The 125500-nt window shown below is 47.2% G+C and overlaps 2 protein-coding genes across 4 annotated transcripts; one reads left to right on the top strand and one right to left on the bottom strand.

Annotated features, from left to right (window-relative positions):
• Window positions 1-15391: 15391 nt before the first annotated feature.
• Window positions 15392-41032, bottom strand: GNA13 (G protein subunit alpha 13). The gene is made up of 4 exons (XM_009902665.2): window positions 40699-41032; window positions 38573-38799; window positions 21828-21878; window positions 15392-15995 (listed from the first exon to the last, which is right to left on the bottom strand). Exons 1-4 carry the CDS (start codon window positions 40979-40981, stop codon window positions 15423-15425), a joined length of 1134 nt encoding a protein of 377 aa, XP_009900967.1. The 5' UTR covers window positions 40982-41032; the 3' UTR covers window positions 15392-15422.
• Window positions 41033-46792: 5760 nt separating this feature from the next.
• On the top strand, window positions 46793-74372 carry RGS9 (regulator of G protein signaling 9). Of its 3 annotated transcripts, none has more exons than XM_009902666.2 (17): window positions 46793-46940; window positions 50878-50974; window positions 53923-53973; window positions 54146-54252; window positions 54964-55015; window positions 56316-56374; window positions 56789-56865; window positions 58571-58652; window positions 59041-59103; window positions 64812-64841; window positions 65158-65219; window positions 67473-67586; window positions 68566-68681; window positions 69786-69873; window positions 70411-70549; window positions 71499-71584; window positions 72879-74372. In XM_009902666.2, the coding sequence occupies exons 1-17, from the start codon at window positions 46878-46880 to the stop codon at window positions 73045-73047; spliced, it is 1455 nt and encodes a 484-aa protein (XP_009900968.2). In that variant the 5' UTR covers window positions 46793-46877; the 3' UTR covers window positions 73048-74372. The 3 variants fall into 3 exon arrangements, with proteins under 3 accessions (XP_009900968.2, XP_054026320.1, XP_054026321.1); XM_054170345.1 differs by having other exon boundaries at window positions 59041-59112; XM_054170346.1 differs by lacking the exon at window positions 72879-74372 and having other exon boundaries at window positions 59041-59112; window positions 71496-71571.
• The last annotated feature ends 51128 nt before the right edge of the window (window positions 74373-125500 follow it).

The raw sequence follows: 125500 nt of genomic DNA, 5'->3' as shown, positions 1-125500 counted from the left end.
GTGTATTCTAGCTGGAGCCAGCCCTGGCAGCTGGAGCACAGCTGTGACTTGAGGACAGTTCCACACACGTGGCCACCTCTAGGCAAAAGGCAGCATCCACAGGCAGCAGCTGGCACAGCAGTTACTACACCTTGATACTCCTACATTATATTCTCCAGGTGTGAAAACAGGTTCTGGGTTGCACAGAGAGGAGAGGAACAGAGTGTTCTCTGCATCCTGGTACCAGAGGCCAGCCTCAGCACAGGACAGGATGTACCCCAGGGGATGCAGAGCAGGACGTGCCTCTGCTGCTCCTCCAAAAGCAGTGCTTGGGGGACAAGCTACCCTTTGCCAAACATTGCAACATGCACGTCGAGAAACTGGGAAAAGGAAAACATGTGTGGAGGAACAGTCTGTGCCCTGCTTGGAGCTGAACCCCCAGAAAGGGTTGGACACGATGATCTTAAAGGTCTTTTCCAAAAGCCAGCTCCTTCCCCGCACTGCAAGGCTCCCTGCCCACCCTGAAATCACTCCCTTCCCCTCCTGCTGCTGCAGCTCCAGGCCTTGGGTGCAAGCTCTGAGTTCACCTTCACCCTCACCCTACCATAAACCAGCCAGAAACCCCTCAAAGTGTCTCCTCACATCCCCCCCTCCTCCCCCCGGGCTGCAGCAACGAGGGCTTATCAGCACCAGCCACGCATAGCCCTGCCCTGCTATCGGTGCCGCAGGCTTCCCGCACCCAGTGATGGGCTCCTGCCAGCTGGTCCCACCAGACAAGCTGGGGGAAAGCCAGAATGGAGCTGGGTTCCACCCATGCACAGAAAATCCTAAAGCAAAAGCCTGTGCTCCCAGGGTGCAGATCTGCCTGCCAAACAGTCACCAAATGGTGAGGGGTGGGAAGGGACCTCGGGAGACCATCAAGTCCAACCCACCCTCCTAGAGCAGGATCACTTTGGGTCAATCACCCAGGAACACATCCACCTGGGTACTGAGTGCCTCCAGAGACAGGCTCCACAGCCTCTCTGGGCAGCCTGTTCCAGTGCTTTGCCACCCCTAAGGGGAAGAATTTTTTCCTTCCTGCTCCGCCAGATGAAGAGGAGGAGTGTGGGTTGGAGAGTCCAGTAAAGGGCACCCCAGCATCCCCCATGTGAGACAGGGGGTGCTTGTTGGACATTAGGAGGAAGTTCTTCACAATGAGGGTAGTGAAATACTGCAACAGGTTGCCCAGAGAAGTGGTGGAGCCCCCATCCCTAGAGACAGACAAGGTCAAACTTGATGGGGCTCTGAGCAATCTGATCAAGTTAAAGATGCCCCTGCTCACTACAGGTGTGTTAGACAAGATGACCTTTGAGGGTCTCTTCAACTTGATGCATTCTGTGACTTCATGTTCTGCTTGGTCCCCCGCAGAGGGATCTGCTCCCTGTCCTCCAGCAAGCCCTCACACACCAGACCTGCAGTTATTCCCTTGCTGCTCCCGAGACACAGCTCTTTTCTGCTCCAACATCAGCCACACACAATCCATGAGGGGCTTCATCCCTGCCCTCACATCAGCACAGCCTGAAACTCCCAACCTGCAGCTTCAGCAATGCCCAGGTCCAGCCTCACAGAAACTGCACCAGCCTTGCAAGACTCTCACTTCAGTAGCTCACGCAGCACCCCAGGCTCCACCAGCGGAAAAGGACCTTAAATAACCTTAAATAACAGGCAGTTTCTCCATGTCTGCTCCCTTTTGCTGGCTGCTCTCCTCCTGCCTCCCCCAGTCAGGGGTGAGAGCCCCTCACAGCCTTTTCCAATACCACAATCAAGAGTGCTCAGAAAAGGGAAGTTGGAAACCTGCTCCCTCTGCAGCACCCAGAGCAAATCTTGCTGCAAGCAGATCACCCAAATACTTGAATACAAAACCACCTTCAAGTTTTAGTTCATCAACCTACACACCTACACTGGCATCCTCATATCTCCAAGATCTCATTCAACCTCTTTTGCACAGACAATTTTAACCTCAGTGGTTGGCTTCAAGGACTAGGGACTGACCTCCCAACCTGACCTACCTGTCGGGTTTCTCCTTGGTTAAAAAAAAAAGCACCTTCAGCAAAGCAGAGGGGACCAAACAAAAACTGGTTAGCTAACAGGGTGGAAAAGTGATATAAACTACATATTTATGTCATTGAGTAAGGAAACAACAGCATTCCTAGATCAAAATGGTGGTTAAGAATACGTATAGCTGCACTCTGGCAGGTGCTGTTAATTCACACATGTTAGACAACTTAATTGCTCACAGTGTGTCAGACCAGGAAGGGAGTACAAAAGTAGCTGTGTGAAGCAGGGAGCAAAAATTAATCCTGAAAATTGTGCCCAGTGGGAACTCTCCTCCTGATCTGGGGCCTTGGTGTGAGGGAGACAATTTGGCAGCACGCAAGAGGAAACATCCTACCTGGGAGAGGTAAAGGACAATGAAAACACAACCAAGTCCTGGTCACAGTCATTAAGAATGACATCCTGACACAGGAAATTAAACCTCTTGCACAAAGCACTAATCACATCTGTGAACCTGGGTGGAAAAAAATACAAAGAGGCTATGCAAATAACCTGGATTAAAGGTCAAGGCACCTTCTCTTGATCTTCATGCAAACCCTTAGGTACAACCAGGCTTTGCTTCACAATAAGGGTGGTAAAATGCTGGATCAAGCTGCCCATAGAGGTGGGGGAGACATTAAAAGTCAGGTGGATGGGGCCCTGAGCAACCTGATCTAGTTGGAGGTGTTCCTGCTGACTGCAAGGGGGCTGAACATGACCTCCAAGGATTCTGTGTTTCTGTGATTCTCTGATTCACTGTTCTCCTTGCATCCCATGCCACGGACTCATCCTGGTGTGTGCAGGCTCTTGAGACAGCTCACAGCCTGTCCCCACGTAGTGCCAGTACCCCAGGACCCAGCTGCCAGTTCAGAGCTGCCCCTTCCACATGCAAACAGCCTTTTGCTTCTGCATAAGGCCTCTCATTGCTGCCTTTTTATTACTAGCCTCATAAATCACAGAGAGTCAAACAGCAGAAGCTGCCTGCAGCTGCGTGGGACACACAGCACACCCCAGACCTGGGTTGGAAATGAAGTGTTCAAGAGTGATGAAGACAAACATTCCTGGATACACGTGGCACCAGCAGAGCCCAAATAGTGTAAGATCACATTAGCAACCAGCATCAGCCAAGAGATGATACAAACATGAGCTTTTCAGTGAAGAATTTTTAGTGCACTGGTAGTTCCTTGTCAGACAGTCAGGTTTAAAATAGACCCTAGTAAGTGATGGAAAGTTAACTCTTTCAGTCCAGGAACTTCACGGAATCCACTCTGCTCACAGGCTCTAGCCCTTGCAGCACATCCAGGCATTTCAACAACCCCTTGGGGCTCTCCTTGAATGCTTGCTAGGGGTTTTGGTGAGCACATTTAGGCTCCCGCCACTGTTTTGTTATCATCTTTGTGCACTCCTGTGGTCTTCAAGATGTAAGACGTGAAATGAAAATGGAGTAAGACAGTTGAAAGGGTTTTCATCTCTACAGCAAAACTATTCTCTCTTCCCACTGCACTGTGCTTGTGTTTACAATCATAGAATCATTAAGGTTGGAAAAGACCTCTAATATCCTCAAGTCCAACCATCAACACAACCATGGCCACTAAACCATGTCCCAGAGTGCCATGGATACATCTTTTTTAACAACTCCATGGATGATGACTCCACCACCACCATGGTTGCTGCTGGCTAGAAGGGTTTCAACCACCAGCTGGGGTGAGCAGCAACCTTTCTGCCTCTCTGGCCAAACACCCTGACTAACACCTGCTTCTGCTTAGCAAAACAAATAAACAGTTACTAACCACAAGCGTAACTCTCTACCACTGACATTTCTTTGCATGTCTCAGACCACAGTTTCCTTTGGAAACCCTGAACTTACGTGCCCCTTCAGTTTTTACATCTGTGAGACTGTAGAAAGATGAGAAAAACAAGAAAACAGGCAAAGAGAGAAGCTACAGTATCTACAGCAACAGCTGAAACACAAAATAACCTAGGGGTTGTGAAACTCATCCTGCAAGGAAGCTAAAAACTGGGGCTGATGCACGCCACTGATGTCGTAACCAAGTCTTGAGTGGGAAGTGCTGGTTCCCAGGCAAAGCTCACCAGGCAGGGGGCCAAGTACCTGCTCCCAGGGCCCACCATGGGACAGGCACGTCCAGCCAGGCACGAGGTTCCCAGGGAGAAGGGAAGCTGTTAGTTACATGCTGCTCCTGGACACCCTTGCATCCAGAAGGCCTCAGAAACAGGGAGAAACAGCAGAGAGCTTATTCTGCCCCTGTACTCAGCATTGGTTAGGCCACACCTTGAGTCCTGTGTCCAGTTCTGGGGCCCTCAGTTTAGGAAAGATGTTGACTTGCTGGAACATGTCCAGAGAAAGGCAACAAAGCTGGTGAGGGGTTTGGAGCACAAGCCCTATGAAGAGAGGCTGAGGGAGCTGGGGTTGCTTAGCCTGGAGAAGAGGAAGCTCAGGGGAGACCTTATTGCTGTCTACAACTACCTGAAGGGAGGTTGTAGCCACGTGGGGGTTGGTCTCTTCTCCCAGGCAACCAGCACCAGAACAAGAGGACCCAGTCTCAAGCTGTGCCAGGGGAGGTTTAGGCTGGATGTTAGGAAGAAGTTCTTCATATAGAGAGTGATTGGCCATTGAAATGAGCTGCCCAGGGAGCTGGTGGAGTCACCACCACTGGAGGTGTTTAGGAAGAGACTTGATGGGGTGCTTGGTGCCATGGTTTGGTTGGTTAGATAGTGCTGGATGATCAGTTGGACTCGATGATCTCAAAGGTCTCTTCCAACCTGATTAATTCTATTCTATTCAGAGTCCTTCAGAGAGTGGGTAGCAGCAGGGCCCTGTGGTGGGTGCCAGCAGCACAGCTGAGAACTAGAAGACAAAACGTTGGGTGCTGCTTGTGTGACTGCCCAGTCTGTGTGTGCTGTGTTTTTCTCTAACGTCAGACCTCTGCAGCTTCTGCAAAGAAACTGGGCAGAGGGCCAGGGACTCTGATTCCTGAGGCCCTGCAGCTGGCCTGGAGCCCCGAAACGTGCCCAGTTCCCGGAGTCGGGGGCTGGTAACAGCTCACGTTAGAAGAACTGCTGCTACCTACATGCTCCTCCACGCCTCACACTTCAGGATGCACTCCGGACCCCGCCTACCAGGACCAAAAGCACCAGCGATTTAGGGACCCCTCAGTGCCCGGCAGCCACCAAAACAAAGCAACAGGCGCCCACTGCCCCCGGCACAGCCGCAGGTCCCGTGCAACCCGGCAGGGAGGCTACCGGGGGGAGAAACCCACAACTCTTCTCCACGGGGTCCCCCCAGCTCCGCCCCCTGAGCGTGACCCCGCCCCTGTCCCGACCCCAGCCCACCCCACATTGACCACGCCCCAAGATTAGCCACGCCCCTGGACACGCCACGCCCCCGATCCTGACTAATGACCACGCCTCCAGGCCCCGCCCGCTCCTCGCGCTCCCCGCGGCACCGCCCCGGCTGCGCGGCACGCTTGCTCCCCCTGCTGGATCCCTGCGGCGCTGCGCCGTTGCCACGCCGGCCTCTGGACCGCCAAGGGTGTTCTTTCTTGGATCATTAGTATCTTTAGAGTCCTTAGTGTTTGTGGCACTTGAGATGCTAACATCAGTCCCCTCTGCAGCAGTGCTGCGCTGCTTCCTTCTAGTAGAATCATGGAATCATAGAATGGTTTGGGTCAGAAGGGACCTTAAAGATCAGCCCAGGGGCAGGGACACCTTCCACTAGCCCAGGTTGCTCAAGGCCTCATCTAATCTGGCCCTGAATGCCTCCAGGGAGGGAGCATCCATGACCTGCCTGGGCAACCTGTTTCAGTGTCTCATCACCTTCACTGTAAAGCATTTCTTCCTAACCTCCACTTTAAATCTCCCCTCTTCCAGCTCAAAGCCCTTGTGAAAAGTCCCTCCCCAGCTTTGTTAGGAATAAGTGCTGCACCACATGGGTAGTGGAGTAGTAGGACAGTTGCCCAGGGAGGTAGTGGAGGCACCATCCCTGGAGATATTCAAGTGAGGCTCAACAGGGATCTGAGCAACCTGATCTAGTTGAGGATGTCCCTGCTGACCACAGAGGGGGTTGGGCAGGATAATCTTTGGAGGTCCTTTCCAACCCAGACCATTCTGTGTCATTCTGTGGGGGAAAAAACAGAGGGGGAAAGGGAGAGAAAAGCACTGTGAGTGATGAGGCACCATGACCACACTCTCAGCATGGCATTGCCACCCCTCAGCAACTGCCAGCCTCCATGCCTGCAACCAGGACTCATTTTCTGTATGCACTATTACAGCAGGAGGCCTTGCAGGGCTTACTGGTTTGTAGAGGTGTGTCCTCTCTATTCCCCTGCCAAAAGCAGCATTTCCCCAACACACCCAAGAGTTCTTTGGTGTTTTTATCCAAACCCAAACAAAGAGGAGCTCTTTTGCGCTCACGTGATGCTTTTTGTGTTCAGAAGGTTTTACAAACATTTATGCTCAGACAGAGGAAGAGTTGAGCCCACAGCTCCAAGCCCACCTACATTGATGTTTTTGTTTACTCCCTCAATGACTTCCTTATTCTCTCAAGCATTTCAGAGACATAACCCAGCAAAAAGAGCATGATCCTGGGATTTCTGGGCTGATGTGGTGATGGAGACTGAATTTCACACCTCCCTTTAGGGCAGTGTGGTTCCTCCTGCAGCCTTGTCCCAAAGCAGGATGTTATCTGCTAGACCCAAAATACAGCTGCTATTTTTAGTGCTCCTATGTTCCTGGAATCCAGGCCTGTACTCAGATCAGTGGCAGTTCTCCCTTGACCTCGCAGGTCCTGTGTGATGATTTGGGCTGAAGCAAGCAGAGCAACTCAGATGTTTCACAGAATCAGAGAATTTTTTCAGCTGGAAAAGACTCTGAGATCATGGAGTCCAACTGTCAAGCTAACACCACCATGGTGTCCCAAAGTGCCATGTCCATCCATTTCCTGAACACCTGCACCACCTTCCCAGGCAGCCTGTTCCAATCCCTGACCACTCTTCCACTAAAATTTTTCCTAATATCTGACATGAACCTCCCCTGGCACAACCTCAGGCAATTTCCTCATCCTCTCAGTTGTTACCTGGGAGGGGAGACCAACCTCCACCTGGCGTCAACCTCCTTTCAGGGAGCTGTAGAGAGTAATGAGATCTCCCTTTGGCCTCTTGTCCAGACTAAACAACCCTAGTTCCCTCAGCTGCTCCTCATAAGACTTGTTCACCAGACCCTTCACCAGCTTCATTGCCTTCACCAGCTTCATTCCCACATTTTTGGGGGCACACACATGGCACAACCCTGGCATCACCCGGTGTGATGTTACTGGGCTCAAACAACTCAATGCAGCAAATAATGTCACCCTTTAAGCCAAATAAAATGGCTGTGGGCTGCAGATCTGCTGTTTCTCTCACTAACATGTTCAGCTCTGGCCCGTTTTTCATAAGCACCACCCTAGAAGCTCTTCCCAGGCAGCCTGGGCTAAGCCATGGTGGGTGAGACACAAAGCTGGGGTGACATTTGTGTCTGCACAAACAGAAATCCAGTCTGACTGGAAGATGGAGGGGAAAAAAACAACAGCCTGTGCTAAAGAAATTTGTGCTCCAAAGAGCTCCAGCTATGGAAATGGGAATTTAAATGAGGATTTAGTTATTCTTTTGCTTTTAAGGGATTGTTTCCTACACCACTGCCAAGATATGGAGCTCTTTATCTGCAACGACTTGTGACTGCTATGGAGATGGGATGGGTGAAATCCTGCCATGGGTACTGGGGGATACTGTGTTGAAAATAAACCTCAGCAACACAGTCCAGAGCTCTCCTCCAAGGACCTCACACTAACCCACTCACACCATACCTCCTGTCTCTATCAGGGAATTCCAACACAAAGGTGCTGGGTGGAGGTGGTTTCATTCCACTGGAGATATCTGAAAGTGCCATCACCAAGTCTGGGCTGGTCACCTGTGGGACTTGACTCATCTGACTGACCTGGGACACCATTTCAGACTCAGAATTGTTCTCTGGAGGTGCCCTTTTGAAAAATTATTATTTATTTCTCCCTACTGATTAGAGATGGCCCTTGAAGAAGCTATCTGTGAAAAACATTCCCTGGACATGACTCTCACCTAAGGGACAGCAGGCTCCTCACTTGCCGTGGGAATCACTGCCCTCCATCTCCTCAAAATGCTACAGCACTAGCAAAAGGTGCCAGACTCTGGTTTCCTCCTCTGCTCTCCTTACTTTGGCATCCTCACAGACATTTGTCTTGCTGCAAGCAAATGAGATGGGATGTGGAGACACGGAGTGGAAAGGCTGGCTCCAGCAAAACACCTGGCTGCCAGCCAGGTGCTTTCATATTCCATCCCAGCTTCTGAGAAGGGGGGGAAACCAAAACACTTTGCCAGTCTCAGAGAGGAGCTACTTTGGGCAATTAATTTGAACATTCAATGTCTAAATGCTGTCCATGTATCCAATCTACCAGTTCAGGCAGCTGGGGGTTGTTTTCCTAGAAGGGAGAAATCTTGCAATGGTGTCAGTCAGCATTTGGGCACAGCAAGGGAACAGCCACCACAACTTGCTCCTGACATTTGTATGTGTTGAAGTGTTCCCAGTGGCACCTCCAGATAAGAGAGATGATTGTGAGCTGCTTGGTCACAAATGCAAGGAAAGGCAGCATTTCCCTGGAAACAAGAGGATTTTGGAGTTGCTACATACTGGAAAAATAGTAATTTAGTGATATTTCTCCCCAAGTATTGCAGTTGGTGTGGCTTTGGCTACAGAGCTGGGGGAGTCATGGCAAGCTGACCCCTTCTCAGGCTGATGAAGCACGGCAGATAATAAACCAAGAAACTCTGAGGTTGAGCTGGTTGTGGTTTTGTAAAGGGTATCACAGGTTTACATGGAGCAGGAATTCCCTGCATGCTGCCAGTGCCCAGCAGACCCTTTCCAGTGAGGGTGGCGAGACACTGGAACAGGTTGCCCAGGGAGATCATGGATGCCCGCTCCCTGGAGGTGTTCAAGGCCTGGTCTAGTGGAGGATGCCCCAGCCCATGGCAGGAGGGCTGAACCTTAAGGTCCCTTCCAACCCAACTATTCTATGACTCTTGGAATAGGGAATGGGGAAAACTGACTTTTGATGCCACTGGATACGCAGGGTCTTGTGCTTCCTCTCTCTGTAAGCACTAATAAACGACAGTCTGAGCTGATCAACATCATTTTACTGGGTCACCATGTTTCAAACCATCCAGGCATTGAAATGAGATTTGCCCACTTAGAGCATCTGCTGACAAACTTGTTCCTACCTTATTCTCCAGTGCCTGAGGAACAGTGAAGACACAATCCGCTGCTTTCAGCTGGTGCTTGGGAGGCCACAGGCATTAAATATTTACCTTTGCTTGAAGCTGCAGGCACCAAAGCAGACCTGTGCTCACAACAGCCTGCCCCACATTCAGGTTTGTCAGATCTGGTGCTCAGCAATTAATCAAACTCTTGGCTTGCTCTGCAGAGGCAGTGGCTCAGCTGCACACGTGGGTGTGACTGTGGCTCCCAGCTTGGTGCATGGCTCCTTTCTGATGGATGTTTTGGTGCCTTTTTGTCTTGGGAGTCGTCTGCAGCTTGTCTCTGAACTTGGGCTGAGGACTGACTCTGCCATGATGTGTTTACAAGGCGTGGAGTGTTGTTCTGATGTTGCAGGAGCTTCTCTTATGAGCAACAGAAAGGAAGAATTCCAGAGACTCCGAAGTTGCTGCTGCAAGTTCCACTGGTGCAGGAGCAAACATCTTGCACCTCATTTTAAAGTGCAGAGAGACATAAGGGAATAAAACAGAGAAAAGAAATCCAATGCTGCTTCAAATCAAGGCACAAATCAAGGCACAACTGCAGAACCTTGTGGAATTCAGCCTGTTTGGACCCTTCTTACTGTTTTTTTTCCTAGCAATTCACAGTCCACACTGCAAATGTTTCAGCTGGTGTGGAAAACACAGCCAAGAAGTGCATTAGGTGAGCTGGCCAGAAGTAACTTAATGCCATTCCCTTTTGTTTTCTCTTTTAGAGGGGAAAAAAACAAACAACACCCAAAAAACCCCACAACCCAAACAACAAAACAGCAGGGACTGGGCCAGTGCAGACTCCTGTCCTGTTTCCAGAATGTTTCCCCAAAGGGCCCTGCTCCCTCAGCAGCTCCTCCAGCTGCTCTCTGGATTAACAGCCAGGTCAGCTCCCCAGCAGGAATGAAGCTCCTGAGGTCAGCTCTGAAACTGGCTCCTGCTGCCAGCAGGGCAGCCAGGGAAGCTCTCTGGGCAGAGCTCCCCTCCATTTTAGTTCTCTTAGGTCAGCTGTTGTGTAATCACCCAGTTACTTCAACAGGAAGGAAGAGGCTTTAAAACCAGCCTACACTCAAGTCACCCATGCTAGAGGTGTTCTGTCACACCACAAGCTTTGTGAAAGGGAAGAAAACGTCCACTTGCTCACCTGAAACCTGCACTGAAGGTTTTGAACAGCAGAGGATTCCTTTGCCAAAACAATTCCCTAACACCAAGGCGAGGCTGTAAATGTTTTTATTCATCGTCAGTAAATTTTTGTACACAAGGCAAATATTAATAGCTGAAAGGCAACACTTTTGGAGAGTATGTACAGAGCAATGTACAGGCAGGTGGGAGAGGTTTTAAAAGGATTCCATTTAACCATTTTGTTTAAAAAAAAAATAAAAAAAGTGATTTTATTTTTTTTTTGTTGTTGTTCTAAGACCTCCCTTAGAAATAATTTATTGCCAATTTGAAACTAAAGCAAGGAAAAAGGGGGGACGGGGGGGAACCCAAACAAAACAGCAACAAACAAAACACCAAAAGAAACAAACAAAAGAATCAAATGAAACAAACAAACAAAAAACAAACAAAAAAAAAGGAATTTACAATAAAAAGTAGTCCCTGGAAAGTTTATAAAAAGTTAAACCATATAAAACTGTAAGCCACAAAAAAACATTTATACAAAGCTGATACAAATCTTGGGGCCGGGGCGGGGAGGAGGAAGGGGTTGTTAAAGATTTATGAGGTTGTTACAAAATATATAATTTTTTTTTACCCTTTTTTTTTTTTTTTTTCCTCCCCTTGCCTTTTTTTTTTTATTTTATTTTTTTTTTCCTTTTTTTTTTTTTTTACAGAAAAGGCTTCACTTAAGGTTAAGCTCTCACTGCTACTTGGGGAAGCGCAGGAAAGCAGCTTTTAAATAGTCTGCAATTCAACTCAGTTTTCAAGTACGATGCAAAGACATTGCAAGGAAAAAAAAAAACACCCCAAACAAACAAAAAAAACCCCACCCAACGAAACAACAAACCACCCCAAAAATACAACAAAAACCCCAAACCAATGGCACTGTATTGCAATGCTGTGGAATTCAAACCAGCTAGGATAATGGTACCATCAAAGAGACGACGACCTGTAAAGTCAACTCGAGAACCAATACGGTTATGGCAGGAACACTCCGGGTCCTTCGCTGTGACGGTTGGAAAAATGAAACCTTCGGCGGCCAGAGAAAAGCCTTGGCTAAATGTGGGGAAGCTGTGAACTGCTCCCAAACGTGGTGGCACAGAGTTTGACCCAGCTATCTGGGGATGATCATAAATACTATTATTAGCCAAGTGTCAGGAAGCTTGAAACGCCCAGCCGAGCTGAGCTGGAGGAATTGTGACGGGCAAGATTTAAAGCTACTAACTAGACAAATGAGTCCTTTGAGATCAGTGAACCCACCTGACTTTTGTATTTCAAGAGCAGATATTGGAGAAGAAAGCTTAACTTTGACACAAACTGATGGCTTATGCTCCCACATACAACATATAAACCCAGGGAGGCCTGGGAAGCCCTGATGAACAGCCACAGTTTTCAGGTATCAGTGGACTGGCTTTGACACCCTGCAGGGGGGAACGGTTGCTACAACACCGGTTTCACCTTCCAGTACAGGAAGGCTGTACAAGACAGTGGTATATCTCCATATGGTCAGTGATCTTTTTAAGAGCTCATTCCATCAAAGAGAACTAAGAAAGTCTTGGAAAACTTGATTTTCTACCTGCTTTGCCCACCTTCACTAGCAACACATCCAGACCTTGTACCACAGACTGGTTTACATGGACAAGCTTCACTCTTCCTCACCACCTGTTTGTTTGCTTCATGATAAAAACCAAGCATAAACCAGTCTGCTCAAGACATCAATCCTTCAGCTCTTGTACCAAAGTTATATCCCACTACAAAGAAAGAGTATTCAGAATAAAAATCTCACAAGAAATATGACAGTACACACACTGTGCTCCTTTTCAGGCAGCTAACAAAGAGTCAAGTCTGCAGATGGAACAGCCCAAGGTTGATTGGGTTTGTTTAGCCACTATGTTAACATAGGAACCATGTAAACAGTTACATCAAGAGTCAGTTGCCTCACCCCCTCTCTGAAGAAGTAGGGGTGGGAAATGCAAGTGATTTGACTCAGTCATTCCATTAAAAATCATTCATTTCTGCCTGAGATTCATATAGTGCTTTGCTACCAGGGCCTGCTTTGTCAGAAGTCCCACCTTGCTATCCTCCAGGCCCAGGGCTTCACAGGGAGAGTGATCTGAAAGGATTGAGAAGATGGAAATTTTTGGGTTGATTGAGGGGAGAAGCTTGCTGAATGTTTTTCCCACTTTAGCTCAGGTCAGAAGTGCCCAGTGCCTTGGTGACAGTCACTAGATCCTTAGACTGACATCAGTTTTGAGGCTCTGTAGTAAATTAACAGGCAAATAGAGACAAAATTCATCAATATTTTACAGCTGTACATTATTTTTTTTTTCTTTTGTAGAAAAAATTCCTGGTAATCTTCACATGATCTACTATCCAGTCTAATTAGTCTTTTCTGCAATCTAGTCTGCCATCATGCAAAACACATACTGCAGACCCTCTCCAAATGGATTACTTCAGAGCAAGGTAAGTCCCTTTTTTTGAAAAGAAACTTGTTCAGACAACCATTGGCAAAGGGGAAAAAAACCACCTGCTACTCCTGCTGGTGACTAAAGAGGGCATGGATCTGTTCAGTTCCTGTTTTCCAACCCTGGACTTTGTGGCTACTAGGCAAAAGGTTTGTTTTCTGCTCATGTAGCATTTATAGCTCAACCAAATCAACCTATCATCCTTCTCCAAAGAGGGAAATGGAGAACTTCTGGACTCCCATGACAGGCATCTTGTCCAAGCCTTTAAATAGCCTCACTAGCTGCTTCTGAGGTCTCTAGTTTCTCTCTTTCATGAACCGTTCACATCAGATTTGAACACATCACACCAGATACAATCACATCCATGTCCACTAAGCAGGCAAAACCTACATTAAATAGCCCCATCCAGAGCTACTGACAAGATCTGATTTAGATGCTGATCTAAATCCTCCTGACATCAGTGTTGCACCCAGACTGTATGTTTATCTGTAGATGCTGCACGGTCACTTCTTCCAAGCCCTTTTCAAAATTCTTCCCTCCCCAAACAGTGCCTGAGTGCAGAAACTGCAGACTGATGACTTAACTCACTGGATGATATAAAAAAATAGAGGTCTTTCAAAGCACCTAACTAAATAAAAATACACTGTTCCCCTTCTACCCACAGGAGAACGAGGTACAGAGATGTTAATACAACTTACAGTAAGTAAAAGGCTAAGTTCATAAGACAGGCAGCTTTCCTATGTCCTAGCAGGGCCACTGCTCCAAGCAGTGAGGCTATTCTGGCACTCTGCTTGCCACCCATTTGTTTATGTTCAGAAAAATTCCTTTCAGGACATCTTGGCCAGCATCAGGATCCACAGGAATTGGCTGGTTCCACGGGGCAAAGTGGCAAGGTGAACACTACAGCCTGAGGGCAACACGGGAGCAGCAGTGCTTCTTCAAACACAAGCTCACCAGCTTACTCTCATGTTGCAGCAGAGGATTTCTAGGCAAGAAGTTTTGGGTTTGTTTTTGTGTGTTTTTTAAAATCATTATTATTTTTTCAATTCCATGGCAACAGTAACAACCCCTTCTAAAATATTTAAAAGGAAAAAAAAACAAACAAAACAAACAAAAAAAATCAAAATCCAAATGAAACCGCAATGGAACTTTTGGTAAAAATCTTTTTAGTCACAAGCAGCACTCCAGAGTGTGCTGTGTGACATTATTTGGCTCAAGTACACTTAGGGTTGCTAGACCCAACTGGAAAGCCTCAGAAAGAACCTCGTCAGCTGAAGCACATCTGTGGTTTTTTTTCCTTTTCTTTTCTTTTCTTCCCCATCCCCGAAAAACACATTCATCTTCGGGGGGTCAGCTACACAAGGCCTCTGCTGGGATCACTAAGGCCACTGAAAATATCATAGAGGAGGACAGAACACAAGGAGGCACTTAGGTTTGCAGGTCCTTCTGATCCCTCCCCAAATGCTTATTAACTGATTGAGGCACGCAGTAAGAAGTCACGAAGAAAGTCCAAACTTAACCAGTGCTACTAAAGCGCTTCGAGAACAAGTAAGGTACCTACACATCACATCTGGTTAGTGAAGATAAATCCAAGGTTAGTTTGCTTCCCCTTTCCACATCAGAATTTCATAGTGCTCTGTGCTTTGCCATGGCTCTAAGATGTACGGCCGATGCAGTGGAGTGAACCCGTGGGCTGTGTCAGCCACTAACTCCTCATCATGAGACTTCTGTCTGCCCTGGGACTTCCTGCCAGGCACATCTGAAGCTCCCCCTTGGAAGTATTTTCAAACATCTCCTAAGTCAAACCCCATGCAAAGATTTCTACTGGAACAGGAAGTATGTTACACCCAGGAATTCTAGCTTCAAACAGATGATTCCAGCAAGGGACTGATGGGATTTTCTAACTGGCAATAGACCTGAGAAATCATAAGTCAGCTATGGTATCACAGTCTTCATCATGAAGTCAGAAGTGACGTTTCTTTCCCCCCCACCCCTCCCTCTTAAATTACTGCCACAGTCTAACAATTGCAACAGTTGTGCTGAAGTTGGGAATTCTGCAGGTGGAATGAATTTTCTAGGATAAGATACACCTCTGGAAAAGGTCCCATTTCTCACTTTACAGGTAACTTACACATAGGTCTGCTCTAAAATTACAACTCAAGTCAACTTGAAGCTACACTGGAAGAGATTTAAGCCCGAATTTCTGCAGAAATTGGCAATAATGTGTTCAGCAGCAGCTTTTAGCCACATCTCAAGAAGTCGGACAGGATCTGGATTTCTCTACTCCTGCTGTAAACTTCTAGTTCAGAAACCCACCCCCCCCAAAGGAAACCAACCCAACACACAAAAGTTACTCAAACAGAAATGTCTTTTTTTGTTGTTGTTGTGGTGGGGGTTTTTTGGTGTGTTTTTTTTTTGCACATCACTGTAACATGAGCTGCTTGAGGTTGTCGTGGAGGATGGTATCCTTAACATCACGGAAGACTAGCCGGATGTTCTCTGTGTTAATAGCAGTGGTGAAGTGGTGGTAGAGGGGCTTCTGCTGCTGGTCCCGGCGTTTAGTACGAAAACAATCCACCAGGAATTTCTGGACATCCGTTAAGCAGTGGGGATTCCCTTCAAACTCCGGGAAGTAGTCTTTGATGCTGACTTTCTGCACTTTTTCCTCAAGCAAGTCCGTCTTGTTCAAGAAGAGGATGATGGAGACGTTGCTGAACACCCGGTTGTTGACTATCGTCTCAAAAATGTTCAGGGACTCCGTCAGGCGGTTGGTTTGCCGATCCTCCATCAGCACCTGGTCGAACTCACTCGAGGAAACCAGGAAGAGTATGGAGGTGACGCTGTCGAAGCACTCGAACCAACGCTTCCTCTCTGACCTCTGCCCACCTACGTCGACCATTTTGAAAGGGACGTTTTTGATCTCAAAGTCGTACTCGTGAATCCCTTTGGTGGGGCGCCGTGCCAGCAGGATGTCCTGCTGGGAGGGAAGATAGTCCTGAAAGAAATAAAGGAGAGTTCATGAAAATAATAAATTAAAAAAAAAAAAAAAGAGAGAGAGACCTTTCCAAAAAGAAAAAAAAAAAAAGACCTTGTGACCACATTTCAGTATCTGAAGGAGACCGACAGGAAGGCTGGGGAAAGACTGTTTGGAAGGACCTGTAAGGACAGGACATGGGGCAATGGTTTGAAAGTGGAGCAGGGGAGATTTAGGCTGGACATTAGGAGGAAGTTCTGCACAATGAGGGTGGTGAAATACTGGAAAAGGCTGTCCAGGGATGTGGTTGAAGCCCTGTCCCTGCAGGCACTCAAGATGAGACTTGAAGTGGCCCCGGCCAGCCTAAGGTGGAAGTGTCTGGGCTGACAGCAGGGGGGTTGGACAAGATGACCTTTGAGGGTCCCTTCCAACCTGATGCAATCTGTAGATCTGTGATTAGGATACAAGTCACAGGCATGGTGATTGCAACTGACTCGCAATCAAGAGAAAGGCCTACACAGGAACAGCACCAGATTTTGAGTAAACATACAGAGTCTCAGAATCACCAAATGCAGGGGCTGGATGGGACCTCTGAAGATCTAGTCCAACACCCCTGCAGTGAGCAGGGTCACCCACAGCATGTTGCCCAGAAGCATGTCCAGGCAGGTTTGGAATCTCTCCAGAGATGGAGACTCCACAACCTGTCTGGGCAGCCTGCTCCAGGGATGCAGCACCCTCACAACAAAAAGGTTTTTCCTCAGGTTCAGAAGGAACCTGCTGGGTTCCAGTTTGTGCTGCTGCCTCTTGTCCTGTCACTGGACACCACTAAAAACAATCTGGTTCCATCCTCTTGCCCACCACCCTTTAGATCTAGCTGAGCATTAAGAAGATGCCCTCTCAGGCTGCTCTTCTCCAGGCTAAACAGCTCCAGGTCTTTCAGTCTCTCCATTGAAAATGAGATGCTCCAGTCCTCTCAGCATCTTTGTAGCCTCTGTTGCACACTCTCCAGCTAACACAGAAGCACTTTGGAAAGATCCAGAGTCCCAAGTAGGCAATGCATCCAGTACTAAATCAAAACATGCACCCTAGAGAACTGAAGCTCTCCATTTGCCACATGACAAGGATCCATAACACCTGAGATATGTGCCAACAATCCTTCATGCCACTTTCCCTCATTACTTTGTGCTTCATCCATCCTCTTCCAACTAATCTAGGAAAACACATTGGTTACTAATGTTGTGCAGCAAACAGGCTCTAAAGCAGGTTTCTCAAATCAGTAACCAGGGTTAGTATCTCATTTTAACTAGGGGCATTCAGCTTCTGCCCCATTCTTCTGCATCTTCAGCCTGCCTTTGCCCCCAGCATTGAAGAGGCAGAATGGGTGGCTTCTAACCACGCACAGTCATCACCAACGGATGCAGATGTGAACAGGAAGAGGAATTCTTATTAGTCAGCTTTCAACAGCCTGAAACTCAAGACTCGTTTTGGGGGGTTCTTCATTCTTAGAACTGCACTTTGCATATGGTGCAAATCTCTCTGCTATTCAAAGAGTGCCTCTACAACAGACAGCAGGGCTGATGCTGAAGTGCAAAGCTTTGTTGTTCACTTGTTACGGAAATTCTTCCTTACATTTTTCCAGCGTTCCTCACCACTTCAGCACAGTGATTTAGGTTTCAGAAGTTAGCAGGGAGGTTGGACTAGATGATCTCCAGAGGTTCCTCCCAACCCCTGTGACTGAGTTTCAGTCTCCTCTTAAGTGCATGATCTATGATCTTCCTTTGACAGTGCCAGTTACCAGGCTTGGAGTTTTTATAGAGATGTGATGGACCAAAAAGTCTGATTCAACTAATGACGCAGGGTGGGGGGCACAAACACACAGCTACACAGCAATTCAAATGCTGGTATTCCAAGTTTAAGGCAGTTGGGCAAGTTTGATCCACAGCCCTTAAGAATTCAAGAAGTGAGTATAACACTCCAAAAACTCAAGGACCACTTTGCTTTACTCTGTAAGCTCAAAAAGTGAAACTATCTAGAGAGAGAAAAGAGATTTGTTTGAACTCCTGGGTTTATTCGAGCTGCCTGTGACTAAGGCACTGATTTTTATTATGGCAGGAATGACAAAGCAGCTCTCTGAGACACAGACTCCCCACCCTGCACTTTCTGCTTGGTACTCTTATACATCCCAGACCCACACTCTGCAGCAGAGTAGAGCTGCTAAAGCAGCACTATGCTCTCTCCAAACTGAGCAACAGACTCGTGCTGCCATTCCCTTGTCTGACTAAAGGGAGCAACTTCAAAGGGCTGTAAGGTTTTTCTCTTCGTTACATTTATCTTGAGTCCTTTCTGCCCCTAATTGTTAGAGGGGGAGAACAAGCACTGTATCCAGTGTCACTGGGCACACGTGAAAGGATTTGGAGTAAAGCTGGTTGGTAACATTGAGACAAGAGAATGTCACAGGTTCAACACTTAACTCCATCTTTCCAACAGGAACCTACAATCTTTTGTTACTCAGGAAGTTAGTCTCAGGTTCTCAGAACAAACCCAGCAAGTCTTAGGGAAGATCACGAGTGATTGAAATTACTGAAGTAAATAAATAAAATCGATTAACATAATAAGCAAAGCCACAGGGACTTTCACTATTGAAAAGCAGAGAACAAAGCAAACTCTTCTGGGAGCTGGCCTGTAATGTTTACTCAGTAAAGCTTTCAAGAACAAGGAGCGTAGCCCTCGAATTCCTGACAAATTCCTTCTCCAGTATTACTCATTTAAAATTCCTTCCACACTTGCAACCACAAATCAAATCCTTCCAAGTTCTGCATGTGCAGAAGACCTACCATGGTTTACATCAGAGAATGGCTGCTCTGATGACCACTGCAAAGGAGCACACAGGAAGTCAAGTGCTTGGGAAACAGCCATCCTTTGGCTACAGGCAACCAAATGCACCAACTCCTAAGAAATCTCCCAGGTTTTTTGTTAACTCTCTGAAGGAAGATTATGTTTTATCTCTCAAGCCCAGAATCTTGGGATACTAATGCTTGGGTGACAGAGCACTGGAAGATGCTGCCCAGAGAGGTTGTGGAGTCTCCTTCTCTGGACACTTTCAAAACCCTCCTGAATGCATTGCTGTGTGGACTGCCCTCAGTGATCCTGCTTTGGCAGGGGGATTGGACTGGATGATCTCTGGAGGTCTCTTCCAATCTCTTAACAGTCTGTGATTCTGTCACTGTAACAACTTTGAACTAGCCCTTTCCCATTGCTTGATCCCATTCTCCAAAGCTGGACACTTAGGTAAATCTTTTCCTTGGACATAATGAGGATCATTTCCAAAGTCCTTCCATTGTCAGTCACTACTTTCCCATAGGCATTCCCAAGCAGGCTTTCTCCTTTTCCACACTTCACCCAATTTTTCATGTTGACTGTTTTCCTTCTCACCTTTTCCCATGTTTGTGTTGGTTGTCTGGGTTTTTTCAGTTTGTTTGTTAGGATTTTTTTGGCGGTGGTGATGGTTTGTTGGGAGGTTTTTTTTTGTCTCCGTGTGTGGGCTTATTTTTTGGGAGGGGAGGTCTGCTGACGTTTTTGTTCTGTTTTCTGTGCAGCTCTCCCTCTGCTACTGATTCAGAATGTGTGCTTTGACTCCTTCCTCCTACTCATTACAGTCTGTTTTCTTCTAAAGGCCCTCTGGTTCTCAGGTAGGCTCTTTCAGCTATCACTTCACTGATTGCCTAGTTAAAAACTAGAATCCAGGGCATGAATAAGATCTAATCACAACATGGAAAGCAGTGTCTCTCTCTGAGCTATTTTGAATACATATAGTCTGTGCTGGCAGTGGAAATAACAACAAACAGTTACAAGGAATCCAGCTGATCCCACGTGCATATATATGCAGCCAGCTACTCCTATTTTGCTGATTTGATTAAATCTGAACATTAAGTTCTTTCCCCTGTGTGCTGTTATCATCAGCTCCCTTTTGGCAGCAGGCACCTAAGCTCCCTTTCAGCTAGAGGCACATGAATGGCAGCTCTACCTGTTTATAAGCAATTTAATTGCAGACCAGCCCAGTTGTATCAGATAAGAGATAAGAGCAGTAAAATACTTCCATTAATGCAGTTTGGGGAAATAATCATTAGACAAATCTTGCATATAGATAAGAATAAACCAGAAGAACCTATCAAATCTTTCACTTGGTAAAAGAACTTAGCTACCACTTCTTTCACAGGGGCCTAACATCTTCTATGCAGCAGATGTCAACGAGTCCTTCTGTATCTCAACATCCTTTGGTCTAACTTCAAACCAGAAAAGCTGTAATTCAGAGCTCAACGTTCCCACAGCAACATCAGACCTACAATGATTGTGTGTGTATAAAAAACAACCCTCTAGTGACTTCAAGTTTCATGCTTCAGTCAAGAAGGGACCACAGTTTCTGAATAAGTAACTTTGAAAAGAAGCTGCAAAAGCCAAAGAAAACAACCAAACAAACCAAACCCAAACAAACAGAAAAAACCCAAACTTTTGAAACTAAACTGGCACTGGATTCAAAGACCATGAGACATCCACCATTAGCAAAAAGTTTAACAATTCATGAAGTGAGGGCAGTTCTATCGCCTTGTAACTCAAGAACAAATCAAAATTAGATGAAACATGAGGGTGGTGAGGCACTGAACAGGCTGCCCAGGGAAGTTCTAGAGGCTGAAACTCTGCAAGTGTTCAAGGTCAGATTATATGGATCTTGGAGTAGCCTGGTCTATTAGGAGGTGTCCCTGCTCATGGCAGGGGGTTGGAACTAGATGACCTTTAAGATCCCTTCTAACCCAAACCACTCAAAGAGTGAGTGCTGGAGGTCTCAAGCACACTATCTGGGAAGCATCTGCATTCTGCAAGATGATCACCAGCACTCTAGCTAGAAAAAATAACAGTTCAAAGCAGAAGAATAGTCTGGCTTAAAACTAAAATTTATCTCAAAGAAAAATGAAATTAAGCATGATGTAACAGGACTCAATTGAAGTGGTTTGGATTCCTTCATCAGCTGCAAATGACCATGGAGAAGCTGCCTCCCTACAGAGTTGAAGCATCCTATCCTAAAGGCAGTTTTTCCACATGACAGTTCTGCAAAATGCCACTAACGTGTGGCACACAACTTCCTTAGCCAAGCAGTAACCAACCTTCCTGTCAAAAAGCATTCTATAGAACACTCAAGCTTTTCCTCAGAGAAAACACATTTTATTCAGTACCCAGTTTGTTTTAGCAGGTACTACAGTAGGTGCACTGATTTACTTTAGCATTCATAACTGGAACGTTTTGGGTTGCAACGGACCTTAAAGGTCATTTAGTGTTCCCAACTGGATGTTTAAAACCAAAAGCACTCAGTTCTCATTCTGAATTTTTTTTTTTACCATGAGAACAGACAGGCATTGGAAACCTCTCCCAAGGAAAGTGGTGGACTCCCCTGCAGTGGACAGTTTGAAGACTCAGCTGGGCCAGCTCATTTCATCTTCCCTATCATGTAGAACAGTTGGACCAGCTGATGATTGGGGTCCCTTCCAAGCTGGCATTCTGTGATTTATAGATATCAATTAGTGTTGAACTGCTATTTTAAACAGTCTGCTGACTGGATAAGCATTTGGAATTTAGTTTTTTCTTCAGTTTCTACTGAAGTTTCACTTCCAGAAAGTCTCTTGGTCCTCGCATAGCCCTGTGGTTTTGACATGCCAGTGATGAACTGCTGAGATAATGGGACAGTCAAAGTTAACTAAAGATAAAGTTCTTTGAATAGACACTAACTATATTTCATCTGTTTAAAACCCAGAGATCAAGAAGGCTACTTCAAACTCAAGAATGAAAGGAAAAAGAACTTACTTGTTCTCCGAGTTTATCCAAGTTGTCCAAGAAATACTTTACAGATTCCCCCTAAAAACAAAGCAAATGGGTATTCAAATAAATGTCACACTTGATCCCAACAGTTTACATGCTGAAGTCCAGCTCATTTACCAAAATCTAGGTTTCAAGTGTTGTGAGCTTCAATCACTGCTATTTTTCAAAGCAGCCACCCCAAGAACACCACTGACATTTTATTTTTAGACCAGTTAATAGTTAAGCTTAAAAGCAGAGGTAAGTACATTTAAAATAGTTAAATTCTTTCCAGGTTTAGAATTGCTACATAATTCCTACAGTGCTATCCACAGGGAGTATCAAGGAAGCAATCACACCTTCACTATGAAAAAAAAAAAAAAGATACATTAAATTCTTCTGAGGCTTTGAAGAGCCTGGACATCCAGACATTCCAATACAAGTTAATCTGTAACTGTGTTGCCATAGATCCCATTCACAGAGGTACTTCCCCCAAGCGCAGCAAATGACTCATAGAAAGGAGGATGAGAAACCACAACAGATGAAGCATTTTACTCAAGTTTCCTATCAGAGACCAAGTTGGACAAGAACTCCTTACTGTGGGAGGAAGGAGCGGAGCTCCACACTGCCATACTGCATGGTATCACCAGGTTATCTTCCTGATTCAAGCCACCATTGTCCTCACAAATAGGAGCCGCAGTTTTTAATCCCTCCAGCAATGCAGAACTAAAGATCTTTTATTGGGAGGTTGAACTACTGCCAACTCCCCTGAACTCCATTAGGGCGCTGGGCTTAAGGAAGAATCCTTACAAGCATGCTGCTGAACCTGAGTTCACTTGCAATAGGGAATGCACTGGTTGAATTTATTGCCAAGGGAAGCAGCACCTTTCTAAGATTCTCAGCATCATCACAGAAGCACAAACATGGTTCCTTTTGAAAGCTCTTGACTATAAAGCTGTAACTGCATTACTTTATAGTAAACACAGAAAGGAACCATCTGTGTCTTTACAGAAGAAAAAGAATTCTGCTGAGAAACTCAAGAATCATCCAAGGCTGGGGTGACTGCATCTAAACCAGACAACCGAATTAGGACAGGAGTTACACCCTGATAATGATTTCGCCTCACTTCAATTTGAGCTCTGCTAAGTTATCTAGGAAGAATATCAAATCTCACTATTAAACTGTGCCATCTAAGCAGAAGAAAAGTAGGGTAGTGTAAAGAACAGCCCAGAAAGAGTTCTGGCAGACACATAAGCCAGGGATATTTGCTACTAAAATAAGTTACATAACACAAGTAGATACCACACCTTTAAGCATGCAGTTTGAACATCAACTTTTAATTGAGCAAGACTGGGACACTGGTTGAAACATGCCTTTGTGCTTGACACACCTGCAGGGGAGGAGTCCAGCACAGTTCCACTACCTTATTTTAGCTTCTCTTTGGCTTAAAACATGACTGGTTTTCTCTAGGGTGACAAAATGCAGCGGTAACACTAAGCACTGTAAGGCCTGGTGGCACACAGCAGCACTGCTGGCAGTGACAGCAGGATTTTGCACCTACATCTTTTTCAGCGCTTCAGGAATGCATCCTAGCCACGATCCTAAGGGAAGTGCATGGGAAAGGGCATTCCTATTTCACTACAAATACACAACCTTGATGCACAAATCCATCAAGCCTCCCAAGCACGCCTAACAGAATTCAGGTGCTCCAAGTACTAAGACCACTCTCTGTAGCTGAATATTAAGACAAAATAAAGTTTAAGTCTGACCTTAATTTCTTGTTTAGGTCCTAGTAGGAGCTGGCAAGTCTCCCCCACAGGACTACGTCCCAATCAGCCAGATTTCAGCCTCATTAAGTGGAGGTATTTATTCTAGAATACCTGGACCTCAGAAGCTATAAGCGTGTGTGTCCATGCATACATACATATGTTTTAATCTTAGACAGCTCTTTTTTTACCCTACTTATGGCAATGCTTACTCCCTAAAGAAGCATTAACTCCCCAGCACTGGAAAGAGTAACATGAGTTAGCTCTTCTCTAAGTCCCAAGGCTTACTGCTGCTGCAGTGGATTGAGCAGCTGGAGCAGATAGTAAGCCACAGACTGTAAAGGTCACAAAACATCCCCAGAAGCAGCTTCCCAGAAGAGGGGATTTCCTGAAAACATGAATGCAAGATACACTGCCCTGCAGCAACAGGAATACTCTGGAGCCAGGCACCCAGCAGCAGAGCAACTGCCAAGAAGCACACCAAGAAGACTTCTCAGCTATCTGGGCTGTCCCATACCAAAGTCAATGGCAGACAGTTATCAAGGTGGCCATTCTGAATCTGGAGAGATTCAACTACAAAAGCAACCAGTTACAAGCATAATACAGTTTATAAAGCACTGACATTCCAGTTTCCCTCCTCCATATCTTTGGCTCAGTCACTGGGTTCTTCCCTCATGAAAATCTACACAGACAACTAATGACACACCAAGCAAGTGCCATCAACATGACTCAACTCTCTATTTTAAGTTGTTTGATCACTGGCTTTTATCAATTTGCATGGCATCAAGAACTTACAACTCCTTCAAATTCATCATTTGTTCCTTCCATCCCCTTCCAGGTACCTCTCTATACCACACAGCTATAGAAGCTTTCACTAGTGGTAATTTTCTAGCTGACCTGGCCATCTTATTAGCACTAAGCTCTGCTAACTACAGATACTCTTGAAGAGCAAACTACCATGGCTAACAAATGATTATCAGAATGCACTACTGTAGAGCTGAAGAGTTTTGACCCATTCAAAGCAAGCTTCACATAGGTATCACTACAAAGCACACAAGCATGACTGTCCATCCTTTCCCAAAGGGGTCAATCTATGCATTTTATGCAATAATGAAGAGAAACTCACTGAAAAAGCCATCACACAACAACCAAGCCTTAATATCAGCAATTACTGAGTAAGAAATGATCAATTCACAATGCTGGACAACAAGGCAGCTTCTGAATGAGGCAACTTTTTCTTGCTTTTAGAACAAGATCTCACTCTGTGAATAGATGACAGTGGCTATATTTAAGCAGCTTTATCCAACACTTTTCATGTCCTAAAAATTCCCCTTTAGACAAACTGTAAACTCTCTGGTTTACCCCACATGACTAGAAAAAAAGGACACTTGGGTTTCCCCACTCTGCCCCACTAATTCTGGTGTGGCTCACCACGTCCAGCCCCTGCCACGTGGCCACTGCAGCAATCTGCTGCTGTCATCATGCCACAGAGAAGCCACACCAAGGACAAAATCAATATGAGACTGAGAAACGGCAGGATCTGCCCTATGAAGAAACTCTGCAGTTCTCCATTACATTCTCCTTGGTTTCACACCCATGTTCTGCGAGCACATACGATGGAAATGTGAAGTCAAGATGTGAAGGTGTTCAATTAGTCGCAGGTGAACTTCTGGGTATTTTTAAATGCAGGTCAACCCCTTAAGTAATTTTTTACAGTTGAGCAGTTCCAAACTGCAGGCTTGTGAAGCGTGGTTGAAGGTTACCAATGACCTGTTGCTGCAGGAACCATACCACTGAGTCTTGTTCACTGCCTGCTTCCTCCTAGTCAAAGCCCAGGCCCTAAGATAGCACGGAAGTAACAACTGCAGGGTTGAGCCCATTTCTGATGTGCATGTTGACATATTGCAATAAAGCAAACTTCCTGAACACAGAGCAGTGCAACAGAATGAATGGCCTACACATGAGCTGCAAGAACGTCCCAGTGAGAGGTGACCTTGCTTTTTGCTCTTTTAATACACTATTAAAGTAAGTAGTGTATCAGACTATCAGATGTTAAGTAATCAATTTGCTTGTAGAAGATGTCCTTTTTTTTTTGTTCAGATGGAGCACACACATCTCAGCTGCAGCCCTTCAGCCTCCTCCTGATTCAGAAATGCATGTAAACCACAGGAAGTTGACTGTTAAATAACTTTATTCACAACTGTCAAGTATTTCATTTTCAGAAAGGTTTGATTCAAACCAGCTTGCGTGTGTGCTGGAGTCTTGTGATGCTCACTGAAGGCAGCCAAGCCAAGTCATTTCATCATGAACATACAAGTGATTTACAAAAAAACACAACTACATCATATTCTTATCAAGATACTTGATGTTTCAACATCAGCTTCCCTTAGAAACATAGTATTTAAACTAGCCTTGTTTGTGCCTGTACAATGAAATATCTCCAGGTTTAGGTCATGCACTCTTGGTGCAGAGGAGATTACAGCACAAATTGCTCATTTACCTATAGGACAACTGGGTACTGTAGCTGCTGGTGTAGCCATCTGAAGTAAACCAGACCAGTTATCTTTTATAAACAACACATGGCACAGAGAAAGATTACTGTCTAAAATGTTGCTAGTTACTGCCTAAAGCAAAAGTAACCACAAAAGTATTTGGGGAAGGAAAAAAAAGACGACTACATGAAATATACAGGAGATGAACAGGTCTTTAAAACCCAAGAAGTGGCATCAATTTATTTGGTTTCCATGCAAACAGTGTCAGCAATCTAAATGTGATTTGTTGTGCCCTTAGCACAGCCAAAATGGCTTTTTAGCTGTTCTAAGGGAACACAGCCACTATGTTCTTTCCAACAGCAATCACTTAAAAAGACAGACAGAAGAAGCATCAAATAAAGATTTGCTCATCACGAGGTTTAAAGAAAGAAGCACAATTCATCAAGCTATCTGCATTTGGCTGCCAGTTCACGGGAACATACTGAACTGACAAGACTCAAGTATCTGAAGGAATAAATCAGATATTTGAAGCAAAAAGGAGACATAACTTAGTAACTCAAGATTAGAATCATAGGAACCACCAAACGTTTTCTCCTCCTGACCTTGTGTGAATTTCCGTGGAAAAAAAGAAGAAACAAAGTTTTCCTATGCTATTTAACAAAAAACCAAAACCACCAACAACAAAAAAAAAACAACCCACAAACAAACAATAACCACAAAAAAAGCTTTTGTAAAAGCCTGGCTTAGAATAAGAAAAGGTAACTGCAAAGCTTTTAGGCTGGCGTGTACATGCCTAACTTGACACACAAATCCAACCATCCGTAATAAGGGAAAAGCAGTTAAAAAGAAGAAAGATGGTGGAAGAATAACCAGATCCTTAAAATTCAGCATCTTAGAACTCCCTAGTAATCCTATAGAATACACTTAATTGTGTAGAGGGTTGTTTTTGCTGGGTTTTTTTCCCCTCTTAGAGGCTTAACCCAGGTAAATCCACATCTGAACATTTTGGCAAAGAATCCAGAGAAAAGAATATCTAACCTTTATTTTCTTGATACTTCAACTCCAAGCTGACTCAAAGACTGACTGCAAATCAATATTGCTGCTCCTAAAGTTTCAACAGATGTCTTTGGAAATGGCAGTAATAAGCATGGGGATAATTAATGCTGAAATGTTTTAGTGAAATAAATGCAGATTTCCTAGTGGAAAAGGTATTAGAGAGCACTGCAACCTCCTCCCTCTCCACCCAAATGAGAGATGTCTACAGTTAGACAAATGAGGCAGGTGACAGATTTATGCTGTGAATGCACCTAGCTATAATTATATTCCTGAGTTCAAATCCACAATTCCCTCAGTTGTTCGACTAGAAATTGTTGAACTGAGTCTTGAGACATTTAATTGGTTTGTTTTCTTTTACTACCCTCGGACTTGGAGTTAGATAAAATAATCTTGGCTCCTTCAAAGCCTTCAGGTTTCTACAAATTGATTTCTCTCATCAGTCACTCTTCCCAGTGCTTTCTCAGGAGGATTCCCTTTTCAAACATGCCCCAGTCAACAAAACAGGACAAAACTTCTACACTTCCTTTATTCAAAGAACTAAATTTAAACCCCAGATGTTTGCCATATTTTATAGCAGCAATTTAACAACTTGCATGGTATCTCCTAAAGTGAAACAATTTGTTTCCCAACTGCCACTCCTCTGCTCTACATTTGCAATGCTGCTCTCTGTCTCAGCAGCAATTTTATTAGCAGTGTTTTGGGAGTTTACAATGAGCAGACACAATAACTAATTTTTAATAAGGGTGCTAACAGTACTTAGGGAAAAGTGTTGAGGTAAGCAACAGTAAATTTATTTACCAAACTGCAGGCCTGGGTCAAAATATTTGAAAGCTGCTAACACAAAACACATTTCCTGGAGAGAAAGATGTTTCCTTTCTCTAAGTGTTAATTATGGCCATAGTTATGCTAAACCCAGCATAAACTGGCACTCCCACCAAAACAAAGCAGTCCCCATTCATGCCCACAGCAGCATTTCTGCAGCCTTGTGCAGACCAGCCAACTGCTCTGTGTTAAACCAAAACCTCCCCCTCTGAAGGAAGGACAAACAGCTTTAAAAGGGCACTGCTGCCAGTGGACCAGCCTTAAAAGGGCTGAAGCACAGAAACCACATGTCAAGTTCAGACATTTCAGGATCTCCGTACTTCTTTCTCTCCAGCTCCACCATTTGATCTGCCCAGTTTCAAAGCTAAAATGTAAGTGTTGGGATTAATTGCTGCTTCTCTGTAAGACCAGAGAGTTTCAGACACAGGCTACATTTGCTTATAGAGGCATGCAAAATAATCCTGTTCTCCATCAAAACACATCATAGCTCATCTCACCTCAGGGAACTCTATCTTACTTCCTCTTTTCAGCACTTCTAACCTGCACCTCCAGTTGTATTTGACTTCCTTCAAAGCACTCACAACTGCATCACAAGGTGTAGAAGCGAAACCTCTCTCGTGTTTGGCCACACAAACCGAGCATCTGTCCTAAACAAAAGTGTCACGTCCTGACTCACAGAAATCATTTGGTAGCAGAACAGCTGGACCACATCAGGTACAGGGTGCTCAACAGCATGAAGCTACAACAGCACCAAGAAAGGGAGGAGTCACACACGTTTATTTCATGACTGACATTTTTCTCTTGCATAATGGCATTTAAAAAAGGTGAAGGGGTTTAAGAAGGGTTTTACCCCAATAATATCCCTTTAATCTATTATCCCCTATTTACAGTCTAATCCAATTAATCCATAATTCTCAAAATGTGGACAACAAATGGAGAAAGACAGAGCACGCCAACCTGAGCTCTTGCATTACACCCACTCAGCATCATGCTGGGTACCCAGATCTGCTACGGACCCACAGATGTGAAAAGGGGAGGTGAGCCAGGCCACCAACAGAGCACTCCAGAACTAGACACTGAACCAAAGCTCCAGGATTGGCTGCTTCTCCCTCCTGCACTCAATTCAGCTTTCCACCACCCTGCAAAGTGCCTCTCATTCACCTACACAGTTCAGACTCGGATTTTCCTCTATCAACAGGGCATTTCCACACTTTCAGATACAACATGCTATCCCAATTACTCAAAGGAAGACAGGATGAAGCACTAAGAACTTAATCCACAGGCTAATACAGCACAGAGCAAACTTCCAGCTTCGAATTACTTTCCTATGAGAGAAGAAATCCAGTTCCATTTTTCTTCACTAGGTACTCCTCCCCTCTCCTGAGGAAGGGATGCAATTGCCAGATTCTAAACAAAACTGACTTAAAAAAATCTGAAAACTCGCTACAGCTTTTAGGCATGAAACAGCATTCCATTAAACCTTACAGAACTACAATTTCTTCCACACTGAGCACTTTGTTATCATATTTCTAGCTCATGTTGAAAGATGCTTGGAAACCAGGATCTGCCATATTCTACAAACAGCTGAAAATTCGAGAAACTGCACAGCTTTGAGCTGTAAGAAGGATGTTCTGTTTGTACAACTCACAAGTGAAACCTAAAAGTCTGATGAGGCTCTTTTACCACCACTAAAAACCTTAGGAATATACAGCATTCATCCAGGCCTGTCATTTTCCTCAGGATCACCAATGCCTGCACGCAGGGGAAATACAAAGCTACTGCAGCCCCCTCCAGAGCTCAGAGCCAGGTTAAGAAATGCACTAAATGGCCCAAGGGAGATAACACACGCAGAGCCAGAGCATCTAATGAAGATGCTTCTGTCTGCCAGAACATGAACAGAAATGAATCCACCAGAACAAATTAGGATGTGCTCTTCACAAGATCAGGTGCAACTTCCAAGATATTTTTCCTCTCTTCAGTAAGAATTTGCAATCCAAACTCATCTTCCAGAAAGTTTACTTTAGGAAAGACATCGATACTTTGTAAAAAGGTTTTCAAGTTTCATTGACGAAACAAACTTTCCAAGTCAAGGCACACATGCAGCCTTAAAAGTCCTAGGAAAACATGCACTGACCAAGGCGAAACAGCCACCTCCTAGTTACTATTTACACTCTGGGAAGCATCTATATAAACTTCAGATGTTTTGCACACAAAACAGACTGGAACCAGACTGTAAACATTTGCTCTTCTTTCAGTGCACTGACCCACTGGCTCCATGACTTCATGAGTTTGCAACTCAAACTGCATTTAATCTGACACTGAGGCAGCAGTGAGTCTGCAAATCTGCCATCCATCATTTAGAGATTTACTTGCCTCCAAGTCGTATGAGAGCAGCAAAAGCTCCCAAAAACATCACAAATATTTGGCACAGAAATGTATCACCACTAAAACTGGCCACGTTGAACTTTAAGATGCTTGACAAGCCCATTATTGCATATGCTGTTAACCAAATCACAATGTTTTAAAAGCAGAATCCTAACCTAGATCTGATGCACACACTTAAGTATCCTTAGGATTTCATTCCCAAGTACATTTGGTTCCCTTTTCAGCTGCATGAGAAATCCAGATGACCAAAAGCTTTTTAGTTCCTTCCTCTGCCTCAATTAGCAAAATCCATTTCAATTAAATTCTGGTATTTCTGTTTGCAAATGGTGATGTATGAATGCATCAGCTCTTGTTACAAGCTCTCTGGCAAGATTCAACACTCACATACTAGAGCTACAGGTATCAATAAATAAATGATAATGAGTTTTAAAATGAGTAAAAGCTGTGTCTAAAGCACTCTGTGAAGTACACAAGACTCCCTAAACAGCAGCAACATGGGAGAAGCTGCAAGTATTTCACTTCACTTGTAGAATTTCATACTAGAAATTAACTTCAAATAGAAAAACTAGAGATTAATTACAGAATCACAGAACCAAAAAGGTTAAAAGAGACTTTTAAGATAATCCATTCTGACCACTAGCCCAGCTCTAACAGGTCAGCACTAAACCATGTCCCTCAGCACCACATCTGCATTGCTTTTAAATCTCTTCAGGGATGGAGACTCTGCCACTGTGCTGGGCAGGCTGCTCCAGGCCTTGACAACCCTTTCAGGGAAGGTATTTTTCCTAATAGGCAACCTAAACCTTCTCTGGCATAACTTGAGGCCATTTCCTCTCATTCTATCACTTGTTGTTTGTGACAAGAGACCAACCCCCACCTAACTCCAACCTCCTTTCAGGGAGTAGTAGAGAGCAAGAAGGTTTCCCCTAAGCTTCCTTTTCTCCAGGCTGAACAACCCCAGTTCCCACAGGTACTCCTCACAAGACTTACGCTGTCGACCCTTCACCACCTTAACTGAACAACTATAGAACTGTTTGCTTGTGAAAACAGTTAATGGTCCCAATACAGCCATGTGTAACATTTCAGTAGATCACCCAGCGCGGAGGGGTTTTTACACACTATTTTGTGTAAGTATTTTGAATTCCAGACAGTGTCAGTGCACTGCGTTTCCTCGCCTGGAAATTCTGCATCCTCTTTATTTGATCAGCAGTGGGTGATCAAATACCACCATGTGCCCAGTGAGAAGCTTCCAGGCACTCTGCCGAGCCTCCTGTCCAGCTGTTTTAAGTGATTCCTCCAGCATCATTAAACAAAGGAAAAAGATACAGAAACTCGCGTCTGATTACACATCCTTGTACCGCTCATCCATTAAAAGAGTTCGGGGTCTTTTCAGTTCCTTGGCTAAGTCACTGAAGAGGAACATGATATTCCACTTATTTTAACTGAGCAGACTGCGAAGTGCTGGGAAAACATTTAAGGCACGAATGACTGTGGCAGAGAAGTGTGCAGCATGGCAGAGTGAATTAAGTGCTCTAAGAGGCAGTTCACTGCCTATTATAGGCCAAAAATTTTCTTCTGTGTGGAACAGTTGAAGTTGTTATCATAATGATAAAGAGTTCAGGGTGTTTTCCATATCTGAAGTCCCTCAATCTCTGGCTGCATTACCTGATGTTTATCATTAAGGCAGACATGCAAGTGAAGATACTGGAAATAATTTAGCATCTTCTTTAGCTGCTGACATTGTCTTAAACACTTTCTTTATTCATCATTTAAATTCAAACTACTAGGTATGGAGGGGTGTCAGGGCTGGTACATAGGATTGTTCAGGTATTTTTTTTGTTTGGATTAAACACATGTATTGATTGAGGCTGTTGAGTTAACTAATATTAGTGTTCAATGACCCATTTATTCACCTTGAAGATATAAGCAAAGGCTTTGCACTCCAGAGCAATACAAGACATCACTTGGTATCAGCACTGCTGCTGATAGTTTGCTTTTCTGCAAATGGGCAGGCTCTGAACCTCCTGAACTTCTCAACCCATTTGTGGTCAGTGTAGATGTTTACCAAAGACGACAGGCAGTAAGACACAGTGTGGCATGGAGATCACCTTGCTGTGAAACACCAGCACAGTTGTTCTCCTTTTCTTACGTAGTAAGGTCAGCTGCATTTACGTTTTCTCCCATTTTCTTAAGCAACTTCCTCAGCTACCACAAGCTAAAGTTTCCTACCACTCTGCTAGCTCTGCATAAGGGGAACAGCATGAGATCAGAACATATAAATAGCACTTATCATTAACTGAAGTTTAGCTCAATAAAGACAGGCAAAACAGTCATCTAAATACAACCTGAGTGTCCTGTGTGCTCAGTGAGAGCAGTCTGAGCCAGCCTCTAAGGCTGAAGTCTTGCTACAGCAAGCTCAAATTAGGGAATGGCAGCAGAAACCACAGCTGCCCCTGGCATCACACCTTAATCCTGAAGGATCCCGTATTTACATATGAAAAGGATCTCTCCATATTCTTTGCCTCAGGTACAAAATTAATTTCCCCTATATAGATGGAAGATGAGAGCTGTGTTCATACCACATGTTTTGCCAGCATGGAGATTTGCTGACAGCTATGAATACTGGAACTTTGTAGTGGAGACTGGGCTGGTATTTACTAAGTCATTTATAAGTGGACAGAGAACAGCGAGGCCATTGCTACATCAAAATGCTGTGAAATAATGCAAGGAGAGAGTTCTACAGGTACCAACATGTCTTGCAGCAAGGAAATAGGCTCTGAATGAGTGTTTGTACCCAGCTCTCACGTTACGCTGGGAGCCACTGAAGCAGCAAAAGCTCAGCTAAGGTTTGCTCCAATTCAAAAGAAAATGCTGAGAACAGGTTCACACATCCATACCACGAGAACAGCTGAGAAAGTCTCTTCCAATGAAGTCTTTAGAGGTGGCTGGCATGCACAGCATATTTAGAAGAACACTTATATTTTGCTTTTGTTTAATCAAGGCTCAGTTACAGAAATCCCAAAGTTTTACAAGAATTAGGTCACCTTTCAGTCTTCTGTAACTAAATGTTTAGGGAACTTAAGGTACACAACTGTCAACAGGACAGAGCTTGTTGGAGCCAGAGTATGTGTAAGAACACATCACTTCTCCCACACTGTCTTGTGAAAGTCTGCAGTTTAAAAGCAGTGGTTCTCCATAAACAGGTATCTGGATCAAGTCTGAATTAAAAATTCCATCCTCAGAGGTTGCACTGAAACCACACAGCAAAGTATACACAAGCTAAGTGTAGCACACAAGACTCCAAAAAGTTGCCAGCACTCTTGCTTGAAAGAGCTCATCATGCTTCTATCTGGTATGTGTCTGCTAAGGTAACAGAATCACAGAATCATTTAGGCTGGAAAAGACCTCTGAATCCAACCATTGACAGAATACTGCCAAGTCCCCGCTAAACCATGTCCCTCAGCACCACATCCACACATCTTGTAAATACCTCCAGGGATGAGGATTCAACCACTTCCCTATGCAGCCTGTTCCAGGGTTTGACAACACTTTCAGTGAAGAAATTTTTTCTGATGTCCAACCCAAGCCTCCCCTGGCATGACTTTCTACCAGTTTATGCACCTCATGTCCTAAAAGAAATACCACCTACACACTTCAAGCAGAAAGAGCAGGGCAACCAAACACCCAAGCCCAGAACCAAGAAGAGATCTGGGAAAAGAATTCCTACCTCCCCACAGAGAGGTGTAGAGAGGTTACAAAGGATGAATATTGAGAATATCAACATATTATAGAGGCCACAAGGCTTCTGAAATTCAGTGTAACTAATATGGTGTAGACACTCTGTATGAATAAGACACACTCTTTCCCCATTCTGTGCTTGTAAGGTCACTACTTCAGTGTCTCTTTGAAGTCATAACTGTTTCCTAAGATGGGAAAGACTTGCAAAAGAGGAAGACCTCAACACCTGACAACCTAGCATGGCTTCAAACACAACTGACCTCGGCAGGATCAGCACTCCATAACCAAGGACATTTCAAGGACCTGTTGCCTATGCACCTGAAAGAATGGTAAAATTTGCTAATATTTTGCAGCAGCCATTAACTTAGCTCTTCTGGAAACAAGTTCTTATGTCTGCAACAGCCCCACCAATATTCAGAGGCCGAACCCAGAAAAGCCCAAGCAGAGCAAGATAGAATATAATCCTACAGTAAACCAAACAACACTCTCAAAAAAAAAAAAAATTTGCTTTGCAACAGCAAAATGCTACAGAGAAGCTGCAGCAGGACTAGCAGTAGGACTTCAAGATGAACACGCCTTTTCCTGTCTTCTATAATCTGATCTAGCACTTGCAGACATGTCACAGAAGTAAACAGGATCCAGAGGTAAACGCATATCCTACCATCCTTACTGTATCATCTGTGTCTGCAGTTCTGTGCAAAAGCAGACAGAAGAAATTGTCCTCATTGAAACCTCAACACTTTGCCCTCCTTGCAGATTACACAAAGTCTATCTGGAATATCAACAGCTGCTGGTAGGAAACATCAAAACCCACCCAAAAGTTATCTTTAACAAGAACAAACCCTTTAAAACACTCAAACCTCATCAAGCATTTGAGCAAATCCACTCATGCTGCTTTTCCATTCTCTGAGAATTAGAAGACTGCTGGATACTGCTTCAAATTTTTTCACCATTAATGGCTCTTGCAGTAAATTCAAGAAACTCAGTTTTACAGCAAGTACACTGAGAGGCAAGGCAGAAAGGGCAACCAGAGGCAGGGCACAAACAAGGGCACTCTCCCTCACAAGTGCTTCCCTCCATGTCACCAGACATGCAGCACCAGACACTCCTCAGCTGCCAGTGCCTCAAAGCAAATCTCTATGAGAGCAGCAAACCTTTACAACCACAGAACTGAATAGCTCAGGAGCATAACTATAAAGGGTAGGAAATGTCTAGTTGAATTAGTTTGCATGTTAGAGAATTAAGATAATGGCTGTTTATCCGAGTCATTTCAGGAGACTCTGTACCGGAAATCAACTTGCAATGAGAAGTGTGAAATGTTACTGAGGTGTCAGAAAGCATTAGGCTGATTTCAACTCTGTAACTAATCCATGTTATCCACCTGACTACAGGCTGTAGGAGAAATAAGCTCAGTAGATGAAGGAGAGAAAGCTTGAGGATGACCAGAATCTTAAGTTACAGAAGTAAGCTACAGACACAAGCCAGTCTTTAGTTAACCATAGGAGTGGAATGATCACCCCAATGACTTCAGCTTGTAATAAAATTTGAATGATTACAGTAATAACCACGCCAGAAGTGTTGAAGGGGCACTTCAATTACAGCACCAAGCTGTAATTAGCTCTTACCAGTTTTAAAGCACCAGACAAGAGTGAACTATAGAGTTTTCACAACCAGTTAGTGGTCAGAAGGTCCCTATTTTTATACCAAGGAAAATAAATCATATTGACTATCCCCTGACCACTTCACAAAATGAGGAAGGACACTCCAATGAACTAAGCATGGAAATGCTGATATCTACTTCCATTAAAATGCAACCAAGTTCTGGTTCCTCCCCTATCTCTCATGCTTCTATAAAAAGACCACATTGTTCCTTTAGGCTCTAAGCATCACGTCTGGCATTGCAAATGAAAGATTATGGAGAAAACAAACAACAAAAAAGTCAAGAACAGCTCAATGATCACTCACAAATGTACAGATGTCTTTAAGTTATAACCATATACATGCTGAAACTTGAACCTTAGAGCTCTTTCTCTATGCTTCCTAACTGCCCAAGCTACAAATGCAAACTCAGTCCCAGAATCTTATACATTTTTCATGCCACTTTTCCCTCCTCTCTGATTCATCTAATGATTCCTGGTGTCTCTCCTTTCATCACAGTTTATGTCACACAGAATCACAGTGGGAAGGGACCTCTGGGAGATCAACCACCCTGCTAAAGCAGGGTCACCCATAGCAGGCTGCCCAGGCTCAAAATGTCCAGGCAGGTTTGGAATCTTTCCAGAGAAGGAGACTCCACAACCTCTCTGAGCAGCCTGCTCCACAGCTGCAGCACCTTCAAGTTTTTCCTTATGTTTAGGTGGAACTCCAGGGTTATGGTTTGTGCCCATTGCCTTATGTCCTGCTACTGGGCATCATGGAAAAGCTTGTGGCCCCAGTTGCCGTAACAGCTGAACTGGAAACAGAACAGTATTTCTCTCTTACTCCTCATTCTACACTACTAACAATTTTCACTCTTGAATCCCTACTTCCAGTCAGTACTGTCTGCATCTCTTCCAACTTCCCCTTGCTCTTCCTCCTGACTGGGGCATGCCTGTCACTCCCTCTTTAACCATTTGTGCCTTCCTTCCATGTTACAGAACGTATCATAGCTCTCTGAACACTCTTTGCCAAGCCATCAGCAGGTACAGCAGAGCCATGCACTGCTTTCAGGAGCTCTCTGCTGCTCCAGGGCTCTGTCATAACCTAAACTGGAAGCTCACTGGTGTAACACCAGGACTGCATGCTTGGCCAGTACTGATCATACTGCCTGCACTCAGTACAGTGACATCATTCAGCTTTTTTTTCCATTTGTGTTTATAACTTGGCATAAATATCTCAGGGTGAGATTTTGAAAGGATTTAGGAAATAAAGCAGTTACCGCACTCTTAAAAAACAGTATTAGGACAGGACTTCACCACTAAGAGCACTTGAAATATTCTTGAGCTCTGCCTAAAACACAACATGATCCATGTGTATTTTTGCAGAGGACATTATTCAGATTTAGGGATTTCCACAAGAAAGCAATAGTCTTTTTTTTCTGCCAGATGCAGAAGAACACACTCTCCAAATCCTACTCAAAGTGAAACTCTGCAGAGGCTTCAGTTATGGAAAGAACCTACTTCTCAGAGACTCAAGATGACACAAGAGTAACAGCTCCCTGTTCCTTCGCTACTCAGCCTCAAGTCCCTAACCACACTCACTCAAGGACAAAACCATTTTACTTAACAGACTCTAAACCAGATCACTCCAGCACAGCAATTACGTCACTAGAAGTCACATCTGTACCAGAAGAGGATCTTGACAATTGCCCTTTTATGATTGCTACTTGGAAGGCAAAATGCAAGGAGCAACAGGTCTCATTAGACACTTACTGCCATAGCTCAGAACCAGGCTGGGCAGGTGATAGGCTGCTGGAGCACCTGCCCATTCTGCAATCTCTAGAAGACATTCCATGATCAGGGCAATACATATTTATAGAGTATTTACACAACCTATGATTACACAACTACTCACAACGGCTCAACAGGAGACATCAGCAGCTATTGTTCAGATTCACACTAACAAAAGGTTATTTTTAAGACATAAAAACACAAATTCACTTAGATTTAAGAAACCTACAATAACAGATTTAATCTGAGATTTTCAAGCCCCCCAAACCCTATGCCACTGGCATTTTCTACACAAGTTTATAAACCAATAAACAGGAAATTTAACTTAAATTCTTTGCTTCCTTTTGCAGCATTGGTATGGAAATGAAGCAAAGGGACTTCAGCTGTCACAGACAGTTAAAGCTCCACCTCAAGGACCACAACATGTTTCTTTTGCCTTTCCAAGCCCACTATGAATTGTATACTCCATCTCAACCCCACTATTAGACTATGCAACTCCATCTTCAGCTGAGAACTTCAATCTAACAAAAAATCTCATTACATGAGTATTAACACAGACATTCAAAATTAAACAGGAAGTATACAGAGGGAATGTTTGCAAGATTGCTCAAATTGGAATAGAGAAGGGAGTGGTTTTTAAATTCTTCCCATTAACCCATGCATATCTTTGCTTAAAAATCAAATTACTCTTCAGCCTGCCTTTATTGCAAACCAATTTTGTTTTGTTTTGTTTTTTAAGCTGATGCACTAGTTAACAAAAGGCTGGAAATAATCACATAGTAGAAACACTGCACAGGTACTAGCTGTGCTACAACACATAAAAGCCCTTTATACCTCAGCTTTCTCACATATGAAATGAGGACAATTACATCAGAAGCTCTTTATTACTCTTGTTTTTAAAAACAAGGGGGAAAGGAGCTACATGCATCCGTTTGCAATACCACAGTGTTGTACCATTAAAAAAATTCTTAAGACCCATAAGGAGGCCACTGGATCAGTGCTTCACAGCACAACAAACACAGGAACAAGAATCACAAGCAGTCAAAACCCCAAAAGGCAGATCTTACCAACTGGAATTCTCTGCGTCTGTCATAGGCGTGCTGGATGCCACTGTCTGCCCAGAGAGCTCTTATGGCTGGGAGGTACTGTAAAAAAACTGCTGTCTCCACCATGCCTTGCACCACCGTGACCGACCGAGTATCAAAAGCCATCATCGTGTCTCCGTTGCTTTGGTTAGCAGGATCTCCCCAAGGGATATGAAGTTTCTCTCTGGCATCTACGAGGACTCTGACACCTTTAACAACACAAGGGAGCGTTGCAATTAGAGTTTCTCAGCGTCTACTGTTTCACTAGCCTACAAATCTGTGAAGTTTCAAACAAAGCACCCACTCTGTACTGTCAGAGCTCAATAGGACTACCCAAGCCTGCAGGAAATCAGCGAGTTTCCAATGAACTGACTCAAAGCACTACATTTGCAGGTAATACCAGAGCTTGGGTGTTTGCTATCAGAAAAACAGGGCTCTGAGCAACAGTATAATATCCATAATACAAATGTAACTCTTGAAAAAGGGTGAATTTTAGTCAGCAAGTCCCCAGTCACTGCTAGCAAGCACATCTCTTCTACCTGGCGTGAATACAAGACAAATGAAGTATGTTTAAAAGCTTATTTCAGAAGACATCAAACCATCTGACAGCTTAAGTTAAGGTTTCCTATCAACTTGGTATCTAGTTACAGCAACCTGTAGAGAGTCATCACTGCCTTTAACATTTGCAGAGACATGAAGCCAGTATCTACTAAAATCATAGCACTTACTAAAAAGTACGTTGAGGGTGCTTAAATGCAGTGTCATTAAGCTGTATCACCCACACTTTTTTTGTGGTTGTTTTGGTAAATATTCTGTATATTCTGCTATTTTAAGCTTCTCTTATAAAGGACTTTAAAAAAAAAATCACTGTGCTCATACTGATAAGGGAAATGCAGGGAAAGTAATTTCAGTGCTGATGTAAATGAAAATCCTGAAAGAATCAGCAGTAGTAAAGGCATGGGGAGAGGTATAAGGAAATTAAGATGAAGTAACAAATGACTATATAATAACACACTTGTTCAATGCCAAAGTATGTTTTCAAGCTTCATTCTCTTCCCATAACTTTTCCATCTGTCAAAAGCAATGACTGCAGGAAAGCGGCCTCTAAAAGTGATCTGCAGTTCTTACAGCTATACTTTCAGAGTAGGAAGTACCTTACTTCATTAATAAACTATAACCTGGAAAACATACATGCTAGTGATTTCTACTGCCTTGTTATTTAGAGTTTTGCCAGGCTTGATCTGTAACAGTTCTGTACAAGAATTCTCTTTAATAACCACTGGACCTCAGCCCCGCTCTTGAAGGGGCTGAGGTCTCACAATGCTTTGCTGTTTGACAAACTGAGTTAAGACTTTGTCCAGCCATTACACGGTCCAAATGGAAAAATCTGACAAGTGATTTAGATAAGAGAGGGAAAAAGAAATACGGATGACCCATTAAGGATGACAGCAGTGAAATCAAGAGCCCGCTCCTAGAACTCTGCGTGGAGGTTTTGGCAACACATCTATGAAAAGTGGCTCGGCATGCGGGTGTCTGTTAATTGATGTGTCAGCCTAGTTTCCAACACGATGGCAACGTTTCTTCCACTGAAGCCAACTGCAGTGAGCGTTTCCTCCTCGGGCACAGGACACGTCTCATCCTCACGCACTTTCAGGTGCATCTTTCCCCCATCCATTACCGTTCATTACTGCGCTCGCATTTCCAGGAAATGGCAAAGCTCGGGACCTTGCAGACTGAAATCGCTGCTCCCAGGGCAAGAGCTGAAGCTGTCCACCGCGGCACAGTGGGCTGTCCCCGGGCCAGCACCCACCGCGCCCCCCGGACAGGGCCAGGGTGACATCCCGCGGGCTCGGGGGCGGTGGGCTGCTCCCCAGCCACTGAAGTTCGGCACCGCGGGACCGCTCATCCTCTGCAGGAGGAAAAGTAAAGTGCCCCAAACGAAAGCACCGACCGCATGGGAAGAGACGGCGACCCCGACCCTAGGGACCCTACGCTCCCACCCGAGGGCGGCACCTCCGCCCTCCCCAGCCGGGCCGAGCCGTGTCTCCGCAGGCCGCCGTCCCGGTGCCGGGCGGGGCAGCCCGGCTCCGCCACCACCGCTCACCCACCCTTGATCACGTTGCTGTAGATGGTGGCTCGGAACTCCTCACGGGCCGCCCGGTCCCAGTCCTGCCCGTGGATGATCCGCATCTGCTTGAGGAAGGTGGACTTGCCGCTCTCGCCCGCGCCCAGCAGCAGGATCTTGACGAGGCGCTTCACGTATGTCTTCTCGCGATTGAGGCACTTGTCGATCTCCTTGGACTTACGCTGCTGCTCTGCCTCGCTACTGGTGAGCAGGCAGCCGGGGAAGCAACCCGACAGCACAGAGCGCGACGGCAGGAAGTCCGCCATCTTAGCGAGCACTGCCAGCGAGGGAGCGGCCGCCCGGCCCGGCCCGCACCAGCCCGCTCTCTGCCCGCGCATGCGCCCCGCGCGCCGCGCCCCGCCCTCTGACGCCCACCCCCGCCCGGCCACGTGACCGCGGGAGCAGCCGCTGCCCGCCGGCAGCCGTGGCCTGTGTCACGTGATACGAGCCCATTTTTCCCCACGCGAGGGCATGTCATGTGACAGTGCCTCGCGCCCGCCCACGAGCGGCGCGCCGCAGGAAATGGCGGGAGGCGGCGGCTGCGCTGCTCCGGTTCCCGTTGCCGGAGCGCAGCGTTCGTAGCCGTAACCGAAGCGAACTGTGCGTTTTTGTGAGAGAGAACGACGCCAATTCCGCCAGCGGCATCTCTGCCGCGCCCCTACCGCCTCTGAAAGAGGAGCGGCCGGGGGAGGTCAGCCCTCGGTCAGGGGGGCAGGATGAAGCTTGCCAGCTAAGCAGTTTTGGGTTTTTTTTCTCGGTACAAAAAGAAAATAGTTTCGTTAAAACGCTTTGAACAATTTGGCACGTACTTCCCCTTCGCTCCTCGCTGGGAGACAGCAGCAGGCTGAACAAACACCGGCTCTGGGCCTCAGCCGGGGCGTGTGCGGGCACAGGGATAAAAAGAGTGCAACTTTTTATCCGTTCCTAAGTTCAAAGAGACAAAGACAGTATTTTTAAGGCAACCCCTCACACGGAGGGCAGCACAAATAACAGGCTGAATCACAGAATCGGAGAGTTGTTTGGGGTGAATGAGATCTTTAAGATCATTGGGTCCAGCCATCAGCCTAAGATCACCATGGCCATTAAAGCCATGTCCCAAAGTGTCATGGACTTGGAAGACTGGAATTTCCACTCTTGGTGTGACCCAGCCCTGAGCACAACTGTTCTGCTCTTCATTTGTGCAAAAAATTACTGCCACCATAGTGCAAGGTGCTAGAACTCCACAGAGCTATGCTGGCCGAAAATGTGGTTCATCAGGGGAAAGGCAAAACAATGCAGTAACCTTTTGTATTGCTTCAGTTGTTAAGTACCCAGAGAAGTTTCATCTACATGTTAGACCAGCAAGTCTGCTCTCATGCACCTGCTCTCTGACACACTGGTGATGTTCTGTAGGCAAAAGGGCAGAGAGAAAAACCTGTGACTGCAGAGCAAGCATGCATGCATGTGGTGTAGCTCAGCTGCAAGCAGGTATGTCCATGTCACACCTTCCTGACATGGCAATTTATAGTGCAAAAATCACACACACTCAATTACATATGCAAAGGTTACATTAAACACTTGTCTCTTCTTACATTTCCTTAACTTTGATATCTGATGATTTGTTCTCATAGTGTTTTTCTGCCTTTTTACTAACAATCTTAAATTAGAAAAAGGAAGAATGGACTGAGGAAACTGAGATGAGTTTAGCACAAGGAAATGCCACTTTGCCTCAAGTGGAAAGACCTTCAAAATCTGACAAGCATTCACACCTCAGGGGATGGCCCCACATGGAGATAAATTCCCCGTGAATTATTCCCTGTGGCGTTACAAAATCCCCAATATTTCTCATAGAAAAGCAGGATGAGGTACAAAACGCATAGAGCCAATCCAAGAAGTACATACTTGGTACCAATGCGGAAGCCAGTTGTGCCTGAGCTCTAGTCCAGATTTAAATGCAAGAGATCCTTGCTGGCTTGACACAGCTCTCATCTCACCCTCAGAAATGCAGAGGACTCTTGAGTTTCTACAGTTCCTTCTGAAGTTAAGAAGTTTTCAGTGAATAAAAATCCTGCCAGTGTTTCTCCTTTTGTGCTTCTTGTCTGCAAGGTGAAACTGGTAACAGCACTCGTGCTGTCCTTCAGAATGTTTAATGGTCATGCTAAGGGAGGATGAACATTTATTGCCTCTTAGTGAAGAAGAGTAAAAAACAAGGAATCCAAACCCAAAACTTAGACATGATATTGGCTGCCTACTTTTGACAAGCTATTAACACCTGAAGTATAACAGCAAAAGTGCCACAAGCAGTAGAAGCTGGTTAAGAAAATCCAAGTCATACAGCAAAGAAAGTAACCAACAGCCAAGCTTGTGCAGGGGTGGCATAATGAATCCTTGCTCTCCAGGCCAGCAGCAAGGTGGACCTAAAACCTGGACTGCAACAATAAAGGATGAATGAGTGAAGAGTAAAAGCCGTTTTGTGGTGTCTGCTAGCAGCACTAGCATCTTCCCAAACCAGGGCATCCCTCACCAGATGCCAGAACTGCTTCAGGACAAACAGGCATCTCCTAGAACTACCTGTGTTTCCTTCCAAGGCAGCTTCCATCTCTCATTGGTCTCCCTGGTAGGCTCAGCTTTGCCCTTTTCCTTCCTCTTTTTCCTCCTTTCACTTCACTTTCTCCCATGAACCCAGTGATTTGATGAAGCCTCCCTTTTCTCAGGCCTCTCCCTGCAGCCACCCCAGCCTCTGCTTTCTGCTGTCAGTCTCAGCACAGATCCCTGCCATTCCTGCCTGCTGCCACCCTGCTCTCTCAAATTCATCACCTCCTGTTCAGGTACTGCTATTCCACATTTCCCACTGCCCAAGTCACCTAAGTCTTGGGTAGCACTTGACCTCCTTCCAGTGCTGCTCTATGTCCACTTCCCTTCATGTTCCCAACAGCTGGCAGCTCTCCAAATCTTCCTAGGTGTGCCATTCCAAATCTCCTGTCACAGTGGCTTGGCGCTCAGCATGCTGCAGGGTGAGAAGGGCTATTCCTGCACAGAGAATGATGGTGTTCCCTGGAAAGGACACTGCAGGAGCTCAGCAGAGGAAGCCACATAGCTCAGTCCTAGGTCAGGTGTTCACTCAGCTGCATCCTCCCACCCCTGCAGCCAGGCTTCATTTATAAGGCAGGGTGCAGAAGGTCTTTCTCTGTTTTGCTTTTTCCTTCCTCTTTGCCACCTCTTTCCTTAGCTTTCCTGTCCCTATAATGTCCAGGAGTGATGGGAAGCAAGTGCTGCCCATTCCTCCTCACAACTTTTCCCATGTGGCTGCTAAGGAAGCTTCTCATTTGAAGTGCTGGTGCTCTATCTGCCAGGACAATAGACTCTGGAAATACCACTTTAACTACCGTGTTGCTGGGGGACCTGAGATTAAGTCATATCTCTCTAACCCACAGTTTGCACCTTCATTTTATTTCTGGTAAACTGCTTTGAAATCTTCCTGGAAGGAACTGCAGACTGAAGTCCAGCCTCTGCTTGCCACACTTGCAGAACAATTCTTGTTGCATCACTTATGTTACCCCTTCCTTCCCCTCAGGGCTGTCCCCAGTTTCCTTAGATAGAAAGGTAGTTTACTCACCACATGCCTTTCGTGTTGCATGATTCAACTTCTGATGTGTGAAGAAGGGGCAACCACGTAGGAAATGTGATCTTTAGAAAAAAAAGGAGGAGAGGGGATTCCCTCTGAAGTGCTTTCCACAAGAGAAACTGTTGAGAACTGTGAGCGTTGAGAAGCATCACAGCCAATGAGGGCTTCACAAGACATGATGTCCAAAAGAATCACTTAACATGCACAAAGATCCCCTTCTCCTGCCAGGATCTGCTTCTCTCAGAGATGGAATCATTTTTGTTACCTTGTCAAAATTGCACATGCCTTCACTGTTCTTTTCCTTGCTTCCTCTGACTCCACTCTCCACTCCATACTACTGAGAGAGTTGGGTTTGTTCAGTCTGGGGAAGAGAAGGCTCCCAGGAGACCTTATTGTGGCCTTCCAGTATCTGAAGGGGGCTACAAGAAAGCTAGGGAGGGACCTTTTTAGAGTGTCAGGTAGTTACAGCACTAGGGGGAATGGATCCAAGCTAAAGGAGGGGAGATTTAGCTTAGACATTAGGAAGAAGTTCTTCACCATAAGAGTGGTGAGACACTGGAACAGGTTGCCCAAAGAGGTGGGGGAAGCCTCATCCTTGAAAGTTTTTAAGGCCAGGCTGGATGTGTCTCTGGGCAACCTGATCTAGTGGAAAGCATCCCTGCCCATGGCAGGGATTTGGAACTATATGATCCTTGAGGTCCCTTCCAATCCTGACAATTCTATGATTCTATACTAAATTCCTGTCACCTTTGCCATTTCAGAGGGCCACTAGGATCTGAGCTTGGTTTCAAAGAACCAAACAGCACCTCAACACTCAAATGAGACACTGCAACCATGTGAAGAACTCTCCTTCTGCTCCTTCTGGCCATCAGCTGATGCCTAGAACCATGGGGTATGGTAACTTTGATACCAGAATGTGGAACGACAATGGTTACTCAGAATTGTTAAATCACCAGCAGCACAGTGCAGAGGAGGGTGGAAAAGCCTTCTGGAAAGTAAGTGTCTGATCTGGCAGCTGCTGTGACTCACAGGGGGATTTCACATGGGAATGACTCTGAGCAGGCACAGGAGAAAGGCCTCCTGAAGCACCAGCTTGCACAGATACTGCCAGAGAGCAGAGATAAAGATAAAACAGTTCCACGAGGGCAGCAAAGCAGCCTTCAGGGGATTACTATGAATGGAAGCAGCTCTGCTTGGTGCTCAGAGCCAGTATGCTTTCCTCAAGTGTGTGAGCCACAGGTTGCAAAGTTAGAGAAGTCACACACGCTGGGGGGGACAAGGCACTGCCCCAAGAGACAGCTCTGCATGTGTGTGACTTGGAAACACAGATCTGTAGGGTGTGATGCTAGGTCCCTGCTCACTGCAGGGAGGTTGGACTAGATGACCTTTAAATGTCCCTTCCAATCCAAAGCATTCCATGATTCCATGTGCCGCTGGATGAGGTATAAATGTGCCTGCATGTCAATGGGATGCATGCCAGCAGTGTTGGATGGGATCTGCTCACAAAGAGCACGGTGCGAGTACACGCACAGCACCCCAAGCACACACTCCGTGGGTGCATGTTCTCTTTGGGGGTGCAGGGAGGCAGTGGACACACACCGTGTGTGTTGTGCAAAAGGCAATGTTACCACATGGCTGGCTGGAATTCCTGGGAATGCCTCATACAAGCCCTGACACAATTAGATTCTGTGTGAGCAGCTCAGCCCTCTCCTCCTGCCCCGGTGTGCTGGCATGAGGAACTTCCAGAAACCAGAAAGACTGAGCTCTTGGTTTCCACTGCTGCCAGTCAGGTGCTGTTCCCCCACCCACTGGCTTCAGACATCATTAGTCACAACTTCCCCATGTGGCAAAGCCACTAAGTTGCCCAAAATCACCCAGCTGGCTCCTGCACCCCCAGCTCAGCTGAGCTGACCAAAGCTGGTGGCATCCAAGGAGCAAATGCCAGAGCAATGCTTACCTCTTGCACTGACACAACAGCTCAGTCTTAGGTGCCCTTGTTTTACCTTGGCTCCACACCAGAAGTGTTTTGGGGAAGGATTCTCCCCCTCCCATGCAAAAAGCATTGTGTTGAGGCTTTGGCCCTCTCCTGCCTCCCCTTCCTCAACACTGCCTGCTCTGTGCAACACCCACCTTTTGTAAGGCCCATTTCCAGTGGGACTACCACACTGGGATCACGTGGGCAGCTGCAGGCAGACAGCACCTTGCAGCATGTCACATCACCATCAGCACCCTGTCCTGCTTCTAGCACCTTCCAGGACAATGTCACCCCCGCACCAGCCCCCTCCCAGCTCCCCGCCTCTCCCTCACCGCCTGCCCAGGTCCCTCCCCCGCCGCGCGCGCGCCCCCAAGAGCACCCCAAGGCGGTAGCCGCGCGGTCCCGCGCCTCATGTAAATAAGTGTGGAGCCGCGGGTGCTGATTGGCTGCGGCGCGCAGCGGTGGTGCCGCCCCCGGTGGGGAGTGGAGGCTGGGGGGGGCTTAGCGGCCGCCAGGTGGGTCCTGTCGGGGTCGCCGCTCACTCCAGCTCGTTCTGCACCGCCGCGCAGCTCGGTCTGGCACCATGACCGTCACCCGGCTCGACCAGGGGCAGCGCTACCGCCCGCGGATGGCCTTCCTGAAAAAGGTGAGGGCTGAGAAGCGCCGGGGAACAGCCGCACCGTGATGGGCATCAGCACGGGGGAAAGTCGGGGTGGTGTCCAGGAGGGGTGATGCGGTGCCCGGGGCAGCGCTGACCGGGAAGGCCCCATGTTTGTACCTCTGGGGCCTCTCTGTGTGGGGTGGCAGCTCCGTCTCCGGGGGTTTGGGGCTCTAACCTGTTGCAGAGCCCTCAGCATCCTAGCTGACTCTAGAGTTCAGGGTGGGAAGCTGAGGGACACAGAGGACATTAAGCTGTAATTTCCTTTATTTTTGTAGTTTAGCCTCGTCTGAATTATTCTTCTGACACATTGTCTCCCTGTCTTATCGTTTTCCCCCAAATATCCTCAAAAGTGTAATATTTCTTAGGGGAAAAGCCATCAGCTGCAGCTCTAAGGCCACAGTCTGTCCAGCTTGTGTACTTCCACTTGATGTTTGCTTTCAGAGGAGCTGTTGTGGCCAACTGTCTGCCCTCATCCTCTTTCCACTTCTTCAGAAATGAGCGTATTTGTGACCAGAACCAGTTGAAAGCGTGGGAAGAGGCACACCTACGCTTTTTGGATGTGATATCTAAAGCGTTTGGTGTATTTTTTTCTATCTTTCATTCAAAAGTGTAGATGCTTTTAGTAAACTGCTATCCGCAGATTTTCAAAAGCAGGGTGTTAAGCTAGCTTTTCTCCCACCCACCTTTCCTGCCTCTGGCTTATCCTGTTGAGTGGAATTAACTGAATTTCCACTGACAAGCACAGCCAGCCAGTTGCTGTCTGAGGTGTAGTTAGCTCTCCTGCAAGGTCTGTGACCTAAGGAGGATTCCAGGGTGGAGAAAAGTGCAAAATATGGGGCTCTTCAGTGCTAAGGTATGAGCCTGGCAATACAAGCACTAGGGGAAATAAAAAGGTATTTTCTCTGGTGCTGTGTCTTTCGAGGTAAATTTGGCTGGGGAGCCCTGCTAAAGGAAATAGTCTGGGCCAGATTCTGTACTGAGCTGTGTGGGTGGGTGCAGAGGAGAAGCTGCGTGCTTGGAGAAAACAGCTTCTAGCAGCTGTGCTTTAGCTGCTCTGGAGGAGCCCAGCAGTCTTTGCAAAGTGCTCTGAGTTCCTCGGGTGGGAAGCTCCATCAAAATGCAGTGAGTGGCTGTCACAGAGCATGCGCCACACACTGTCAGCGAGAGGGTGGGAGTACTTGCAGTGCTTGGCAAGTCTAAGACCTGTTAGAGCCAGGAAAACAAGCTTCTAGATAAAGGCTTTGTCTATCACCTCTGCTTTCCTTCCTCCTCTGTTTTCTCTAGACCTTGGGAAGCTGTGGATGGAACCTCAGCTGTTCCATGCTAATGTGGTCTGTGCGTGGACAGCTACATCCTCTGAGCTGTCCTCAAATATCCAGCATCTTTTACTGGTTGCCTGTGGTGAGAGTTGATGGTGCTCAGCATGCATCCAGCAAGCACCTTACAGGCTTAGATCTACCCTGAGCTAAAATCCCAGAGAGGAGCTTTCTTAATTGTGTAAGTCTGTGCTCAAGCTTTGCCAATAGCTGACACACAGACTGTAAGATGGGCTTGCTCTGTGGGATTTCCACCTTGCTGATGGGCTGCTAGCCCTGTTGTGATGGATCTCCATGCACTGATTTTCCAGCAGGCAACTTAGGACCACACGAATCCTGCTGTCACACAGGGGGAAAAAAAAGGGGGCTACTTCGGGGGTGGCAGGCAATGCTACATACTTGCTGTGAGGCTGCTCTACGTGACTCAGGCTGAATGTAGAGCATGGTCTTCATGGCTTAACCATGGGGGAGTTGGGGAGCCCTGTCCAAGGCCTTGCAACATTTGCTAGTCTGTGAAATACAACTAATGCTTATGGTGTTTTATTCTATTTTTGTCCCCTCCTAAACTTACTGGGAAGAATACTGGCACAGAAGCGAGTCAGAACAGGGAGGAAGCCCCAGGAATTGCAATGATGCTTGTTCTTATCATTTACATGTTCAAGTTTTGCTGCCCAGGGAGGTCATGGAGTCTTCATCCCTGGAGTTCAATCAACATGCAGACATCGCAATTTGAAACATGGTTTAGTGGGTATGGTGATGTTGGGTTGATGGTTGGACTTGATGATCTTAGAAGTCTTTTCCAACCTTAATGATTCTATGATTTGCATTTGGTGAACCCAGAGACTTCCTGCAATCAGATGGGGGCAGACACTTGTGTTATTGTCTCTTCTGTGGCTTTCAGAGTGAGGTCACCTCCATGCAGAGATTTTAAATGATCTAAAGGGAGACCTCTGTGGGGCTTGTTCCTTGTGGTGGCTCTTTGCTTGGGGTGAGCTCACCTCAAAGCTCTTAGCAGTCCTCCTGTTGATGCTTACCTCTGCATGCATCTCCACCCAAAAATCAGTGCTAGGAAGTGGCTTCTGGGCTCTACAGAACTCAAACCAGACAGCACTTTCCTGGCTGAAAGTGTGACAAGAAGTGCCAGAGCCCTCAGCACAGCCAGCCAATATTCCTACTGTGTTTTAACCAAGCCTCCTGGCCACTCAATGCCAGGCTGCTACTGATAGCAACTCCTAATCACCAGCAAACCTTAATCAGCTGTGTCCCCTGAGGAGAAGAGGAAGAGACAGTTTTCATCAGCAAAATGCATGGTTTGCAGCCCAAAATTAATGTGTGGAGAGACCAAATTGGTCCTGTTGGACCAGTTGTGAATTATCTCTGGGAGCAGAAGACAAGAAGAGGAGCATCTTCCCCAAGGCCTATGCTCTCATGGCACTCAATCATCTAAAATAAGGAGATGAGGAGCTTGTTCCAACTTCACCCATCTGAGCAGAGGATCCTCAGTGCAAGCAGGAGTCTCTTGTGCTTTTGGGATGGTGCTAATAGGGAGTCAGATATTACAGGGGGAAAATACCTTTGTGAATCTTCATCCTTTCAAAAGATCAAAGATAATAGGGAACCAGAAATAGAAGAATTCTGGCCCTGAGGGTAAAAGACTCATCCTCTGTAACACAATCTGTTATAAACAAGTCATCAACATCCCTCAGGAATCAAAGGCAGGCAATGCTGCCAGACAGAGGAGTGAGTTGCTCTGGATGGTGACTTACTCCAGATGGTGTCTCTGCCCTGCCCCTGGAGGGATTGAGCTTTGCTGCCCATAGGCAGGGCTAAGACCGCACTGGGTGGGTGCAGCCATCCACAGGAACAGATGGAGGGTCCCTTGTATGCCTCCTTCCTACAAACTTGGGCTCTGTTCCTGTGTTTGCAGCCTGCTTTCCCACATGGAAATTCTGGTCCCCACTGTAATCAGCCCTTGGCCAGCTTTTCAAAGCCTTGGCTGGGGTGGTGGCTGTGCTTTCTCAAAGGACAGGCTGTTCTCAGCACCCCCAGGCTGCAGCTTCTTGCTCAGCCCCAGAGCAAAGTGGTGTGCTTTTCCTGTTGCTCTTCTAAAGTCCTGTCTGCTTATTATCTGCACACCAGAAAGAACCTTTGCTGTTTGGTCTCCAGCCAAAATATTGCTTATTTTCATGGTGCAAGATCTACAGGTCTGTGCACAGCTGGGGTATTATTTGTGCAATACAAGCACAGATTTTATTTCCTCCTCGTTTTTTTTTTCCTCTCCTGAGCCACTGAGCCAGAGAGGAGAATTTATGGGTAGTGGAGATTTATTCTTATTTTTTAGCTCAGCTCTCTTGGAGGGGTCACCTCCTGTCTCATGGGCTAACCCTGGCTGTACATGTGTGTTCTGTAGGCGGGAGTGACACTGTGAGTCAGTGTGACAGAGGATGTGGTTTGGAGGTGGCATCTCTAGTGGCAAGGTGAAGTTCAGAGAGGACTTTGTGGCCATTGCATCCATTCCTATGGCATACCTCTGGGCTGCTGTGGTGGTCCTGGGGCTCCCTCCTCTCCACTTCTGTAATCCACCCCATCGTCCCCGTGCTTTGCAGATTGAAGCGCTCATGATGGAGATGCAGAATCCAGACAAGGGCATCAAGACACAGACGCAGACAGTGATGGTCACAGACATCCCACATGCTGTGACAGGTGAGAGCTTTGTGGGAGGGGAGGGGGGCTGGGCAAAGCTTTTTGTGGTCTCCATGACCACCTCAGCGTTACCACTACCTGGCTGCATACTGGAGCCTGTGTTCCCAATAAATACTTGCTGTCTGTCCTTTGAGACAAACCTGCTGCCTTTATCTCCTCTCACTTAGGTCTTATTTCACTCCTAGCTCTTTGAATCAGGGACACAGTTGATAATCACACACTTTTAGCTGCAAGTTTGACTTAGGTGACCTTGCTTCCTCTTAGAAGAGAGGAGAGCAGGTGCTTCAGCCTCCAGACCTGTCATAGTCTCAGTGAGACTGGATCGCAAGTAGGGATAAATATTACAATCTGATTTAAATAGGCAGTCTGGAGTCAGACTCAGAGTTGGTAGCTCAGAAATAAGCAATAAACAATTAGACTCCTTTTAGTGTTTTCTGATAATTTTTATTCAGCACACAGGAAATGAACTATTCAGCCCATTCTCTGCCTCTAAGTGACAGCTTCTCCTTCTTCAAGCAGGCTGAAGAAGCAGCGTACTGGGAGCTGTGCTGTGTCACCTACGGCATTACAGGCAGCTCTTATCAGTCTCCTCTCTGCCTGTCACAGGGCACTATCAGTACTTCTGCTTCCCTCCACTTCAAACCTCCACTAAAGCTCTTGTGAGGGATCCTCCACTATAAATATTCACACATACTCTACCTAAGTTTCTTCCTTCTGCTTTGGTCTTTCTGCAGCACTTTGAAATTCAGAACAAAAACTCCCCCTGAAACCGGTGAGCTCATTCCAGGCGACTCCGGAGACAACTTAGCCAGGGAGATTCGTGTTTTCCCCACTGCATTTGCCAAGCCTGGCAGGCCCTGTGTGGTGTTTGCCCCATTTCTTAAATTATTTTTTTTTAAAGATGAGGAAGCACTGAGATGAAGTCACTTGCCCAGAGGTACAGTCAGTCAGTGAAAGGGTAAGGAGAAGGATAAGGAGAACTTGGATGACATCTGAAGCCGCAGCACCCTCCATACAGTACAGTACAGACCCTTTCCTGCCTTACGCAGCTGTTGTGCAGCTGAATTTGGAGGAGGGCTTTGCACCTGCAAAGGAGCTGGCCTTGTCTCCCTGAGCTGTCAGTGAGCAGTTAAGGCAGTGCTGCAGAAAAGATTCCTCCTGGCCTGAAGACGATGTGCCCCCCAGACTAAGTGCAGGGGGAACAAGCACTTCGTGATGTCTGACCAGTGTAAAATTCCCCTTCCTAAAAGTCCATGATGTGAAGAGAAGATGCCTGTCAACACTCATCCACTTTGTGTGCTGTCTGCTTTATTCTGCTCCCTTAACCAGAATTGCTACAGGTTCCCTCTTGCATAAGCCCTAAAATCTAGTCAGCTTCTGCACGGTCTTGCATGGTGGTCATCGCTCTCTGAGTTAGGATATTTTTAGTGCACAGATACAGGTTTGGCTTCTGGGTGTTGTAAAAGAGATGGATTCACATTTAGTGGGGGAATGGTGGAGATGTTAGAGCAGTGGATGCAGATCCACTGAAGAGAGCTTGGCTATTCACTAGTTAGGAAGCTAACTGGTTAAATTCAGCATCAGTAAAATAGCTCACAAGAGAAAAAGCAAAAAAAACCTCTCTGTGAAATGCTCACCTTTGGGGGAAAATGCTTACAGAGAGAACTGTCTAGAAATGAGTGATGAGATAATCCTTTAATTTCATCTATTTCAGGAAGCAAGTGGTAGGATAAGAGCTCTGAGCCCCTATTAGAAAGTTAAGTCATCGCTGCAATGTCAAGAAAAGGTCAGCACCTTGATCTGCAGTCTTAAGGGATGTCTGGAGGAAAAGACCAGCAACAGAGCAGGGGATGAGTGCATTTTTTTTGACCTGTTCATGAAGGAGGAAGGGAGTTAATGGAATTTTCTCCCCAGAACATAAAAGTGCTGGAGATTGATGTGTAGGACTGGTCACACTCCACTAAAAGAGCTGGGAGAGATGAATTGTTTGTGAATGCAGAAATCTTGTTTCCCTTTGTGTCCTGCTGCCACTACAACTTGAATCTGAAACTTGGACATCCTTTCTGCACTAAAAGTTGAGGCTCTTAAAAGGACTTGAGAGAACCAGTTGCTGGTCTCTTACCATGCTCTGTGAAGCTGGAGATACTTTGCAGTGACTCTTTCAAGACAAAATGATACAAAACAGGGGCCCTTCTCAAATGTGGAGGCTGCTGCATTGCTTAAGTCCTTTCCAAGCCAATACCAAGGGTTTAATTGTTGCTCAGGCCACATGTGCTTCTGCACGCTCATGCTGTGCCATCCTCAGGTTACTGCCTGCCTTGGGCTTCTTTTCCCAGGGGCCTGCTTGGTGAGGAGAAAGCAGCATGGCCAGTGACAGACCAGGAGTGCATCTCGTCTCCACTTTTCCTCTGTGGTGTGCTTGAAAGCCTGGAGAAAAGAAGGCTCTGGAGAGACCTAGTAATGACCTTGTAGTACCTTAAGGGGGCCTACAAGAAGGATTACAGAGATGGAGAGTGACTGTTTACAAAGGCCTGTAGTGACAGGACAAGGGGCAATGGCTTCAAACTAGAGAAGAGCAGATTTAGATTGGATGATAGAAACAAGTTCTTTACCATGGGGGTGGTGGAGCACTGGAACAGCTTGCCCAGGGAGATAGTTTGGACCCCATCCCTAAAGATATTCAAGATGAGGCTCAACAAGGCTCTGGGCAACCTGATCTAGTTGAGAATGTCCCTGCTTACTGCAGAGGAGGTTGGACTAGATGGCCTTTGGAGGTCCCTTCCAACTTAGACTATTCTATGATTCTGTTTACAAGAAGAGGTCTGTGTCTGTGTACTTGGTGGGATCCAGAGCACTCTGAGGGGCAAGGCCTGGAGGGTTCTCATTTTTGCCCAGGGATTTTGGCACACTCCCAATTTCAAGCACTTGACATTTGCTTTGTTTTACAGGTAATGATATATTGCAGTGGATCCTTCAGCGCCTGCAGGTCACTCAGGAAGGTTGGTGGAAATGTCAAATGGAAGCTTTTTCAGCTTTGCATTGTGAAACTTGCACAAGGTCTCCATAAACAAAACCTCTTAGATGAATCCTTCTCTCCTGAGTCGCAGCTCACTTTAAAATCCCAGCACAGTGTTTCTGTGCAACCAAAACCTCTGCCTTGTCTATTTTCAGAGGCACTTCACCTGGGGGACCTGTTTGTCAAATATGGATACATCTACCCTCTTCAGGAGCCAAAGAATCTCACCCTTAAGCCAGATGGCAGCCTGTACAGGTTTCAAGTGAGTTGCATCTTCTCTAAAGCCATTGAGAGGGAATTCAGCACTGGTTTTGAAGACAGGCAGCTGGGACAGTTCCCCAGGAGCTGTAGTGGTGATGCTGTGCTGTGTAGACCACCTAGGAGGAAGGGATCCTCAGAGAAGCCTCAGGCCAGTTCTGCCAGTTCCATGTGTCAGATTACAGTTTACAGGGGAACTGTGGTACTTGCTTCAACTAACTCAAGCATGCTTATTCAACTTCAAACTGTGCTTCCTTCCAAGTCTGTGTTCCCTTCCTGGGAACACAGTAGCAAATGGAATTGCTGCTTGAAAATGGAATGATCTGGGGACACACAAAGCAGAGTGACAGCAGGATGTTGTCAAGGTTCCTGCTTGGGCTGTTCTTACTAGGATGGGGAATTAGGATACCTGTGTTGGTACTTAGAATGAGGAGTCTGCTTCCTTCACGGTGCCACATCAGGCTCCAGCCCCTCAGCCTGAATGCTCAGGCAGCAGAGAGAGCTTGGCCATGTTGATTGACTGCAGAGCAGGGGTGGCTGTGAGGTTGGCAGCCTGCTGGCCTCAATGCTGCTGCTGTAGCTGTCCTGCACCACCCTGTGAGCTGGCACTGAGCAGAGGAGAATGTTCCTCTCCCTCCACTGTGGAAGGTGCTGTGCACCTCTTGGCCTGAGTTCACAGCTACTGTGCACTAACAAAACCCTTTCTTCCCTACAGACCCCTTACTTCTGGCCGGTGCAGGGCTGGCCTGCTGATGACACAGACTATGGTAAGTGACAGCACTCTGCCTGTATAGGTGGCACAGTGCCAGCCTGTGTGTGGGCACACAGTCCTGCACCCTATTTGCTGTCACCTCTTTGTGTCTGCTCGACATGCAGAGCCCAGCCCTTGTATTTTCTTTCACACTGTCTGGTGAATAATCCTCACCAATGTTGACCTGAGGGAAGGCTCTGGATGTGACCTCCTTCTGGTGGCCTGGGTGAGAGGAAGTGTTTAAACTTCTCTTACATTCCTCCAAGGCCCATCAGACTGAAACATACCTGAAATACTCTACTGGGTAGGGAAGACTTTTAAATACGAGGTTAGATTTCCTTGAGTACTTAAGTGTGTTCCTGGCCCTGAGCCCAAAACTGTCTTCCTCTAGGACTGGATCAAGGCTTGCAATGGTAGGGTGAGGGGTAATGGCTTCAAACTGGAAGAAGCTCAATATAGATTAGACATTAGGAAAAAACCTCTTCACCATGAGGATGGTGAGACACTGAAACAGGTTGCCCGAAGAAGTTGTGGAGGCTGCAACCCTGGAAATGTTCAAATCCGGCTTGAACAGGACCTTGAACAACCTGGTTTAGTAGGAGGTGTCCCTGCCCATGGCAGGGGGTTTGGAGCTGGATCATCTTTAAGGTCCCTTCCAACCCAAACCATTCTATGATTCAGGGGGGTTCTTTCCTTTTATAATGCACAGTGGCTTCCAGTATCTCCTCATGGCCCTTTATCAATCTTCTGTTGCCTTTATAATGCTTTCATTATAGCACTGGTCATGAAGGTTGGGCTGATCAGCTTGGTTTGCTCCTGTGGGCTGCACAGTTCAGAGACTGATTTGTTTATACCCAGATTGTCCTCTGTGGCTTTTATCTACATGATACGAAGGATCTTCCAGGGAAATAAAAAAGTCCATTTTAGATTGGAAAGGTTTTGATAGAGCTTGGAACAATGCATTGGCCTGTGTTCAGAAAACTTGAAGAACAAACTCTGAAGAATCTCAACATCTTTAGAGATTTGTTCCAGAATCTCTTGACCTGTGAAGCCCTGGCTTAGTTCCCAGAGGAGCTGCTGGCAGAAGATACAACACTGCATGTTCTGCATGGCTACTCCCAGCCTGGGCACCATCCCACCGAGCATCAGCAGCAAAATGAAAGCACCAAGATGATTTTTCTTCAGTGAGCTTGGAGCTCATGTCCAGGCAGATGTTGTAACACACAAAGCTTCCTGTGTTTGTCATATGGGTAAAATTGTGATTGTTCTTGGATTTCTTGGTCTAACTGACTGCTTATCTGCTGCTCCCTCCACAGCTATTTACCTAGCAAAGAAGAACATTAAGAGGAAAGGGATTTTGGAAGAATATGAAAAGGTAAGGGGAGGTTGTGCTTGTTCCACTGCAAGCCCCTCCTTTGCTACAGCTTTATCCTTCTGTTGCTAATGTATAGAGCATGGCAAATAAAAAAATAATCACCTCTTCAGTTGCATGAGGTGTTGCTCCTGCAGTGTCCAGAGCCAAAACTTTGTAAGGGAAAAAGTGGAATAAGTACAGGAAAATACTCTGAAGCCAGCAATCATTTTAGCAGGGATAATTGCCCTCCTTGCAGTGGTATTTTTGAACTCTTGCAAGTCATGTAATTACATTCAGAACAGCCCAGATTCCTTGGCTTGGTTGCCAGCCTGGGGTAGCTAAGCTGTGGAGAGTCAAGCAAAGCCTAGCACGGGAGTGCCTTGTCCAGAATTTTCACACTAACTGCCTTTTGTTGTTGTTGCTATTTTATTCCAGGAACATTACAACATGCTCAATCAAAAAATAAACTACAAGTGGGATTTTGTCATTATGCAGGCCAAAGAGCAGTACAAGTGAGTTGACTTGCAGTCCTTTGGTTGCCTCATTGTGGGGGTAATGAGGAGGCAGAACTTCACTGCCTGGGTGAACAGCTGAGCTGCAGTTTAAAAACATACACTGCAGCCTTGAAAGAACTTAAAAGTGCCCCTCAGGATTGTGAAACAAACCTGCCTTTCCTGTCAGCTTGGGGTTCCTCTGTTTAACAAGCAAACTTTGTTCACTTCACATACTGAGTGAAGGATTTCACCTCACCCTTGCCCACTGCACCTGAATTTCTCTCCCTGCCTGGCATCTGTCCACCAAAGATGAGGAACTGCTGTGGTATATGAGAGCACAGGTGGCAGGAGGGGTGGGGGGAGAGCTGCATTTCCTGCCACGTTTGCAATCAATTTCTGCATGTGCATGAACGTGCAAGGACAGGGTTTGATTTTTGTACCTGATGGGACTCTCTGAAGAGGCTAGAGTGTGAAAACCCTCACTAGAGACAGCTTCTTTTAGCTCAAGGGTGTTCATGAGCATGTGTGAATCAGGCCACTGGACTTTGGACCTGTTCTGGGTCTGATTGAGTCACTGCTTGCACATGTCCCACAGCTGAACTAGATGGCCTGGATCAAGAAGCAGCCAATGTTCTCAGCAGGGACTTCTGGAGAAAACTCTGAAGTGCATTCTTGGGCATCCATCCAATGTGGCTTGGTGTTTAGGAGCTGAATCCTTCAAATTCCCAAGAAAGTTAGCGAACATGAGATGGGATCCCACCTTTGGAGAGAGGAGCTGTCCTATTTCTGTGGATTCCTTTTACCTTTCTTACCTCCTGGTGTGTCAGGCACTGCCTGTGCTGTTCAGCAGCGTTTCTGTCTGCTCTGGGATGACAGCCAAGCAGTCAGAATCCAGCTCATCAGATAACTGTCTCATTAAACACCAGACTGTTGTTCTTGTAAATTGAGGTCAGACTTGGGCTAAGAGATGCCAAACGCAGTTTTAGATACCAAGACTGTGTCTGAACTGGTGGATTAAACATGTCTGAGGCTGTTTGATGATGATGCTGGGGCAGACTGGTACAGAGCAGCCTGCATCCACCCTCTTAACCACAGCAGGGTGGCCACATGCAAACACAGCCTTTTAGGAACGCTCCCTTGTCCATGCTAAGTCCCAAACTTTGCCCAGGACTTGTCTGGGAAAGAATTAGTTGGTCCAATCCCAAACCATGCTAGTGCTTCTTACTTTTAATAGCAGAGGTGATTTGGGTTTTATTGCCTGGGAACACTGCTTAGTACCATTTCCAAATCCTTTCTGTGAGAAATATCTCTCTTTCCTGTGAGATGTGTCCAGGATCTATCTCTGCCTGGCAGTCCTCAGATACTGCCTGGGCACATCACAGCTGGAAAGACCATGAGGCAGCAGGACTGACCACAAGCAGTTGGGTTGTTAGCATAAAGCTACCAAAGGGCTAATTAAAAGAGGATGTGTCTGCTCCCAGCTGAGCTCAGGAAGGTGGTGATTTCTCAAAAGCTACAGTCATGTGTGGCCATGTGAACAGCATGGTCTGCAGGCCAGAATTAGCCAGGGCAAGATGTGAGCATCAGAGCATTGTGCAGTCAGGCTGGGACCCACAGGGCAGGGCAATCTGGACGTGTGTCCCTTTCCTTAAACCACTGGTTTGAGGAGAGCAACATTCATGAATTCCTTTGAGAGAGTCAAATGCTGTTCTTGGCTTTGCAGGGCAGGGAAGGAGCGAAAGAAAGCGGACAGGTATGCCCTGGACTGCCAGGAGAGAGCCTACTGGCTTGTCAACAGAACTCCTGTGAGTAGAGGGTGTTAGTGGGTGGCTTTAGTGCCTTGGTGGTGCCCACCCTGCAGGCACCTGAGACAAACTCCTGCATACTAAAGGCCATGGGCTTGGTCTCTGGGCTCTGCACCCTGTCACCTTTCATCAGGGAAGGGCTCAGCCCAGCCCAGTCCTGACTCCACATCACCTTTCTCTTTGATTACTCTGAGGAGCAAAGGAGGGAGGTCCAGCTGCAGCCTCCATGCTTAGAGGAGAGCATTCCCAGATCCTAATCAGAGTTTCCCCAGGGCACAGCTGCCTGGAAGCTGCTCTGGGACTTGGGGGTCTCCTCATGCATTTCTGTGAAGCAGAGCCTTTCAAACCACTGAGTTACAAAACTGTGGCTGTTTCTTGTTCCCAACAGCCTGGCATGCTGGACGTCCTGGAGTACGGAGTGGACCGCGTAACGGATCCCAATGAAAATAAGGTAAACCAGGTAAGGCAGCTTGGGTTTTTCTTCCACACCTTCTGAATTTGTTTGGGAGGATCCAGACAATATGCCTGGGACTGTGGTTTTTGGGCACCACGGGCTGAGTCAGCTCAGCTGTGACATCCTAGCAGGCCAGAGGTTGAAGCTGTCTCATTCTCCCAGGGGTGGGGCACTCAAAATAGGCTTTGGCAGCTTCTTTAGGGTTGAAAATACTTTGTCAGCTTTCTTGCCACACCAGTTAGTGTGAATCTTTAGCTACAGGACATGTTTTCTTTGCTAGTGATAGCAAATTGAGGGATCCTCTGTCTCCAGGTGCTTTTTGCTGCCTTTTGGTCAGTGCTGAATGAGCTGTGTTGGGTGTAAAAGGATCAGAGGTAAGATCCAGGTTTAAAATAAAACCTCCCAAAGGGTATTGTGTGGCAAGATGATGAAGAAGTTGGTGTGGTGGGCAGGACACACACAAAATATTGCCTAAAAATGCATATTCTTTAGCTCAACCCTAAAGAAGCAGAATCAATGAACCATGGAGGCTGTAACTGGTTGAGAGTCCACTGTAAGACAAATGCAGAGTGGGTGAGGAGCTGGAGCTGCTCTTCACTTTCTCTATCAGCCCTTTTAAATGCACAAATAGAATATCACTTAAAAGTACTCATTTGGAAGTGAAGTCTCTCAGCAATTAAATGCAAATGTTGCTGTCATCACACTCACTGTATTCCCACAACTTCTCATTTTTGTAACAGCCTTTAAACATCTCAGCAGCCAGAGGCAGGATAATTGCTTTGGCCAACTGTGTTCTGTTGCTATAGAGACTGAAAATGAGCAAAATGTAAGGCTGGGATGTATTTTAATTTTTGTGTGCCATAAGTAGCAGCTGCTGAAAACCTTTATTTATTTATTTTTAAAGAGAAAAGGAGTGGTGGAAAGGGAGTGGAACACAAAGTGGAGTAAGCCAACTTCTCGCCCACAGTTTTACAGCTGTTGTGGAGAAGCAGTTTGTAGATTTGCAAATGCTCTTTAAGCCCATAGCCAGCTTCTTGGTAGGACTGAAGTTGTGAGCTGAGGGATCTCTGTTCAGTTCCCACCCTGGACATAAGAGAAATGGTCAGTTCTCTTCGTTGTCAAGGACGCTGAGGAGGACGTGAGCCAAAAGACATCAGCTTCAGGGAGACTTCACTGACTTTCTTCTTTAAGCTGGGCTCTGAGCTGTGCTTCCTCTTTGGAGGCTGAGCTGAAGAGGGAAGGTTCTTCTTGCTCCTCTTCTTGCTTTATAAAGAGCAAGATACACTTTTGTCATACACCAGACACCCAGAAGCTCCCATAGGGCCACCTTTGGTCTAGCAGCTTTATGCTGGCTGCTCTCACACACATCTGTGGCTCAACAGCCTTTGGTGAGCACAAAGGATGGTCCAGGCTCTACTGGTAAACCCTGAGCTGGGTTGTGCTTTGTTGGCTGCACCTTAACCCTGCTGAAGGCAGTGCACAGCTTTACTGATGTTTTCTGTGAGCCCAGCTTCTGGCTCTGACACAGGTGAAATTATGAGAGCAGAAAAGGAGTGCATGAATGGAGCACCCATTTATTTGATTTGTGCCTCTGTTCCCCTTCAGTCTGGCTTCATTTTCTTGGCCAATTAAGTTGTCTTTCATCTTGACTGCCGAGAAAGGAAAATATTCCTGGTGATAATTAATTTCTGACATCAGAACGACTTCTTGGAAGCTGATACTGGCATGAACATCTCTTTCACTTGCTGCAGGCCCTTTGGTGGGCTGCCCCCTCCCTCGCTGATCGAGTCCTCTGGGTACAAACAGGTGCTCACCCTCCTTTGAAGGGAACTTTTAATGCTGACCCATAGGCATCCCTCGAGGCTGTAATGAATTAGGAGTTGTAGCTGGGCAGGAGGAGTAAGGCAGAAGTAGCCATCCATTGAACAGCTAATTAAGGGATGCTTTAGCCTTTTGTTACCCAGGTCTCATGATCAAGCCTCACTGCTTAAGAGAGTTACCAGGCAACTGCCAGAGCCTGCTGATTCCCCTGCAAGTACACACTCAGCTGCTTCTGCCTTCTGGAACCAGAGAGTCGTTCTTAAAGGTGCCTTTAGCTTAGCCAAAAATCACTGCCCTAGATTCAGGGACTACTGAGGAAAGTGCCTTGGCTTCTTGTATGCAGCAAATCAGCCACATATCATCCCTGCCATTTTATTTGTCCCTTTGGTTGCCTGCTGCACACATACCTTCTGCTGCATCCCTCACATCTGTTGAAACAAGAGTCAGAAGCAAATAAAGAAGATGGAGGACAACAAGCAATTTGCACAGAACTGGGCATATGTTACAGAGCTGATCTCCAGATCTTGGGCTGCAAGCACGTTGAGCTGGTCTTATGCTGGACATCTGAATTTGCCTGAGGGGACTGGAGCATGTCTTTAAGCCTGGAGAAGACAGAGGAGATTATATCAATGTTTATCCCTCCCTAAGAGATGAGGACTAAGAGGATGGGGCCAGAATCCTCAGTGGTGCCCAGAAATAGGACAAGGGACAACAGGCACAAACAGGAGTCTCTATGTGAACATGTGGTGTGAGGGTTCAGGAGCCCTGAAGCAGGCTGCCCAGAGAGGCTGTGGAGTCTCTTTCTCTTGAGAGATTCCACACTCATCTGAACACTGATCCTGGGCCACCTGCTGTGAGTGTCCCTCCTTTGGACCTCCACAGGTCCCATTCAACCCCCTCATTCTGGGATTCTGAGACTCTGTGTGTGCAGAACCAGGACTGTGTGCATGTTGGAGTGCTGTTTGCCATGGCAGGGGCAGAGGGGCTGTGCTACCAGGTTTTTGCTCTGGGGCACGGCTGAGCTGTGCTTGGCTGCTGGTGATCCCCATGGTCATCACCACAGCTTGCTGAACTGTGTGCATGGGCAGAGGGAGCCCAGGGCAGAGTGTGATTTACAGTGTTCTGGCCCCAAATGAGCTCTGGGTAACAGTGGCCTTGCTTGTTCTTCCCTCTCAGCTCCTCTGGGCACACACAAAAGCTGTTGTCCAACTGTTTGTGGCCTCTATAAGCACTGAATGGTGGCCAGAGAGGCAAAAACATGATGGCCATAACTGTTATCTCCACAATGTGGTCAGGAAGACCCACTGGGAGAGCAGAGAAAGGTCCATGGGAATGGTTAGCTGGGAATCAGCAGATGTCCAAGCTTTTGTAGGAGCTTGTGGCTTCAGCTGTGTCGATCAGCTCCAGCCACAAGGCTCTTGGGCAGGTCCTGGCTGGCTCCCAAGTGAGCTTTGTGGTGGGGCCATCAGGGTGTCCAAGTGCTGCTGCCTGTCTCAGGGTGGAGGATGTTTAACAGCACAGGGCACTTGCCTGAGACAGACCAAAGTCTTTCACTAATTGCCTTTTTGATTTGAAGCCTGCAGGGCTGGGGAGCTTAGCTCTGGTAATTGTGATAAGTCACTCGTTAAGGGCATTGCAAAATTAATCTCATTATAAGAAATGGCTCCTTTGTTCCAAAAATTATTTCCTTCCAAATGAGGGAGGGTGGGTGGCTGTAGAAGGCACTTTGTCATTGCTGTTGCCAGTGGCAGGAGGTAAGGATAGGGATAACTGTCTGTGCTCAACAGGACATAGTATTCAGGGTCCCTGTACCGGCAGCAAAGCTGGAAACTGCTCAGGGGAGCACTGTGGGAGAAAGGGAAATGAAATGTTGTGCAGCTTTGAGGTGAAACAGCTGAGATCCTTCCCAGTTACTGTGGATTTGAGAACTGGAAAGGGCTAAGCACAGCCAGCACCTGCAGCCCACAGTAAAGTGTTCAGTGCTGGGCTCCTCTTTGATTCTACTCCAGTCCAGTGTGTGCCACTGCTCACTGGTGCTCAGCCCTTCTTGTGCCATAGACCCTTTTGTGTGTGAGCCTTGGCAAATTCCTTCTCCACCCTGGAGCAGCCCACCAAACCTCCCTGATTTTCCCAGGACCAGCTCTCTGGAGGGCTCAGGCTGTGGCAGGAGGAGATCCTTGGTGCAGGATGCATTTTTAAAGAGAAATCTTTCCCTGTCTGCAGACATAGCATTGGCTTTGATTTTTTTCACTTGCCCACATGCATTTTTTTCTGTTGTGCTGCTGTTTTAGTTCATGCCTTTCTTGCTCTGTAACATTTCACTTACTGTGTTCTTTTTCTCTCTCCCACCAGCTGTTTGTCTCGTGTGTGTGATGTGCTGCCTGCCTCTAAGACCCCTTTAGAAGATTACACAACCACCACGTGAGCTGCCTTCAAGCCACTGTGCCAGCGTCTAGCTCTCCTCACCCTGCTGCTCCAGGCCTGTCCAGGGCACCCACTTGACCAAATAGAGGAAGCAACAAGAGGCCTTTTAGATCTGTCAAATGATTTTAATGTGTTGATCTTCCTAAAATAAATGCCCTGGTCACACCTAAGTTCCATCAAATGGAACAGTTCAGCTGGCACTTGTAAATCTGCTGGAGCCTGGTTTGTATCTTGGGCTCCCTAAGAAGATAGTGAACTCCTGTTGTGGAGGAAATAGCTACTCTGAAGCAGAAGGTTCTCTAAAGGGGACGCTTCCAGGACAGTAATGGCAGTGAGTTTCTCTGTGCAGGCAGGTGATTATTTTTGTTGCCTTCCATTTCTACAGTCCATCTTCAGACAGAGATGACATTGCAGAAATGGAGGAAGAAATCATGTCTGTGTGGAATGCCAGGTTGGAAGGGAACCCAAGGATCATCTGGTCCAGCCTTCCTAGTTGATAGTGCAGTTGAAATGGGCTGGCCCAGCACCCTGTCTCCAAACTGTCCAGTGTAGGGAATCCACCACTTCCCTTGGGAGATGATTCCAATCTCCAGCTGTTCTCATGAGGAAAAACTTTCTTCTCGAGCCCAGTGGGAATCTCCCCAGTACCCAAGTTACTCCTCCTGGGAGAAGCAGGCTGCCTGTGGCATTCAACACAAGATGCTTCATCCCTCACAAACCACATTTCTCAAGGCTCTCTGCAGCCCCACATCTGCCACGGGGTTAGGACAGTTCTGGGCTGCAGATTGGTGTGGCTTTTGTTGGCTAAAATGGCAGATGGAGAAGTGAAACCCTTTAAAGGCTGACTTTGGGGTATCCCTGTCTTTTCCCCCTCTCCCTCCTCAAGTTTATTTCACACAAAGTAACTGTGCTTCAAAGGAAGCTGCCTGAATAAACACCCTGCAGTTAATTCCTTGCCTTCAATTGCTTGCTCGTTTGTGGATGACATGTAACACAGCCTGAGCTATTCACATCACCACGTAAGCACCCTTTGCACAGCAGCTCCTGCTTCTGAGGCTTTTAATTGTGGTGTTTATGTTTTGCAATGTGTTGGTTCCTGTCTCCTTCAGCTAATATTGAGTGATCTAATCTGTGTCTCGTAAACGAATCTATTTTAGCTCCATTAGAATAACCTCTTAATTGAAGGCACACAGGCAGGGTGTGATGGAAGAAGCAGTGCTAAGCAGTAAATGCAGCTAATGGAACAATTTGCAGCCTGTGGATGCTCTTAGCTTTGATGATACCTTGATTAGCTGAGCTGCTCTGCTTGATTTTTATTTATTTATTTATTTAAATTGTAATGACAATTAATTGGAGAGGGCTGCATGACAGACACCCTGCAGTGGGTTTTTCATGGCTCAGAGAGGGGCAAGTGAAAGCATCCAGCTCCATTTCATGGCTTCTGTTTCTTTGTCTTGCAGAAAAAAACAATGGAGGTCTATAGGAGAGAGGTAAGTTGTCCTTCCCTTGCTTCATGGATTCATAGAATGGTTTGGGTTGAAAGGGACCTTAAAGATCATCTAATTCCAATCCCCCTGCCATGGGCAGGGACAACTCCCACTAGCCCAGGTTGCTCAAGGCCTCTTCCAACCTGGCCTTGAACACCTCCAGGGAGGCGGCATCCACAACCTCCCTGGGCAACCTGTTCCAGTGTCTCTATCTGTTGTAGTTAGCCCCTGGGAGGGAGCATGTTTGAGGTTCACATAGAGACAGCTGTGCCTTCAGATCTTCTTGCTCCTAACCGTGGCCATGTCTGATCTCTCTCAGATCATGTACTATCAGCAGTCCATCATGAAGTCCAGAGTGAAATCTTCTGTCTCTCTTGGAGGGTAAGTCCTGATTTCCTTCTGTCCACACATTAATTAGTCTTCAGCACTTATCTCCTAATGAGATGATGAAGCTCTCTGCTCAGAGATGGTGACTCAGTCAGGGAAATGGATGTGGTGACCACACACAGTGTTTGTGCTGTCTGGCTGCCCTGCTTGGGTCAGGAGACACAAGGCAGAGGAAGGATCAGAGTCCCGAGTCATGATGAAAAGGCTCCCGTGAAGCTAAGGAGAGCTTTGCTATGGAAGTCTGCAGAGCAGCACCAACCTATTGGTTGAGATTCCCTCTGAAATCAAGAGATATTCAGACTGGGCAGGGCTGGGCTTGGGACTCAGCACAGCTCTGCAGTCTGGAAAAGCAGCTGTGCAGAGCCTGTCTTGTGAGCATGCACCATTGTGTCTGTCCTGTGCAGGATGAGTAACCAGCAGAGACAGACTGACCTACCTGTCCCTTGTCCCCAGCCTGCTGGGCTGGATTCAGCCCCAATGACTGTTTTGGCTCATTGGTGGTGCTCACCAGGAGCTGACACACACCAAAAAGCAGCAGGGGTGGGGAAGCCTCTGCTCCTTCTGTGTTAGGAAGGAGCACATGCCTCTCCATCAATGTCCAAGCAATTAATTAACAATTCCTCTTCTCAGTGGGAATGTTTCCTCATCAGATTCTTGATAAAGCCAATGAAGTGCAAAGCCCCCGGTCCTGAAGTTGGCTATTAGTGTGCTTGCCACAGGCATTTCTTACCTGGAATCTCCTGAGCTGGCCAGCTGCCAGAGCTGCAGTCCGTCCCAGCAGTCTGATTTACATAGCCATTGCCACCCAGAGATTCCTATCAAGATAAACAGGGTGCTTAGGCCTGTTCCTGGGAGAAGACAGTTGGGGTGAATGAAATGGAAGAGTCTGGGAATCAACTGTCTCCTGAGAACCACAGCTTGCAGCAGCAGTTCTGCTCCTTTCATTTGTCACTGACTCCCAGGTCACTTAAAACTCTCCTGCCTCCATTTTTTCCATCTGTGAGCTGGAGAGACCTGGCTACCTTCCAGGAATTTTGTGGTGCTTAACTGTTTGGCAGTGGAGCTTTTCCCCTCATTAGTTCTAGTCTTCTGATGGGATAATGTCCTGTCACCTAGACCGAAAAATCCCCAGGAAGTTCGGATCTCCATCTCAGCTGCAGGACTGGGTCCAACTCGAATTATTATTGATGAGCAGCATTGCATCTCAGGTTTAGGAGGAGCTGTGAAGCACTGATCATTAAAAGGACGGAGCAGTGCTACCTGAGTTGACAGGTTTAGATTTGTAGCTTGATTAAGACGTATGGATTGGAGGAAAGGCTGCAGGTGCTGAGTGCCTTGGCATTTCCAGGGAGGAAGATAGGATCGAGCACTCCCTGCCAAACCTGCACTGTGCTTTGTGCAGTCCCATTGTAGAGCTGCAGGATCCATGCCAAGGTGCCCGTTAGCAATGGGCCCTTGGACGGTGCGCTCCCAGCTTCCAGCACATGAAAGCAGTTTTGGCCTGGAAGGGATTTGAAATGCAGAAACCAGATTAATTATTTTTTATTTATTTATTTATTTTTTTAAGAATGAAAAAGGGAGGAGAAAGCTAAAATTCCAGGACATTAGTGAAATTGGTTGTAATTACAAGTCTGGCCAACTTAGAAGGTAGAAGTGTTTGTCTGGTTCCCGCTAGGAGAGAGACATTTTTACTTTGTGCCGAGCCCTCAGAGCCATTTGCAGAGGAATGAGCCATGTGGTAGGTGAGTGGTAGAGAGGAGAAGCCAGGATGTGCCCTCAGCATTCCCTCACCTCTCCTGCAGCTCCCTGGGTTCTCCCACAGCCCATGGGAAGGCTGTGAAGAGCCCACCCTGAGTGAAAACACCACTTGCTTTCCTCTTCTCCGGCACTTTCCTCTGTCTAATGTGTGTCACAAAGGATCAGACCTTTGCCAGTTGGCTGGAGAAGGAGACAGAAGCCGTTTAGGGGCTTAGTCCCACTTGAAATGGAAGAGAGTCTTGTATCTCCCAGCCCTTGAGCTGGCAAAGTCACTGCTTTGAAAGACAACCAGGAGATTACTGCTGGGAAATGGAAAAGATTAAGTGTGCTAATGAATCCATTTCTCTAGTAAGGCAGAGGGCACATTCCAGATCCCTGTGCTGGCGGGGCTGCACCTCTGAAGGTCTCCATAGTCTGTGCAGCCAGGGTGGCTGCCACTCTGCTTGGAAATCAGTGGGTTGATTATTTTTTTGCTGGATTTACTTGCAGGCTTGTGAAGTACTCTGAGCAGTTCCTCTCCAGTGATCCTATCCTGTCTGGATGTCTCCCCAGCAACCCCTGGATTACAGATGACCCTGACTTCTGGGATTTCAATGCAAAGCTGTATGTGTTTGTATTCTTTCGGCAGCTTGTGGTTTACCCTGACCTTTACACTGATAGACATCAGAAAAAGGAACCTCTGATTTTTGTCATGGCATCTGGTCTCTGATCATGAGCAGGGAAACATTCCCTTTCTGACATCACTTGGCCATGCTAAAGAAACTGCCTCTTAGGAATACTCTATGCTGAACTCCCAGCAATATCTCCTTCAAGAGGAGCCTTCCTTAACATGACAGAGATCCCTGAACTGCTGATGGGAGTGTGCACTCAGCCCATGCTGAGTGGCTCTAATCCTCCCCTTGAGTGAATAAAGCCCACTTTTCCTGCCACAGGAATGGGATATAAGCACTTTCCCTCAGGTACAGCACTTGATTCAGAGTTAGCCTTGCTAATTTCAGTGCTGCCAGTGGGACAGAAATTCGAAGTTCAACTACTGGCCCTTGGCCTTTGCACAGACCTCAGGCTGCTTTCTGAGAGAGTGGATTGCAGGCACATACTGGTGGTCTATCCTTTCTCTGAGCTCTGCCTTGGATTTCCATTCAGATATTATTTGCTAATTATCCAGTGGCACCTCTGGGTTTGAAGCACACAACATGTTACTGGTTCTCATTTGAGACTGGCAATCCTCTTAGAAATCTCAGTAGACAGCCCCAAAGGGACTCCACAGGGTGCCTTGATGAGAAGCAAAGCTTTGGGCTTCTCAGAATGGGTCTGATTCAAACCACCAGCAAAGTTGGGCTGTCATTTGTGAGAGCAGTGTAAATCCAAGGTAAATTCTCATCCCACTGCCTACCAATCTGTTGAATCCCGGCTTACTTGGTGGGCTGGGCTGACTTTAGGAGCTCATTACAGCCATTCTGAAAAACAGAGAGTGCTGGGAAGTCTCTTGGCATTCCAGCAAAGGGCATTTTGGTTTTAATGAACCTACCAAGGAGCTGGGCTGCAGGAAGCTGGCAGTGCTCTTTGTTTTCACCCTGTGCAGGGTGGAAATCCCCACCAGAATGCGGGTGGAGCGGTGGGCCTTCAACTTCAGCGAGCTGATCCGGGACCCCAAAGGGAGGCAGAACTTCCAGCTCTTCCTGAAGAAGGAGTTCAGTGGTGGGTCTGCTGTGTCTCTGTCTTTGTCCCACAGCAGTGGTGGGAGTTCATGAATCCCTGCCTTTGCAGTAGGTGCTGTGAGTTGAGGCAGTGACATTGGTGAGGCCACACCTCGAATGTTGTGTTCAGTTTGGGACACCTCAATAGAAGAGAGACATTGAGGTGCTGGAGCCAGTGCAGAGGAGGACAATGAAGCTGGGGGAGGGCCTGAAGAATAAATTTTATGAAGATTGACTGAAAGATCTGGGGCTGTTTAGTTTGGAAAAAGAGGAGGCTGAGGGGAGACCTCATTGCTCTCTACAGCTACCTGAAAGGAGGTTGTGGAGAGGCTGGTGCTGGGCTCTTCTCATACTGTCATTCTTCTGTCATTACTGATATCATGTCTACTATCATTAGTGAGAGAACAAGAGGCAACGGCCTCAAACTGCAGCAGGGCAGGGTTAGACTGGACATTAGGAAGAATTTTTCCAGCAAGAGTGGTCAGACATTTGAATTGGCTGCTCAGGGAGGTGGTTGAGTCACCAACCCTGGGTGCGTTTAAAGGTCGTTTGGATGTGGTGCTTGGGGGTATGGTTTAGGGGTCAACCTTGCAGAGTAGGGTTATGGGTTGGACTTGATGATGCCGAGGGTCTTTTCCAACATGAATGTTTCTGTGATTCTGTAAAGGCAGTGGAGGTGCCTTTGGAGGCTGCTCTGCAGCCAGAGCATGTAATACCATCTAGTGGCACAGGACACAAAATACAACCGAGGACACTCCCAGTGTGGAGTAACCACTCCCAGAGAGTGCCTAGGGAGGTGGTGGAGTGTCCATCTCCGGAGCCATTCAAAACCTCTCTGGACTTGTTCCTGTGTGACCTTTTCTAGGTGAACCTGCCTTGGCAAGGGGGTTGGACTATATGAGCTCCAGAAGTCCCTTCTAGCCCCTAACATTCTGTGATTCTGGTTGGAGCTGTGGGAAGAAATTGGTTTACTCCTCTGGGGGTTATCAAGATGGCTGTAAGAACTGGGGAGACTGAATTGGGGCCAATACCTGTTGAGGCAAACAAAAGTTCAGTTTAGGAGGTGATAAATGGGATTGTGTTTTCCTCACTCTGCTGCCTGCAGGAGAGAATCTGAGCTTCTGGGAAGCCTGTGAGGACCTCAAGTATGGAGACCAATCCAAGGTCAAAGAAAAAGCAGAAGAAATTTACAAGTGAGTGTGGTAGTTTTACATCCTTAAACCCTTTGTACACCAGTCCCATCACTTTCCTCCACTCATCATTCCCCAAATGATTTATTTCTGAGTCTTTTCTTTGTAAGTTGTCATCAAATGTGAGTGTTGTATGTCTCCATGTAAGGAAGGAGCTGTTGAAGTTGAAAGCCTAAGTATTGTTTTGGTATATGGTCACTTCTCTCGCTCCTCCACTGTTACATTGAGCTCTTAACATCTCATTTAAATAGAGGTGTGCAAGAGCAAAGGCCTTGGGCTGCCAAGAGGAGAGTGAAGAGACCTTTCTGCTAGTGAACAGACCCCTTATTGCTTCCACTGGGCTGAAATTTGGTTTATATTGTGTGTTACCAGTGGACAAGGAAGTGACTTGGTGTGGCACTGCTGAAGAGGAGATGGCCCAAGATCAGGACAGCAAATTGTAGTGAGGAGCTGAAGGGACTTTTCCTTTCATACACAGCCAGAGGAACCTCCAGGAGTTCTCCAATTGCTAAAGGCACTGTTGGTTTCTTCTCCTTTCAGGCTCTTCCTGGCTCCAGGGGCAAGGCGCTGGATTAACATTGATGGCACAACAATGGGCATCACTGTCAAAGGCCTCAAGCACCCTCATCGTTACGTTTTAGATGCTGCTCAGACCCACATTTACATGCTGATGAAAAAGGTTTGTTACTTGTTTCCAAAGCCTTAGGGGGATTCCAGGTCTCTGGGCCTTTCCCTGCCTTTGTGTGCTATCAGCTGTCACTTTCAAGTGGCCTTTGTTTGAGAGTCCCTCAGATTTGCTGACTGAAGCAAGCACTGGCTCAGATCTTTGTATTTAGGTTTCTTCTTCCCTCAAAGGCAGCATGTCCCCAAGGTGGTGAAGGTCAGAGGGGTGCTGGAAGTCCTGTTTTCTAATATCACCTTGGTCACTCATTCATTCAAAGCCTGAATGAAGCTTTTCACTTAGTATCGCTCTCTGTGCCCCATCAGGTATCCTTGGGGTGGGATGCTTGCATCCAGATGGATTTCAGCAGTGATGGGAAAGGGAATAGCAAGCTGGGAATAGCAGCTGCAAGAGTTTTGTACCAAGAGCACAACTAGGTGTGCCTCATCTCAGGTTGTACTGAGGGACACCCTTTTTGAGGTCTTACTGGTGCAGCAGGCTGTGGGCTGCTGTCAGCATGCAATGTGTCATTGCCTTCATTAGATCATGATGACTACAAATGACCTTCTGAGCCCCACAAAGTACACTTAGCAGGAAGGAGCATCATGGGCCAGGGCAGCAGCTGATGGACACTGACCCTGAAAGCAGCAGAACCATACTCTTTCCTCCACTTCACCTTGCAATGACTGTGAAACACCATTCACCTGGGCTAAGCTCAGTTCAGGCCTTTTGGTCTGGGTCTTACCTGGGAAGCTTTACTGTGAGATGGAAGATCCTAGGAATGTTACCCCAAGATGAAAGGCTATTGGTTTAAAAGGCTGCAAGATGCAAAGTCCCTTGGGCTAGGGAGGATGGCCTAGTTCCCAGCTTGCCTGGCTCCTGAGCAGCTGGATTTGGTGGTGATTTTAATAAGGGTGTTTTCAACCCATAACTACCAGTTTCTCTTCTTTTTTCCCCCTCCTAGTAGGACTCCTATGGCCGCTATTTAAAGTCTCCAATATACAAGGAAATGTTGGCCAAGGCTATTGTGCCTCAAGAGACTGTCAAAAAAAGGCAAGTGAAACTGGGTGGCATTGTGGGATTTGTTTTTCTTGCTGTAGCAAGGAGAGAAAAAGCCTGAACTGCAGCAAAATGACTCTGTTCTAGGTGTTAGCTTAGCTAAAGAAAGTTTTTTTGCTGCAAAGATGCTTTGAGACTGATGATGCTGTTGATTTGTGAGCCTGGGTCTGCTGGGGCAGGCTGTGACTGTGGAATTAGTCATGGTTCCTTTCCTGGAAGGAGAGAGAGCACTGTGTACTGGGCATGGGAAAGCTGCCACCCATGAAACATTTGCTGCCAGAGGGGAGCCAGAACCACTGCAGACCCCTCCATGGGTTCTGCCCAGCTCTGGCTGGACAGAGCTGTGAGGTGAAGGTGATGAGCAGCCACACAGCATCTTACCTGCAGGTAACTGCTGCCACATGGTAGACAACTTTAGAAGGGGCAGGCTAGAAGTGGCTTTTTGCAGACTGAGATGAAGGTTGTGTAGCAAATTCAGGCCACTTGAACTGCAGTTGCTGTTCAAGCTGGGTGTGCAGTGTCAGAGCCAGACTGGGTGCTGGTGCTGCTTTCTCTGTTCCTCTTCCACTTATCAACTAGCAAGCAAGAAAGAGGAATTGTGGACTTTCACACCATTGTTTCATCTAAAGCCCTTTTCAAGTCAGTGGGGAAAAACCCTCCTGCTGACTTGCCTGGGGTTTGGTTAATTTTCCCCTGAGCCACACATCACAAGGTCACTGCCAGATTGCTGGTTGACCCTTGGTGACTGCCTTGGCTTTTGTCAGTGCCTGTTCTGGACACTTAATACTCTACATCCTGGGTGAGCTCAAGAGCCAGTACCTCATCCCTTGTTTCCATTGCTGCTAGTAGTGGCTTTGCTGAAGCAGGTGATGAGTGGGTTTTGGGGTTGTCACAGACACCCACACCGGTCACTATCTTGATCCTACTGAGGGCACAGAAGAAGTTCTACTAATGGCAGTTGTTTGGCTTCACACTGAGTGTTAGTTACATGCAGATGCTTACAGTCATGTCCTGATGATCTGCTGGCCCTGGAGTCCCTCAGGAGGACGAGGAATGGGTCTGACTTCACACTTGGAGCAGTTCTGTGGCAATGTGACATTGAGTCACCAAGTCCTGCTTTAAACCTCATCTGCATTTGTGCTTCCTTGTTGTTGTGCAGTGACACTGGCACATCCTTTTCTGTCTGAGCTTGCCCTTCTGGTCAGTTTGCTTACCAGGCAGGGATGAGGGGTTGGTGCCTTCCTGCTCTTCAGTAACCCTCTGCTTCTTTCTCTCACTGTCTGCCCAGCTCCGGTTTGTTTGGACGCCGTCACCTCCGCTCCAGCCCCAGCCCCATCATCCTGAGGCAGCAGGAGGAAGAGGCCAAAGCTAAAGAAGCTGCCACGACCGTGGACATCACTCAGGTCATGAGCAAGCTGGATCGCAGGAGCCAGCTCAAGCAGGACCCTCCCAAGTAGGCTCTGAGCCCTGCAGGGCAAAGACAAGCCGAGGCTGGTGTTGAGCTTCGTCTCCCCTTCCTGAAGGTGTCAGTGCTGCTTTAGCTTTCCCGGGCCGGCTCTGCCACCAGCCTGTTTCCTGCACGTTGCCATGGCTTCTGGAGCAGCAGATGTCACTTCCCAAGCATGTCAGTGCTGGTGGAGCCAGGCTGCTGGCTGTGCCGGACTCGGAGTACAGGGTCCTGGCTCCCTCCTTTCACATCTCAAAGGGGAGATGCCTTCTGGCTGCCTCGAGGAGGAGAAGGAGGTTGTGCAGCCCAGCTGCCTCTCCCTGCCTCCTGCTCCTCTGGGAGGTGGAATGGCATAAGGCAGAGTAAAGCTTTGCCATCTCAGTCCTCTGGGTTCAAATTATCCTTCCTGGTGGGAGCAGAGGTAAATGACCCTGCAGGGAGCAGGGTGAGGTGGCCTACCTCAGAGCGTGCCCATGCTGGTGTCCACCCTCTCAGGGGGATGTGGACCTTGCTAAGGGATGCACCCTGGGCACCCTCTGAGGACTGTAGCCTCTCTTCAGGTATCCTGCCCCTCCTAGCCAGTGCAACAGGCAGAAGATTGGGGTAGACTCGTGAGAACAGTAGGATGAGCATTTCTGAAGGCTTAAGTTGACCTTTTGAATTTTAATGATGCTCCCAACTCCCCCCTCCCTAGTGAGCTGGAGATGTTCAGTTGGAAAGCTCAGCTCCTTCCCCATGACTTCCCTGCACAATGACCTTGGTGTGCACGTGTGGAGAGCCTGCAGGAGGGCTGGAGAGCTGCAGCCATGGCTTTGTGTTTCTTTTATCAAATCCTACCTCTTGTCTTGTCTTTTTCCTGCTCTTCTATTTTCTGTTGCTAAAAACCCCAGCAGGAGGCAGTGCCAGTTGTCCCTGACTTGTAGCCTAGAGGCAGAGAAGAAGCAGGGTAGAGCTGTTAAGAGCTGGCTTCAACTTTAGGTAGTGGGTTGCCCTTTAGAATGAGGTAACCAGAAATAGTGCTAAAGAGTACAGGGAGATTCCAGGCTTTGCTGGGAAACTCCAGCATGTCTGGACCAGGGCAATGATTACCAGAAGTGGGAAGATTCCTGAAAAGCCAGTGAAGGGAATTGAGGGGGTGGAAAAGCTTCCATGTTTGTTCCAGTGTAGGGGAAGCAGAGGGACTGGGTGGGAAGCACTGAGTTCTGGAGAAGCTTCCTCACTCTGGTTCATGTTGCCCATCCATTTTTACCACTGATTTTACAGGAAATGGGAGGTGGGGAAAGCTGGATGTGAGTGGGAGCCCTCAGGTACCAGGGAAGTACCTCCCCTTGTGAACAGGGAGATAGTCAGGCTGCGTCTGAATGTCTTTGAGCAGCACTTCTTGTCCTCCCTGTGCTTATTACCAGAGATGGGATCCAGCATCACCACAGAGCCACTCTCCTTCACTTTGCAGCTGAGCTGAGGAGAGTCTCCTGACCTCTGTTAACCTCATGGTGATAAACCTCCTTAGAGGAATTGAAACCAAATTGCAAGAGATTTTTGCTCTGATGTCAGGGTTTGCTCACTATGTCTCTGCTCATATTCCTGTGGAAGCACTGACAGGTTTTGCAAGGCTCTAAGGATGAGCAGGCTCAGACCATAATTGTTTTTTTTATTTCTGCTTAAAACTATATAAAGCTTTTTTACATCAGGTACTGAGCACCATCAGCCCACCTTGACAAAAGAGCACTGAAAGATACTCAACAACTTGGCAGGGTTGGTCCAAAGCTGCTCTACAGCTTCAGATTTTGTATGACATGGAGCACAGAGCATGTTGGGATTGCCAGGATGTAGTAACATGAGGGAGATCAAGCCAGGCTATAAATAATAAATAACAAATCTGTGTGTTCCAGTCAGTCCCTCTGACTCTGCTCCTATTTTGTCTGCAGCTTTGCTTTTCATGTTCTCTCCATCCATTTCTTTCTCTGATTTTTTCCCCCCCCCCATCATCTCAGCTTTACATCCCTGTCCCCCTGACATGGGTTACTGCTGTACGCTCTGGAGTCACTGTGCTTGTGGACCACCAGCCCTGCTCCTGCAGGCTCTGCTCTGCTTGCAGCAGGAACAAGCTGGTGTGACCCAGAGTACTGCTTCTCCATCCCTGAAGAGGAAGGTCACTTGGTACAAAGTGACCACAGTGCAAACTGAGCTTCACTTTGTGGCAGCCACCAGTGTGTTTGTTTCTGTTGGAAATCAGACTGATGTCTTGTGTCACTTCTGGGCCATTGCTTCCATGCTTTCATCTGTCTAATAAAAATAAATGTAGAAAATGAAAGAAGAACTGAGTTCATCCTTCTCTGTCTTGCCTCCACCTCTGACCATCCTCCACCATATCCTCTCCCTGCCCTGTGTGCATGCAAAGTTTTCTGTGTGCCTCCACTCTCAGCACTTCCCCTTGGACACTTGAGCTGCATTTCATCCCTGCTTGGCAGTGAGGCCTTGGAAAATGAGGTGGGAGCCTGGCATGAAGCATATCCTCTGCTGATGAATCTGTGCCTGAGCATGTCCTGAGGGCTGACTTAGCTAAGCTGGAGACTTCACAGCACCAGCCAGTTAGACGGGGAGGACTTCAGCACAAGATGTGGTTGCTTCTGTTATCAGTCATCAGGGTTTGGAGCTCAGAGTCCTGTTTCTCGGCCATCATAGCAGTTAGCACACTGGTGCTTTGGGTGTGACGTGGTTATGCTGTTCATAACCAAGATCACATTCTCAGGATGACAGACTCCTCCATGCTTGCAGCTGATTGTAAGGAACGAGACAAAGCTGATGTCTCCTACAGCATCCCAGTGGCTGTGGGGCCTGATCTGTCAGCACCCCCTGAGGCTGGTATCAACGAGCTTGTGGGTTTCCCTGGGCACATTGCAACACCTCACCTCTCCTGCTGTGGGAGGTCAGGGAAGGGGAGAGAGCTGCAGGAGGCAGGGGCACCAGCCCAGGCTTGGCTGTTGGTGACAGCTGAGCTCTGTCTTTCCTGGCAGCATCAGCAACACCCAGCCCTTCTCCTCTGAAGAAGGCTTCTCCTGATGAAGCCACTGGTGTATCATTCCCCTGGGCCTGATCAAGCCTCTCTCTTTTTCCTCCCCACAGCCATGTCTTCCTGCCTCCCAGGCCCCTTGCCCAGCTGTCCATGCTGGCACTGCTCCCCCAGCCCTGCCCCACAGCACTGCCTGCCCCTCGCCCATCTCTGTGGCCCTAGACAGCACTGTGGGCACCGAGCAGGAGCCTGAGGGGATCAGCCCTGGTCCCTTGCCCTCCAGCAGCAGGAGGTCCCCTGTGGCCACCCTCTCCTTCGGCCGCTTCCTCAAGAGGGGCTGCTGGACCTCACCTGTCCTTGGCGCGCTCTCACCCAAGTGTCCAGCGGTGCCCCATGGGAAGGTGCAGCCCCTGGGTGAGCAGCAGCAGCTCCGACCCCACACCAAGGTGGTGAGCAGGTAAGCAACATGTTGAACACCCTCCTGAAGGGCTCCTCCCTGGGACCATTTTGGTTTGTAATTAGTCAGAGGTTGGGATTGTATCAGCTGAGCCAGCACCTGTGGGCAGCAGCTGGAGGGAGAGGATTCTGCCCCTCTGCTCCACTCTGCCAAGACCCCACCTGTGGTGCTGGGGCCAGCTCTGGGGTCCTCAAGCACAGCAAAGATATGGACCTGTTGGAGTGGGGCCAGAGGAGGCCCCTTGAGGATGTGGAGCAGCCTGGGGGAGATGACCACCCCCTTGTGCAAGACAAGCCCTGGCCCAGCCTGAAGATAGGTTTGCATTTGCTCCCAGATCAAGCAGCTTCCTGTGCCACGAGGCCTTGCTGCAGCGGAAGTTTGTCCTCCATGATTCATTTGTTGAGATGAATTGGAGACAAGCTGGAGATCTTTGCACTAGCAAAGACCTTGTGTATCTTCAAGAGTCCTCCCTACAAAGCTTCAAGCCTGGCTGACTGTTGCTTTTCATTGAATCACAGAATGCTCTGTGTTGGAAGGGGCCTTTAAAAGTCATCTAGTCCAACCCTTCTGCTGCAGTTGTATCTCAAACCCACCACTGGCATTTGGGCTGCCTGCCCAAAATCATGGCCAAGCCTCTCCAAGCATCTCTTCCTCTTGGCTCCTTGTTTTTGGTCTCTGTATTGAGTGTTTTCTGATGACAAAAGGGCAAGAGGCCATGCTTGGTGGTTCCTCTCTGCTGCTGTTCATGGTGTAAGGCCACCCAGGGTCTACTTTTGAGCCTGGAATTTGGAAAACCTCTCCTGTCTCTGTGTTTGTGCTTGAGCATTGATTCAGGTTTCCTTCAAAGATTTGAAAGAGGAGACCCAGAATTAACAAGGAAGGAGAAATCTTGAGGGAAGAGTCATAAAACCTTTGTCATTGCAGAGCAGGATACATTAAAGTGGGGATTTTTTGGCCTGCAGGGGCTGTCACTGCTGAAACCAAATCCTGGCCGTGTCCCTCGCTGAGAGTGATATGTCCTCAACCTCTGCTGCCAACCAAGTCCACATTGTCAATTCAAAAGCACAAATGTGAGGGCTCCTGCTCCACCTGGCTCTGAGCTCTGGCTGTGCTGGAGCTATGTCACACAGCAGATTTGCTGCAGAGGGGTGGGAGTGCACATTCCCTTCACTTGCCATCTCCGTAGGCTTGTGCCCAGGACCTTTGCTTTGGGATTTGGGGTCTGGAGAGTGGAAAGCTCAAAGCCAAGCTCTGCTCTGCATGATGGCTGTCTTGGAAAGCACAGCAAAAAGTGCTGTGTGCTTGATGAGTTTTTATTTCACAACACAGCTTCTTCCAAATAAAAACGGATGCTCCTCTGGAGAGCAAGACCTGCCCTGTAGGCTCTGAGGAGGGAGAGCACAACCACCGCAGAGCTCTTAAGGTGATCTGCCCTTGGGAGAACCCCATGGAAGAGGGGAAAGCTGGGTGACCAGCAACCTAGACATGGACAACGTCTTTCCAGGCCTGAGACCGTGGTGCTGGGGCCCACTGCTGGGCCAGTATATGGCCCATGCTGTCAAAGAAGTGTGTTAGATCCTTCAGCATGGAAGAAGCTCAGACTCCTGCAGCTGTGACTAACAGACCCTGCTGTCCCCATCTGTTTGTAATCCAAGAGCCTGAAGCTTTTCTGGACTGGTTTTCTTTCCTATCTTTGGGAGATTCTGATCTATTGCTTACAAACTTCTTGATAAATGAGCCTGGTTTCTTGCCTTCTAGCAGCTGGAGGAGTTGTGTACATCTCTATCCTGGGAAGTTCTCTCTTATCTCAGTTACTGGCTTGGCCATGAGGTGTCAGCATGCCGTACACGGCACAGCTGGAGCAGAGCTTCCAGGAGGTTTTCAGCTTCAGCACCAGGACTGGGGCATGTTTGTGTCCCCAGCTTGGCTCCACCCTTTATTATTTGTAATAATTGTTTAGTTTTACAGCAAGTTCATGAAGAGACAGCTGATTGCTAGGGGAAAAGAGAGTGAACCCCTCATGAGAAGCTGTGTGGCACAGCATCAGTCCTTGATCCAAACCGAAAACACCCCCAAAGAGCAAGCAGTGCAGAAGAACAAAGGCTGCAGAGCACTTTTGTGGCCTCCAAGTGCTGAGAGAGGCTTTGAAACCATAACTTGCAATGCTTTAGAAGACCCAAGCCAACTCCATGTTTTGGTCCTCTCCAAGCTCAGGCTGATGCATTGCCACAGCCTTTACCTGTGCTGCTACCAGGAGTGTCAGAACATTGCTTGCCTTATGTCATGTCAATGTTTGAAGATGTTTATTTTGTCCAGATGTGGAGGGGTTTTCTTGATGTGAGTGGTGTGGGTTCTTATTCTGTAATTTGGCCATTTGGCCATGTGGCCTTCAATTTCTGGGGTCAGACTTTTGTATTTCTAATTGTAAACAGAGCTTTGCCTTTGTGGCTGATGTAGCTCACCATGGTGACTTCATGCTCCTCGCACATGCTCAGTAGTCCCCATTTCTCCCAGGTCTCTGGGCTGACACTTCTAATCCAGGGCAGTCTGGGGAAAGCAAGAGGCTGTTGCTGTTTCCAAAGACTCTTTCCCAGCAAAGCAGAAAGATGTTGTCCCCCAAAGTAAAGGTGGAGCAGGAGGGAGCTGCCCCACACTGCCCATGGTGCTTCACTGCCTTGAGTGCCACACCTGGTCTTGCTGGCTTTGCTCCAGTTCTGCTCTGGCAGCCACTAATGGTGTCCATCTACTACTCATGAGAGACAAATGTGGTGTCCTTTGTGATTGCTTTTGTTCATATTGATACTCAGCTGCTCCTGGTGGGACACTGGTAATGTACAGTCCAGGAAACACCACAGGAAGTTGCTGTGATGGGCAAGAGTTAATAAGATGACATTCAGTGTTCTGGATGTGCTGTAAGAACAATGTAATTAGTATTTCTCTCCCCTGGGGTTCCTCTTGTGTACCCTCTTGCCTTGTTTCCAGAAGCTAACAGCATCTGTGGACCAGCAGTGTGTAGGCTGGACTGGGCCATGGGTCACACTCCATGGAGACAGTAAACATTGTCCTGTGGGATCTGGTTGTCCATGGTTTCCTTCTCTACAGCATTGCATGGAGCTGAGGTAGATGCTCAACACCAGCTCCCCAGGCTGGCTTCCTCTCTGCCTTGGCCCCACAGGTCCTCAAGTTGTCTAGCCCCAGTTTCACAAGCTGATGAAGACAGGTGTTGTCCACGATGAACTTGGCCATTGCTCTTATTCCTTATGTACCTAGCAAGATTAACATCCCTGATGCTGTGTCATACCCAGCTGCCATGAGAACCTCTTTGCAGCTGGGTGCAGTTCACTTCCACAGGGAAGAGGGGACACACCAAGAAACCTTTGTCCAAGAGGTGAGTCTCACCCACCCTGGCCTTGGTGAGGGGTGGCACTTCCTTCACTGCAAAGAGACATGAAGAGATTTGTAGAAGTATCTCTGGTTTATTTGCAGTGAGCTGGGGTGGAGGCAGTCAGTGTCTCATCTCCAGACATGGATTGGTGGCTCCTGAGCAGAGACCAGGCTGTGGCTGTGCCGTCTCTTCCGTGATGCACATGCAGGTGGTGGAAAGCTCACTGGTTCCTTAGGGGATGGACTTTGAACATCTCCCCTTTTTTGCCAAGGAATTAAATAGCTCCTTGGCCTCATGGTTGTCTTCTAAACCGGAAGAACTTCAGGATCCAAACCTGTTGCAGTTACAACCAGGAAGACAGGTACATACATGTCCTGGAGGCCAACACTGGAGGTTCCCAACACTTATCCCTCAAGGGCACTGCTTTTTGTCCTCAATCTCTTTCAACTTGAGGACTCCTCCATTTTTCCCCTCTGGGGGAACAGACCCTCACATCATGCATCTCATCTCCATGCTTTGCTTTCCAGCCTTCACCCAAGGACCTCCCAGGTGCCTGCTGACTGCAGGGTGAGAACTACTGCTCTGGAGGATCCCTGCTGCCACCACACTGCACTCACACAGTGACATCTGAGGGTCTGGTCCCTGCTGGAGACCTGGCATATTGGAGTCAGGAGTGCTTTCAGCTCTGGCAGCTCACATCCCCTCCTGTGCAGGAGCCCATTTAATGCTGCCTGGAGTCACCTGCAAGAATTAGCTCACTGTGGCAACGCAGACATCCGAGGTAATGTGAGGGATGTGTGAGGTTAATGACTGGAAAAAGTGATCACTCCCTGTGGGCAGTTTCTTAGCAAACTCCCTGCTGCTTGGCTGACAAAAGAAAGGAGACTCCAGGAGCAGCAGCAGTGAGGAAGCCTCATGCCCTTACCACAGCGGCTCTGCTCTTCTGCCTCCCACAGATGGAGGGCGTCATGGATGGCACAGACCCACGTTGCCGCCATGGATCCACAGAGTGGCCATGACCCTGCTCTAGCTCCTTGGTGCTTGCAGAGCTTCCCATGCTCCAGGTCTGAGCTGATGTGCTGCAGAAGAGACCACAATGATTGGACTTTGGGTGGTGTTTAAATGAACTTGGAAGGAAGAAGCTTAGTTAGCTGTGTGGTTCTAGAGTATGCTCTTCTCCCATTTATGGAGGTCCCACATCCCATGTCAGGGTGGGCTCCTCCAGTGTCCTTTGCTTGGGCTGACCCATGGCTGCTGGGATTTGTTTGTATGCTCCATCCTGAAATGCAAAAGCAGATTTTGGGGTTCCCCTAAGCCTCTGTGAGGGCTCTTCACAGGCTGCCTCGACCATCAACCTCAAGGGGACACTGTTGGGATAGGATGGGAGCGAGTCTGATGCTCAGGAACCTCCAGCTCTGGCTAGAGCCGTGGGCAGGAGATGGATCCTGGGGAGCAGACGGCCAGGTTTGGGGGCTGAGGGGGGCTGCTCTGTGGTCATGCCATGGGGTACACACCATGCTGCACCTGGCCTTCAGGGTGGGAGAAGTGTCTGCAGGGGCATGGGCAGCTTGGTGAGCCTGTATAAGACGTCCAGGTTTGGGATCTGTTTTCCAGGCGATCGGCATCTCTAAAATCTCCCTTCAAAGCTGACATTCCACTCTGTCCTCTCCAGCTGGGACATGCAGCCAAAGTGCCAGAAACACTGAGGGCCTCTTTTGTCAGACTGTACGTTACTCAAGTCTCGTTAATTTAAAAATGGAACAAAGAATGCTCAGCATCCAGCAGGATGAGGCCTCAGGATCAGGAAGTACCAGCTGGCTCAGGAGAGAGCTTGCTCCCGTGAGATTCCCAGTGTGGTTTTGGCAGGCTGCATGATTGGGATAGCTCTGTGAGCAGGCTCTTCCTGCCTGGAATGCCAGCCCTGGCAGAACAGCTGACTCAGAGTGTGACAGCCCTTCACAGCATCCCCTTCTGAAGGTATTCCCAGCACCACTGCCTTTGCCCTGTGTGAGGGTGGCTTGAAAGCTGAGCTCTAAGGACAGCCCACATTGTGATGCTCTTGGAAGTGGTGCTGCATGGTGGGATTCACCTCTGTGCAGGGGCTGCATCTCCTTACATCCCACTTTGGTCCCAGAACAGGATGTCAGTCAAACTGATGTGGTTCATTCACCCCAATGCAGAAACATAGATTCATAGAACAGTTTGGGTTGGAAAGGACCTTGGAGATCATCTAGTTCCAACCCCCACCTCCCACTAGCCCAAGTTGCTCAAGGCCTCATCTAACCTGACCTTGACCACTTTCAGGGAGGGGGCATCCCCAGCTTCCCCAGGCAACCTGTTCCAGTGTCTCACCACCCTCACTGTGAAGAATTTCTTCCTAGTCTCAAATCTAACTCTCTGAATGATGATAAATGTCCTACGGCAGAGTCATCATGACTTGGCATTTTAGGGTCCAGGAGCCTCAGGGATGTAGGAGGAAGCCCTGTCACTGAGGTGATTTCCCCCTTGTCACCAGGGATATATTTTATGCATTTTGCAATATAGCTTTCCCAGAAGCAGAAGTGAGCACCTCACAGGATCCTTTTTAGGACAAAAGTTCCCAGATCTGCTCTGCCCCCGACGAAAGGGGAGAAGATAAACTCTTGCCAGTCAGTTTACTACTTAAAATTCATGTTGCCATAGCAGCTTAGCACACTGTCTGAAGTCCTCCTTCTTGCAAAACTTTGATCACCATGAAAACAGAATTATGTTGTTCTCCCAACATGTTCTACATGTAAATCCATTGAAGTTCCCATGGTTCGTGCTTCCAACATCTCTGCAAAGACCTATTTATTTATTTTATTTCTTCTCACTCACACAAACTTCTCTGGCCAAAGGACAATATTTATACCCTCAAGCTGTATTGGGTTCAGGCTTGGTGTCAAGCTGGATCCCTGTGGTCCTGCTGCTTCACGTTCCCAGCTGAGGTTCTGGTTCCAGTGGTTTCTATCATGCTCTGGTACACCACAACACTGAAACCCAGCCACCAACTTCTGTCCCCAGAATTGCAGGGATCCCCTCCTACTTGGCTCTGCTCTCTGGCCATCAGCCTGGTCTCTGCCCTTAAGGATGGAAAGAGCAAAAATTTCCCCTGAGATATCTACTCAGTTGCTGTTATACAGTACTCAGCCTGATCAGCTCCCCCCACCTGTAGTCTCACTATGCTGGTTCCCTCTGTACTCAGGGAAGGAGCCAGTCACCCTGCTTAGGATGGGATGGATCAATTTTGGAGCTGCTTTATTCCCTCCATTGGCTTCAGGGGACTATCTCAGGATTGAACACAGCTCTTGTATGGATAGGGTTTGGTGACAGCTTGTGTCTGGGTGAGATCAACTGACAGCAGTGGCTCTAGTGCGGAGTTAGTGCATCCAATCTGTAGTGTGAAGGCACCTGCTGCAGCTTCAGGTGTGGTGGTCTGGCTCTTTGCAAGTTCTGCTCCAAGCCTTAGGAAACCTGAATTTATTCTTGTTGTCACAAAGCTGTGCTTCATTCTTGCTCTTCAACCTTCCTTCTGCTGCATGTGCTGGGAGCGACAAAAGGAACTTTAATAAACACCAACCCTTTAAATCCTACGTAGAGCAACGCTTTTATTTCCATCAGGTGTCCCATTTTTCTGGCTGCACTATTGGAAAAGACCAAAAACTAAAAAGAAATTAGGCTAGACACAGAGAATTTTGCAATTAGAACCCACGCAGTTGCTTGGTTAAACAGCACATTACCCCAAGCTACCCTTTTGCTGTTGTTGTTCACATGAAACCATCTCCTCACCCCAGAGAAGATCCTTCCAGACCAGGATTGAGAGAGGTCAGTGGGATTTTTATTAATGCTCACAGCCAGATTTCTTCCAGTCTTTATTTTTTTTTTTTTCCCCCCAATCAAATGAAGGAAAGATTAAAAAAGAGAGAGAGAGAGAAGAAGAAAAAAATGGGGGAAAAGTTGAAGAACACTTTAATTTATAAGAAAAAGAACTAAATAATTGATGCAGTCATGGTGCCAAAGGTAATTTCTGCTGCTCCCTCTATCTCACAAAGACATTTAGCATTGATTGAGATCAAAGTATCAAAAACCCCTGCTGCTGAGCTGAAAGGCAAAACTTTCGGCTGCCTTTCTCCGCTCTAATAATATCGTCTTTATGTAGTTAATAAACTGCACACTTCAGTCAAACTATATCATTACAGAAGACTTAGGGAGCTAATAATTTAAAAGCAAAGAATTGCCTCTGTTCTTGGCTTTGAACTAAACAACATTCTGTTGAATGAGGGGGGACATCAAAGCTTTGTTACTATTACCAATGTGGCTGGAGCATAGGGCCGCACAGAGTGTGTACTTCAGTCATCAAGAGAGAGAGAGAGAGAGAGAAGGGGAAGGGAAAAAAAAAGAAAGAGAGATTAAAGATATTGGCTTATCAAGCCACAGGCAGAACCAGGTGTTTTCTTTTCTGCTGTGCAAGCATCAGGTGGTTTGCTTATCAATGAGTTTTCTTCTTAAATAGATGTACATGACTTAGGTTGATCCCTCCAGTCCTCTGGGCCTTTCATTTTCCCCAGCGATCTTTGAAGGAGTTGGGATGAGAGGCTGTTTGTTTGCAGGCGGATGGATAATTGGGACTTGTGGTGAGGACCAGCTCCTGGTTTTGCTTTGCTGATGCTCGCCTGCTGCGCTGTGCTCTGCTGCAGAAGGTCTTCTCCTTGCTTCCCACCTTTCTCCTCCTTGCTCTCCACATTTCTCCTTCACATATGCCATTGAGCAGCTCCCAGTACGTGGGGCATTATTGTGTTCTGCTGCAAAAAGTCTTCCCCTTACTCCCCACATTTCTTCTTCACGTATGTCACGAGGCAGCCCCTATTAATTGGAGCGACCTCATTCTCTTCTGGATGTGCCTTTGTCCCCAGCCTGCCATCCTCCTCCCGCCCCTCCATTTCCTTGGTGCTCTTGGTGAAGCAGGCTTTCCTCTCAGGTCGCAGAATCCCAGGTGGAGATTGGAAACCTCTGAAGATCATCTAATTCACACTGCTGCTAAAGCAGGGTCCCAAAATGCCATGCCCACACATTTCTTGAACTACTCCAGGGGTGGTGGTTCTACCACCTCCATGAGCAGCCTGTTCCAGTGCTTGAACACTCTTTCAGTGGAGAAATTGTTCCTCACGTTCAACCTAAACCTCCCCTGGGGCAACTTGAGGCTATTTCCTCTTGTTCTATCATTTGTTCCTTGGTAGAAGAGACCAAACCCAACCTGGCTCCAATCTTCTTTCTGGGAGTGGCAAAGAGCCAGAAGGTCTCCCCTCAGCCTCCTTTTCTCCAGGCTGAACACCCCCAGGTCCTTCAGCTGCTCCTCACCTCTCGTGTTCTCCAGACCCTTTACCAGCTTTGTGGCCCTTCTCTGGACCTGCTCCAGCACTCCAATGTCCTTCTCAGAGTGAAGGCCCCAAAACTGACCCCAGGATTTGAGGACTGGCCTCAGCAGCATCCAGTTGAGGCGTGCAATCCCTGTCCTGGTCCTGCTGGTCTGGTGGGGAAGGCACCAGAGAGGTAGGAATAAAGTTTTCATTTAAAACAGTTAATGGTGAGAGCTGGGGCACAATAAAGCCCCTTGTGGGGCTTGTGTGCCCTCTGCCAGCCTTGGTAGAGCAGCTCACCTGATTTGTTTTTGATTTGGGTGAACATTGCAGATTGGAAGATCACCCCAGAACAGGTCGCTCAGAACAGGTTGCCCAGGATTGCATCCAGATGGGTTTTGAATATCTCTAGAGTCAGAAGAGGAACCTGGAACCACAGAAGCCTTTCTGTGGCTGAGGGTGAAGGAAATATCACACTGCTCCACTTCTCTCTAAATGGGGCTGAAAAAGAGAGGATCTGCTGCCCTACTGCTGCCATCTTCAGCTGCACCACAGCTGAGAACTGCTTCTGTCCTCTCTCAACCACCACACAAAGGTTTGCAAAGATCTGGCCAGTGCCAGGAGTGAGTGTGCATGGAGGGTCTGAAGCGTGAAGATCTTGACCTTGCGCAGTGCTGTGTGAATTGCTCATGCTCATGCCAGACGATTTTTCTCCAAGCCTGGCCCTGGGGGAGAGAAAGGATTTATTTCCAAAACTCCAGCAAAACACAAAGGTCTTCCTGGGACATTGGACAGGGACAGGATGACGGAAAGCAGTTCAAGAGGACTTCAGGAACTCCTTTTCCATTCCTTCCCTGCCATGGCAACATCTGCCTGTGCTCTGTGTCTGGGTTGGATGCCAGGTGAGACCTCCTGCACTCTTTGGCTGGAGGTGTTTGAACGTGGGGCTGTGAGGTGAGCCCCAGGGTCTCTCCAGGAGAAACCAGGTGAATCATGAGGTCAGCACTTGAGAGGACAGGGCTTCTAAACCTTCCTGCTCTAACCTCCTGGGCTGAATTGGACCCTTGGAAATTCCAGGCAGGTCCAAGAGCTGGCAGATCGGTGTGGGCTCTATTATGGGATACTTGCACTTCTTAAATGCTGCTTTTCATTTGCATCAAAACCTCTCCTTGGTTCTCGGCCGTCTGGATCTCATCCCCTATTAAAGACTGGAATTTTAAAAAGCAGAAAATAATGGCTTCTTTCAAAGTAACAATTCAGCTGCTTTTTGAAATGCCATCCTTATTCAAAACCACTTAAATTTATACATATTTCTAAGTCTTTATTATCCTCAGAGGCTGAACCAATTTGGATCTTGATTTCTGCAAGTGTTCTCCTTGATTCTGCTGTCAGAAAGTTGAGATGTAATGGGAGCAGATGGGATGTGAACCAGAGGTAACAAATGGTTTCCTGAGAACTATTGCTGAAGTTATGCTTAAAACTCCTCTGCACAGCCCCATTACAACAGGAAGAACAGCAAAAGGGCTTTCAGAAAGGACTGATCTTCTGCTTTTCATCCTGTTGAGCTGCAGGCTGGACTGTGGGCCAGAGCACTTGTGTAGACACTTGTGCATGTGTGTGATTTGGGGGCTCTCTCCCTTTGTTTGGTCAGTGGAAGTGGCTTTCAGCATGCTCCAAGAGCAATGTTCTAGTCCTGCTGAAGTGTTTTTCTTGCCTTTCTCTTCAGTGAGACTAGAATTTTCCTTTCTGAAATGGAAGAGGATCTTCTACCAGGTACACACATGGCTGGCACACATCTTGCGATCAGAATAATGCAAGCTGCCCTGCAAACAGAGAGGAACTTGTCCATCTCTCATTCTGCAGCCTCATGGATGACCTGCAGGTACCACATGCTGGTAGTGCACTGTTGTTTGAAGACAGGAAATACAAAATGAGAAGGTAAGAAAAGACCTTCTCCCCACCCTGGCTCACACAGCTCACGATTCACAATCAGACATTGTGCCAAAGGTTGGACAAATGTTTTCAGAAGTGTTGGCCTCAGCTGCCGGGAAGGTTTTGAGTTTGAGCTCGTCAGATGGCTGCCATCCTGGGAGGGGGAAGTGTGTCCAGTTAAGTCAGCTGGATGGGTTGACTCTCAGAGACAATCAACAAGCCAGAGAGGATCCTGATGTGTTCTGCTTCACTTGTCTGGACTTTCACTGATAGGATCTGTCAAACACAACACCCAAGAGTTGCACCCAGAATTCAGAACATGGTGGGTAATATTTAATCCAACCCCCAGTGCAAATTCTAGAGCATGGTATCTGCCTGTCCATCCATCTGCCTGCCTGCCTATCTGCCTGCTGTAGACAGACTCATTCACAGAATGCCTGTGTCTGCAGCTCCCCTTTTCAAAGCAGTGCTGAGAGCCAGTGTGATGCTGAGAGAGGCTTCCTAGCTGGACAGGGCTGCAGAGCTAAAGGCTCTTGAGCCAACCTTTGCAAGATCTGGCAACACAAAGATAACAAAGTGACTCTGAAGGGAGTGCAAGGCAGAGTGAAGCTGTCTTTAGCCTTTACCAAAACCACTGTCAGTGCCTTTGCCTTTTCACAGCACAGCTCCTCACAAAGCTAATTGGGTTAGTGCCTTGCAGGGGGTTTTCAGTGTCTGCAGGAGATGGGCTGCTGCAAACACCTTCCCCTTCAAGGCACAGAGCGTTGCCTTTTTCACACCACAGCTCTCTCCCTGGCTTCTGTTCTCCAAAAGCAAAAGTCCCAGGCTGTTCTTCACTATCAGCCATTACAGTGTTTCAGTTCTTTCCTCCCAGCCATTTTCAAATGTTCAACTTAAAAAGGAAAATGTTTCATTTTAGGCCAAATCCCCCCCCCCCGCCCCCTTTCCCCCCTCTCTTCTCCTTCATTCTCCCCCCAACCCCCCTCTTCTTTTTCTTTTTTTTTTTTCTTCTTTTTCCTCTGGAAGAAGAACAAAGTCATTCAAATCAGGAAGCTGAGGAACTCCATGTATACTTTCCACTGGGACCTCAATCCCTACTGGTTTGGCTTGGTTTGATTGAAGTGTAATTTAATCCTTCATCATTTGTCATAATGTCATTTATATATAAAAACAACACTGCATCCAAACTTCAGATCAGCACCGAGGAGCTCTCCAGGAGGCATGAAAACAAAGCTGAGGAGCAGGCTTTGCTGATGGCAAGGAGGGTGTGAAGCTGGCAAACAGTGGGGCTGCCTTCCTACTCACAGAGAAGGCACTGGGATGAAGAGTGTCATGGTTCAGTCAGGTTGCATTATGCTGGTGAAGATGGGCCTGGGATCACAGTGAAATGAAGGGATGATTGCGAGCATAACTGTGCAACATAAGCAAGGTTATGGAGGGGAAACTTCTGAGTGGAGGTGGCCAGTCTGGAACAGGTTGCCCAAGGAAGTGGTAGAAGCTTCATCCCAGGAGGTTTTTAAGGCCAGGCTGGATGTGGCTGTGAACAACCTGATCTAGTGTGAGATGTTCCTGCCCCTGGCAGTGGGGTTGGAACTGGATGATCCTTGAGGTCCCTTCCAACCCTAACAATTCTATGATTTGGGGTGACTGTGAGCATGTCTAGGAAACTTAATCCAGGTTGTGCAGGTGAAACATCTAGGAGGAGGTGGCCAGCCTGTATTTCAGCGTGGGCTAGGAATAAACGTCAAGGTGTGACTCAGACAGAAGAGAAGTGTTCAGCTGTAAAGGTGATGGATCCAGCATGAAGTGGGTCCAGATCTAAATCCTGTTTGCCATCCTGTGGTGCATCTTGATTTACAAGAGAAATAATTTTTGGGTTTGGGCCCTTACAGATTGATTTGCATGTGCACTGGTAAGCACAGCAATGATAATGTTGCTGTCCTCTGCTTCCAGCTGAGCACACCTCAGACTGTGTCTTTATTTGTAGGAGAGGAAAGGGAGGAAAGGGAAGGGCCTTTCAAGGTAGGAAATGTCTTCATAGCTCTGCTCAGCCATCAGATGCAAGTTTCCTCCATCCCCTCTTCTCCAGAGTGACTTCTACATTGTTGGTACTCACCTTCAAGTGTTGGGCTTGGGGCTTCAGTACTTTATTGACACAGAGTTCCTCTCATGGAGCCTATATGTGAGTAGCAGAAGTCACCAGACACTTATCTCAAGGTAGTAGGAAGCTGAATCTTCCTTCAGTGTCTCGTATTTGGCAACTCACAGCTACAACATTGAACATCTGAACTCTGGCAGCTCTTTGCTCCTTCATTTGAGTGGCATAAGGTGGGAGAGAGCAGGCAGGAGGGAAAGGTCATCAGCCCTGCTGCAACACCAGGAGACTGGTGGCTCTGGGGGGTTATGGACTTGGCTGCACCCAGATGTTGAGAGGGCATGTGGTTCAAAGCCCATCTGGACTCCCCTCTGAAACCTCTCCTTGACTCCAGTTCTCAGTGTCCCTGTCTGTGACAAAGGAGCTCCTGGAGCTGCGGTGAGATTTGTGAAGAGGCAGCTACAAACATCACCGTGTTACCACTCCTGCTCTGCACCACAGCTCGTGAAAGAATGGAGCCTCACTGGGATAAAAACAGCTTCTGAACCTTTGCTGCAATGTGGCACAGACCAAGAACCAGAGCAGCACAGAGGTAACTCAGCACTTGGGAGCCCTGCAGCTTCTGTTTTGCCCTGGGTGCTGTGCTGGGGCAGGGTTTGCTGCCCATGCTGCAAGCCAACATACAGTCAGTGGCACTGACCTGGCTCAGCACCCAGGCAGGGCTCTTCCTCATCCTCTTTCAAGCTTGCTGGCTCACTGCTCCTTGGCTGAGTGTTTTTGGCACACTCTGGCCTCCCAGATAGGCATGTCCTGGAATGCTCTGTGGCAGGTCCCATGAAGAGCCACCACAGAGCAGGAAGGTTATGGATGAACTGCAACTGTTGTCTGAGGTGGCTTTACTCAATGATGTTTCTGAAGGAGATGCCAAACATCTTCACTTCCCCCTTCCTTTCCGTTCAATGAAGACCCCAAATGAAAGCTGGAAGGAAAGGAGCAGATAGCCCTTATCCCTCAGGGAGAAAACACTCCTGCAGGCAGGGTGGAGGAGCCAGAGTCCACCTGCCTTTCCTCAGCCCCAGCCGAGTGGGGATCACCACAGCTGAGAAGGATTTTGCTGGGGCTTAGGACAAGAGGTGGTGGTTACGAGGCTGGCTGCTAACAGGTCCCCTCTCCTCACCACCCTCCCCAAGGAGCCAGGCTGCCAGGTCACCCCTGATCTGCTCTGGGCACATGCAGTGAGGGTCATGTGAGGGCTGCTGCCCCCCTTTCCCAGGCTCCCCAGTGCACTGCAGTCGGGGCTCTGCTCCATCCTTTTCCCTCTGACAGCAGAGCAGAAGATCTATTCACAGCACTTGTCAAAAATTAAAGCAGAACCTTCTTTCAAATGCTCCGTCTGTGCTTGACAGCCAGAAAAGCGATTCTTCCTTCTCCCCAAATCCCCCCCACTCCCCCTCCCCCCCCAAAAAAAGAGAAAATAAAAGAAAAGGGAAAAAAATTAGCATTTAAAATTCCAAATATGCACTTCTGCTCAGACGAAAGGCTCTGTGCTCCTGCTTTCAAGTCAGGTTCTCTGTGACCTCCAGGTTTTAATAATTTCAGCAAAGTGTCATTTGACAATTCAAATGCAGCCAGTAAGCAGAGGAAAGTAAATGGCCTTTAAGATAAGTGCATATTATATTGAGAGCTGATGATGAGAAGATTTCACCTACAGCTAGGAACTTCAGAGCAATATGGACGAGGCTGCTGCATATTAAAGAACTGCTTTGGTGAAATATTGGTGTTTCCAGATCTCAGCTTTGCCACCCTTGAAATGTTTCTGCTGTTTGAAGGCCATCACACCTTCTTGTGAATTAAAGTTGAGCTTTCACTGTTTAGCTTTTGCTTTCCAATTAAAAATAACTCAGTGTTCAAATCCTGCTTGCTGCTGAGCTGATGGGGAGGAGGAGCACGGTCTGTATGGACAAGATCTGCTCTACCAACCCACTCTCTTACTGCCCCCAGGGCCACAGCCAAGAGAGGCTGCAGCAGGGCTCAGAGGACCACTCTGGTCCTGGTATTATGGCCAGGAGATGCTGCAAGAGGGCTGGGGGTATCACTCCTGGTCCCAGTGCTGCAGCTAGAAGATGCTGCAGCAGGGTATGACGGGACCACTCCTTGTCCTGGTGCTGGAGACAGGAAATGCTGCAGGAGGTATTGCTCCTGGTCCCAATGCCACAGCTGGGAGATCATAGAATCATAAAATGGTTTGGGTTGGAATGGATCTTAAAGATCATCTAGTTCAAACCCCTTGCTATGGTCAGGGACACCTCCCACCAGCCCAGGTTGCACAAAGTCTCATCCAACCTGGCCTTGAACACTTCCAGGGAGGGGGCATCCACAGCTTCTGTGGGTAACCTGTTCCAGTGTCTCACCACCTTCCTGGGGAAGAATTTCTTCCTAATCTCCAATCTAAATCTCCTTTCTTCCAGTTTAAAGCCATTGTCTTTCATCCTATCACTACAAGCCCTTGTAAAAAGACCCTCCCCAGCTTTTTTGTAGCCTCCCCTCAAGTATGGATACTGCAGGTGGTGCTGCTCCTGGTCCAGGATGCCCAGGAAGCTGAGGCTGACTCCCACCAGCTCTCAAGCCTTCAGCCCCAGGTGTAGGTGCTCATTCAGGTTTGAGTTCCCCCCTCAAGCTTCAATTTCCTCAGATCCTCTCCTGTTGTGCTCTCCCAAGCCCTGTCACAGAGAGGGCTGTGTCACACGGACGCCCACCCCTTTTGCATGCAACTCAAGCCACCAGCCAGCCAGCAGATCAGCTTGTCACAATAATTAATAGGCCTCCCTGTGCTCCCTGGTAATCCATCCCAGCACTGCACAGCACTGGCTCTGTTTGACTTAGGTGTGTGTAAGCCTTAGAGCTGCCCCAGACAGAGCCTTTTTCATGAAGCTGCTTCATTCAACACCTTCTAAGGGCTGTGGACACAGGGAGGGGGCAAGTTTACACAGATGCTAGTGTCTCAGGGCTTGCTAGCAGGTGTCTCCTAACTTTACACAGACCACCCTCACACTAAAGGGACCCTTTTGCTTTGAGCCTGTTTGAGTTATATGACTTTGGTCTTTGAGTTCCCGTTCAGCAGGCGATTTATGACTCTCCTTATTGATAAGGCTGCCGTAAGCAGAGGGATGGCTCTTCGGCCGGTGGGGTGGGTTTCACGGCATCTCCAAATACCTGAAGTTCCCTGACCATGCAATTCCTCAGGCTTTCTAGGGAAAAGAAAATAGCAACAGCACCCCTAGGGGCTGTGGGGGTTTTCATTAGTTTGTTTGTTTATTTAAGATGAGGGGGAGGAGGGAGTGGGGAAGAGCTAATCATAGGATTAAGCAAAGAGTTTCCTCTGAATTTGGCCATTTTATCTGGCTGAGGTCATAATGACAGCTGAAATGACATGATTGGAAATGGTTTGAGGCATTCCTTCAGCCTTAAGAGGGGAGAAGGGAAAATATCTAGGGTTTGCTGTCTGTAGCTTAGGGAACAAACATCTGAAGGGCTCTCCTATGTAGGGGTGAGCATGAAGGATGTTGCCTCTCTCAGGGGATGAAGCTGGGGGGCAGTGGTGAGCTCGAGCTGCTGCTCCTGATGAGAATTCAAGGTCCCTTAGGCTTTGGGAAGTTTGGTTTGGGACAGGCTGTTGCGAAATTTGGGTCCTCTTAAGTAGTTCCCTGAAACCTCTTCAATTCTTGTTAGGAATCAGTGGACAGGAAGATTTTTTTGGGGGTGAATGTAGGGCTCCATAATCCCACAGCAAAAAGCTGGACTCACCTGTACTCCACAAAGGCAACCAAGTGTTAAGGTATGTGCACCTGTACTGGGAATTGCTCCCTCTGCCACATTTTGAACCTGCTGAAAGTTTTCTGATGGTCAGTAACTGTTTCCATGGCATGGCCACTCAGTGGGCTGCCTAAAATGACCACTAAGCCTCAGTTGTTGCAGACAAATGCCTCCAGTCAAGCCCTAGCATCACAGCTGCGCCTCCCCAGCTGGTTCAGGGGGAACAATAGGTGCTCAGTGAGTTAAATGATATTTCTAGTTCAAGTCCTTATCTGGTGCAATGAGGAGTAGCCACAGGATTCATCTCCTCCTCCTGCTTTATCAGCTCTCACTAGAAAGGGAAGGGGGAAGGTCTCCTGCTGATCATAGGGAGGTTATTAGCTGAGCTGATTCTTGGCTGCTTGGGAACTTCATGCTTCAGCCCTCATCCCTCAGGTCATTTGATCTATTCACAGAATCACAGAATGCCAGGTTGGAAAGGACTCTAAGAATCATCTGGTCCAGCCTTTCTAAGTGATAGTGCAGTTTAAACAAGTTGGCCCAGCACCCTGGCAAGCTTATTCTCAAAACTGTCCAGTGTGGGGGATCCCACTGCTACCCTTGGGATTCCCTTGGGACAGCACTATAGAGGCACCAGTTGAAACCCAGACCATGTGTGTCAGGTGCTGGATGGCCTTTCAAGCGGCAACATTTCTGACCAGTTCCAGGAAGCTGTAAGGATGCTCTCCCCAGCCCCAAGCCCCCTACTTCACACAATGCTTCATAAAAGATGCAAAGGCTTTGGCTGGACAGACATGATAAAAATTCAATGACTTTGTTGTGCTTTTGGAACCAAATAATGCTTTAATAGCAGAATCCTGTTTCAAAGTTAGTTAAGAGTAAGCAGCACTGTAGGCAATCCTGGCATCTGCTGCAGGGACTTTCCCTGGTAATTAGTTAATGAGCTTGATGTACTTTCCCCACCTAATTAAGAGGGCATCATTTGAGCATTCTTATGAGGAGTAAACTTTGGAGAGATATTAGAGACAGGTTCCCTAACTGAGCCTTGGCTGTGCTCTGGTCCTGGACAGTGACCTTTGGTGGGAAAGGGAGATGTTGGTGAGTCCCTGTGTGGGTTGAAACAGGATTCATAGAGTGGTTTAGATTGGAAGGGACCTTAAAGATCATCTAGTTCCAACCCCCTGCTGTGGGCAGGGACAGCTCTCACCAGCCCACGTTGCTCAAAGCCTCATCCAACCTGTCCTTGAACCTCTGCAGTTCCAGTGTCTCACCACCCTCACTGGAAAGAATTTCTTCCTAATCTCCAGTCTGAATCTGCCTTCCTCAAACCTAAAGCCATTCCCTCTCATACTATCACTATAAGCCTTTGTGAAAAGTCCCTTTGTGGCTTTCTTGTAGCACCCTTCAGGTACTGGAAGGCTGCTCTAAGGTCTCCCTGGAACCTTCTCTTCCCCATGATGTGGAGATGTATGAGACTCACCATGCACAGGGAAACTGGGAGGCTAGAGGGGAAGACCAAGCAAGGAAAAGTCTATGCAGTACTTTTCCATGCAGTGAGTCAGTCTTCCTTTCTGTGGCTGAGAGTTCTGGCCACCAGAACAAGTTTCTGTTCCCAGATATTTGATTGTTTTACTGGTTTTGCATGGGAACTGGAGTGATCACCTCACCAGGACACCTCTTCTTTAGGGCTCCTTCATCAGTCTTCCTTAGGAGTACTGGCTGTGGTGACAGAGTTGGCCCTCCTAAAGCTCAGAACTGAGGATTTACAACCAAACAGTCTCTGAGAACATTTATCTTGATGAATACATGCAAGCTTGTTTGTCTCAAGATCTCCCCAGCTCCTGGAGCTGGAGGAGGCTGTGTCACCATTGCCCCGCATCCATCATTGATATTTTCTGCTTGTGTTCTGTCCTGCATGGAGTGTTTCAGGTGGATGGAAGCAATCTCAGTCATTCCTCTGCTGGGTCTATTCCCAATGCTCAACTAAAAATTAGTTTAGAAACACTAAAATGGAATAATTTCATGATCTGGAATTTCCTTTGTGAGCCCTTGTCTGCCTCCCTTGCTGACAATGAACTTTGGGAGCAATCTGGTTGCTGCACACTTGGACTCAGATCCAAACCAAATCTTCCAGGACTGCGATTTGTAGAGCTTCAGGAAGGTGAAGTTCCAGACCCAGTTCCCAGGTTTAACTCCACGTGAGGACCAAACGTGTGTCCACCTCCATTCTGGGCATTGTCCTTACTGTGACTCACAGAAAGAGGGGCACAAGGCACTTGTCCAAGTACAAGGGTGGGAGGTAGGACATCCTCCTCCCAGTTGCCTGCGTGCAAATGGATGATTTGCTAGTTTGTGAGCACCATCTGCCTGAACATGGGGAGTCATGGTTATTCAAAGAGAAAGTCCAGATCCAAAGGGAAGCAGCAGATCTCACCAAAGTGGTTTCACCAAACTAAAAAGAAAGAGCTGCTTTGAAAGACCTCTGGGAGCTGGGGAGCTGCAAGCCTGATGGTTGGTCAGAGATGTGGACTGAGAGTTTTCTCTGGCACCACATAAAACCAGCATCAACTCCAGTAGCTGGAAGCTGCCTGTGCACTGGAGTGCCAAAACATAGGAGAGAGCATTGTGAGCATGAATCCAAAAGGAAAAAGTGCTTGGCAGAGGGATTGCTAAGCAAGGAACCTGCCAGCTCCTGTGCTGGGTTTGTCATCATCATCACCAGGGTGACAGGTGGCAGGAGAGAGAGGCACTGACAGTCAGAGGCAGCTAAGGGGACCACGACCAGCCTCATCTGCTCTGCCCACTTTGGGAACAGTCATGGACCCACATGATGTCCTATCACCACTGCAGCTCCACTCAGCTTACAAACCATCGTAAAGCACAGAGGTCTTGGGCCTGTGTCACCTGCGGGTGATGGGGTGGGGAGCAGCTCCTGCTCGCTCACAGAGCAGCTGGTTCACCAGATTCATGTCAGGATGAAGGAGACTCAGTAGAACAGAGCAACTCACTGCCTTTCAAAACCAGACAGTGAACTGGTGGCTGCACTGGGGTTTCTGTCAGCTTCTTTTCCCAGCTGACCCCATGTGCTCTCCCTTCAGAGCTGGGCTCCAAAGCCTGGCTACACTTCCTCCTGGTCTGCCATCGTGCTGATGGGATTTGAATATGAAAAGCATTGCTCTCTGTGCAAGTTAAGCCTTTGGTTAAAAGTGCAGGATATTAAGAGGTACAGGATTTTTTTAGTCTCTTGTAAGGTCTTTTTCAGGGTCTCCTTATGAGATGGTGCTGAAAGTCTCTGTAATATAATGATCTCACACACAGTATGTGCAGCATCTCTCCTCCCTTGCTGCAGGGTTTTCCTAGCTCATTTCCCAGCATACTCCAACAAATTGCCATCCTTTATGGTGAGCTCTGGAGATTCTTGCTGCCACATGGTCCATGTGGCTGCTGCTCATGTATCTGCCTTCAATTAATGCAGATGGGCTTCAGGAATGGTGTGGCCAGCAAGACCAGTGCAGGGGTTGTCCCCCTGTGCTGGCACATCTGAGTTCACATCTCAAACATTTTGGGCCCCTCACTACACTGAGGTGCTGGAGCATCTCCAGAGAAGGGCAACAAAGCTGGTGAAGGGTCCAGAGAACAAGGCTGGTGAAGAGTGGCTGAGGGAATTGGGATTATTTAGTCAGGAGAAGAAGAGGCTGAGGGGAGACCTTCTGGGTCCCTACAACTCCCTTCACAGAACCACAGAATGGTGGAGGCTAGAAGGGACCTCTGGAGATCATCAAGTCCAATCACCCTGCCAATGCAGGGTCCCCTAGGGCAGGTGATGTGTGGTTTGAAAGTCTGCAGAGAAGGAGACTCCACAATCTTTCTGGGCAGCCTTCTCCAGTGCTCAGTCACCTTCAAATTCACATGGCTTCCTCTCACCCAGCCAAAAGAAAGACACCAAAGCAGAGATGAGAAGATGACAAAAGAAGAAGCAGGGCAGAAAAATAACAGGAGGAGAAGGCTGTGGCGATAAATCACACTTCAGCATCAGCTTCTCCTGGAAATGGCAGATACAATGTGAGGGGTGAGCAGAGAAGGAAATTCCCTTCTTCCTCCCCAAGCCATGCACACCTCGCTCCTTGCAGTGCTGCTGCTGCCACCTCAGTGTCCCCAGGCGGGTGGCCAGAAGGGAGGCTGCCCACCCTTCCATGCTGCTTTGATGCAGGCACAAAGGAACAAGTCATCTGAGACGCTTCCTGACTGGTGGCCTCTATCAGCTTGTGAATCATCTGAACGCTTCTGCTTAATCCCCTTGTGCATCTTTGAAGCCTTTTCTGCCTCACAAACAAATGATCAACTGCAACTTGGATTTAATCCATTAAAAGGTTCCAGATATTCCCCTGTAAAAAAAAAGAAGAAGAAGAAAACCAAAATACCCAGCCCTGGGTCCTCGGGGAGGAGTGAATTTTGTAAGTATCGATTTGATCTCCACTGAGCACAGCCAAATATTAGCATCAATTTGTGAGTTACTTGCAAGGAAGAAATGTCAGAGGTTCAGCTTTTACTTGGAGTTAATCCTAGCTATTAAAATCCTAGGATCTCCAGGAAAGTAGCTACAAAACAGTGTCATAATGGCCCGGACTACAGTGTTGTGTGTGGCACGCTTTGGCAGATTATCGCCACCTACATGCTCATGGAAGGATGCCATTCAGTCTCCTAAGAACGTTTATGAACCTGCCCTCCTGGTCCATAAATGTCCTAGGAGACAGGATGAAGGGTCTAGAGAACAAGTCCTGTGAGGAGCAGCTGAGGGAGCTGGGGTTGTTTAGCCTGGAGAAGAGGAGGCTGAGAGGAGACCTCATTGCTCTCTCATTCTACCAAGTGACAGAACAAGAAGAAATGGCCTCAGGTTGTGGCAGGGAGGTTTAGGTTGGATCTTAAGAAAAAATTATTTCCTGCAAGAGTGGTCAGGGATTGGAACAGGCTGCCTGGGAAGGTGGTGGAGTCACTGTCCTGGAGGTGTTCAAGAAACTTGTGGCCATGGCACTTTGGGACATGGTTTAATGGTCATGGTGGTGTTAGGTCAATGGTTGGGCTCAATGGTCTCAGAAGTCTTTTCCAACTGAAACAATTCTGTGATTCTGTGATAAGTTTTATGTGAATTAATTGCTGTTTTCCATTCCTTCTTCTGTGTTTTGCTCTAACTCTCTGAACAAAAGCCTAAAATTACAAAATCCAGCTGAAACTTAATTGAAAACACCAAGTTCCATCTGGCCTCACATAAATTATGGCCAGAGTTGCCATTTTAAAGAACAGTTGTTGTTGTTTGTTGTTGTTTAGTGCCAAGCTATAAATCAGCTCAAATTGAGTTCAAACCAGCTCAAAATTGGGACCAGGTTTGCTCAAGGAGTTTGCAGACTTGAGCAAAAAGCTTTGGGCAAAGCTTGGCTTGAACACTGAACTTACAACAAGCTGAGGAGTTTTTTACTGAGTGTTTCCCAGGGATGTGCTGGTAACAAAGAGGTGCTTGGAGCTGATTTGTGCCCGATGGAGGGTGAGGAGGACAGCATGAGTCCTCATACAAGCAAAGCAAACCTGTCTTTTAAGCTCTTCCTTGGCTTCCTGATGTTGAGGAGGCCTAAGAAAGCTTCTTTTATTCTGGTTTGATGCTGTGATGCCAGCCTGGCACCAGTCTGCTGCTGTCCTGTGAGCTGTGAGTGGTCATGCTGCTAAAGCATGGTCTGAACGGTGAGAATAAAGCTCCTGGACACAAAGTGTGTCTCTGCAGCACTGTCCTGCTGTAAAGAATGCCAGAGGGATGGTGTGGGATGAGTTTGTAAGTGGAATGTGGAGGGAGATCAGTCTATGACATTAGGAATGAAAACAAATTAACCTTTTGGTGAGTAGCAGAGTTAACAGTTGCATAAAAGAGGCAGAAGTTGTCTGAACGTGAGCTGCCACTGCCCTGGGGAGGTTGTCTGGCTGAGTTTTTCAGTATTTAATGGCTGCACATCTTTAAGACACAAGTACTCAGCTGATCCCTCTTCCTTTTTGGCTGACTGTGTGCCTTCTGGAGTTGAGCATCCCCTTGTGATGTGGAAATGGTGAGTGACTTTGAATGATCAAAGGGTACTGGGCTTGATAGACGTATTTCAGCTTCCAACTTGATACTCAAGACAGCAGTTCCCATCAGCTCCTGCATCCAAAAGTGTCTTTTTCAGAGCATCAGTTTACTGCATTAATTCTCTTCAGGCAACCAGTTAAGGGAGTGCCCTTAGCTCCCCATAAGCAGAGGGGCCCTGCTTGTGCCAGACTTGTGATGACCAGCTTTGCTTCTCTGAGTAGCTGTGGGCACTCCTGGGGTCCCCAGGGATGTGATTCAGATGCACAAATTTTGTTCCAAGCAGGAGTGGGGGACCAGGATCAATTTCCTGGGAAAAGCCTCAGTCCTGTGTGGTGGTAGCATGAACAGAGCAAAAGCCAAACCTGCCATGTGGAAAACAGGGTGAAGTAAACACCTTGCAAACTGTCCATCCCATCTCTGCATGCAGCCCTTTGGTGATGGTGCAGCGCTGAGGGGAGCAGCCACCAGCCCTGGCCAAGCACAGAGGCTGTGGGTTCCAGCAGGAGGAAAGTCGGCACCTGCAGACCTTTTGGTGGGGTAGCTGGAGGTGTCTGAAGGAGTCAGTGCTTGGAATGGGAGCTTTGCTGTCAGTTCAAATTGCAGGCTTGAGTTGCAGCATTTTTGCTGTGGCTGGTTGGGAAATTGTCCTGAAGGTCAAAACCCCAACCATGCCCTAGCCCAGACAATAGGCAAAGCACCTGCAAATGTGCTAACCTGGACACTTTCTGGGCTCCAGATGATCAAGGTAAATGTACAGCACCTGTGAGGAACCTTGTAAGCACCTGTGAGTGTGCAGAGCTGGACACTTTCTGGGCTCCAGATGATCAAGGTAAATGTACAGCACCTGTGAGGAACCTTGTAAACACCTGTGAATGTGCAGAGCTGGACACTTCCTGGGCTCCAGATGATCAAGGCAAAGGTGCAGCACCTCTGAGGAACCTTGTAAGCACCTGTGAGTGTGCAGAGCTGGGCACTTCCTGGGCTCCAGATGATCAAGGCAAAGGTGCAGCACCTCTGAGGAACCTTGTAAGCACCTGTGAGTGTGCAGAGCTGGACACTTCCTGGGCTCCGATAAACAGGTAGCGCGTGTGATTAACTTTGTGACACAACTGTGAACTGTGTGTGTCCCTGGCCATGTTTGGACATGCCCCATCCTATAGATCCAGTGATCAGGGTTCTGTGTCACCAAAGGGCATTAATTGTCTTGGGACAGTGTTCATACCAGCCGAGAAGTCAGGCAGCTTGCCTTGTGCTCACCCAGCAAGCAGCAAGAGCCAAATGCTGCACGAAGAGCAGCTGAAGGGTCTCTATTAGCAGACCAGATACACCTGGGCCTTATTCTTACCACAAGGAGACAAAAGCCAAATGCTGCACGAGGGGTAGCTGAAGACTTTGTCTTGACATGCAACAACTACACCCAGGCCAGGTCCAGGTGGACCAAGGCAGAAAGGGGGAAAGCTCCAAGAGGACTGAACCCCAGAAGAGGCTCCAGCCCAGCGATGGAGCATGCAAGAGAGAGGCTTCCCCTGGCCCTCTCTGAGCCAAGGAGTGCTGGAATCATAGCCACAGCATCTGGGAGGACACGAGAGAGAAGAACAAGCTGTGAGTACCTGGCTGATCTGCCAGAGGAATCCCATTTGTGGGAAACCCACAGATCACAGCATTTTTATTTCCAGTTTGAATTGTTGTATTGGAAATTCTAGCTCTGGGTTTAAATCCTTTAACTGTCTTTATATGTGGAATTCAACACCCACAACTGAATAGGACCTGTAAATATACTTAGTAAACAAGTTATGGCAGTGTTTGAAGATACCACCCCCCAGGACATTAAATTACAAAATGTATAAAAAATATACATTTTGTTACAGAAATGCACAGTAACTGACATCACAGGCAGAAAGAAATTGTGTTTTATTTATCATTTCTAACAAGACCATTAGAGTAACGTTCTCCATACTGTGCCTAAGGAAGACACCACTCCTCAGTATGTGGAAATGCTTTAGCCTCTTCCCTTTCTGATGCTTCCTTTGGTCTGTAGTCAGAAAGAAAAGACAAAGCAGCGCTTGCCCCTACCACATCCTGCAGGAAGTTTCTGCAAAGGAAGTGCTCCCTGTGTGCAAACTCATATTAAAAAAGGGAGCTCTAGATGGCTTCCATTTGGATCCAAAAGTTGCTTTCTGCTGAGAGGGGATTGATCTGGAGGAGTATCATCCAGCTTCATTTTTACCTTCATTCTTGTCCACTGGAACCTAACTGGTGTGCTCAGGAGCTGGCTTTGAGGTGTGGACACTGCCTCTTCTGTCTCTGCAGTTACTAGAAGATGGTGATGTGGGTTTTGTGATGGACAAAACCCAAGCCAGAGTCAAGTGGTGGTTAGAAATGTGTTCTCAGGCCAGAGGGGTCTCTGTCCTCTTCAGAATGGCAATACAAGGTGTGCTTTGGAAAACTGTGCCTTGCTATTTTTGTTCCCTGGGAACTGTAGGGTTTTCATAGGTTCATAGAATGGCTTGGACTGGAAGGGGCCTTAAGGATCATCTAGTTCAAACCGCCTGCCACGGGCAGGAACATCATCCAGTGGACCAGATAGCTCAGGGTCTCATCTAGCCTGGCCTTCAACACCCTCAGGGAGGGGGCATCCACAACCTCCCTGGGCAACCTGTTCCAGTGTCTCACCACCCTCACTGTAAAGAATTTCTTCCTAATCTCCAATCTAAACCTGCCCTCCTCAAGCTTCAATCCACTCCCTCAAAGTGGAGGACAGAGCAGTGAGAGTGGTGTTGGCTGAAGGGGACACTGCTGGCTGGAGAAATGTTGTGGTTGTAGGTCTGAGTGCTATCATCCTACTGTTTAACCTTCCAGAGTGAGGTAAAAATACTTCAGACCACCTCAGAGCAGCAGTAGATGGCCAGCATCAGCTCTGCAATGTTAGAGAAAGCACAGAGGCTTTGATCCCTCATCACTCCACCCCCTTCTACTCTCTCTTGTTTAAGATTTACAAAACACTGCATCTCTTCCTATTAAAGAAAAAATAATAAATAAAGCATTCACCTTTGTGTTGCTTCAGATAATCATTGACTAGCAATAAACAACAGCAAAACTCACAGGAAATCTCCCTGTGGCAACAAGTAATTGACCCAAGAATTTTTCACTGGAAGGAATTTCTGTTTCATTTTATTTTATTTATTTATTTATAACCACCCAGCACCAGAGCTGCTGGTTCATCAGGGGATACACCACTATTGTTCTCATCAGTCCTGATGCTTTGCCTTCACCCTTTGAGTTTTCTCAAAGGATTGAGATTATTTGGTTTCTTTGAAGAACAAAGGCTGAAGAAATTTTTGTAGATGGCTGGCTATTTTGATCTGCAAGGTCTGCTGCGCAGTATGAGGGAACAAACATCACTAAATCATTAAGGGAAAAGGGAAGGGTATGCATAATGGAAAGGAGAAACACAAAAGCCACTGGCTCTGCTGCTTAGAGGAAGGTGCTGGCAGCCACAGCCTGGGATGTTGTTTTTCAACCCAGCACAGGTTTGCTGCCTCACTTCTCTGGACCTTGGTTTGTCTCAGCTGTACTTTGTCAGGAGCCCAAAGACTCTGTGAGGTTAAGTTATAATTTGCAGTTCCTTGGACCTTTAAATCCTAGAATTACAGAAGTGGTTTGGTTGGAAAAGCCCTCTAAGATCATTGAGTCCAACCATCAACTTAAGACCACCATGGCCTTTAAACCGTGTCCTCAAGTGCCACGTCTCCATGCTTTTTGAATTCCTCCAGGGATGGTGACTCCACCATCTCCCTGGGCAGCCTCTTCCAATGCCTGACCACTCTTTCAGCAAAGAATTTTTTCTTAAGATCCAAAGCAGCCCCAGCACCTTCAAATGCAGCCAGCACTTTGCTCAAGAGTTAAGATATCATGAAGGTGTCTATGAAAATCCTGTCAGGCTGCTTGACCTCCTTGTCTGCAGCTGGACAGGGCACTGAGGATGCCAGCTCAGGTACCTGACACAAAGCTGCAGGGAGCACCAGGATGAGGGAAGATGTTCACCTCATCTCCACTGCTGGTCCTCAGTCTTTCTTCTTCTGAGACCTTTTCTCCCCTTCTTGGTGACAGGGACTGAGGTTTTGCAGCATTAAGGTCCATGCATCAGCCGTTCAGCTAATGGTCAAAGCATTTAATATAGGGATTTAAATTCAAGTCAAACCATTAGTCCAGCACTACCAGGTCACCACTAAACCATGTCCCCCAGCACCACATCTACACAGCTTGAAAATGCCTCTGGGCAGCCTGGTCTACAGCTTGACAACTTTTTGAGGGATGAAATTGTTCCTAATGTGCAACCTAAACCTGCCCTGGAACAACTTGAGGCCATTTGCTCTGGAGGAGCCATCCTCCCTAGGTTTGCTGATAATTAATGTCATGTAGGAGGCCTTGAATGGAATTTAAGGCAGAGCCAGGAGAGCCAAGCAAGAATTGGCCAAACCAAGGTGCCTCCTTTGCCCTCTGGGCTGTGTCACTTTAGATCTTGCTTTGCTGTTTCCCAGGAAAAAGCTCCCGGGAAAGTCAAGATCCCTCTGAATCTGTTTGTCACAGGATAACAGGCAAACACTTCCCATTCAAATGTGCCTTCTCCATTTGGGGAGATAAGGAAATATCACACATTCTGAGGAAATAGGATTAGCCTGTAATTAAGCAAAATCCTCCTATTTAGCATAACAAGTTGTTGTTATTATTATTATTTTTAAATTAAAGAGTGAATATTACCTGCTAATTATGGGGCACACAACATCCATGGAGCGATGTCTAATTTGTAGCTGAGTGCCTGGTTTTATTCTACTGGGGGGGTGGGGGGTGAAGGAAAATAAAAATTAAAGCTTAATATAGTCATTCACCCAGATGCATAAGCAAAAGACATCTAGACTTCCAGCTAAACAAACAGCATCCTGCTGAGCTGAGTCCACGGCTGCTCCTGCCAGCTGGAATACAGCAGATGATGCTGGAGCTGACTCGAAAACACAGTGGCTGTGCTCAGCTTGTGGTGGTGGTCTGTAGGGTGGGCATAATCCCACGAGGCTCTCACAGATTGCCCTTGGGTTGTGTAAGGGTATTGAGGGAACTGGAGGCTGTAAACCATGGAGGAAAGAGAAGTCTTAAACCCTTGAGAAGTTTTGGTCCAGATCCAAACTCTATAGCATGATCCTTAGCCAGGGTTTGGAGCTGTGCTGGGGCTTGTCCTGGTTTTGTGGAGGAAAAAACCAACCAACAAAACAACATTAAAAAAAACCCCAAACCCAACAAACCACCCTGTAAAAACCTTCTGTACTTTTAACAAAGTCTGGACCAGTACAAGGGAGCTTGGGCTATGTTGTGGTTGAACCTTGCCCTCTATTAGTGGATCTTGGGAAATGGTTTGCTTGAAGCTGTGGAGGGCAAGTGAAGTTACTCTCCTCCAATTTTGATCCCCTCCCCACTACCCATCGGGTTTAGATTTTTGTCCTGAATTCTGCAAACACTTAAGCACATGTTTTGCTTCCCACACTTTAACATGTTGAGTGCTCACTTAGGTGCAGTTAAACACATGTACTGCTTGCCACAGGATCCAGGAGTCTGCCACAAATATTTCAGGTTCAGCTTCTATCTTACCTCACTCCAAGTGGAGCTGCTCTTGTTCCAGAACCAACCCGCTACCCTAATTAGTCCCTTTGATGCACTAATCCCTTGGCTGCCCTTTGGACATACTGGCATGAGCCATGTCTCTAATCTTCAGTGGGGGTGTTTACTGGTGACTTCACCTTCCATATGTCTCCTTGAGATGGAGTGCTCCTGACACACGAGATGTTAGTAGCTGTGGTGGCCTCGGGGTTAACCAGAACAAGCTCTGAAAGCAGCCTCTTTGCCACAGTGCCACCACCACCTCGGAGAAGTCTTCCAGCATGAGATGTCTGTCCTGGAAAAATGAATGGTGCTGGTGTGCTGCTCCTCTATATCTTGACTGCTAATGCTGTGCAATGTGGTAATGGGGCAGAGAGGGCAGTGCCAGGTGACAAGAGACCTGGTTGTTTTGTTTTGTTTTTTCCAGACTGTGGAGTATTTTTCTATATTTCAGCAGTGCTGCTTAGCTCTCACCAGCCCAGCTTGGCATCTGAGCAGATTTGGTTTCATGTCTGCTCTCTGCTTCGAGTGCAGACTGCAGGATATTGCTCTAAATTTGGGGGATGGAGGGCAGTTAGACTCATGGAATTATTTTAGTTGGAAAAGTCCTTCAAGACCATTGAGTCCAACCATTCTCTACCTCTACCAAATCTGCTGCTAACCCATGACCCTCATCACCACATCTGTGTCTTCTAAACACCTCCAAGGGATGGGGACTCAACCACCTCCCTGGGGAGCCTATTCCAGTGTCTGAGAATCCTTTCAGTGAAGAATTGTCTTCTAACATCCAACCTAAACCTCCTCTGGTGCAACTTGAGGCCATTTCCTTGCTTCTCCTTGCAGGAGACTGATGTTGCCCTGTGATGGTGCTGGGCTGGGGGCCAGGCTGAGCTGTGCCCCTGCCCAAGCTGTGCACATCCCTCCATGCCTCGGTTTCCTGGATGTAGAGAGGAAATACTAAAGCCTACCTTGCAGAAAAGTGAGGCTTCCTCAATTAACAAACGTGCTCGCAGGCTTGCCAGATGAAAGAAATGCAAAATACCTTGATAGCTTCTTTTATGATCATTAATAATAGCCTGACTTACCTGAAAGGCACAGTGCGTGTCCCCAGCGAGGTTTGATCTCTTGTCACGCCTGGGTATGTGGGATGGGGAAGGCTCTGTCTCTTTGGGGAGTTGTTAGATGAGAAAACAGGCATCAGATATTTCTCCACCCCCTGCTTCACTCTATTCCCAGCAGTGCCTCCCTCCCAAGGATCAATATCTGAAGTGAGAAATTATATGATTAAGCTGCATATTGCAATCAAACATCAAGTAGAGTCCACTTCCCCCCTTGGCACACATTAGCATGTCCTGGTGGAGTGGTGCTGCTTTTGAAAAGATTAAGAGCATCAAGCCGTGCAAAATATGTGGGGGTATAGGAGTGGGACAGTCCTTCTGCAGAGCATGTCTGATGACTTTGTGTGGATTGCTCCTTCTCAATTTGCATTACAGAAAAACAATCTTTTATTTATTTAAGTTGGAAATCCCTTTGCATCTGAACTTCAAGTGTGCAGCAAACAGACTTTGATCATTTTAATGCAGAAGTCACTGATTTACAATAAATATTGTGTTTTCTTTTCATACTTCTTTTTGTTCTTTGAGGAGATTAGAGCAAAGGCAGGATAAGAATGTTGACCTCATTAGAATTGCCTGGTGAAAGAAATGTGCCGAATGAGGAAGATGCTGGGCTTCAAATTGTCCTGAGCTAAGGAGAGCTGTTACAGCATGGGCTGGTTGGTAATCCCTGTTGTGGTTTATTAGGACTGAGAGGAGAAGTGACTCTTCTCAGTTGCTTTGAATCTGATTTGGGGCAGTCTGGTTGTTTACTGTAAAGCATCAGGAGGGGAAGAAAAGCCTCTGCCCAGTGGAAGCATCGGTGGCTGGCATGGCTGTGTGAGGGGAGAGCTGCTGTTGTGGCTTCCTGGCTGTGAGGATGGTTCAGATCAGCACCCAAACGTGGATTTTTATAGATGTGCCAGCTGCCAAACCCTGCTCCCCTGAGTCAGAGTGACAGTTGGGGTGACACTTTCCCATCATGGACCCCTGCATTTGTTGGGTTGGCTCTGATGGGGAGTCAGAGGGGAGCAGAACAGCACTGCAGTTTTCCTCTCTCCTGCAATTATGCTGTTAATTACAAATATTTTTGCTGTGTGGCAGGCCTGAACTTGCAGTGTCATGCTGAAATGGGGTCCAAGATGATCCCCAAAAGGAGCACTGAAATTTTAGAACTCTCTGGAACATTAGACATCCCCAGGCTAGAGATTGTTTCTAGGTTTGGTGGTGTTTGTGTGAGAGCAGTGGATGGAGTTTGAGTTCGAGTCAGCTGGCAGCTGATCCACTGAGATCTGCCTCAGCTGGCTCTTGGGGACAGGTTCCTGGAGCATCCTGGCAGGTTCTGTTCAGCCTGAGCCCAGTGACAGCTCAGCCTCTTTTCTGCTGCTCAAGGAAGCTTTAAGGTGGATTTGCAGAACTGCTCTCCCCCTTTTGGGGACAGAAATAGATACAAAGTGGATACTTTAATGAAACAACCAACCGAAACAACTCACAAACAAAGCAAAAACCCAAACAAAAGCAAGCCACAAAAATACCCTCCAAAACCCCAAACAGAAAGAAAAACAACCCAAACCAAACACTTTCCCCAACCCCCCAAGCCTATTCAGCCCACCTCGAACAAATGCAGCTTTCTTCTGGAGTAATCCAGTGTAAAGGGAAGGGCTCAGCTCCCTTTATGCACCCACTGCACTGACACTGATCCGAGCTGACTTGGGGCTTTGTGGCCATCCTGATGCCAGGAGCAGCGGGTCCAGCTTACAGGTGTGAATTCCAGCTCCTTCCCTTTTAAAAGGGGGATTTTCATGCTGGGCAGGCTTGGACAGAAAACAGTTAAACAATAAGAGCAGTTTACTTTGCCTCACAGCGTGCTCCTGCCCTCCTCTTCTGTCCTTTGCTGCTCTTTTCGTTTCCTTAACCAATGTGGGCTCAGTTTGCTCCATTCAATGTTTTTCCCCCTCCTTTTTCATCCCACAGCAAACCTATGCAATTGTATTTCTGGTTCATGTTTCTAAATCAAAAGCCACAAGGAAGGGCAGGTTGCTTGAGCTTTACTCACTGTTGTAATTGGACCCAGCAAGAGCAGTAGGTGTATGGGTTGCACCAGGTTTGTGTTTGATCAGCAGTTCCCAACTACTTGAGCTGCTGCGGTTATTAAGTTTGCAGTCCTGAGCATCAGGAGCAGATGTGGTGGAGGAGAGGACGGGTTTCCTTTTGACAAGGAGTGCTGTGAATAAAGAGACCAGAGAGGCCATCTTTGGGTTCTCACCAAATCAGGTTGCCCTCCTGTGCCTTGGAGCTCAGAATCCAGCCCATCAGCTTCCCTTTCTCTCCAGCATAATTTATTATTACACCAGATTGTAACCAGAACAGTTTAGCCTAAAAGTGACCCACCATTAATTCCAAGCTACTGTGCAACTGCAGCTACAGAGACCAGAGACACTTCCCTTTATCCTGAGCATCTTAGACAAACAAAGCAGGGGGGTTAGAGACAGTATAGACACATTTCAGTTGCCCTCTTCAGGGAGCCCCGATCACTCATTATGGTCAAATCCAGCCTGGCCTTGAACACTTCCAGGGAAATTATCCCAAGCTAGGGATAGAAATCACAGCATCCCAGGGAGAAACCTGGTTTTGGTAGTGTCAAACAAAGAGGGAACAGATTGGCACAAAGTGGTGCAAGTGGGAGCACTGGGGGTGGCTTGCAGGGGCCAGGGCTCCATCACTCACCCCACCTCTCCCTATGTGTGAGACAGAGTCCTAGATCCCTTCCTTTCTCCACAGCACTGGCTGAGGTGTCTCCAAATGAACACTGGTTTCCACTCAAGCTCATTTCCTGTCCATTTAATTAGCTTTGACCAAGTGATTCTCTTCATTCAGTTTGCTGGGAAAACTCTCGGGATCTTGGTGGCGTTTGAGCGGGTCTGAATTCCTCCTTTCCTGTCAGTGGTGTTAGTAGAGCTGCTCCCACAGACAGCACCAGCATGCCCTGAGAAAACTGTCAGAGCACAGAAAACTTTTCCCCAGTTGTTACCCAGTGCCTAACTGAGCTTAGCTTTCCCACTGATAATAAAACAGTGGGTAAAAGGAAGCGATTAACAGCTTACAGCTCTATCTAGTTCCTTCTGAGCAAAGCTCTCTGCTTTATTTTGAGACTTGGAAGATGCACTGTGCAATATATTGTTTGAAAAGTGCTTCCTCTGTGTTGGAAAATCTCCATATATTTTGTTTTCCTGTTATCTGTGTGGTTGTAATTAGAAAATGATGTGCCTGCTACATGACCTCCTCATAAAGAACATATTTAAAGTGAGACAATAACATTCAATTCCCTTTCTAAACCATCAAAAGGAAAATGGTTTTCAAGGCATTTCTTCCTCCTTCCCAGTCCCCTCCCTCCAGCCACTTGGGTGGTCTCATTTGACAAGTTTTACAATAGAGAACTTTTTGTGTTGGGCTGGTTTTGTTGATTTTTTATTTTTTTTCCCCCCCAAGGACAAACATGTAAGTACAGGACAAAATCTGGAACTGGAAAACAAATGCTTCCCCCCTCCTGCCTTCCCCAAGAAAAACTCAGAGAGACTGAAGATCAGCAGATCCTTCCATGGTTCCTGGCAAAGGCAGGGTGAGAGGGAGACCTTGCAAAGGGGAATCTGCTCACACCCCCTGGCCCCCTCTTTTATTTCGCTGGTTACCTGCATCAGTGCTTCCAAACCTCATTGCCCGTGCCCATGGAAGGAAGAAGCATGCCCAAACCCAAGAGAAGAGGACACTGATGGGGACTTGGTACTGCTACAGGATTTCCAGGCTGAGGTCAGGTCACCTCCACATGAGGCAGGAGGAGGTCTGCATGTGACAGGACCTCAGCTTGTCCTTGCTCCAGAGCAAGGTGAAATACACAGAAGTGAGGATGAGCAGAAACTGCACATGGGTGGTAAAATAGCATTGCAGCGGGGAGTTGGATGACTGTGTGCCTAAAAAAGGAGAGTTAGTGATGATACTGCAGTTAAACAGATGGAGGTAGTAGAGCTTCTGTGGGGAGCTCCTTGGAGTGGTGCTGGAAATGTGAGAGAATGCTATTTGTGTGTATTAAGGGTGCAGAAGATGAGGGGGAGTAAATGGGTCAGCAGTACCTGGGTTTCATAAGGGAAAATCCTCCAATCCACAAAATCACTTGCTCCTCGGGGTGGTTACTGGGCACTCCCTGCAAAGCTAGTGGAGAGCTGGGGACTTGATAAAGCTTCCCCTCCTTTGGTTTGGAGGACAGCAAAATGAGTATTGCTCTTGGGAGGATAATGTTCCTCTAATCCGCTACCTGCAACACACCTTCAAAATGGCTGTTGGTGCAGTAACAGGAAAAGAGCTGAAAGTTCTCAGCACTTGATGGTACCACTTTAGCAGCTTCCATAGGGTCAGAGGCCTGAGCTCATGTACTGTGAGCTCACTTTTGTTGATTGTCAGAGAATTGCTTGAAAGAGTCCAGGGCAGAGCCACAAAGATGCTGAAAGGAGTGGAACATCTCCCTGCTGAGGACAGGCTGGGGGAGCTGGGGCTCTTTAGCTTGGAGGAGCCTGAGGGGTGACCTCATTCATGTTGATAAAGATGTGCAGGGCAGTGTCAGGAGGACTGAGCCAGGCTCTGCTCAGTGATGTCCAGAGACAGGACAAGGGGCAGTGAGTAGAAGCTGCAGCAGAGAAGGTTCCACAGAAACAGAAGGGAAAACTTTTTCACTGTGATGGTGACAGAGCCCTGGAGGAGGCTGCCCAGAGAGGTTGTGGAGTCTCCTCTGGAGACATTTGAAACCCACCTGGATGCATTCCTGTGTGACTTGCTCTAGGTGACCCTGCTCTGGCAGGGGGGTTGGACTGGATGATCTTTTGAGGTCACTTCTAACCCCTAACATTCTGTGTATGTGAGCCTGTGAAGAACATGCTGAGCATGGTTATCAGTTCCAGTTTTAGATCCCTTTGCCAGTCTGAGGAGGCTTCAGTGTAAATGAGAATTTACTTTGACAATGACCACCAGATCTGGAATGCTTTTACACCTTCTGCTTCTCCTTTCTACCATGAACCTGCCAGGCCATGATGCATGCAGAGGACAGCCTCTGCACACTCCAGACTGACATCACTTTTGGATGTGGATGTGCAAGCAGCAGAATGCTTAACTCCTCTCATTTTTTAAACAATATCTTTGTTCATCATCTCATTTGTTTTTGTAGAAGAGGCCTCACAAACAGAAGCCAGGCAGAGCAGGTCTTACAAGAGCAGCTTTGTGCCTTGGGAATGTTCCATGCTGCAATGCCAAGAGGGCACAGGTGCAAAGCAAGAAAGCAGGGGGAAGGTCTGGGCTGATGACAGTTTGGTGGCTGAGATATGCTCCCATCAAATGTGTCTGTGCACCTGGGGTTTGTTAGGGGTGGATGCAAGCTAATCTCTCACACAGCTGAGCACCATCACCTAAAAGCACATAAAATGCTAGTAATAAATCATGAAAACTATAAAGCAGCTTCCCACTCAGATTCTGGAGAAGAGGAGTGAGGTAAACTTCATTCTGGCAGAGGCAGAGCTGTCACTGGGTACCTCTCTGTGAAGCTCAGGGAACTTGTGTGTGTGTTTCTTTGATTAAACCCACACAGAAAAGCTGGAGCCAAGAGCTCCCTGCAGCCCCCCAAGCAGCCACATTTGCCTTGGCTTTGTTGTGCAGCTCCCACCACCCTGAGCAGTACAAGCAGCAAAGGTTGGACCGTGGCTCACAGAGGACAGATGCAGCGTTATGATGAAGTTACAGATGTTGAGACTTGCATGAGTATGGTGCTGAGTGCAATTCTCAATATATTGACCTCAATATATACTGAACCCAACAGAGATGGGTGAATTAGAAGAGACTCAGAGTCACATCCATTGGAAAAGACCTTTAAGATCATCAGGCCCAGCTGTTCTCTAACTGTACCAAGTCTGCTGCTAAACCATGTGCCTCAGCACCACAGCTCTGTGTCTTTCAAACACCTCCAGGGTTGGGGATCCCACCACCTCCCTGGGGAGCCTCTTCCAGTGGTTGAGAACCCTTTCAGTGAAGAAGTTTCTCCTGATATCCAGCCTAAACTTCCCCTGGTGTATTTTGAAGCCATTTCTTCTTGTCCTATCACTTGAATGAAACAGTGATTCACAGTCCACATCTCCTATTTGCAAGCTGACTTCTCTGTCTGCTCCCCTTTTGCTTTTCTCCTGCAAATGCTACCCTTGTGTTTGCAGGAGTGACTCAGTAAATGGATCACTTGGAACAAGGTCTGAAGGAGAATCATGCCCAGCTGCCTGGGGCTGAGTCACTCACTCAGTAAGAATGTCTCTCTGAAGTGCCCAGTCCCATTTACCAACATGACATGGATTTCAGATGCAGCACACAGTGTCAAGCCTCTTCTGCAGTTAGTCATACCTTAGTGGGTGGGAAACCAGATCAAATACCACGATAAAACCAGAAATAAACTGAAAAATAACCCCCAGACTGCCAGGTTCTTCTCCAGCTTTGTGTGCCCTTTGTCTCTCTATCTGGGCTTCCAATCTTGGGCACTGAAATGACAGCAGGGATATTGTGAAGATTTAAAGCCAGAGCTGGCATCAGCACTTCTAAGTAGGTTATCACTTGATGTTGTCTTTGGCACATTAGCTTCACTTCAAATGAAGTTTGAGATCTCCATCTGGTCCTGGTGGACAAAAGCTGTCTTAGAGACAAATGATGGAGATTATCTCCTTCCCAGAGCAGTGCTGATGGTATGGACTAGTTTAGATGGCTTGCCTTGGAGATTATTAACGTCTGGGGTAATTCCTTTATATTTATCACAAAGTTTTGCCTCTGATGTGGTCTGTGTTAGCAGGACATCTGATTTTTCTGGCTGTAGGTGAAGTTATTCCCTACCTGGGGGCATTGGAAGGCACAATGCAGGGTAGAGCACCTTGATGCCAAGGGGGTTCTGAGATGAAGGTACCATGAATTCACACCACCGCCCTCTTGGCCTACTTGAGACTTTGTGACAAACATTTTATAGCCTCCAAGGGCTTGTAGTGATAGGATGAGGGAGAATGGCTTGAAGCTGGAAGAGGGCAGATCTAGACTGGATAGTAGGATGAAAATCTTTACAGTGAGGGTGAGGAGACACTGGATCAGATTTCCCAGGGAGGTCATGGATGCCCCTTCCCTGGAGGTGTTCAAGGCCAGGTTGGATGGGGCCTTGAGCAACCGGACTAGTGGAAGGTGTCCCTACCCATGGCAGTGGGTTTGAACTAGATGATTTTTAAGGTCCCTTCCAACCCAAACCATTCCATGAGAATCTGTCCTGTATCTGTGGCAGATCTAAAAATAACTCTCCTGTCATTTTCAAGACATTTTTCCTGCCTAAAGGTGAGCTCCTGGTTCTTTTCTTGGACAAAAAGCACTGCACAGAGGTGGAGAGCACACATCTTGACAGCTCTCTTTGCCTGGGATGCTGTCACAGGATGCTGTCAGTCTTTTTATGGTCTCCTGTGGGATCACAACTCTGGGCTGGTTTTGTTTGCATGGATGACAGACTCTGAGTGACAGATCAAATGACCAGATTTTAGTGTGATTTAGGAAAATTAGTTAATTTGGATGGAGGAATTGAGGATCCCCACGGAGTTTGCAGGGTAGAACTTGCTTCAGATGGTTCATAAACAAAGGGATGTGTTGCTAGGATCGCTAAGTTCAATGGACTCCGCTTTTGCAACCCACTGTTGCAGTTTTGCTTTTCCCCTTTCCGTCTGGGAGAGATTTAGTTGCCTCAGTTTTATGTTTTCCTTCTGCTTTTTTAAAAAAATTTCTTTATTTTTATTGTTTTCAGCAATCCTAACAGCAGGATTTGCCTTTGCAGGCTGATTTTAAGGGGACATTAAGAAAAAAAAAGAAAAGAAATACAAATCGGGTCACAAATAGCAAAAATATCAAGCAAGCATTAGCAAAAGATGTGTGTTGGGGAGCCAGCTGAACCAAAAGCATCTCTGCAAGTTGCTTTGTCAGGTATCTGTGTGCAGGGACCATGGGGTATCAGAATCATTAAGGCTGGGAAAGACCTCTAAGACCATCAAGTCCAACTGTCAGCCCAGATTCAGCATAGCCACAAAACCATGTCCCAGAGTGTCATGTCTGCACCTTTTTTGGACGCCTCAAGGGATGGTGATTCCACCACCTCCCTGGGCAGCCTGTTCCAATGCCTGACCACTCTTCCAGTAAAGGCTTTTTTCCTAATACCCAATCTAAACCTCCCCTGGTGCAACTTGAGGCCACTTCCTCTTGTCCAAGATAAACAAGTGAAGGAGCACGAAGCTGGGAGAAGTGTGTGGGGATGTTCTGTGCCACAACCTTCTCTTTCACAGTTGCCCTTAGGCATGGTTAAGCTTCTATATCAGGATGTCCTGGCCTGTCTCCCAGTGCCATGATGTTCCTTAGTGACTCTTGATACTTGTTCTCCATCTGACATTGCACAATGGATCAGGATGCCTTAATCTGGCCTTGTTTGCTTTCCTTCCTGAATTGCATCCATGTGTCCAAGGGGCTGAGCCCTTTCACACAGTTGGGCAATATCTGCGTTGAGATCAACCGTTCTGTCCTAACTGGGTGCCAACGCTCGTTAATTCCAGTCCCAGAAGTGTCACTGTGAAGTAGAGGGCTTCAAATCCTGGCACATAGATGCAAGACTGGGACATAGGGCTACAGGATAACGTTTGTTCCTTGTGTTTTTCCCTGGAGCAGCTGTTTGGTTTGTTGTTTTTTTCCCTTTTGGGCAGGGCATTGGCTGTGTCTGAAAGTCATTTAGAAATTGCAGGATTCAGTAGCCTGCCTGTGAAGTGAAGGTTCTTGCCAAAACACATGACTCTGAAAGAGCTCCGCACTTGCACTCGGTTCTCGTGTAAGGTTAAAGGCAGTGGATGGAACACCTTAAGCCAATCTGAGCATGGAACAACTCCCCATTGTGATGGATAAGGTGTTGGGCTGCCACCGAAGAGATGCACGTGAGCATAAAACCATAGAATGGCCTGAGTTGAAAGGGACCTTTCAAGGTCATCATGTGAGCTTCCTTTATGGGCTCATAGAATCACAGAATGCTTTAGGTTGGAAAGGATCTTTAAATGTCATCTTGTCCAAATCCCCTGCAGTGAGCAGGGACATTTTCAGCTGTGTGAGACAGAGGAGTGATGGGTAAGGCTGTGTGTGGAAGGTTCTTTCACAGAATCACAGAATGTTAGGGGTTGGAAGAGACCTCAAAAGATCATCCAGACCAACCCCCCTGCCAGAGCAGGATCACCTGGAGCAGGTCACACAGGAACACATCCAGGTGGGTTTAGAATGTCTCTAGAGAAGGAGACTCCACAACCTCTCTGGGTAGTCTGTTTCAGGGCTCTGTCACCCGCAGGGCAAAAAGGTTTTTCCTTATGTTCCTGTGGAAGCTCCTCTGCTCCAGCCTGCACCCCTGCCTGTGCAGCAGGGACAGCAACCAACCAGTGTAGGAATCTGTAAGTTGTGTTTGACAATGACAGTCATTAAATAAGTGATTAGTTCATCTATGAGAGTGCAGAGGCATGAAGATACCTCTGAATTTTGGATGCAGATGGGCTCTGTTGTGCAAGGTAGGCATGACCAAGATATTCCCCTGTCTTCAGTAGTCCCTTTAAAAGGAAAAAAAAGGTGTGGTGGGTTTTTTTTTATATTCATAACAACTGGCTCCTGTTTCTCCTCTCCCAGAGAGGCATTATCAGAGCTAACAAGCACTAATTGGAGAGGGGGAGATGAGGGGAAAGGGCATAAAACCCAGGAAGAAGCTGGTTGGGGCAGGGGAGTGGAGTGAAGATCCCAGAGACTGAGTTGAATCCCATCAAGCTTGGGTGGAAATGATGCTCTCCCTGAGCACAGAAACGTGCCTTTATCTGTGGGAGTGCAGAGCAAAAAAGAGAGGAGAGATATGATAAGGCTGGTGAGGTCAATGCAGTCAGTGCAACGAACCCTGGGTTGTTCCACTGGAAGTTTCCTTCTGTGGGAAAAATCCCCAACTGGAACGGGTCGGTCCTTGTGTGTTTTTTTGCCACGGCCAACCTATACTTAAGTGTGATTAAAATGCTTTGGGCAAAGGAAATACCCTGTAGTTTAACCCAAACATGGGGACATCCTTTCTCCCTCTGATTGATGTTATGGTGGTTTGTGTGGTGTACTATATTCTGAACCAGACCCAAGTCAATTAGGCACTGTTTCAAAGGCTTTTCTCAGGCAGCCCAAGGTCCTGCTCGTGCCAAGGAAATGGGGAACTCGGGGAAATGACAGCAGAAAATGAATTCAGCAAGCGAGTGCAGCCGGGCCGTCGGGTTAGCAGGCAGCAAGCACTGCAGGATTCCCTGCTTCAAGGATCAAGCTGCCTTTTTCAAGTTGTGAGATTTAATGGCCTTTTTGCTGAGATCAAGTGTGGTCTTGGTTTAATATCTGATACAAGCTCTATCAGCAAAGTCTACCCTACCTTTGCAGGGGGGATGAGGTGATCTAACTATAAAATGATCAGATCCTTCTAGTTCTTTCCTACCCCCAGACCAGATGGGATTTCTGCCCCAGAGACACCATCTAAAACAGGTTTGCACTCAGCCTTTGACTATTTGAAGCTTTCAGACAATCACAGTGTGGGAAAGGACAGTTCTTACAAATCTTTTGCCCTTTCAGTCCTGAAATATCATTCCTTGTGATGGAGGAGAGTAATAACATGTGAGAGCACCATCACAAGCCAGCCAGCAAAAGAAATAACAGGGTGACCTTATAAAATCAGTGCTGAGAAAACCACCCAATTATAGGGTTAAATGCCACTGAAGTAATGATTCTCCTGGTTTATCTCACTCATGATATGCTGCATTTTAAACCCAGCCACTGGGGACATGTGAAATGGTGCTTAAAGCATCAGTGGAAGGTTTCTTCATGTAACAGACATATTTCCATGTATTCTAAACCAGCCCTGCAGTCTGGGCAGGCAAAGAGTGAGCTTAATGCCTTCCTTTGTAGTAGGAGATCTTTTGAAACTCTTATTTGATCGTTTCCCTAGATTAGGATGGTTGTGCTCTGCTTTGGAGAAATGTGTTCCCCCTGCCCACCAGCCTCCCCTCCCAAAGTGATAAGGCATCTGTAAACACTCTCTGAAACTGCATACAGAACCTGCTCTGTACGCTGCTTTGAAGCAGAGCTGCATGAAGACCTCTGTACCGGCTGAAAATATCTTGCAAACTGATAAAGAAGTGCAGGTACAGCTAAAATCCACTGTGTAATAAGGATTAGCGAGCCTGAGGACGTTTGTTTGGATTGAAGATGGAGTTGAAATGGAGGAGGCTTGGATTCGACCAGAATTAAGCCCAACTTGGATTCCATCAGATGCTTCCCCCTCCTGTCCTGCTCCTCCTCACTGCACTCCATGTTCAGAGTAAATACTCGGGGCTCATCACTTTAAAAGGAGCAGCTCTATTTTCCCACTGGCCCAGGTTCCTGTGCTGGCTTTTAATATCCTTCTTGACTTTCCCAACCAGCCCTCATCTCTCTGCACCTGCCTACCTGTGCGCTGTGGCCCGGATTGATCTCAGCCATGTGGGCAATTGCTCTGCCCAATACAGCCTGAAAGGACCCCATTTGATCCAGTGATGATCCCATTGCATATATCCCAGCTAATTGTGTCCATGGAAATCAAGTGCACTTTAACTAATGACAAAAAAAAAAGGGGGGGGGGGGGAAGGGGGGGGAGCGTGGTCAAAGCTTGTTTGAAGAGCTGACATGTTTTAAAACCTGACACGACTTAAAACAGAATCATATAAGTTCCTTTGCTAAACCACTTTCAGGATATATTAGGTATAACAATAGTTTTCTACATGAAAATGGCTTTGAAATCTTAAAAGAAGGGGGGGGGGGGAAGTATTTTTTAAAAAGAAAAGAATTTCTCTCTCTCTCTCTCTTTTTTTTTTTTCCCTTTTTTTTTTTTTGGTGTGCATTAAATTGGATGTGAATATGACAGATTTCAAAAGGCTGTCAAAATAACGAATTTACATCATAAATGCACAAGGGCTCCCTTTTTAAAAGGCCTCTTCAACAACTCAGGAAGGCGTTTAATGGTGAGCAAGTTCAAAGTGTCATGGACTCCCACTGGTATAAAAAGGAGGCAATACCCACTATACTCTCTGTGTTTCAGATAATGTCTCTGTCTCTTTTCAAGTTAATAAACTGCACTCCTGTCAAATTGCAGATAAATGAAAGAGACCAAGGCATTGTTGTGTGTGTGTATGTGTGTGTTTTTTTTCCACACCCCCTCCCCTCCCCCCCATATTGCTAAGAAAGATATCTCCCAATATTTCTAAACGCCCCGTATGCTAAAAAAGAAACTTGAAATGAATCCACCCTGCAGTTATTTTACAGCATCAAAGACAATGAAATTTCCACAGAGGCACTTTCTGAAGTTTTTCTTTTCTTTTTTTCTTTTTTTTTTTTTTCTCCTTTTCTTTTCTTTTCTTTTTTTTTTTTTTTCCAAATGCTTTATTTCTGATAGCTGCTCATTAAGCAGCTTCGAAAGCTTTTTATTGTTTCAAAGGCAGTCATCTAAATTTTTAATCATTCACCAGTGCTGTGTGGTCATGATGTTGCTCTCTAGCTTTAAAAAAAAAAAAAACACCCAACAACCACAAAACCAAACCCACCACCAAACCCTTTTTGATATTGATTTTGTTTTTTTTCTAACCAGTAATGTCAACATAATGCTTCCCTGAATATTTGTTAGGTAGGGCTTTACTCGAAGAGCAACTGGGAGAAGAGGAGGAAAAAGAGAGAAGAAAAAGGAATTTTAGATATTTATTTATTGTTGCTCCCTTTTGCAAAGGAGAGAAATGAGGCACTTCAGGAAATTAAAGCCCAGGACCAAGCAGCTGACAGAGCTGGCCGCTGACTTAAAGCTGTGCTCTTCTGGGATGGTTTTCATCTCAGTGTTGTTTTTTATAGCAGGGGAAGTTTGTGGTGGATATTTTTGAAGCTAACAACAATGCTCTGCAGGCTGATCCTTGCTCTATGACACATGAGTGCCCTTAGGGATTAAAGAGGATTTAGGGAAATTTCCTGTCCCTGCCCCTTGAAGCTGCCTCCTACTCCACCCACCACAAGCAGAGGGGCCAGGTCCTGCTTGGTGGAGGATGATGCAGGAGGCAGCATCCTCATCCCCATCGCCATCTCCTGTGGTTAGCAGAGCACACCAGCCACGAGCATGCTCTGAGTCCCTGCATAAGAGCAGCCAAGACCACGGGAAGCTGGTACAGAGTGCCCACCAGCCAGCCCAGCTGGGCTCCTCCTGGCCTTGCAACTGCTTTGGCACCCATTGAAGTCCAGGATTTCTTCCTTGCTGCCTGGGACTGCAGATTCTCACATGCTAGACGGAGGGATGAGGCTGCAGTTTATTTACTCCACAAGCTTGTATTAAATTTCTCCTTCTGGAAACCACAATCCAGCCTCTCTCCTCTTCAGGGACTGTGAGTTTTCCATTCTCAGGATCTAAGCATTGGACTGAACCCATGTTCCAGCTCAGGCCTCTTCCCTTTCTTGTGCCCATATTAAAGTCAGCTCAGCTGACTGATAAGTGAGTATCAGAGATATGGGGACAGATCTAGGCTGCTTCTGCTTAGCAAGAGAGAGGATGGATGCTTCTGAATGCAGGCACTTGGCATTTCCACCTTCCAGCTTTCAGTCAGCATAAATCCAAAAGAAAGAGAAATGCTGAGCTGCAGGGACAGCCTGGGTATGGTGCAGGGTTTGGACATCACCTGAGAGAGATCTTGAGGGGAGGACAGCAGTTGGCTCTTGCTGATGTAATGCTTTGCCCTCTTCTAGTGGTGCTTGTGATCTGAGATTCCCAAAGGAATTACAAATGGTTGTAGCTGTCCCCTCCTGCACAGCTGAGGTGGCAGAAGTGTAGATTGGGTGACCTCTCCTTGCAATCGAATGGGACAAGGAACCCACTTTAACCAATACAGCTTGGTTTGTCCCCTGGGTAACAGAGATGTCACCCAAGTCTTTAGAGGACCACTGTTTTTATTCTGAATGTGCAACTACTGAACAGCTCTCATTAGCTTTGGATGTTGTATACAAGCTGATGCCCACCGTTGGTGTGTGTTGACATTTTCATCTGTCCCTCCTTAACTTGGGGTTGGGTGGTTTCAGGCACATTTAAAGCAGCTTTCTGCCTTTTCCTTGTGACTGCACCAAACTCAGTGATAGAAAAAACAATTTGCCCGAGCACAGAACAGTTTCAGAGGCACATTGGCTAAGTGGAGCTAAGAGACAGGGCATGCTTGCAGCTCCTGGGTCAGCTCTGGCCCTCCAAGAGGAATTTTGCTGGTTACAACTCATTAGTGATAGCGTGGGAACAAAAAACTGAAGGGGTTTCTCCACTTGCACCAAAGGTTTGGGAAAAGACAAGTTTCCAGCTGTTCCTGATGGGAGTGGAGTGAGAATTGGACAGCTGTCGAGCCCGTGGGTGTCAGTGTTAGCTTTGGGTGGAGGGTGATGCTCCAATGTGATCTTGGCCTCTTCATGCTGTGCCAGGCTCCCAGACAGCCTGGACTTTCCTTTAGTGTCTGCACCAAGGCTGTGTCCTGGGATCTTAATTTGTTTTCTTGGCCATTCAGAACCCAGATCACTTTCCCTCATCTGCTTTAAGTTTTGGTGTGCCTAATGTAGTCACTGCTGTAATTCCAGCACACCCCTGAGCCATGCATCTGCCCAGCCTGGAGCTCCTCTTGATGGACCTGGGCAAGCTGCCACTAGCTCTTAGTGCTGATCCTTTTCCCTTCAACAAGCTTTGTGGGCAGCCCTGACTCACTTTGGGAGGCTTCACTGAGGTTATGCTTTTCTCTGAGGAGTCAAAGTGTTCTTGATCCTGGTACTGGAAACTCAGGAGAGAACTGGGAAGAGAAATGATGCCTTTAGCTGGTGTTTGACAAATCTTGATCCGCTGCCCAACCCCCCTGGAAGACATCAGTATGTTGGGCAGATCCTTGCAGAGATCAAGCTCAGAGGATAAGCCATGATCTTGCCAAAATAGGAAAGTCTGAATACTGAAGCTGCAGTTGAAGCTGGTGATCTTAAAGGTCTCTTCCAACCAAAACAACTCTCTGAGCCTAAGTCCTGATGAACCCCAAAGATAACATGGCTATTCCTGTATGAGTTGTGTTACAGAGCTAGGCTGTAGCCTCATATCTGTCATACCTGTGACGTTCTGTGATCCTGTGTGGACTGTCTAGTAGCTGGCTGCCTGCAGCCACATTCTATGGTGGTGTGAAGGACCTGATCTCAGAGCTGGAGGGCTCTGCAGAGCCTTTCTCATTGCAGGAGCTGAGCTGGACAGGTGCTGCAGTTCTCCTTTGCACTGGGGAGCTGCTGCTGACATTGGCTCCTGCTTTGTTGAATGCCAGTGGTGCCTTGGGAAACCTTCACATCATCCTTCCAAGCCTTACATTTGCAGAAGACACTTCTCCTGTAAAGACAGAAGCCAAATTACAGCTACCCAGATTCTAGTCTGAGAAGAATTCCCATCCTGTGTCTAGGATGACCAAGGAAAACAACTGAGACGATAAATAATACAATTTGCAGAACATGTATTTTGCCAGAGACAAAACAGATTCAGAGCTCTGTGCTATGTTTGGAGCTAAGTTTAGAACTCAGGATTTTGGACAGACTTCTAAATATTGACATGCAGGGTCTCAGGCCCTTCTCCCAGATTGCAAACATCCCATGTTCTTGGCTGTTCTCCTGTCGGGATTCATGCTCTGTTACCTTTCCAGGGAGACTTTAACTCTGGCCCTTCACGCAGAGAAAGCCAAGGGCTGTGGGAACAATTAGATAACTTCATGTGCTACCAGATCATTTGGCCCTTCTTTGAAGCATAAAAGGAGGGGATGGAGTATGATACAGCTCTTGCATCTGTGAAATTCTTTCCCATTGGCAGCCTCCCTACAAAGCCATAATTAATGGGGTTCTTCCAATTCAAGACGTAAGCACTGTCATAGGCATTGCCTTTCCCAGACTCTTCTGATCCCTACACATGGAGGTTGATCCCAGTACAGCCTCCTGGGGCCAGGAATGGAGTTAAAGCCTCTGCTTTGTGGCCAGTGCTTTGGGTGCAAACAGCTGTGGCCAGCAGCAGAGCTAAAAGAGCATTTTCACTGTTTTTTCCTGGCCTGGTGCACACTTAGTGTTGCAGGGTCAGGGAGGGGTCTCCCCAGAACTCACCCTACCATGCAGTCTCTGGCAGGGAGGGATGCTTTGCTCCCAGCCAGGTGTTGGGGAGCTGTTTCCATTAGTTATTTTGTGCAGGCTTTCTGAGCCCAAACCTTTTGCCCCTTGTAAGCATAGCTACGTTGACTTCATCTGAACAGCTCTAGAGCTGGGTCAGAGGGAGAGCAGAACCAGCCTCTCTGTGCACAGAAGATGGAAATGGAAATGCCTGCCTGCAGGCACTGGCTCCCTGTGCCATTTGGTCTCCAAATACCCTGCATGCTCCATTTCTGTGTTGTAATTACCAGTCTGGTTCCTAGCAGCCATAAAGCTGTCCTCAGGACAGCATGATGGATGATGTTGTGTTGTCAGACAGCCTTTTCTGGGGCAGTGTTGCTAGCTTGCTGGCATGTTCCTTGAGGTGATGCTTTGCTGCTCCATTGCTTCAGAGTGAGCCGCAATTCCCCACTGCTTTCACTTCCCAGTTGAACTGGTTGCTGTGAGGCTGCAGCTGATGTTTTCAATGGTGATGTCTAAAGAGAAGTTTTTCCTTGGAGCAGAGTTAGCCAGAATGGCTCAGCTGAGGCAGCATAGCTCCAAGTGGTCAGTTACAGAGAGCACCACCTCTGTTTATTACTCCAAGTTATTTGCAGGCGTCTTTGTACCTTATTTCTACTCTCTGGTTATTCTGAAAGAGTTCATCTCCACCCTCCCATCAGTGTTGGTTGTGTGCAGGTCTGTTGCATGACATCATTTCGCTTTCCTCCTGAATGACTTGGGTGATTGACTAACAGAATACTTAAAACACTTGATCTGAAGTTTGCTTTTGTGTAACATTCAAGGGTTTGAACTTCAGATTTCACTGCCGCAGAGCCTGCCTGCTGGTAAACTCAACATTCCTGCCACAGGCTGGCCCAAAGCACCTTGTGTGCTCTCACACTTCCCTGTTTGCAGATTCAGAGAAAAGCTTGAAGGACATCTCCAGCACATGTCACTCATCTCTATGATGTGGATGTGGAGGGTGGGATCTGCCTCATTTAACTTAGAACCTGACTTTTCAGCAGACATCTTTTCAGACATCTTGGCTCCCCCTACAATGAAGGGACAGAGACAGCGCCACAGAGTGCTTCAGTTCTTAGATTGATGTCCAAGGGATGCTTGAGGAGATGTCTCACAGTGATGTCCATTCTCTCCACTGACTGTAAGAGTTGCCTACGTGACCAGCTAAGACCATACACCTGACTTGTGTGTGGCAAGAGGCATCCTAGCTGCAGGCACACACATTTTCAAAGGTATTTATGTGCCTAAACAATCAGAAGACGCCTTGCAGGATTTACAGAGAAGTTCTTTGCTTCCAGTGAAATAAATGGGATTTGGGGTAGATAAGGCAGACATTTGGGAGAGCTGGTGTCTCACCTATTCCTCCAAACACTTCAGAAAAATGTGAGCCTGAATGTTCTCTCAAAGTAAGGTCAGATGTGGCTCACAGACCTTTAATACATTTGATTTTAATGTGGCCCTCAGGAAATAACAAACTTTTAGTTCAAAATAAATTCTTTATTCAGAGGAACTGAAAATAGAACCTTTCCCACTGCTGCTTTGGAGTGATGCATTCCCTCCCAACAAGGTCTCTACTCCACCATCCTGCCCTGCAGTACCTTCCCTTGATGGTAAGGGAAAAGGCATGGTCTGAGCCCAGTTTTACCTTGGGGTGTGCAGGGCTAGAACAACTCTCCTGTTCTCTGCATATTTCTTTCTGTTCCTGAAACACAAGGAAAAAGCACCATCAGCCTTGACTTCCAGCTTTCATCATGTCCCTCGGCTGCTAAACCTGCTTTCAGAAAGGAGGCAACTTTGTGCTAGCTCATAAAAAGTCCAACACAAGAGGAAACGAAAGTCAGACAAAAGCCCCTTGTGTGTTCAGGTCCAGACATCTCTTCTTGAGTTGTAATTTGTGGCTGTCTGATCAGTTCAGAGCTGTAGCACTGATTTCCTCACTCCTCTTTAACTCCTGCCATCTCTGCCCAGGCTGGAGAGGGGCCACTCTGCTCCCTGCACTTCTGGGCTGCCCTCAGAAGTGCTGCTTCTTTCTCAAAAGCTGGAGGGGGAATAAATCACTGGGGACAAACCTGCACAAAACTCAGGCATGGTGAACCCAAAAGCAGTGGCTGAATGCAGCTCCTCTTTCCTCCGTTCATGGGTTTTGTGCCTGTGCTCAGGCTGGTGAAAGCTGTGCCACTTTAGCAGGTGTGTGCTGGAGCCAGCTGTGCTGCTTTTGCAAGATGGTAACTAAGCACATCTGGTTCCTCTTGATTATACTGCTGAGAAATCACCTTGTTCTCATTTTGAAGTAGCAAAAATGGCAGAAGGTTCCTTTATTCACAGTAATCAATTCTAGTTGGAGGGTCCTTTAAACTTGCAGACAAAAGAATAGCCAGATCCAGTGAGCTGCAGCTACCAGAGGTTAAAGCAGAAATAAGTTGAGGGGCGTTTGTGCAGAGCATAATTAATCATCACAACAGTCCCTCACAGATATAGGGTAGATTGTCTATCACTTAAAGCCTTTAAATAATGAGTGGATATTTCTCAGAGCTGCATTAAAGACAATCAGAAAGTTATTGGGAGAAGTAAAAGGATCGTTCCAAGACGTTCATAGAAAACACATCAGAGGTTACCTGAACTTCAGCTGTCATTAAGCATCATGGTCTGTTTTTAGGATTCTGCTATGAATGACTCCAGCTTGGTGTCTACTTGGTACTCAAGGCTGAAGTTGCCCATCTGCAAGGAGGCTCACAGCTTGCTGCTCCCAGTGAAGAAGGATGCAGACCATGTGAGGAATCCTGAAGAGGATTCCAGCCATGTCATAGCATCATAGAATGGGTTGGGTTGGATAGGATCATCTAGTTCCAACTCCTGCCATGGAGAAGAACACCTCCTACTAGACCAGATTGCTCAAGGCCTGGTCCAACCTGGTCTTGAACACTTGCAGGAAAGTCATCCCAAGCTAGGGATAGAAATCACAGCATCTCAGGGAGAAGCCTGTCTCTGGTAGTGCCGAACAAGGAGGGTTCCAAAGCCCAAATGAAGAGATTGGCACAAATTGGTGCCATTGGAATCACTGGGGTGGCTTGCAGAGGAACAGGTTGCTCAAGGAAACTTCTGCCTGAAGCTTTCTCTTTACCCTGCCAAGAGGTAAAACCTTTCTCCCTAGCACCTTTTTCCCAGCCCTGAACTTGATGAACTCGGCATCACTTCCTAACACGCAGCACAGC

Source organism: Dryobates pubescens, chromosome 20 (genome assembly GCF_014839835.1).
Source record: "Dryobates pubescens isolate bDryPub1 chromosome 20, bDryPub1.pri, whole genome shotgun sequence".
Classification (NCBI taxonomy): domain Eukaryota; kingdom Metazoa; phylum Chordata; class Aves; order Piciformes; family Picidae; genus Dryobates; species Dryobates pubescens.
Note: the sequence above shows the minus strand (reverse complement) of the source record. Positions and strands in the feature narration are given on the sequence as shown.

Excerpts from the sequence above, each read along its gene's own strand:
- GNA13 (XM_009902665.2), bottom strand. The coding sequence starts at position 40,981 with ATGGCGGACTTCCTGCCGTCGCGCTCTGTGCTGTCGGGTTGCTTCCCC. Across the intron at positions 38,800-40,698 it reads CTACAGCAACGTGATCAAGG|GTGTCAGAGTCCTCGTAGAT; the intron begins GTGGGTGAGCGG and ends GTGTTGTTAAAG. Across the intron at positions 21,879-38,572 it reads GACGCAGAGAATTCCAGTTG|GGGGAATCTGTAAAGTATTT; the intron begins GTAAGATCTGCC and ends CTTTGTTTTTAG.
- RGS9 (XM_054170345.1), top strand. The coding sequence starts at position 46,878 with ATGACCGTCACCCGGCTCGACCAGGGGCAGCGCTACCGCCCGCGGATG. Across the intron at positions 65,220-67,472 it reads TCTTCTGTCTCTCTTGGAGG|GCTTGTGAAGTACTCTGAGC; the intron begins GTAAGTCCTGAT and ends ATTTACTTGCAG. Across the intron at positions 69,874-70,410 it reads AAAGCAGAAGAAATTTACAA|GCTCTTCCTGGCTCCAGGGG; the intron begins GTGAGTGTGGTA and ends TTCTCCTTTCAG.